Source organism: Histomonas meleagridis (assembly GCF_020186115.1).
Source record: "Histomonas meleagridis strain 2922-C6/04-10x chromosome Unknown contig_40, whole genome shotgun sequence".
In the NCBI taxonomy this organism is placed as follows: domain Eukaryota; phylum Parabasalia; order Tritrichomonadida; family Dientamoebidae; genus Histomonas; species Histomonas meleagridis.
Window position 1 is genome coordinate 1 of NW_027150884.1, and position 103,367 is coordinate 103,367.

Consider the following 103,367-nt stretch of genomic DNA (forward strand, 5'->3'; position numbering starts at 1 on the left):
CGGTTATTCCCACAATTTACGACTTTTTGAATTCGCTGTAAAACAACCGTCTCATTTTTCCAAAATTTTGGATAAAAAAAAAAAAAAAAAAATAAAGCTTAACAAAATAGAATAATTTCAACAATAGTAAGAACTATATCAATATGATTATTCATGAATAGTATAGAATTAAATAATAATGAGTATTCGTGGAAAAAAACGATTTTGAAAATAATCATAAAATATTATAAAATAAATAGTATAATCGAATTCTCCATATGTTAAAACATATTACTGTATTCTTTTTTTGCCAAAATACAAAATGTATATTGTGTTATTAGCAAATGTTTTTTGATGTCCATTATGCATTATTGAATTCATGTTCAAAAAGTGGGAATTGTGAAGAAATAATTTCATTAAATTTTAATTTCAATACTTTACATTTTTGCCACAATAAATTCTGAACAAATAAAAAAATGACAAAGAAAAACAAAATAATTTAAATGAATAATCAATAAATAAGAATAATTATATACATTAAGCATTGACAAACAATGAGCTACAAAATATATTCTTTAATAAGCATTAAATTACAATAATTTATGAATAACATTATTTACAATCATTGATAAATAATGAATTATAATGATTATCATTAATTAAACATTAATATACAATGATTTATCATGATTATCATTAATTAAACATTAATATACAATGATTTATAATCATTTATTTCATTAAATATTAATAAACAATGATTTATAATCATTTATTTCATTAAACATTGATATACAATGATTTATAATGGTTTTCTACATTATATATTAACAAACAATGAATTTTAATTATTTAGTTCTTTAAACATTCATTTATTAAACATTTATTAATTTTGATGAATATCTTTATATGACATTAACAAGCATTGAATTACAATGATTTTGTTAATTATATCTTTTTTAACAATAATTTTTCCTGAACTTAATTCTAAAACATTAACTAACACATATAATTTTGTGATTCATAAATTATAAATTTTTTATTGAATATCAATAAACCATATGTTATATTTCCTTATTAAACAACATTAAATTATTATTTTTATTTAACATCAATAATATTCTATATTATGATATGCTAAACTTATAAAAACAATAAAATATGATGAAACATTTTTCTTATTGTGAAATACAATAAATTTCTATAATATCAAACTGTAAACCTTGATAAACAATGAATTTGATATTCAAATTACAAAATATGTTGATTTCATGTTAAACATGATTGTCGATGAAATAATAAACGAAATCAACTTTTTCAATAAATATTTGGCCATCATATTTGTAAAAAATGATCGCGAGTTGGCCTGGGCGTTATGATGGTATGCATCGTAGAGTATCCTATATGATCGAAATTAACAACTATAAATATCAGTTTGAGCGCAACGGAAGTAAAAAACATCGAAGGGCTTTCTATAGATGCATTCATGGCAATCGAAGCATGCCAGGTTATTGCAAATGCCGTCTTTCATGTGATTTTTCTGCAGATTTATCGTCTTATTCATATATTATTCATGGAATTCATTATTGCGATCAAAATACACAGAATGATTCACCATTTTGGAACAAAGAAGACATCGAAAAAAAAATCATAGAATTGTTCAATGACAACAAATATCATCGGATGCCATTTTTAATTTTCAATGAATTGTTGAATTGGATCGAGAAGAAAACGCCTATAGGCAAAACCAAAAATTCCATTTCTCTGCGGAAAGTACAGAACTTTGTTGGAGAATTGAACAGACAATATAGATCGAACACTGATTTTAAACAAACTTTAAATGGAGATCGAGTATTGTTATTTGAAGTACCTATAGATGCTGATAAAGTTATTTATGGGTTTTCATCGGATTTCATGTTAAAAAGAGTTCAAGAATCTTCAATAATCGGTATTGATGGAACTTTCAAAATTTCACCAATAAATTCTTATCAATTAGTTACTTTTATTGGAAGAACACCGATTATGAATATTCCTTTGTTATATTTATGTCTACCAAACAAAAAGGAAGAAACATATAAAATGCATTTAGTCTATATAATGCATACTTGCAAATCTGTGGTTATTCTTTCAAGCAAGATGTTAAGTTTGTTTGTGACGTTGAATTAGCTATTATGATAAATTCAATCAAAAGAATATTCTTGCACAATAATTCATGCTTGCAACTATGCTATTTTCATTATGTTCAAACTTTAAAAAAACATAAATTCTATTTTAAGAGATCTCAAAATATATTTCTTATTGATCTGTTGAAAATTCTCAAGCTCCTTCCATATATTGAAATTAATTCCGCAAAAAAATTTATTGATTTTATGACTAAACTTAAATGTGGGGAAAAGCCAATTGATGAATTTATTGACTATTTTCGAAAAACATATTTAACAATATATACTATTGATCTTTGGAATACGACTGGGAAACCAATGCCTGAAAGATCTATAAATAATGGAAACGAAAGCTTCAATAGGACGATGAATAGATACATTAATACATATAAGCCTTCCTTTTCATGAATTTTTCGTTCATATTCAAACATTAGAGGATGTGCAGAAAAACAAATATCTTAATTGAGAAAGAGACAATTCAGTTATTCCGAAATAATTTTATGAAAAACCATTTCACAATGAAAGTCTAGAGTTTATTGAACAAATTAAATATATGAGAAACAAATATTTTTATTTTAATAAAGCGATGGAACTTGAAAACACATATGATTTTGGTGTTACCCCAAATTTTGAAGAAATGCTGAGTTCGTTAGTATTTCGAGATATTAAAATAACACCACCATTTTATGCTAAAGATAAAATGGGTCGTTTTACACCTATAAATACTAGAGCCAGAAAAGTGAAAAGAAATTATGGAATACCATGGACAATAGTTAAAAAATATTTGAAATCAAGTAAAAAAGATAAAAATAAAATAATTACGAAATTTTTCGATAGAGGTGGTTGGGAAAATATGTCGCAATCGGAAAAAAAAATGGAACATGAAGTTCAACTAATTAAAAGATTAGAAAAAGTATAATATATTTAATTGAAGTTCAAGGTAAATTAAAGTCAATTATTATTCATGAATATTTATAATTTACTTTCATTTCATTTCATTGCATTATCATGCGTAACACAAATTCATGATTTGCTTTATTGTTGCACATTTATTCAATTAATTTGTTTTTTCAAATTTAACAATGATTTATTTGATATATAAGTGCTTATAATATTTAGCACATACTCAAAAAACTATTGCTTTTATTCATTCATATAATGTAATTCATGAATTACATTGATTATTGATGTTTTACAAATAATTTTAATGCATTTATAATTTTCATTATTTGTTCTCATTATCTATTATTGGCTTTTATAAATTTAACCTGCACCTCGATATTAACTTTTTTGTAGGAAAGCAAATATTGTTATTATATTCATTTGCTTATAAATGTTCATCAAATAATAAATTATTGCTTTCTGAAGTATAGTAAGATTAAAAAATGATTCATAACTTTTTAGATGATCAAAAATTTTTTGTTTACAACAAGTTGTTGTCTATTGATTCACATAAAAGATTCTTATATAAGAATCGATTATCGATAAAATAATTAAAAGTTTATTATATTATAGATAATATTTTATTCATTTTATCATAATTTATTGCATTTCGAATGTTAAGCATTTTGCTTTGACAAAATTGACTGATTATTTCATTTATATATTTAATAAAAATTGATATATTAATTGATTGTTTTTTAAATGCTTGTTTTTAATTTTTATGACAATAAATATGTGCTCATTGCTTAACATTTTACTTGAAAATATTCATTGCCTAATTGAAATTATAAATCATTGTATATTAATGTTTAATGAAATAAATGATTATAAATCATTGTATGTTAATGTTTAGTTAATGATAATCATTATAAATCATTGTATATTAATATTTAATGAAATAAATGATTATAAATCATTGTATATTAATGTTTAATTAATGATAATCATTATAAATCATTGTATATGAATGTTTAATTAATGATAATCATTATAAATCATTGTATATGAATGTTTAATTAATGATAATCATTATAAATCATTGTATATGAATGTTTAATTAATGATAATCATTATAAATCATTGTATATGAATGTTTAATTAATGATAATCATTATAAATCATTGTATATTAATGTTTAATGAAATAAATGATTATAAATCATTGTATGTTAATGTTTAGTTAATGATAATCATTATAAATCATTGTATATTAATGTTTAATTAATGATAATCATTATAAATCATTGTATATGAATGTTTAATGAAATAAATGATTATAAATCATTGTATGTTAATGTTTAGTTAATGATAATCATTATAAATCATTGTATATTAATATTTAATGAAATAAATGATTATAAATCATTGTATATTAATGTTTAATTAATGATAATCATTATAAATCATTGTATATTAATGTTTAATGAAATAAATGATTATAAATCATTGTATGTTAATGTTTAGTTAATGATAATCATTATAAATCATTGTATATGAATGTTTAATTAATGATAATCATTATAAATCATTGTATATGAATGTTTAATTAATGATAATCATTATAAATCATTGTATATGAATGTTTAATTAATGATAATCATTATAAATCATTGTATATTAATGTTTTATTAATGATAATCATTATAAATCATTGTTTATTAATATTTAATGAAATAAATGATTATAAATCATTGTATATTAATGTTTAATTAATGATAATCATGATAAATCATTGTATATTAATGTTTAATTAATGATAATCATTATAATTCATTATTTATCAATGATTGTAAATAATGTTATTCATAAATTATTGTAATTTAATGCTTATTAAAGAATATATTTTGTAGCTCATTGTTTGTCAATGCTTAATGTATATAATTATTCTTATTTATTGATTATTCATTTAAATTATTTTGTTTTACAATGTCATTTTTTATTTGTTCAGAATTTATTGTGGCAAAAATGTAAAGTATTGAAATTAAAATTGAATGAAATTATTTCTTCACAATTCCCACTTTTTGAACATGAATTCAATAATGCATAATGGACATCAAAAAACATTTGCTAATAACACAATATACATTTTGTATTTTGGCAAAAAAAGAATACAGTAATATGTTTTAACATATGGAGAATTCGATTATACTATTTATTTTATAATATTTTATGATTATTTTCAAAATCGTTTTTTTCCACGAATACTCATTATTATTTAATTCTATACTATTCATGAATAATCATATTGATATAGTTCTTACTATTGTTGAAATTATTCTATTTTGTTAAGCTTTATTTTTTCGAAATTTTTTTTATCCAAAATTTTGAAAAAATGAGACGGTTATTTTACATCGAATTCAAAAAGTCGAAAATTGTGGGAATAACCGTCCAAAAGTGGGTATGTTTTGGGTATGCTACCCAGACTCTCGGTTTCACATGCTTCTTTCAAATAGATTTTACCGTCAATATTAAAACTATATCTTATTTGTGGATTTAAGAAGCATGTTCGTGAATATTGACTTCGTCTGAATACAGTAAACATAGTATCACAATGTTTAAGTCCTATTGTTGCTGCTGTGTTAAATGATGTTGGAGCACTTGTTGAATTACTTCCGAGTGGTTGTGTGAAATCTCTTACTTGACAAACGTGAATTGGAAATAGCATCGGAACTTGAATATATTTTGCAGCAAGAGCATTAAACACATCCATTTTCAATAAATATGTTGCAAGCTTGATTTTTACGTCTTTTGTGACTTGACTCTTGCAAACAAATTGCTGTGGTGCATCCATTGTAGCATAAGTTGTTGTTCCGCTCGATGATGTTGCTTTAATGTTGCTCTTTCCTGATTCATTAACATTTCTAAATCCAAGGTCGCATAAATATACTCCTTCGACTACGGTTTTGCAGCAACTAACGATTCATGATCGCATACAGGAGCAATAACAATATTTTGATATGAAGGCATCAGTTCGATTGAAAGCTTACCGCTCCAGTTTGGATAATATCGCATATTAAATAACATCAAAAAATAACTTATTGGAATTCTTAATGGAATCTTAACTATAACTTCTTTTGCTGAGGTAATAGCGCTAAAATCACAATATACGCGAGGAACCATTGAATCGTGAGCTCTTATTTTATCGATATTTGCGAAACAATCATTACCTGCTTTAGCTTCATCTGATAGTGAGTTGTAAAGCATGAACCATTCATACCTTGCGTTATGAACGTCTTGAATTTTATCTGTGTTTGAATAAATTCTGTATTGATCTATAGCATCGCATGAACATTTATAACCGACATAATATTCTTTAAACAAAAGATTTGATTGTGACGGAACGGTAATTGGTACTTCTTGTTCTAAAGTAATATATGAATCATCTAAACCAATAATCTTAAATCTATCCGTGAAAATGTCAACGTATGTTGTATCTCCTTCGTTTATGTCTCCAACATTGCCGTAAGAAGTAGCGGTCGTGTATTCATAATTTCCAGGAATAATTTCAGAAGCTATAACCACTTCATTTACTTCATTGTACCAATCCTGCAGGTTTCCAGTCATTGCAGGGAGTGTGGAATGCATACGCACTTTTATACGCGCTTTTCGTAATAAACTATTCAAATACGCACTTTTATGAATGCACGCCGATCTAACCGAAAAAATTCCAATTTTTTTGATTTTTTTTAAACTTCGAAAATCAAACTTAATGATTTTCGATAAAATTGATATATAATATAGCTCATATAAAGTAATAAAATAATTTAATGTTAAATCTTCAAAAAATTAATTCTAAAATGAGATAAGATCAATTTAAAAAAATATTTATATTTTAAAATTCCAATAGCATTAATCGAATTCACACATTCAAGAATATATATCTATAATGTTTTTTTGGATTAAAATATCTTGTATTCATGGGAAAAAATGAAGATATTTTCCAAAAAAATTGAGTTGTATTGAATTATTGAATGAGTATTCAATTCTTACGTGGGAAAACCGTAAATAAAAACAACACATTCAAAAAAATTTGACGTACGATATTTAACTCAAAAGTGATTTTCTGTTCAAAATAAAAATATTTCCATTAAAAATGATAAACTGATAATTTCATTACTATTATATGAATAAATATCAATAATTATTGACTATATCAGAGTTTTATTAATTTTATTAAATTAAATTTTTAAATCTCAATTAGATTGCATTCAAAATTTAGTTGATGATTATTAAAACATTATATGCTAATTTATGCATTTATTCATCATTAATTATTCTATTCATTCATTATTATTTATCATAATGTATTTTAAATATTTATCATTCATCATTATTTATTATTGATCATTTATTATTATATTTATTTATGAATAACATTATGCATTACATTAATGAATAACATTATACATTATATTATACGATATATTATACATTACATTAATAATGAATAACAATATTCGTTACACCGATGAACACACACACACACACAGCGCTATGTGAGCTTCGTGCTACGCACTCGCTCCCACTCGCGCTACATAAACTAAAGGATGAACGGCTAAAATCGATTGAATTATCATAAATCGGTTGGTTTTGATTGAAAGTAATAAAATATATTTAAATTCATGATGACATTTATATTTAAAATGTGAATAATTGTTTGAAGAAAAAATGATTTCCAAAAATTATTGGGTTATTCGTAATGTTAAAAATTTATAAAGGACAAAATTCAAAGGTTTCGTTATTTTTATAATTTTACAAAGAGATACATTTAGGAATGAAACTTGATTTGCCGCGAAAAAAGAGGTCGTTTAGCGATAGAGGCCGTTTGTGTTTTTTTGACGTTAAAAGTGAACTTTTTGTTTATTCTCAAATTTGTTTGTTTTTTAAATATAAATATTTTATTATATTTTCAGGAAAAGTTCCTCCAAAATGGTGTTGACATCGATTCTCCCATCAGGTATAGGTCTGTAGCAATACCAGATATACTTCAAAATGGACCATCGCTGATTTGTGCAGCTGCATACTTTTCAGCATTAAAATGCTTTAGATACCTATTCTTGAACGGTGCTGATACTTTATTTGTTGATGACTTCCAAAGGAAGCTTGTTCACTTTGCTTCTGCTGGAGGATCAACCGAAATAAAATATTTTCTGACAACCCAAAATATTGACTTTTCAGCTGTTGACAAAGAGGGAAACACACCAGTCCATTACGCAGTGATGTTTAATCGTACAAGAATGGTTTATTACCTTTGGGCAATTCATCATATATCTTTAGACATCTTAAACAAAAGAAATATGTCTCCTCTTCACATTGCTGTCACAAACGAAGAAATTAAGATGGTTAAGTTCCTTTGTGAAAATGGTTGTAACATGTAATGCAAAAAAATGATTTTGGATTCACTCCACTTCATATTGCAGCATGTAAGCCAAATATCGGGTTGGTAAGCACAATGATGCAGGATGGCGCTGAGGTGAGGCTTAGGGATAACACTGGTTGCCTTCCTTATCATTGGGCAATTCTGATGAAGCATCAACACATCCAAAACTTTCTTTTGGAAAGTGGATCCTTCCAAGACACCGTTGTTACTCGCTAATTTTTGTTTAATAAAACTTTTATATGAAATCAATTTGAAAAATTCTGTGTAAATGTTTTGGCCAAATCATCACCATTCCTACAGTGATAATTATTAACAATTATCTCTAAATCTATTGATCAAAATCGAAATAAGAGAACGGCTCTTTATTTCGATATCTCAAGATCAAATTTTATAATCGTTATGGTTTCTCATTAGATGCTGATTTATATGAGCCAATTAATTCTCAAAGCAAACTTCCAGTAATTGCAGCTTGTGGTCCCCTCGGAGCTGATAAAGAATAAGAAGCTGGTCTTTATGCACAAACTTTAGCTGAAAGTGGCTTTTTAACAATTGTTACATTTGACCCATCATATACAGGCGAAAGTTGCATACAACTTATGTTGCTTATCCAGATATCAACAATGAAGATTATCAAGCAGCTGTTGGTTATATATCAATACCTAATAACGTTGATACTAAAAAGATTGGAATCATTGGTGTCTATAGCTGGGGACGCTTTGTAATGCTGCAGCAACTGTTACATCAATAATGTAAGATATGACACACATTACAGCGCAAGGATACTTTGGTAGCGAAAACACTAAAGAAGTTCTTTATCAAAATAAATAAACTGTCTATATCAAAATAAATAAATAAACACATGATTAAATAAAGATGTATTTGGAAATATTTAATATATAAAAGATTCGATTAAAAGTTTTTTTACATATTATTTTCAGTAAAAAAATAAATGATTTTAAATAAAACATATTACAAGCTTCGAAGCCATTCCGACATAATAAAAGTTTCTTTCATCGAAAAAATCTTTAATATGAAATTGTGATGTACAATTGATTGATTCTCAAATATTTTATTCATTTGTATTAACATTTGTTATTTCTTTATTCAAACAAATTAATTAATTCATTAATCATTTTCTCACTTCGACGAATTTTTTTCTTGGCAAAACCCCATTCATCGTCATCATAATACGGCTTGCATGCAAAACATTTTCCAGTGCAGCAGTAATCATTTTTCACGTCTTCTTCGTTCGGGAATGCTCCTCTTTTGATTCCCTATTCTTTCATGGTACTGATGCAGATAAATTGGGCGCACAGAACATTTGCGCGGAACCAGGCAACAGCTTCATTAACCTCGCGATGAACACCATATCACTGTTTGGATTCATTGGCACTTCAGGGAACCCTTTCATTACGATCCATAATTCCTTTGACAACAAAATGAAATCTCCAGCGACACATTCTTCAGCATTTTCTTTATATTTATCACATGAGTCCAAAATCGCGAAATTGTTTTTTGCAATACATCTTTGATATATGTCCATATTCTTTAGTTTCCATGTTTCGGAAATCATTTTTATCATTTTATTAATTGTAATGTTTTTGTTGATTGTGTTTTCATTTAAATCCCATCGATTACCTCGATAAGAAACAAACGAATTAAATTGACGCGATGCAATTAATTCGAATAATTCGGTGGAAAATAATGAATCGCCATTAGTAGTCAATACAAATTTAGCATTCGATCTTCGGATTCCAATATTTTTAGCGATGTATTCGAAGAATGGATATTTTACATTAAATTTAGTTTCAAGTTCTTGATGTACAATTGGTGGAACTATTATAAAACGAACATTTTTCTTCAAATGTTTCGGTATTTTTAATATACTATGAAGTAATGTATTATTTGTAGGTGTTGCATAATCATCAATTATTACTTCGACTTTAGCTAATGGCACTGTTTTAATTCCATTGTTTATTGATTTAAGTAAGTTTTGGACACGCGTTTCGAAATTATTCGAATAATTATCATGTCGACCAGTGAATACTATTGATAAATATATGTTATTATATTTATAAGGATTAGCAAAATCGAAAATTGCTTTTTATGCATTAATTCTACATCATTAATTCGATTATTTTTCATAATTTTTTCTTTGATTATATTCGTCTTAAGTTTTGGTATTTTATGTGAATACTTTTTAAAATGTATTTTACAATTTACAATGCCATTCGATTTAACTGTACAATGTTTACTGCTGTCTTAATATCTATGGATGAATTGCCTTGTAATAAAATATGATTTCGTGTGTTGTTTTTAAGATGTTTTATTACAAATTGCGCTGCATCATCAGATGTAATACTTTGATATGTTAAATAAGGATAATATTCAATGTTGGAATAACCAGCCGATCGACACTCACGAACAGCTCTCATCGTTGGATTCTCGATGTCTTTGGTGGCAATTGTATCAACAAGAAATGGCATTTCAATGACTGTGCCTTGATGACGCAAGTATTGATTTTACTACATCTGGGAAAACTGGTTGAGATACTGCAAATATAAAAGGAATGTTATGTTGCTCTAAATAATTTGAAATTCCATCAATATAATTGGTCGCAATGTGATTAATATGATCAAAACCATCTGAAAAAGTATGTCGAATTAATGGTGGCTGATAAGCTATATATGCTTCCTTGATGTTAATGATGTCGAAATAGTGGGAATGTTTTCTTTGATAAATTGTCGCTTTAGGGATGAACCAAGAACTGTGGATCCGCCAATTATAAGGATATGTGGATTTTTAAGTGCAGGAATGTCAATGTCCTTGTCAAATATACGAGCAAATTCCGACCTATACAATGTTCTATTAATGCATTTGTTGTTTGCTTTGGAATTTAATTTATGATTGGAAATATTGTTTACTTGAGAATATGGATGTGGCTGAGGAATAACAATGGGATCAAATGAACTTGGTTGTCGAAAGAAATTGTGAAAAGATGCCCGGGATTTAATCCTTACCCTATAACCGCGTAAACTTGATTTAAGAATTGCAATATATATATAAACAAAAAAGATTAACATAACTATTGAAAAATATGTAAATCGTGTAGCTTTTTTTGTTTGTTTCATAAATATACTATTATAAATTTTGTTTCAGATGTATAAATATAAAATAATAATATCTATGACATTCAAAAATTGACAATTTTCAAAAAGAATGACGAAAAAGTAACACAAAAAATATAAATCGATAATATCCATCTTTATTTAATAAAATTTAGATCTTTTCGATATATATTATTTATTTTTATTCGTTAATTTATACCATTTATTATTTAAATAGATTGTGAATATTAATTAAAATATTTTTATTTTATTGTTTGTTTATAAACTATTGAAAAAACGTGTGACAAATTGAGGATTTACCAGTGGTAAATATATAATGCGGTAGGGAATGATCACGAGGACCCTAGGGGCCCCGCCCCCCGGCGGGGCCCCTAGGGTCCTCGTGATCATTCCCTACCCTATTTTAAGTTTTCACTGGGGGCACTGGGGGAATTGAAGGGGTCTGAGACCTCCGGAGGTGCCCTTCGGACCCCTCCGGAGGTCTCAGACCCCTTCAATCCCCCGAGTGTGCTCGCTCCGCTCGCAACAAAAATCAAAATGATTTTTGTGAGCCATACAATTCGTCTGAAAATTTGAATGCGCATTCGATTTTGAGAGAGCACGAAACTTTTTGATAGGAACGATATTATTTTTAGCACCACTTTTCGCATAAACCTATCAAAAACCTCACATAACCAACACGAATTGTCCCCGGTTATCTTTGGTCGGACATTTATCTTATTCAATTTATCTTTGCCAGGAGGTTAATAGACAAAAAACGACGAATATTTTTTGAATACATGGCAAACTTTATTTTAAATAGTAAATAACTGTTATAAATTATCACTTCATTTTTTCTTCATGTATGCGAATATTTTTTCCATTGCTCAAATTGCAGACAATATCAAAAATAAGGATCTTGATGCTATTGATGTTGCAATATTCTTTGATCCTAAATATAATAAAATGGGAAATTACAACAATTTTATTATCAATCCAATTGGGATGATAATAAAACATAGTAATTCTTCCGATTTTTTATTTTATTCAAAGAGAAATAATAGAATTCTTTGACAATCCAATACTAATATCAATTCCAATTACTGAAAATAAGAAACCACCTATAAATCAAAATGTTCATTATTTAGAAATAGACTTATTTCCATTGAAATGTAAATTTGGACGATGGTATGCGTCATATATCTATGAGTCATATAATGATGAAATTAATCGTACATTATTAGATAATGTGATCGTTAATAGTCAAAATAAAGACATAACTCATCAATCTGCTTTTGATTTAAAGCAGGATCTTTTCAAGAGTGCCTAAAAAATAAAAAAATGATTTTAATTTTTTTATTTATTTTGATTCTATAAAAAACTAGAAGGTGATGAATATATTCTACTATTTAGTTATTTAATTGGATAATTTGTTAATTTTTCAAAATAAATTGAATTACTAATAGTTTATTTTGGTAACTTTATATACTGGATAGATGGATCTATTAACTCAGTTTCTTTCTCTATCGTTGATGAATTTAATGTCTCATCGTCATAATAAGTCTTGATCACCTTCGTGCTACCAGACATTAATAAAAATGAAAATTTCATTAAATTATAATGAATTTTTGAAACTAAACTATGACAAATGGGACACAGGTGTTCTTTAAGGACGCCTGGGATTTGGAATAGTTTCAAAACAATATATATATAAATAATATTTTATTATTTCTTTTGTCCAACTAGACACACACACACACAGCGCTATGTGAGCTTCGTGCTACGCACTCGCTCCCACTCGCGCTACATAAACTAAAGGATGAACGGCTAAAATCGATTGAATTATCATAAATCGGTTGGTTTTGATTGAAAGTAATAAAATATATTTAAATTCATGATGACATTTATATTTAAAATGTGTGAGGCATTAATCCGGCTGAGTTGTTGTTAATCCTATGTGGATTTTAGTGTTTTGTTGTTAATCCTATGTAGATTTTAGTGTTTGGAGCTTAAAGTTGTTATTAACTGAGGTTTTGAATGTAAAAAGTACCTTTTAATTTTCAAAGATGTTTTTTTAACCCTTTTTCTAACCCTTTTTTTAACCCTTTTTTTAACCCTTTACGAAACGGAGAAAATGAGCATTTTTTGAAGGATTTAACGCAAAAGTTGACGGTTGATATATCAGTAAGAATTTGACGTTTATCCTATGTGGATTTTAGTGTTTGGAGCTTAAAGTTGTTATTAACTGAGGTTTTGAATGTAAAAAGTACCTTTTAATTTTCAAAGATGTTTTTTTAACCCTTTTTTTAACCCTTTACGAAACGGAGAAAATGAGCATTTATTGAAGGATTTAACGCAAAAGTTGACGGTTGATATATCGGTAAGAATTTGACGTTTATCCTATGTGGATTTTAGTGTTTGGAGCTTAAAGTTGTTATCAACTGAGGTTTTGAATGTAAAAAGTACCTTTTAATTTTCAAAGATGTTTTTTTAACCCTTTTTTTAACCCTTTACGAAACGGAGAAAATGAGCATTTTTTGAAGGATTTAACGCAAAAGTTGACGGTTGATATATCGGTAAGAATTTGTTGTTAATCCTATGTGGATTTTAGTGTTTGGAGCTTAAAGTTGTTATTAACTGAGATTTTGAATGTAAAAAGTACCTTTTAATTTTCAAAGATGTTTTTTTAACCCTTTTTTTAACCCTTTACGAAACGGAGAAAATGAGCATTTATTGAAGGATTTAACGCAAAAGTTGAATGACAAAAAAATAAATTTTTTTAATATTAGCTTTAATTTTTAATTTTGTAAAATCATCCGAAAAACGCTTATTTTATCCGATTCGTTAAGGGTTAAAAAAAGGGTTCATTTTTTTATTTTTTTAACCCTCAAAAATTTTGTGTCACTTTTGGTGTCACTTTTGTGTAAATTTTCATATCACATGTCTGTGTCACTTTTATATAAACATTTCACATAACATTTCTGTTTTTCATTTTCACATGTCGTTTCCGAAAAATCATTTCATATCACATGTCTTTTCATTTCATATCACATGTCTTTTCATTTCATATCACATGTCTTTTCATTTCAAATCACATGTCTTTTCATTTCATATAACATGTCAGTTGATGTCAAATTAACGTTCGTTAGTGATACGTTTACGAAAAATTAACGGACGGAGAAAATGACGGTTGATGAATTTTAACGGTCGAGTAATTGTTGTAAAATGTGTTGTAAAAAATATTCGAATAGATAAAGAAAAATATCTACGATGAATGGCAAATGTAAAAATTTTTGAATTGACATTGAATTTAGTGGCAAAACGATTAATAATTGAATGAGTACTGAAAAATTGGCGGGCAAAATGATTTGAATGAGTTCTGAAAAAGTTAATTTTGCATTGAAATCTTAAAACGCGTGTTTCTCCACACAGGAGCATTTTTTTTTCAATGACGTAAAAAGTAAAGTATTGAATTATTTTACAATGAAAAAAATTTTAGTGGTAATTGAACGTTAAGGATGAAAAATTGGCGGGCAAAAATGATATTTGAATGAGTTCAGAAAACAAGATTTGAATGATGTTTTCAATTAGTGTCAAACGTAAAATTTTTTGAATCGACATTGAATTTAGTGGCAAAACGATTAATAATTGAATGAGTACTGAAAAATTGGCGGGCAAAATGATTTGAATGAGTTCTGAAAAAGTTAATTTTGCATTAAAATTCTAAAACGCGTGTATCTCCACACAGGAGCATTTTTTTTCAATGACGTAAAAAGTAAAGTATTGAATTATTTTACAATGAAAAAAATTTAGGTGGTAATTGAACGTTAAGGATGAAAAATTGGCGGGCAAAAATGATATTTGAATGAGTTCAGAAAACAAGATTTGAATGATGTTATCAATTAGTGTCAAACGTAAAATTTTTTGAATCGACATTGAATTTAGTGGCAAACGTAAAAAATATTTTATGACGAAGTTTATGACGAAGGATAATGTGAACGTTAAGGATGAGTGTTAGAGTCGAACGTTAAGGAAAAATGAAATGTTATGTGAAATACAAGGAAGAGCAAAAAAAATGTTCAAAAATTAAATTCAATAGGTTTGGGAATCGAACTTGGAGCGTTGATAAAAAACGCTACGTAAGGGAATTGAACGTAAGGCGTTCATTGAAAAAGTGAAAAACTGACATTGAAATTTAAAAATTAAAATATCTCGTTATGTGATAGTTATTTTTATATAATTTACATATCAAACGATTTCTTGTCGTTTGTACTTCCCGGGAAAGTTATTTTTAAGCCTTCAAACTCTTTTGAAAACGTGATATTTTCATTTCCAACGTAAGCATTTAATGATATAATTTTATTGTCAATTTCTTCTCGTTTCTCGACTAATTCGTCAGTGATGCGTTTGACAATATCATTTCTGGCTTTCATAAATCTATTATTTAATTCTGCAGGAGCAATATTTACAAGTTTCTTTTCATTTGTTTTAGTAAGAATGTTATCGGTAAACTTTAAATTTACTGATTCAAGAAGTTTTAAATTCTTATCATAAAATTTAACGCCTACAAGAATATTATTATGAAGTATAGGTTTATTTGTTGGTTTATCTATCTTCACTGTTGTATTATGATTATATTTGAACTCAACGGCGGCGTAAGGCGTCTTGCCGGAGCAAGACTTGTCTTGCGACTTAATTTTATATTCTGATATCAAATAATCTTGGAATGATTCGAGTCCTTGACTCTCAGAGAACGAAGTTCTTTCCATTTATTAACGGTAAAAAATTTATTTTTATAAATAAAAAATAATGCGAAAAATTTCTTTAAAAGAGGTTGATAAAAAATTTGATGAGATAGAAGAATTGTTTGATAAATTAGAAAAACAAAACAAAGAAATTTTAGAGAATGCAAAGATAAAACCAATACATGAAAAATTCTTATTTGCTCAAAACGGAATAACAGCTTTTATAGCGCCGATGGGTTCAGGCAAATCATATCTTTACGTTAAACTCGGAGCGAAACAAGAAGTATTATTTAACGAACCGTTTTTTGAATTAATAACTATTTGTAGTACATCCTCAAAATTTGATGAAACAGTAAATACTTATAAGGAAGCAATAAAGAAAACGAAACTTGTTGCGATAAAAGATACTGATTTGTTAGACTGGATTAATAAATATATTCGGAGAATTTTAAAATATAATTCTATCATTAAATATATCAATTCTGATTTTAAGAAAACGGATGAAGAAGTAGAAAGATTATTTATGAAATATAATTTGAATAATTCAAAGAAGAAATTAAAATACATTTCTGAAAAGTTAGCGAAATATCAATGGAAAACTTATCCGCATAGATGTTTGTTGATATTAGATGATTTTGCTAATCATCCTTTGCTGAGGAGTAAAGAAACGGAGATGTCAAGATTACTTAAAAAACTCAGACACTTTAATATTAACGTTATCATTTGTGTGCAAACAACAAAAAGTATACCAAAAGATATAAAAAGAACTTTGTCAGATATTGTTTTGTTTAATGGTATTGGACAAGAAGACTTTTTCGATCTGTTGAAGGAATCACCAGCGAGTGTTTTTGACGCAAAAGCTTTATGGAAAGAATATAGCAAAATGAAAGACCCACACGGTACGTTTAGTATTCACATTAAAGCACGAAGAGTTATTATAAATCAAAAAATGAAAGAATCTTAAGATTCGGAAACAATGTTTCATAAAAATTATTTTTGATTTTGAATCTCACCAACAAATAAATCTTCATCTGGCATTCCTTGAACAGAAATTGTTATATACATTGGATTCAGTAAATGTACTTCGTGAAGGTTTGCGTCAACGAGTGTCAACTGTATATGTGACAAATCATTAGAATTTATGTCAATTTCAAAATCAGCGTTTGATACAATATTCGGAAAATTTGCCGAAAAAGAGTTATTGATTCTAAGAACGATTTTTGAGATGTTAATGGTTTCGTTTAAATTTCTATAAGAACTTTTTCCAACATTCCACAAAAGATATAATACTGGAGTTGATAAAGTATTTCCGACTGATTCAGCGAATATTTCAAATGTATCTGTACCATTAAATGTTGATGGTATAGGAAGAATTTGTGAGTATAATCCTGATATTTGAATTATATTATATGAAGCATTATTTATTGTAAAGGCATTTGAAGAAGTAAATACAATTCTTCCGGCTTCGTCGACTTCAGACGTAACGCCTGATTCTTGAATTAAAGAATTCAACAGTAATATAAACGTTTGTGAGTTTAAGTCAGTGTAATCATTATTGAAATAGTATTTTTTACCGTTAATCTGTATAAAATCATCTTTCTCAATAACAACAATAGAACATTTAGTCGTTAACGATGTTACAATCATTTTTGCTTGACGTGTTGGCGGTGACGGTAAGTTTACGTCAATTCTATTGTAATGTTCAGCGTCGTAGGAAGAAATTGTATAATCAATTACTGCATTATACATTTTATATATTGTAAAAATTTATGAATAACATATATAAAAAATTCAAGGGTTAAAAAATCACAAAAAGTTAACCTTTCAGTAACTCGAGCAAACATGCAATATTCGCGTCAAATCATTCGAAAAACGCTAATTTTCTCCGTTTCGTTGAGGGTTCAAAAAAAGGGTTAAAAAAAAGGTTAAGTTAACCTCAAAATTTTAATGGTACTTTTTAACATACTTTTTTAACATACTTTTTTAACATTTTAATTTATGTAAAATGTTTTTTATTGGTGTTTGGATGTGTGTTATTGGAACCATTTACGTTTTAAATTCAATCGTAAATACAATGATAAAAATATATGTTGTATTTAACGAAGAGGAAGGAGATAAAAAAGAAATCCCTGAAGATATTAAAAGGTCACTTTACTCTTAAAGTACAACAGTTTTTCTGTAATTATAAAGAAATACTAATTGAATGATAAACCTGCAATATTTCGGATAAATATTATTTTTACCGTTTGTTGTAAATCTAATGTTAAATGTTGAGCCATCAGTTGGCGCGTTATATAATACAGTAGGTTTTTCATAAAAATCACCTTTGATGCCAATGAATCGTCTCTTCGAATCACTAAATGAAGCATGAAATTCTAAATACTCTCTGTTCCAAACATTATTAAAAGTCATTATTTCCGTTTGAGTTGACAAATAACTTATACTTTCTGACGTTACATCTTGATTTAAGAATTTCAAAAAACTTTCTAAATTAGATGTAGTACTTCCTGAATCAACAATCGCGAATTTTTGCGACAAGATTTTGGCTTTCATCCGAGCCTACATAAGGACAAGCAAAATATAAATTGCCTGAGTCTTCGTATTCATAAGATAATCTATAACTCGCAAATGAATTATTAAAACTATTACAAATTGACGTTAAAATTTCAAATAAAGTATTTTGCGCCATAACTTGAATTTTAATGATACGTGGATTAGGTGAAGAACCACTGACGCTTTCAGGTTTAGTTACTTCAAACTGTAATGAGAAAACGTGAGCGGTCGGCGTTATATCTAATCTTCTTATGCCAATAGCTTTATTCTGTGACGGAGACTCTAACCAACGTTGAGGATAACGGAAAGTATAACCATTTTGAGGATTTAATACTTCATACTTATCTAAATCAAGATTTGTATAATTTTCTTCAATCGGTAACTGAGACGCAGTTGTTGTAAATTGATTTTCAGTTTTATACATTTTTATCTTATTAAAAATGTCAAAAAAAAAAAAAAAAAAAATTGAAAATATAGTAAGAGCATTAATGAATAAAAACAGTGTTGTATACAGTAATCAAAAAAAAACATCTGATACATTATCAAATGGTATATGTACATTACAGATAAATAGTTATGACAAATCATTTGTTTTCACTTACGGAAGAAATCATGTTGTAATATCACCGTTAGATAATAGTATAAAAAATTTAAAGTATATCAATAATAATATTAAAGTTGATGATATACTTACTGGAGAAGATATAATGAAAAATGCATATATAATTGAAATGTTCGGTAATATTAATAGAGTTTTAGACTTATATCCACAATTCGTAAAAATCAATGAAGATAGTAATAATGTTTCAATTACAAATTTAATTATTGATACCATTAATGGTTATTCTATCAGTGATTTTGCATTAAAAAATCATACACATGAAATAATTAATAATGATTTAGCTATTAATGGTAGTCTTGTCGCAAATTCCATTAACGGATATTATATTTCAAAGAGTATTGGTGGAGGTTCTAATTCAACAGTAAATATTCCATCAATCGCGACTATTAAATCAGATGGTGTAATGGAAGTCGGTGAGTATATTGATTTTCATTATAGAGATGATCATAATAAAGATAATACGTGGAGAATTAGAGCAATAACCGATACATTAAGTTTTCAAGCAAAAGGTGGAAGTACAATTAGTTTTAATAATAACGGTAATATAACAGTAAATAGTATTAATAATATTTCTACAAATGATATATCATTAAACACACATAATCACGACGACAAATACTCTCCGTTAAATCATATTCATAGTGATTATCTAACTAATGCCAACTTAGAAAGTATTAATCATAAATTAACCGGAATATATTATAATGAAGAAACGATTACTAATGAAGAAGAAGAAGAAGAAGATATTATCGAAAAATATACTTTAATAAATCAAGATCTTATAGTTAATGGTACGATTAATGATATTAACACAGAAGAAATAGCTTTAGTTCGAGACGGAATTTTATCTATCGGAGACGTTATATCATTTGAAAACGGAGTCAGTATATCAACTTATGATAATACTACTGATGAAGGAATTACTGAAAATAATTTATTAATAAATTATCCTAATGGTAATAGTATCATGTTAGAGGATAGCGGACATACTTATGGTATAATTAATAATGATGGAGAATTAAAAACAGAATACTATTTAACAAAACAAATGATCATTGATGATGAAGACATACAAGAAATTTTAATGGGACCTCCAGGAGAAGACGGTGAATCCACATATAAAGAAAGTTTTGTTGATAGTATATTTGATATAATAGATACATTTTTTACAGCTGCTGATACAGCATATACTATAGCTCAAATTGTAAAAAAAATAAAAAATTTTGGGTGGGCAGGATTTTTATATAATAGTTTTGGGATTAATGTTATGAAGTCAAAAGGTTATTTACCGTTACCATCATTGAAATCAGTAGTTTTTGATGAATATGATATATCGACAGGTGGAATGTTGGAAGATTTAGAAGTTCCAAACGCTGAAGATATAGACCAAGAATTTAATGAATATAATTATTTAATAAATCTATTTCCTGAAATGAATATTATATTTAAAAATTTGAAGTATTATTATAAAGACGTCTCTAAAGGTCAAAGAACAAATGAATTAGGTCTTTTATTAGTCGATTGTCAGATATATAAACGTTTCGTTAATCATAAACATGATAATTATTTAATAGCTGCTGATTTAAATAATTATACAGGAATAACTTATCATAAAGATTTATTAGAAACTGATGGAGAGGAGGAAGAAATATATGAAATCTACACGTCAATTAATCAAGATTTAAAGGTTAATGGATCGCTGATCTTCGATAGCTTTAGCTGTCGCGGTAATGTTGAATGTACAACAATTAATGGTATTGATTTAGATGAATTATCCGTGATAAGTAATGATATATTTAATATTAACAATAAATTAACAGGTATTACTTTTAATAAAGATTATGTCGAAACAAATGAAGAAGAAGATATTTATGAAATTTACACGTCAATTAATCAAGATTTAAAAATAAATGGTAATATAGAATGTACAACTATTAATGGTATTGATACTAATAACTTTTCTTTTAACAAATCATACTCACAATCAATATTTAACTAATGATAATTTAACTGATATAAATAAGGCTTTAACAGGAATATCATATAATGAATATGGCGATTGGACTAAGATTAAACATGATTTATTAGTAGGTAATGATATTTCATGTAGAATATTGACAGCAAGTCGTAATATCAATATTGATTGTAGTAAATATTCAGATGATACAAATATTTATGGGGGATTGTTTATTCATAGAACTAATGCAGTGCCAGGTAATTCTATTAGAATGGAAATAGGTGTATTGCCTTATGGAGATGATTGTAGCGTAATAGAACATTACGTAGGTTCTGATGATAATATTGATACTTGTCTAAGATTCAAAGTTTGTGATGGCAATTATGTAAGTATATTTAGAAACGGTAATATTAGTTGTAATAGTATTAATGGAATTGATACTAATAATATTTCATTAACAACACATAATCATGATGATAAATATTCTTTATTAAATCATAATCATACAGAATTTAATAATGCTATTACTATTAATGGTGAACTTATTGTAAATAGTGATATATTTATTGATGGTAATATAAATTGTATTTCTATTAATAATATTTCTGTTGATAATTTCTCATTAAAAAATCATACTCATGATACTATTGATAATGATTTAAATGTTAATGGTAATTTATATTGTGAAACAATTAATGGAAAAATACCTGAAGAATTCTCATTAAAATATCATAATCATGACGATAGATATTCTTTAACAACACATAATCATGATGATAAATACTCTTCGTTAAATCATACACATAATGAATATTCATTAACAACACATAATCATAATGATAAATACTCTTCGTTAAATCATACTCATAATGAATACTCATTAACAACACATAATCATGATGATAAATACTCTTCGTTAAATCATACACATGAAATAATTAATAATGATTTAGCTATTAATGGTAGTCTTGTCGCAAATTCCATTAACGGATATTATATTTCAAATAGTATTGGAGGAGGTTCTAATTCAACAGTAAATATTCCATCAATCGCGACTATTAAATCAGATGGTGTAATGGAAGTTGGACAATATATTGACTTTCATGATAATAATGATTTAAATAGTGATTATTCTTGAAGAATAAGAACTGCCGGCAATGTTATGTATTTCGGTAAACTTGATAATAATGATGGTGTTATTAGTTTCAATGGAATTGATGGTAATATAAATTGTATTTCTATTAATGATATACCTGTTAATAATTTTCTTTAAATACACATACTCATAGTTATAATGATATTACTGATAAACCATCAACATTTACTCCATCATCTCATACTCATCAACCTGCTGATATTGTTCCTTATCAAAATTCTGTATTAAAAACAGGAAGATTTTTAGATTTCGTTTTTCATAATAATTCAACAGAAGCACCAGGTATTTATACTTGGAGAATAGCATCATATGAAAATGAATTAGGATTTTGGCATATATCAGATGGTACATACAGAAAAAGCTATTATATCAAGTAGTGGTGGAGGTCAGATTAATAAAACTATTGTGCATAATGCGCCGATAGACGAAACATTAACATTAAATGATTTTGATATTGGCTCTTTTGTATTTATAACAGGTAACGTATATAAATTAAATAATAATAATTATACTTCAGTTACTGATTCTACTAATTGTATTCCTAGTGTTAAATCATCAGGAACTTATAAAGAATTTATCGGAATTTGTACATCAAAACATAACTCTGGTGAAATTTTTCAAATAGGAGACACAATTAAACAAGACATATCGATTAATCAAGATACAATTGATTTTGCAACTCACGGAGATTATTATTTTAAAGTTACTGATTCATCAAAATATAATATTGGCGATACAGTGCTTTATGATTAAACTATATTAGATGACGAAACACCATTAACGGCAAAAATAAATAATATGATTATTGGAAAAGTCACCGCTATTATATCTGATTCTCTGTTAGCTGTATTCGGCTCTTAGAGCCTCAAGGCATTTTATGCCATTTCGGCAATAATATCGCGAATTCTTTTTAATGATTCATTCACATAAATTAACACTTCATTTATTTTTTTATGTTGTTCTGCAATAATATTTTTATTCTTTTTACTTCTTTTATTCTTCGGTTCGTTAATTTCTAAATATTGTTTACAAATTTCTAATGGTGATTTTTCTATTAAATCATTTTCTACAATAAATATAGTCATTAAATGAATATATAATTCATTTAAATGAATTTTTGCAGTTTCTATTTCTTCGTCAATATTTTCATTTATTTTCTTTATATCAAAAAATCTTTCCATTTTATATAAAATAAAAAAATAAAAAAAAATAAAAATTAACTTTAAAAAAATAATGCTAATTTATAAAAAATTTATTTTTTTAATTTCTATAAAAATGTTAATGAAAAATTCTTGTTCTGCTCTTGTTTCGGAAAATCAAACGTCTGCTTTATGCTTAACTAAATTAAATAATATAAAGATTGAAAATAAAATTAATGATTCAGTAAATGATTATTCAAATACTATTAAAGAATATAAAAATAAAATCTTAAATCATCAACTTCCCTGTGAGAAAGGAATTTAATGAGTTTAATATTGAAATGTATGATGTTGATAAAGTTATTGAAGCTTCAATGAATTTTTCGGCTGAAGTTTATAATTTCAACGCTAAGTATCATTCACTGAAATGTGATAAATGTGAAAAATTGATGAAAGAATATGAATATTCATTAGAAGATATAGAAGATAGAAGAAAAGAAGCGGAAGAAAGATTACAAGATGAAATTAAAAGGATTCAAGAAGAAGTTGATGAAATAGAAGATAAAGAGAATATTAATGATTTTGTTAAAGAGTATTTTCCAAATAAAGATAGAATTCCTGTTATGTCAATCGTTAAAATGTGGAAAGCAGTTAAAAAGCGTATGATTCGGAAAGATGAGATTAAAGGAATGCTTGAGGAAACAGGAAATTGGAAAATAACAAACGTTCATAATACACTTTATGCTACAAAAATAAAAGAATAAAGATTCGGGAACAAAGTTTAATGAAAAAAATTAAACTTAGTTTTAAAAAAAATTATTTTTTTATTTTTGATAAAATGCCAAAAAAATTAGACAAAAAAGAAGTTAGAAATTTATTTGAAAAATACGGTTACACTTTACCGAAAAATTTTGTTTATAGAAATACTTCAACTCCACTTCATCTTACTGAAGCAATCTTACTGATCTAAACAATCTTAATGATCTAAAAAATCTTAATTTAAACAATCTTACTGATCTAAACAATCTTACTGATCTAAACAATCTTACTGATCTAAACAATCTTAATGATCTAAAAAATCTTAATCTAAACAATCTTACTGATCTAACAATCTTACTGAAGCAATCTTACTGATCTAAACAATCTTACTGATCTAAACAATATTAATTTAAACAATCTTACTGATCTAAACAATTCTACTGAAGCAATCTTACTGATCTAAACAATCTTACTGAAATAATCTTACTGATCTAAACAATCTTGCTGAAGCAATCTTACTGATCTAAACAATCTTACTGAAGCAATCTTACTGATCTAAACAATCTTGCTGAAGCAATCTTACTGAAGCAATCTTACTGAAGCAATCTTACTGATCTAAACAATCTTACTGAAGCAATCTTACTGATCTAAACAATCTTGCTGAAGCAATCTTACTGATCTAAACAATCTTAATTTAAACAATCTTACTGATCTAACAATCTTACTGAAGCAATCTTACTGATCTAAACAATCTTACTGAAATAATCTTACTGATCTAAACAATCTTACTGAAGCAATCTTACTGATCTAAACAATCTTGCTGAAGCAATCTTACTGATCTAAACAATCTTAATTTAAACAATCTTAATGATCTAAAAAATCTTAATTTAAACAATCTTACTGATCTAAACAATCTTACTGATCTAAACAATCTTAATGATCTAAAAAATCTTAATCTAAACAATCTTACTGATCTAACAATCTTACTGAAGCAATCTTACTGATCTAAACAATCTTACTGATCTAAACAATCTTACTTATCTAACAATCTTACTGAAGCAATCTTATCGATCTAAACAATCTTACTGAAATAATCTTACTGATCTAAACAATCTTACTGATCTAAACAATTCTACTGAAGCAATCTTACTGATCTAAACAATCTTACTGATCTAAACAATCTTACTGATCTAAACAATCTTACTGAAGCAATCTTACTGATCTAAACAATCTTACTGAAGCAATCTTACTGATCTAAACAATCTTACTGAAGCAATCTTACTGATCTAAACAATCTTACTGAAGCAATCTTACTGATCTAAACAATCTTGCTGAAGCAATCTTACTGAAGCAATCTTACTGAAGCAATCTTACTGATCTAAACAATCTTACTGAAATAATCTTACTGATCTAAACAATCTTGCTGAAGCAATCTTACTGATCTAAACAATCTTAATTTAAACAATCTTACTGATCTAACAATCTTACTGAAGCAATCTTACTGATCTAAACAATCTTACTGAAATAATCTTACTGATCTAAACAATCTTACTGAAATAATCTTACTGATCTAAACAATCTTACTTATCTAACAATCTTACTGAAGCAATCTTACTGATCTAAACAATCTTAATCTAAACAATCTTACTGATCTAACAATCTTACTGAAGCAATCTTACTGATCTAACAATCTTATTGATCTAAACAATCTTACTGAAGCAATCTTAATGATCTAACAATCTTACTGATCTAAACAATCTTACTGATCTAAACAATCTTACTGATCTAAACAATCTTAATTTAAACAATCTTACTGATCTAAACAATCTTAATTTAAACAATCTTACTGATCTAAACAATCTTACTGAAGCAATCTTACTGATCTAAACAATCTTACTGATCTAAACAATCTTACTGATCTAAACAATCTTACTGAAATAATCTTACTGATCTAAACAATCTTACTGATCTAAACAATCTTACTGATCTAAACAATCTTACTGAAGCAATCTTACTGATCTAAACAATCTTACTGAAGCAATCTTACTGATCTAAACAATCTTGCTGAAGCAATCTTACTGATCTAAACAATCTTAATTTAAACAATCTTATTGATCTAACAATCTTACTGAAGCAATCTTACTGATCTAAACAATCTTAATTTAAACAATCTTACTGATCTAACAATCTTACTGAAGCAATCTTACTGATCTAAACAATCTTAATTTAAACAATCTTACTGATCTAACAATCTTACTGATCTAAACAATCTTACTGATCTAAACAATCTTACTGATCTAACAATCTTACTGAAGCAATCTTACTGATCTAACAATCTTACTTATCTAAACAATCTTAATTTAAACGATCTTACTGATCTAAACAATCTTACTTATCTAAACAATCTTACTGAAGCAATCTTACTGATCTAAACAATCTTACTGATCTAACAATCTTACTGAAATAATCTTACTGATTTAAACAATCTTACTGATCTAAACAACGTTACTGAAGCAATCTTACTGATCTAAACAATCTTACTGATCTAAACAATATTAATTTAAACAATCTTACTGATCTAAACAATTCTACTGAAGCAATCTTACTGATCTAAACAATCTTACTGAAATAATCTTACTGATCTAAACAATCTTGCTGAAGCAATCTTACTGATCTAAACAATTCTACTGAAGCAATCTTACTGATCTAAACAATTCTACTGAAGCAATCTTACTGATCTAAACAATCTTACTGATCTAAACAATCTTACTGATCTAAACAATCTTACTGAAGCAATCTTACTGATCTAAACAATCTTACTGAAGCAATCTTACTGATCTAAACAATCTTACTGAAGCAATCTTACTGATCTAAACAATCTTACTGAAGCAATTATACTGATCTAAACAATTTTACTGAAGCAATCTTAATGATCTAAACAATTTTACTGAAGCAATCTTACTGATCTAAACAATCTTACTGAAGCAATCTTACTGATCTAAACAATCTTGCTGAAGCAATCTTACTGATCTAAACAATCTTACTGAAGCAATTATACTGATCTAAACAATTTTACTGAAGCAATCTTAATGATCTAAACAATTTTACTGAAGCAATCTTACTGATCTAAACAATCTTACTGAAGCAATCTTACTGATCTAAACAATCTTACTGATCTAACAATCTTACTGAAATAATCTTACTGATCTAAACAATCTTACTGATCTAAACAACGTTACTGAAGCAATCTTACTGATCTAAACAATATTAATTTAAACAATCTTACTGATCTAAACAATCTTACTGATCTAAACAATTCTACTGAAGCAATCTTACTGATCTAAACAATCTTACTGAAGCAATCTTACTGATCTAAACAATCTTACTGAAGCAATTATACTGATCTAAACAATTTTACTGAAGCAATCTTACTGATCTAAACAATTCTACTGAAGCAATCTTACTGATCTAAACAATCTTACTGAAGCAATCTTACTGATCTAAACAATCTTACTGAAGCAATCTTACTGATCTAAACAATTTTACTGAAGCAATCTTAATGATCTAAACAATTTTACTGAAGCAATCTTACTGATCTAAACAATCTTACTGAAGCAATCTTACTTATCTAAACAATCTTACTGAAGCAATCTTACTGATCTAAACAATCTTACTGATCTAACAATCTTACTGAAATAATCTTACTGATCTAAACAATCTTACTGATCTAAACAACGTTACTGAAGCAATCTTACTGATCTAAACAATATTAATTTAAACAATCTTACTGATCTAAACAATCTTACTGATCTAAACAATTCTACTGAAGCAATCTTACTGATCTAAACAATCTTACTGAAATAATCTTACTGATCTAAACAATCTTGCTGAAGCAATCTTACTGATCTAAACAATTCTACTGAAGCAATCTTACTGATCTAAACAATTCTACTGAAGCAATCTTACTGATCTAAACAATCTTACTGATCTAAACAATCTTACTGATCTAAACAATCTTACTGAAGCAATCTTACTGATCTAAACAATCTTACTGAAGCAATCTTAATGATCTAAACAATCTTACTGAAGCAATCTTACTGATCTAAACAATCTTACTGAAGCAATTATACTGATCTAAACAATTTTACTGAAGCAATCTTAATGATCTAAACAATTTTACTGAAGCAATCTTACTGATCTAAACAATCTTACTGAAGCAATCTTACTGATCTAAACAATCTTGCTGAAGCAATCTTACTGATCTAAACAATCTTACTGATCTAAGCAATCTTACTGATCTAAACAATCTTAATCTAAGCAATCTTACTGATCTAAACAATCTTACTGAAGCAATCTTACTGATCTAAACAATCTTACTGAAGCAATCTTAATGATCTAAACAATCTTACTGAAATAATCTTACTGATCTAAACAATCTTACTGAAATAATCTTACTGATCTAAACAATCTTACTGAAATAATCTTACTGATCTAAACAATCTTACTGATCTAAACAATCTTACTGATCTAAGCAATCTTACTGATCTAAACAATCTTGCTGATCTAAACAATCTTAATTTAAACAATCTTACTGATCTAAACAATCTTGCTGAAGCAATCTTACTGATCTAAACAATCTTACTGATCTAAACAATCTTACTGATCTAAACAATCTTACTGATCTAAACAATCTTACTGATCTAAACAATCTTACTGATCTAAACAATCTTACTGATCTAAACAATCTTACTGATCTAAACAATCTTGCTGAAGCAATCTTACTGATCTAAACAATCTTACTGAAGCAATCTTACTGATCTAAACAATCTTACTGAAGCAATCTTACTGATCTAAACAATCTTAATTTAAACAATCTTACTGATCTAACAATCTTACTGATCTAAACAATCTTAATTTAAACAATCTTACTGATCTAAACAATCTTACTGATCTAACAATCTTACTGAAGCAATCTTACTGATCTAAACAATCTTACTGAAGCAATCTTACTGATCTAAACAATCTTACTGAAGCAATCTTACTGATCTAAACAATCTTACTGAAGCAATCTTACTGATCTAAACAATCTTACTGAAGCAATCTTACTGATCTAAACAATCTTAATGATCTAAAAAATCTTAATCTAAACAATCTTACTGATCTAACAATCTTACTGAAGCAATCTTACTGATCTAAACAATCTTACTGATCTAACAATCTTACTGAAGCAATCTTACTGATCTAAACAATCTTACTGAAGCAATCTTACTGATCTAAACAATCTTAATGATCTAAAAAATCTTAATCTAAACAATCTTACTGATCTAACAATCTTACTGAAGCAATCTTACTGATCTAAACAATCTTACTGAAATAATCTTAATGATCTAAACAATCTTACTGATCTAACAATCTTACTGAAGCAATCTTACTGATCTAAACAATCTTAATGATCCAAATAATCTTACTGAAGCAATCTATCTGAAGTAATCTTACTGATCTAAACAATCTTAATGATCTAAAAAATCTTAATCTAAACAATCTTACTGATCTAACAATCTTACTGAAGCAATCTTACTGATCTAAACAATCTTACTGAAGCAATCTTACTGATCTAACAATCTTACTGAAGCAATCTTACTGATCTAAACAATCTTAATGATCCAAATAATCTTACTGAAGCAATCTATCTGAAGTAATCTTACTGATCTAAACAATCTTAATGATCTAAAAAGTCTTAATCTAAACAATCTTACTGATCTAAACAATCTTACTGATCTAAACAATCTTACTGAAGCAATCTCACTGATCTAAACAATCTTACTGAAGCAATCTTACTGATCTAAACAATCTTACTGAAGCAATCTTACTGATCTAAACAATCTTGCTGAAGCAATCTTACTGATCTAAACAATCTTACTGATCTAAACAATCTTACTGATCTAAACAATCTTAATCTAAACAATCTTACTGATCTAAGCAATCTTACTGATCTAAACAATCTTAATCTAAACAATCTTACTGATCTAAACAATCTTGCTGAAGCAATCTTACTGATCTAAACAATCTTACTGAAGCAATCTTACTGATCTAAACAATCTTACTGATCTAACAATCTTACTGAAGCAATCTTACTGATCTAAACAATCTTAATGATCCAAATAATCTTACTGAAGCAATCTATCTGAAGTAATCTTACTGATCTAAACAATCTTAATGATCTAAAAAGTCTTAATCTAAACAATCTTACTGATCTAAACAATCTTACTGATCTAAACAATCTTACTGAAGCAATCTTACTGATCTAAACAATCTTACTGAAGCAATCTTAATGATCTAAACAATCTTACTGAAATAATCTTACTGATCTAAACAATCTTACTGAAATAATCTTACTGATCTAAACAATCTTACTGAAATAATCTTACTGATCTAAACAATCTTACTGATCTAAACAATCTTACTGATCTAAACAATCTTAATTTAAACAATCTTACTGATCTAACAATCTTACTGAAGCAATCTTACTGATCTAAACAATCTTACTGAAATAATCTTACTGATCTAAACAATCTTACTGAAATAATCTTACTGATCTAAACAATCTTACTTATCTAACAATCTTACTGAAGCAATCTTACTGATCTAAACAATCTTAATCTAAACAATCTTACTGATCTAACAATCTTACTGATCTAACAATCTTACTGATCTAAACAATCTTACTGATCTAAACAATCTTACTGATCTAAACAATCTTACTGATCTAAACAATCTTACTGAAGCAATTATACTGATCTAAACAATCTTACTGATCTAACAATCTTACTGAAATAATCTTACTGATCTAAACAATCTTACTGAAATAATCTTACTGATCTAAACAATCTTACTGATCTAAACAATCTTACTGATCTAAACAATCTTACTGATCTAACAATCTTACTGATCTAACAATCTTACTGATCTAAACAATCTTACTGATCTAAACAATCTTACTGAAATAATCTTACTGATCTATTCTTTATGATCTAAACCATCCAATAAATTCTAAGATTATAATGTCTATATTATAATTTTCATCATTCAACAATTGTTATTATTTTATTATTATTATTATTATTTTATTCTTCTTATTTTTTTTATTATAATTTTATTATTATTAATTCAAGTAGTTTTAATTAAAATTTAAAGAAATTTAATTTTTGAATTTTTATTGATATACTTTAAAGAAGATTTAATTCAGGTGGAACTATCATTCTTGGGTTTAAAAGGACATGTCGAAGCATAATGATTTTTTTTATGGCAGTTACTACAACAAGGTGATCTTTTTCTTCGAAAGTGCTGACAAACATTCGCAGATGGGGCTGTTGGTTGTGCGCCTGGGGTCACTAGTACATCCCTTGCCATCGGGTTTATTGTTTTCTTCAATTTTTGTCCATTAATAAAAAACTCTTTAATAAGGTTTCTTGCTGGTTCTGAACGTTGGGCAACATCAGCCCGATATTTAAATTTCTCCATTGTTGAATTATAGTCCCAGATTTCTTCTTTGTTATCTTCAACAATGATTTTTTCATTTATTTCAGGATATGTTTCAGAAAAATTATTAAAAAAATAAATTTCTGGTATTTCATTTTCATAAATTATATTTTCGAATTTTGAAGAATTAATTAATTATTCAAAAATTATATGAATGCAAGGTAAATCATTTTTGACACAGCTACAGTTATTTAAATTATTTATTGCATATGAGGAGATTTCTTCATTTTTATCTTTAGATGCAACAATTAAATCTTTACATTTTTGAATTCTTTTTTGAATCTTATTTACAGCATACATACCAAGTTTTCTACCATTGTATATACTTACATCCAATTGATTATACTTTAGATTTATATGCTTCTTTATTAACATTCGGCATTCATTTACAAATAATTCTAAAATTTTTTATCTAGTGGTTGCATCTTGTGATCTGTCCATTTCTTTAGATTTCCAAATTCACCTTCAGCACCATTAGTTGTTAAATGTTTTCGAAGTCTCAAATTTTTCAAATAATATGGATTATAATATTTAATATCATCTAACAGATTTTACAAATGTTTAGAATCAGTTCTATTAATTTCGTTTTCAAGTTCACTTCTATAATCATCTTCCGATATTCTTTTATTTATAAATTTCCAAAACAAATCTAGAATTTTAGAATTTTTTCCCATTTTTACTTTTATATTACGCGAAATGTGTGAATAACAAAATATTACATTCGAATCGGGATATATTTTCTTAATTGCAGAAATTTGGCTTTGTAATCGATCAACAATGAAAATTCGAATATTACATATTAACATATTTAGTGATTGTAAAATATCACTAAAACTTTTTTGTTCTTTATTAATAATTATTCCAACTGCAAGTATTTGTATTTTATTATTTTCATCAAAAACTAAAAATGGAATGAAGAAATAATTAAAATAATTCGTACATGCCGTATCATCTAGTAATACAATATCATTTGCGAATGGACAACTTTTAATTATCCAATTTATAATTAACAAACTCTTAAATTTATTATCTTCATCATCTTTCCGAATTACATTAAAATCTTCATTTTTTAAAGCTTGAGTATAATCAAATAATTTTTGAATTCGATTTTCAAATTGATTATTTTTTGAATTTCTAATTATGTTATATAATTGATCGGGTAAAATATCAGGCGCATTAAAGCGACGTATTAATGATGAAGGCATTCCAATACTTGTTTCTGTTTTCATTTTTTGAATTGTTTCGAATGTTAATAATGTAAATTTACTTCCAACAAATAATTTATCAATTCTGTGATTATGATTAACTTCAATAAAGGTAATTGAATATATCACATGATTTTGGAAGTTGATTTTAAAGCATGAAGAGCATTCACCAAGGCGTTTGGTGTGAAATCTGCAAACGAATTTAATATATTGAAAGTTTGAATCTTTCTTATTTAAATTTGAATGAATGCATGAATATGGACAATTGTTTCTGATGGATTCATCTGAAACCAATTGTTTAAGATTGTAAAAATCATTTAGATTTTTCCCGATTAAACTATTTAAAAAATGAATAAACTCTTCTGGTGTTGAATTTTGAACTTTTTCGAAATTTTTTTTATTTGAAAAACCTGCACTTTAGAGTTCAAATTCTAACCTTTCTTCCAAAGAAAAATTTGAGTAATAATCATTTCTGTTTTGAATATTTTCTTGTATAATATCATCATCACTATTTTCACTTTCATTTTTCATTTCAGGTTTAACTTTTACAAAAGCTTGTATTAAGTTGTGAAAAAGAGAGCATTGTGATAGTTGATGCTGGCTCATATTGAAATAAATAATAATAAACGTATGAGATTTTCAATAACCTGAATTGAATAGCATAATAAAATAATATATTTTAGAATAATTAAACTTATTATATTATGTTTAATAATCTTTATTGAATATCAATATATATATATATATATATATATATATATTAGTGTTTCTTATAATTTATTGAAATATATAATAATGTATTAATATATTTATAATAATACAATAACAAACATAAATATATGTAAATATATGATAGTATATATGCTAATAAATTATTATATAAATGTTAATACATTATTGTATATATGTAGATATATTATTGCATACATTATGTTAATGGATTATGATAATAATGTATTAATATATTTATAATAAAATAACAAACATAAATATATGTAAATATATAATAATGTAATAATAAATATATAATAAAGTATTAATCAATATACTATTATATATATATATATATATATAATATTAATAAATATATGGTATTGATGCTCGTTTTTTAATGGCCAAAGTTCAAGCCACAGAAGTATTCAATTAATTACGTTATTTCTTTCAAACTAACCCATTTTTGGGTATATATATCTTAATTACGTATTAGTTAAAATCAAAAGTCTAAGTATGATCTTAAAATCTAGTGTTAAAGGAAGAAATATTGTCTCAAACATTACATTTCGACAAGGTACTAAAACATTATTAATTCAAGATTTAAACATGTTATAAAATGCATTGTTTATATCATGGTTCAAATCCTAAATATTATGATGAATTTATTTTAGATTTACCATATCCAATAAAAAAAGATATATTTATAGATTTTAAATTATATCATTTAGAGAGTAAATCACAATCTACACAATCTGAATCAAGTTCAATTGAACATATTGGTGCAGGATCAATATCAATTTTACAAGATGGTAGAATATTAGCAAATGGAGAACATAAAGTTAATATTATTGATAGTAAGAATTGGTATTATAAAGCAGTATTATTTATAGATGTTAAAGTAATTTCATCGAATTATTCACCAAATGCTACAACAAATGAAATGATGTTAGGTAATTGTGAACATACTGATCAAGTAAATTATTTTTCAGTTGCCATATATTTAAATCCTTTATTCGATAAAATACTTAAAGATATTTCAGAATATAAAAAAAATTCATTTTTAGCTTTATTAATTATTATTAATCAATTACCATTTAATAAAAAAGATTTAAGATATCAAGGTAAAGTTTGTAGATTATCACAATAATATTATTCAACCTTGATTTATTAGATTTTTATGTTCAACATTGTGCTTTACATCATTTAGATCTTAATAAATTCTTTCAATTTTATGTAACTTTTTGGAATGATTATATAAAACAACCAGCTTCTGATGATAGAATTGATTTTCAATCTGTTTTTTTTATTAGATTTATTACTTAAATGTAAATTAGGAAAATCATTTGTTTATAATGATTCTTATAAAGTTTTAAAAAAATCATTACAAAATGCAATAATTTATTTTAGATATGATGATTCTGATAAAGTTTGTCAATGTTTTATAAAGATCTTTGTGAATTTTGTGATCGTGGAATTATTTTACAATTAATTTCGAATCATATTCTCATATTTGAAATTAGAAGGAATAAATATTTATTTTTGATCAATAATGTTTTATTGATTTCTTAAATTGTTTTTTGACTTCAAAAACTTTTTAATTTTATGTATTCCTTTAGAAAATGATGATATTAATTCTTGTGCTTTTTGTAAGTTTATTTTACCTATTTTTGAAGAAACTCTGCCTACTTATGAACAAACTTATAAATTTTTTGCTTTATTATATTGGAATGTAAGAATTTGTCTTTGTTTATATTTCCTTTTATAATTATTTTATTTTTATTATCTAGATATGATTTATCTAAATTAAATTATGAAATTATTCAAACTTGTAGTTTATTACCCTTGTTTCTCTCCAATTCGCTGCTGTATTCAATTTTCTTGACACATAAATTGAATAAAAAACCGTTTTCATCCATATTTCGTGCAAGCATTTTCCTTTTGCTGATTACAAATGTCTGGATTTGTACGGGTTAATGGACCTCTGTATTTAACCGCGTTGCCCTCATGTCATTTTTTTAAGAATCATTTCTTTCAAATTATTCATATATTTGTTTTTAACCTAAAAAAGGTCAAGAGACAAATTTTAAGCCAATGATGACTTTTAGATACAACATAAGGGAACATAAAGCCACTCAACAAAAAAAAATGAAATTCGCAAAAATAAATTATTTGTTTAATTATCCAATTCTTCAATATTTTTAATGATCAACATTCCCTACAGTATCATGCAATTGTTCTTCAAGTTATAACAATCTTTGCCTTTTTGCATGTGATAATTTGAGATTTCACTAAATCATAATTTGGGATTACACTCTGAGCATTTTCATTCATATAGCTTCCTCATTTCTTTTGTAGTCGAAAGACAAACAGGAATAATGAATTTTTTATTCATCATAAATGGACCATGATTCTGTGATTGTATGCATTTGTAAGTGTTCCCAAGCTGCCAGTACACACACACACACAGCGCTATTGAAGCTTCGCGTGATACGCTCGCTTCAAGCCGCGCTACATAAAATAAAGCATTAACGACGAGAGGATGATTGAAAATTAGGATTAACGGTCGAGTTTAAAATAAGCATGTGCGAAAAATCTAACTATAACTTGTAACGTAACGTTACCTGTAACTTTGACATTTTGGAAAAAAGAAGAAGAATAAAGAACATGAGATGCAAAAACCAAGGTTACGTTACGTTACAGGTTATAAATTAAGTCTAGTTTTAAAGTAGTAATTTGATTTTTTAATGCAACTAAAAAGATGTCAGAAGTTACAATCGACATAAACGACAAATTCTGTTTAATGGACATTAGAAAAAAATAAAAACTATGATTTAAACGGAGATGAAGCAATAAATGATTTAAAGAAATGTTTTTTAGTATGTGATTCAACACCTGAAGTATTTATGTTTAAAGATTATGACGCAGTGAATGATTATGTTAAAGTAAGTTATACATCAGAAAACGTTGCGAAACAAAAGCTAAAGAAAATAATTATTGGAAGAAGGACCGAAGGAAACAAAACAAAAAATGTTTCCGCTTGGGATTTATATTTAGAAAATACAGAAATATTTACGGTAAAAGCATTAAAATTTTATTCAAATGACCCTCAAATTTTTTCTTACTTTAGAGGTTATGATTATAAAAAGCTTGATAAAGTAAAAACAGAAATTATACAACCGTTTTTAGATCACGTCAGAGAAGTAATAGCAAATGGTAATGAAGAAATTTATAGATATATTCTAATTTGGGATCGCGAGCATTCTTCAAAAACCAAATTTCAAAACTGGAGTTGCTTTAGTTATATTAGGAAATCAAGGAACAGGAAAAAATACATTCTTTACAGATGTAATTTGCAAATTAATGGCAAGATACGCAAATGAAAATGTTACGAATATAGAATCAGTAGTCGGTAAATTTAATGCAACATTAGAAAACAAAAAAATTACTGGTTTTTAAATGAACTACAAAGTATTGATACTAATAAATTTTTAAATTCCGATGCATTAAAATCTATTATAACAGATAAAACAATAAATATAAATCAAAAGAATGAACCGATGAGAGAAACAGAAAACGTTGCGAATTTTATAATGGTATCGAATAATGATGTTCCAATAAAGATTGAAAGTTATGATAGAAGATATGTTGTAACAAAAACAAATGATAAGCATTTACAAGATTTCAAATATTTTGCAAATTTAGCGAAAACATTCACGCCTGAATTTTATGAAAATTTATTTACATTCTTTATGTTAATGGACGTGTCGATAAAGCTAAAATAAAAAAATGAAATAAAAATTATTTTTGATTTTGAATTTCACCGACAAATAAATCTTCATCCTGTATGCCTTGAACAGAAATAGTTATATACATTGGATTCAGTAAATGTACTTCGTGAAGGTTTGCGTCAACGAGTGTCAACTGTATATGTGACAAATCATTAGAATTTATGTCAATTTCAAAATCAGCGTTTGATACAATAATCGGAAAATTTGCCGAAAAAGAGTTATTGATTCTAAGAACGATTTTTGAAATGTTAATGGTTTCGTTTAAATTTCTATAAGAACTTTTTCCAACATTCGACAAAAGATATAATACTGGAGTTGATAAAGTATTTCCGACTGATTCAGCGAATATTTCAAATGTATCTGTACCATTAAATGTTGATGGTATAGGAAGAATTTGTGAGTATAATCCTGATATTTGAATTATATTATATGAAGCATTATTTATTGTAAAGGCATTTGAAGAAGTAAATACAATTCTTCCGGCTTCGTCGACTTCAGACGTAACGCCTGATTCTTGAATTAAAGAATTCAACAGTAATATAAACGTTTGAGAGTTTAAGTCAGTGTAATCATTATTGAAATAGTATTTTTTACCGTTAATCTGTATAAAATCATCTTTCTCAATAACAACAATAGAACATTTAGTCGTTAACGATGTTACAATCATTTTTGCTTGACGTGTTGGCGGTGACGGTAAGTTTACGTCAATTCTATTGTAATGTTCAGCGTCGTAGGAAGAAATTGTATAATCAATTACTGCATTATACATTTTATATATTGTAAAAATTTATGAAAAACATATATAAAAAATTCAAGGGTTAAAAAATCACAAAAAGTTAACCTTTCAGTAACTCGAGCAAACATGCAATATTCATGTCAAATCATTCGAAAAATGCTCATTTTCTCCGTTTCGTTGAGGGTTAAAAAAAGGGTTAAAAAAAAAATTAGAGTTAACCCTCAAAATTTTAATGGTACTTTTTAACATACTTTTTTAACATTTTATATGTAAAATGTTTTTTATTGGTGTTTGGATGTGTGTTATTGGAACCATTTACGTTTTAAATTCAATCGTAAATACAATGATAAAAATATATGTTGTATTTAACGAAGAGGAAGGAGATAAAAAAGAAATCCCTGAAGATATTAAAAGGTCACTTTACTCTTAAAGTACAACAGTTTTTCTGTAATTATAAAGAAATACTAATTGAATAATAAACCTGCAATATTTCGGATAAATATTATTTTTTACCGTTTGTTGTAAATCTAATGTTAAATGTTGAGCCATCAGTTGGCGCGTTATATAATACAGTAGGTTTTTTTTTTTTTTCACCTTTGATGCCAATGAATCGTCTCTTCGAATCACTAAATGAAGCATGAAATTCTAAATACTCTCTGTTCCAAACATTATTAAAAGTCATTACTTCCTTTTGAGTTGACAAATAACTTATACTTTCTGACGTTACATCTTGATTTAAGAATTTCAAAAAACTTTCTAAATTAGATGTAGTACTTCCTGAATCAACAATCGCAAATTTTGCGACAAGATTTTGGCTTTCATCCGAGCCTACATAAGTACAAGCAAATATAAATTGCCTGAGTCTTCGTATTCATAAGATAATCTATAACTCGCAAATGAATTATTAAAACTATTACAAATTGACGTTAAAATTTCAAATAAAGTATTTTGCGCCATAACTTGAATTTTAATGATACGTGGATTAGGTGAAGAACCACTGACGCTTTCAGGTTTAGTTACTTCAAACTGTAATGAGAAAAACGTGAGCGGTCGGCGTTATATCTAATCTTCTTATGCCAATAGCTTTATTCTGTGACGGAGACTCTAACCAACGTTGAGGATAACGGAAAGTATAACCATTTTGAGGATTTAATACTTCATACTTATCTAAATCAAGATTTGTATAATTTTCTTCAATCGGTAACTGAGACGCAGTTGTTGTAAATTGATTTTCAGTTTTATACATTTTTATCTTATTAAAAATGTCAAATAAAAAGAAAGAAAAAATTGAAAATATAGTAAGAGCATTAATGAATAAAAACAGTGTTGTATACAGTAATCATTCAAAAACATCTGATACATTATCAAATGGTATATGTACATTACAGATAAATAGTTATGACAAATCATTTGTTTTCACTTACGGAAGAAATCATGTTGTAATATCACCGTTAGATAATAGTATAAAAAATTTAAAGTATATCAATAATAATATTAAAGTTGATGATATACTTACTGGAGAAAATATAATGAAAAATGCATATATAATTGAAATGTTCGGTAATATAAATAAAGTATTGGATTTATATAAACAATTCGTAAAAATCAATGAAGATAGTAATAATGTTTCAATTACAAATTTAATTATTGATACCATTAATGGTTATTCAACAGATGATTTTGCATTAAAAAATCATACACATGAAATAATTAATAATGATTTAGCTATTAATGGAAGTTTAGTTGCAAATTCCATTAACGGATATTATATTTCAAACAGTATTGGAGGAGGTTCTAATTCAACAGTAAATATTCCATCAATCGCGACTATTAAATCAGATGGAGTCATGGAAGTCGGTGAGTATATTGATTTTCATTATAGAGATGATTATAATAAAGATAATACGTGGAGAATTAGAGCAATAACCGATACATTAAGTTTTCAAGCAAAAGGTGGAAGTACAATTAGTTTTAATAATAACGGTAATATAACAGTAAATAGTATTAATGGTATTTCTACAAATGATATATCACTAACGACGCATAATCACGACGACAAATACTCTCCGTTAAATCATATTCATAGTGATTATCTAACTAATGCTAACTTAGAAAGTATTAATCATAAATTAACAGGAATATATTATAATGAAGAAACAATTACTAATGAAGAAGAAGAAGAAGATATTACTGAAAAAATATACTTTAATAAATCAAGATCTTATAGTTAATGGTACGATTAATGATATTAACACAGAAGAAATAGCTTTAGTTCGAGACGGAATTTTATCTACCGGAGACGTTATATCATTTGAAAACGGAGTCAGTATATCAACTTATGATAATACTACTGATGAAGGAATTACTGAAAATAATTTATTAATAAATTTTTCCTAATGGTAATAGTATCATGTTAGAGGATAGCGGACATACTTATGGTATAATTAATAATGATGGAGAATTAAAAACAGAATACTATTTAACAAAACAAATGATCATTGATGATGAAGACATACAAGAAATTTTAATGGGACCGCCAGGGAGAAGACGGTGAATCCACATATAAAGAAAGTTTTGTTGATAGTATATTTGATATAATAGATACATTTTTTACAGCTGCTGATACAGCATATACTATAGCTCAAATTGTAAGTCAAATAAAAAATTTTGGGTGGGCAGGATTTTTATATATTAGTTTCGGTATTGATGTTATGAACTCAAAAAGTTATTTACCGTTATTATCATTGAAATCAGTGATTTTTGATGAATATGATATATCGACAGGTGAAATGTTGGAAGATTTAGAAGTTCCAAACGCTGAAGATATAGACCAAGAATTTAATGAATATAATTATTTAATAAATCTATTTTCTGAAATGAATATTATATTTAAAAATTTGAAGTATTATTATAAAGACGTCTCTAAAGGTCAAAGAACAAATGAATTAGGTCTTTTATTAGTCGATTGTCAGATATATAAACGTTTCGTTAATCATAAACATGATAATTATTTAATAGCTGCTGATTTAAATAATTATACAGGAATAACTTATCATAAAGATTTATTAGAAACTAATGAAGAGGAGGAAGAAATATATGAAATCTACACGTCAATTAATCAAGATTTAAAGGTTAATGGATCGCTGATCTCCGATAGCTTTAGCTGTCGCGGTAATGTTGAATGTACAACAATTAATGGTATTGATTTAGATGAATTATCTGTTATCAGTAATGATATATTTAATATTAACAATAAATTAACAGGTATTACTTTTAATAAAGATTATGTCGAAACAAATGAAGAAGAAGATATTTATGAAATTTACACGTCAATTAATCAAGATTTAAAAATAAATGGTAATATAGAATGTACAACTATTAATGGTATTGATACTAATAACTTTTCTTTAACAAATCATACTCACAATCAATATTTAACTAATGATAATTTAACTGATATAAATAAGGCTTTAACAGGAATATCATATAATGAATATGGCGATTGGACTAAGATTAAACATGATTTATTAGTAGGTAATGATATTTCATGTAGAATATTGACAGCAAGTCGTAATATTAATATTGATTGTAGTAAATATTCAGATGATACAAATATTTATAAAGGATTGTTTATTCATAGAACTAATGCAATGCCGGGTGATTCTATTAGAATGGAAATAGGTGTATTGCCTAATGGAGATGATTGTAGCGTAATAGAACATTACGTAGGTTCTGATGATAATATTGATACTTGTCTAAGATTCAAAGTTTGTGATGGCAATTATGTAAGTATATATAAAAATGGTAATATTAGTTGTAATAGTATTAATGGAATTGATACTAATAATATTTCATTAACAACACATAATCATGATGATAAATATTCTTTATTAAATCATAATCATACAGAATTTAATAATGCTATTACTATTAATGGTGAACTTATTGTAAATAGTGATATATTTATTGATGGTAATATAAATTGTATTTCTATTAATAATATTTCTGTTGATAATTTCTCATTAAAAAATCATACTCATGATACTATTGATAATGATTTAAATGTTAATGGTAATTTATATTGTGAAACAATTAATGGAAAAATACCTGAAGAATTCTCATTAAAATATCATAATCATGACGAAAGATATTCTTTAACAACACATAATCATGATGATAAATACTCTTCGTTAAATCATACTCATAATGAATACTCATTAACAACACATAATCATGATGATAAATACTCTTCGTTAAATCATACACATGAAATTATTAATAATGATTTAGCTATTAATGGTAGTCTTGTCGCAAATTCCATTAACGGATATTATATTTCAAACAGTATTGGAGGAGGTTCTAATTCAACAGTAAATATTCCATCAATCGCGACTATTAAATCAGATGGTGTAATGGAAGTTGGTACAATATATTGACTTTCATGATAATAATGATTTAAATAGTGATTATTCTTGGAGAATAAGAACTGCCGGCAATGTTATGTATTTCGGTAAACTTGATAATAATGATGGTGTTATTAGTTTCAATGGAATTGATGGTAATATAAATTGTATTTCTATTAATGATATACCTGTTAATAATTTTTTTTTTTTTTTTCATACTCATAGTTATAATGATATTACTGATAAACCATCAACATTTACTCCATCATCTCATACTCATCAACCTGCTGATATTGTTCCTTATCAAAATTCTGTATTAAAAACAGGAAGATTTTTTTTTTTTTTTTTTCATAATAATTCAACAGAAGCACCAGGTATTTATACTTGGCGTATAGCATCATATGAAAATGAATTAGGATTTTGGCATATATCAGATGATACATACAGAAAAGCTATTATATCAAGTAGTGGTGGAGGTCAGATTAATAAAACTATTGTGCATAATGCGCCGATAGACGAAACATTAACATTAAATGATTTTGATATTGGCTCTCCTGTATTTATAACAGGTAACGTATATAAATTAAATAATAATAATTATACTTCAGTTACTGATTCTACTAATTGTATTCCTAGTGTTAAATCATCAGGAACTTATAAAGAATTTATCGGAATTTGTACAGCAAAACATAACTCTGGTGAAATTTTTTTTTTTTTTTTCACAATTAAACAAGACATATCGATTAATCAAGTTTTATGATGAAACTATATTAGATGACGAAACACCATTAACGGCAAAAATAAATAATATGATTATTGGAAAAGTCACCGCTATTATATCTGATTCTCTGTTAGCTGTATTTCGGCAATAATATCGCGAATTCTTTTTAATGATTCATTCACATAAATTAACACTTCATTTATTTTTTTTATGTTGTTCTGCAATAATATTTTTATTCTTTTTACTTCTTTTATTCTTCGGTTCGTTAATTTCTAAATATTGTTTACAAATTTCTAATGGTGATTTTTCTATTAAATCATTTTCTACAATAAATATAGTCATTAAATGAATATATAATTCATTTAAATGAATTTTTGCAGTTTCTATTTCTTCGTTAATATTTTCATTTATTTTCTTTATATCAAAAAATCTTTCCATTTTATATAAAATAAAAAAATAAAAAAAATAAAAATTAACTTTAAAAAAATAATGCTAATTTATAAAAAATTTATTTTTTTAATTTCTATAAAAATGTTAATGAAAAAATTCTTGTTCTGCTCTTGTTTCGGAAAATCAAACGTCTGCTTTATGCTTAACTAAATTAAATAATATAAAGATTGAAAATAAAATTAATGATTCAGTAAATGATTATTCAAATACTATTAAAGAATATAAAAATAAAATCTTAAATCATCAACTTCCCGTTGAAGTTAAATTAGAAAGAAATCAACAATATTTAGAACAAATTTTAGAATTTGCAAAATCAATTCCTGCTGTAAGTATTCCTGAATTAACACTTGATGTTTCAGTCAAAAGTTTTCCAAAAATTGAAATTGAAAAAAGTGATTCAACAGAAATAAAAGCGTTAATTAGAAAAATTAACAGAAAAACACAAACCTTTTCTTGTAATCACTCAGCACTCGAACGTAAAGCATTAACATATAATGCTGATGCCTTAAAATTACGTAAAAGGTCTGAATTAAAGATAATTGATGATTTTTATAAATTATTAGCTGAGTATTGCTGGCGAATTAAAAAATAAAGATTTAAGAGGAAAAGGAATTTAATGAGTTTAATATTGAAATGTATGATGTTGATAAAGTTATTGAAGCTTCAATGAATTTTTCGGCTGAAGTTTATAATTTCAACGCTAAGTATCATTCACTGAAATGTGATAAATGTGAAAAATTGATGAAAGAATATGAATATTCATTAGAAGATATAGAAGATAGAAGAAAAGAAGCGGAAGAAAGATTACAAGATGAAATTAAAAGGATTCAAGAAGAAGTCGATGAAATAGAAGATAAAGAGAATATTAATGATTTTGTTAAAGAGTATTTTCCAAATAAAGAAAGAATTCCTGTTATGTCAATCGTTAAAATGTGGAAAGCAGTTAAAAAGCGTATGATTCGGAAAGATGAGATTAAAGGAATGCTTGAGGAAACAGGAAATTGGAAAATAACAAACGTTCATAATACACTTTATGCTACAAAAATAAAAGAATAAAGATTCGGGAACAAAGTTTAATGAAAAAAATTAAACTTAGTTTTAAAAAAAATTATTTTTTTATTTTTGATAAAATGCCAAAAAGATTGAGCAAAAAAGAAGTTAGAAATTTATTTGAAAAATACGGATACACTTTACCGAAAAATTTTGTTTATAGAAATACTTCAACTCCACTTGAAGTTTATGACGAACAACATCAAAGTTATATAAGATTAAGTGTTAATCAGTTAAGATATAGAATATCAAGAGGAAGAGCAGAATACATCCCAGAGGAAATTAATAATTTAATGAATCTTCCTTTAAGTGATAATGAATCGAAAAATAAAGATTCATTTGAACGTTTTAGTGAAAAGAAAGATGGATTTTTCAAAAATGAATCAGAAGATTTTAAACGTGAAGTATTTAATTTAACAAATAAATTGACAAAAAATTTAATGAAACAAAAAGATTTTACGTTTGAAAACAAATCAAGTATTGATACATTTCTTTCTGCTTTGATGTATGCGATTGAAACAGCAGGACCTAAAATTAATAAAGATATTAAAAATGACTTTAATTGATGAAGACGGAAGAGAACAATATTTGCATGCAAACAAAAATACAGTTGAATTTTTACGTGCTGGATTAAATAATGAAAGAGTGATTGGTGATACGAACGATGTTGTGTTTGAACATATGTTATTTATTAAAACCATTCATGCCGAATTTAAAGATTTCAAAAAAGGAAAGAGAATAAATCCAGGATTCTTTCCTTATATCAACACGTCAGATATTGATTTAAGAAAATTTGGAATATTTACAGACGTTAATGATTCTAATATAAATGAATCATGTTTAATTCAAGCATTTATTGCTTCAGAAGTATTGAAAGAAGATGAAATAAAATTACTGAAGAGTTTTATTCAAACGCGAACTGTTCCAAGAAGTGAGTTAAAAAGAATTTCTGACTTATTAAAAATCAAAATTGAAGTCAAAATATTTTATTCAGAAACTAAAAATACATCAAGAAAGGTATTTGGCGAAAATTACAACAGAGAAATAAAACTAATAATTATTGAAGATCACTATATGCTAAATTCTAAAGTTAATGTATCGGAATGTTATATAAAAAATTATGATAAAATAAATGCTGATTCAAGATTTAAAAATCATAACAGAAAAATGATGTTATTAAAATTTGATGATAAAAGATATTCATTTTCTAAAAAATCACTTGGTATAAGAAGTTTAATATACTCAATGATTGAAAATAAACTTTTAATTCCAATGAATCAACAAACAATAAATAAGCTTTCATGGAGTTATAGAAAATCAAACGAAAAAACATTTAATTCTTATAGAAAAATATTTGTTACTGATAAAAAACCTCTATCGATTTATTCTAAAAAAGTTAAGTCGCAGACAAGTCTGTATGTTTTGTATGTTGATCCTCGTTTAGTGAATTATATTTGCTTCTGGGCATCGCCAAGATATGCAATTTATGTTGGAAAGATAATGGATTCCATCAACGACAAAGTTCACGAAGTATTAAATGAAAAGCAATTAACGGATACTGTTGAAAATGCTAAACCTGTGTTTATTGAAGTTGCAAAATCAATAGCACCAACAATCGACAGAGAGTTAGAGAATAAAACATGTTGGGGATATAGAGACTCAGGCAAAACGTTGGACCAATGGGAGCAAGAAGATTTAGCGAGAGATATTAGAGAATACAAAGAAATTAAAAAGAGACTTGAAGAAGTAGAGAAAAAAGTTGATTCGTGGAGTTCATTTATCAAAAAATATCATCCTGAATTTGAAAAATGAATAGCTTTCTCGATTTCTTTTGTTAGGTTAGGTTAGGTAGGTTTGTTAGGTAGCATTTATTTATAAGTTATTTTTCCTGAACTTTTCACAAATTTTGTGCTTATTTTTCTTTCGCTTAGAAACTCACAGACGTCAGAGTAATTATATTTTAAGTTATAAGTATTGCCGTCTTTCTTGACATATATTTTTGATACATAATCTAAAGTTGAGCTTTTACAACAACCCGCGTCGGTGTCTGCCTTCACTAACTCAACTTCTTGAGTATCACACAATAATTGCACAAGCTTTATAAGTTCATCTTCTTCAGCAATTACATATTTATTAACTATTAAAGGATTATTTTCTACTATATCTAAACATAACACTAACGCTTGGATTAATAAATCTTTGTCGTGAATTATTTGCTCAAGATTAGTTAAAGTTTCATTAGCTGTTTCAATCGAACGTTCTTTAATTTCCGGTTCTTCAGACGTTTCTTGATATTTCATTGGCACTCCTTTAACTACAACATTAACGTTTTGACTTTGGCTCTGTTTCGGAGAATTTAAATTTGTTCCGACTCTTGCAAGAAATCCTCGATTGCAAGATAAAACACTACTTTTATAAACTGACATTTTTTAAGTGATAAAAAATTATTTTTACTGTTATTAAATGGAAGAATCTCTGATTCCATTAAATATTTTCGATTACATCAAACATCTAAAACTTACAAAAAAGATAACAACAAAACAATTACCGTTTATAGAAAATATTTATTTCTACATTAATAATTGCGTAATATATAAATATGTAATTGCTGTACGTCCTGAAATGTTTAAAAGAGCGAAACGTTTCGGTTTGGAATCATTATATAATGTCTATTGTGGAATTAATGTTAAGATTTATGAACCAATACCAAATACAGCAAAAGGAAGATTTATTTTGATGTGGAATCCAGGCAATTGTGAAATTACAGTTGCTGAAGGAGAGGATTTACCAAATAATTTTGGCGTTAAATGTTAAAAAGTACCTTTTAATTTTCAAAGATGTTTTTTTAACCCTTAACGAAACGGATAAAATGAGCATTTTTCGAATGATTTGACATGAATATTGCATGTTTGCTCGAGTTACTGAAAGGTTAACTTTTTTGTGATTTTTTAACCTTCAAAAATAAATGATACATTAAACAATTCAAACATTATTTTTATCTTGCTCCTCCTGCAATTATCTGCTCGATACTAGCGTTAGTAACTTCAATTTGACTTCTACCGTCAGGCTTCATTGCTCTAACTTTCAATAATGCGTCTTCAAAGTATATTCCTGTTGGTGCAATGTAATCAACATTCTTCATTGCAGTATTAGCTAATCTATCTCCGAATAATTCAATCTGAACTGTTCCAGTGGTTGATATTCCACCCATGAAGTCCTCACCTTCAGCGAACGGTAATCCTATGAAGAAATTAGAATTATCTTTACCATGCCAAGCTCTTGTTTGAGTATTAACGCCTGAAGCATTATATGTGTTCTTGTAATAATACGGTTGAACAGATGTTTTAATATCTTTTGCTAATGAACTCAAAAGACTTCCATTAAGATTCACAGCATCAAGTAACATATTAAGATTTCTTGGGTCATCAACGGTTTCATATGCTTCTCTTGGATAAATTTTACCGTCAATATTAAAACTATATCTTATTTGTGGATTCAAGAAGCATGTACGTGAATATTGACTTTGTCTGAATACAGTAAACATAGTATCACAATGTTTAAGTCCTATTGTTGCAGCAGTATTAAATGATGTTGGAGCACTTGTTGAATTACTTCCGAGTGGTTGTGTGAAATCTCTTACTTGACAAACGTGAATTGGAAATAGCATCGGAACTTGAATATATTTTGCAGCAAGAGCATTAAACACATCCATTTTCAAAAGATATGTTGCAAGCTTAATTTTAACATCTTTTGTTACTTGGCTATTGCAAATGAATTTTTGCGGTGCATCCATCGTTGCGTAAGTTGTTGAACCGCTTCCTGCTGTTGCTTTAATGTTGCTCTTTACTGATTCATTAATATTTCTAAATCCAAGGTCACATAAATAATCTCCTTCAACTACAGCTTTTGCAGCAACTAATGATTCATGATCGCATACAGGAGCAATAACAATATTTTGATATGAAGGCATCAGTTCGATTGAAAGCTTGCCGCTCCAGTTAGGATAATATCGCATATTAAATAACATTAAGAAATAACTTAATGGAATTCTTAATGGAATCTTAACTATAACTTCTTTTGCTGAATTAATAGCGCTAAAGTCACAGTAAACGCCAGGAACCATTGAATCATGAGCTCTGATTTTATCAATAGTTGCGAAACAATCATTACCGGCTTTAGCTTCATCAGATAATGAATTAGAAAGCATGAACCATTCATACCTTGCGTTATGAACGTCTTGAATTTTATCTGTGTTTGAATAAATTCTGTATTGATCTATAGCATCGCATGAACATTTATAACCGACATAATATTCTTTAAACAAAAGATTTGATTGTGACGGAACGGTAATTGGTACTTCTTGTTCTAAAGTAATATATGAATTATCTAAACCAATAATCTTAAATCTATCCGTGAAAATGTCAACGTATGTTGTGTCTCCCTCGTTTATGTCTCCAACATTGCCGTAAGAAGTAGCTGTCGTGTATTCATAATTTCCCGGAATGATTTCAGAAGCTTTAACTGCTTCATCAACTTCATTATACCAATCTTGAAGGTTTCCAGTCATTGCATCAATAACATTTGGTTGTTGATTTTGTGGTGCAAACATTTTATAGTGATAAAAAAATCAAAACATCAATTAGAATCTAAGTCTTCAACAGTTACTGTATTTGTTAACGGTAACAATCTTCTATTAGAAAAAGTTCTTAAATCATTATAAAATTGAAGTAGTAAATCAGGTGCTAATTGACTCTTATTTGTTCTAGTAAATCCAGCATATTTATGTTGATTTTCTGCTAAAAATTGATTAAATCTATCATCTCCAATTGAATTAATCAAAGCATCAATATTATATTCAAGTTGTATTCTTTGATTATTTTGATTTACAACTTGTTGTGCAATATCTGCTTGTAATTGATTTGTTATTGCTAATTTTTCTTGTCGGTGATAGATTACCGCTAAACATTTGTTGTTGTATTTCAATTTGTGCTTGACTTTTCATTGCTTTTTTTGTATACTCATTCGCTAACTCAACATCTTGAGCTCTTCTTTGATTTTGTAACGTTGCTATTTTCAAATTTGTATTTTTCTGTATTTGTGCTTTATGTTCGGCAGAATTTAAATATTCTAATTCAGCATCAAGAGCTATTTTATTTTCTTCGGTTGCTTGTAATTCCTCTCTTCTTTTAATTTCTTTTTCACGTTCCTTCGTTTGAACTTTTTTCTTAGCGTTCTTAACAATCGATTCTTTGTGCGTCTTGCTTATTTCTGGTTTTGGTCCAACGGCTGTTTGATATGCTCCTAATTCTTGAGCTTTAATTTCTTCATCAACTGTTTTTCGTTGTTGCTCAATTTCCGCTTCTTTCAATCTTTCAAATCTTGCTCTTGCTCTTAATCCAGGTCGTTGTTTTTTTTTTTTCAGCAAGTTGTTGTTGATATAAACCATTAATGCTTTCCATGTATTGATTATCTAACGCCTGATATTGCTCCGGAGTTAATGCTGTTATTCTTTTAATTCTTTCTTGTTCAAATTTTATTTTAGCTTCATTTTTGAGCTTTTAATAGTTCATTTTCATAACGTGCTCTTTCTAATTCATATTGTGTCTGTGCTCGCATTTCATTTGCATTCTTATAATCTTCTGATTTTAAAACTTTCTGTAAAGTTTCATTTTCATTCTTTACTTTTTCTAACTCACGTTGCAAGCTATTTTTAATTCGCATTTGTTCATTAGCTTCTATTTCATGTTGGCGTTCAATAGTAAGCATTTTTGCTTCAGCTAATTGAGCTTGAATTGTTGCGTTTTGATCTTTTAATAAATCAATGTCGCCTTTATACTGAGTTTTTTAAGTTCTGCCAAAGCTTTTGCGTAACGTTCAGTTTCTTGTTGAGCTTTGTTTGCTAATTCATGCTGACGTTCAATCTCTCTTTCTGCCATTTCTCGTTTTTGCTTTTCTTCGTTATACTTTGCCTCAGCAGCTTTTGTTGCTTTTTTCATATTTCTTTCTTGTTCATCCAAATTTTTCTTTCTTGCTAATTCATCTTGTTTCTCTCTCCGCGTATCATTAATTTGTTGTTGACGAACATCGTTTTGATTTCTCATATTATGTATTGCGTCAAGATTAATATTTTGTGGAGTTTGTGATAAAGCAACAGGAAGAAATGGATTTTGTAAATTTGCCATCATCTGTGACCTAGCAGAATTGGAATTTTGATTATTCGGTGAAGGAAGAATATTTGCTCTGACCGATGCGTTAGGGTTAGATATTGGAGCTTGAGTAATTAATCGATGCCTTAATCCGCGTTTGACATTTTTCTTTGTTTTTTCTAATTCTTCGTTTGACTGCTTTCTTTGCCATTTAATTAAAAATAAAAATATTAATTTATAAGTATTGAACTCTTGCTCTCCATCCGCGTTGTACCGGCACATTATAAACTTGTTCTTGACGTTCTGACGAAACTTGAGCTTCTGACGAAACTATTTCTTCCTTTTGCTCCGAACCTTGTGAGTTTCGAGCATCTAGCGAGACTTGCTCGTCATTTAATGTTTGTTCGACCGAAGGAATTTCCTCAGCATCAATATAAATATCATCCCTCAAACGATGATACTTCTTCTTAAGCTTTTTATGCTTACCTGTTAATTTATCTAATCGTGAATTTAATTCAATTATATGCTCCATTAATAATTGATCGTTTGATAGATAAACTTTACCGTCGTTGTTGTTTTTAATTACTTTTTTGACTAACCGTTGGAGTTTTTGATTTCTTTGCTGTAACTCTAGCGTTACCGTTCTTGAAAAATTTGACGTCAAAAAATTCATTTTCAATTCCTTTTTTAGCATTAGCAATTATAATTTCTTTTTCTTCTTGTGTTAAATCTTTTACTGCTTTCTTTGTTATCTTAACATCAGATGTTTTTTCTTCATTCACATTTTCGTTTTCATCATCCAAAACAATTTCTGTTTCGCTCCGAAGGAGCTCAGGCTCGTAGAGCCGTTCAGTCTCGTTCTCTGCCATTTATTAAATATAAAAAAATCAAAAAATCATTTAATGAATCACATTAATCCAGGAATCATTACTCTTGGTTGAGGTTTCATTACCGCAGGTTTTATCCGAAATCTTTTGACCTGTATCTAAAACACGTTCGGCTACTTCTTTGCCTTTATCTACGGCTCGTTTAATTTTGTCTTTAATCTTACCGTCAGGAACTGCATCAACTATTTTATCTATTTTATCTGTTATATCTCCTTTACGCTTTCTTACTGTATCAATTATTCCTGGAATCTTTTTACCAAATTCAATTCCTCGACTGATTATTGGCGAGACCTTACTGTAAATTCTCTTTCCTTTATCAATAACATTTCTTACAAGTCGTCCTGCATTTTGAATAAATTTTCTTATTCCACCGAATATACGACCTAATCCCATTTAATATAATTAAAAAAACGTTTTAATAACTCTTAAATGAGTCTAAACGTTAACAAAGAAATTGACAAAACACATTTTAAAACTTACAGTCACGTCAAAAAACACGTGCAAAATAAATTTCCAAATGTTAGTGAAAAGAAAATTAAAAAAGTAATATCAAGGAGATTGAAGGATAAATTTATTAAAACAAAAGATATAAAACCTTATATGATAAAAATATTTTCAACTATTCCAAATTGCTGGTTTCATGATTTATACGATAACACCAAAGGAAAGACTCCAAGATATTGGCACGTATTTATTGGCACAAATAATAGATACGTTTACTGTTTACCGTTGATGTCAAAATCAGCGTCTGCTGTTAATGAAACATTAAAACAATTCATTGAAAAATTCCATCCTGTAAAATTAACGTCAGATGAAGAACCAGCATTTATTGAAAAAAATAATTTAAAACTTCTTTCTAAAAATAAAGTTGCCGTTCATACAATATCAGATAAAAACCATTCGTCTTTAGGCATTATTGATAGATTCATGCGAACAATAAGAGATATGAATACTCCAACGGAAAAATCTAAACATCAATCACATGATGAAAAATACACATTTATTACTCCAGAAAGAATGAAAAAGTTTCTGAATACTTACAACAATACTTACCATTCAGCCATCGGTTGTTCTCCAAAAGAAATGTTTGATAATAAAGATTTAGAAAAAGAATATATATTTAAATGTTTAGAATCTTCTGAAAAACAAAAATGTATTAAGAATTTAATTCTTCCTGTTGGCTCTTTTGTACGCTATATATTACCGCGTCATAATGGCATAACTAAGAAAAGATTTCAAATCAGCCGTGAATGTTATAAAATTGATGAACGGAAAGGAAACATATACGTTTTAATTGCTCAAGACGGAACAGTAATTACTAAACCAAGATACAAACGAATACCGATTGATAAGAATAAACCAAATAATATTAAATGGGCGTCAACTATTCCTGGTAAATGGGTTGGTTCTGTTGAGTCAATTTTGTCATTTAATCCTAAAACAAATAAGTATAAAGTACTTTTTACCGTTCCTGGGCAACGTTCATATCAAGATGAAATTCCTGCTTCATTTCTCCGCGGTAATACTCCTCATAAACAGTCAGAAATTGAAAGAGAATTTTTTGCTAAACATAAATGATATTAATATTTATTTTTATACATGACAAACTAACTAACTAACTAACCTAACAAAAAAAATTCGAGAAAGACTTTTCAGAAACAGTCATATCTGAGGCATCATCATTTTTGATTGTGTCAAATCAGCTGAAAATTACAAGTTTGAAGCAGTAAATGCAACATTCAACATAGAAATAAGCCTTTTCCGTTAGCTTATAGTCATTAACTCCCGTAAACTTGCAAAATTCACGTCAAATCATCAAGTTAGAATTCAATTTCAAAAATATATAGACTTTTACGAAAAGGCTTTCTCGAATTTTTTTTGTTAGGTTAGTTAGTTAGTTTGTCATGAGCTATTCAAAAATTAATATATTCATATCTTACAATAAAATGTGATTCGGACATGAATTTATTTTTATATTCTTATTACGATAATTCATTAAACACATTACGAAATTAATTAATTTTTGTCATTTTCCTTTTGTGTTAAATCATTCAAAAAATGCTCATTTTCTCCGTTTCGTTGAGGGTTAACTTTTAGGTTAGAATTAACCCTCAAAATTTTAAACATACTTTTTTGATAAAAATAAACATATTCATAAAGCATCATCATCAACTTCATCATCAACTATTTGTTCTTCTAATTTCTTATGATATTTTTCAAACCTATCATGAACTTCTGGCAATAAATTATATACTTTAGATACTTTTCCATCAATCCTTTTTGCAGAAGCATTTCCAGTGAATTTTTTCATATTTGCAATAAAAGTCCTTGAACTGCAACTGTTGAATTTATTTTTTTCAACAAAATCACAATATAAATTAAATAAATCAGGACCTGTTATGTTTTTTTTTTTTTCGTAATTGTCTCTAGCGAATATTTCATAACTTGACATTGAAGCTTCTTTTATATTTTCTTTTGCTTCACTGTTCGGAATTCTTCTTAAATTTACTTTCGACACATCCATTAACATAAAGAATGTAAATAAATTTTCATAAAATTCAGGCGTGAATATTTTCGCTAAATTTGCAAAATATTTGAAATCTTGTAAATGCTTATCACTTGTTTTTGTTACAACATATCTTCTATCATAACTTTCAATCTTTATTGGAACATCATTATTTGATACCATTATAAAATTAGCAACATTTTCTGTTTCTCTCATCGGTTCATTTTTTTGAATTATATTTATTGTTTTATCTGTTATAATAGATTTTAATGCATCAGAATTTAAAAATTTATTTGTATCAATACTTTGTAGTTCATTTAAAACCAGTAATTTTTTGTTTTTTAATGTTGCATTAAATTTACCGACTACTGATTCTATATTCGTAACATTTTCATTTGCGTATCTTGCCATTAATTTGCAAATTACATCTGTAAAGAATGTATTTTTTCCTGTTCCTTGATTTCCTAATATAACTAAAGCAACTCCAGTTTTGAAATTTGGTTTTTGAAGAATGCTCGCGACCCAAATTAAAATATATCTATAAATTTCTTCATTACCATTTGCTATTACTTCTCTGACGTGATCTAAAAATGGTTGTATAATTTCTGTTTTTACTTTATCAAGCTTTTTATAATCATAACCTCTAAAGTAAGAAAAAATTTGAGGATCATTTGAATAAAATTTTAATGCTTTTACCGTAAATATTTCTGTATTTTCTAAATATAAATCCCAAGCGGAAACGTTTTTTGTTTTATTTCCTTCGGTCCTTCTTCCAATAATTATTTTCTTTAGCTTTTGTTTCGCAACGTTTTCTGATGTATAACTTACTTTAACATAATCATTCACTGCGTCATAATCTTTAAACATAAATACTTCAGGTGTTGAATCACATACTAAAAAACATTTTTTTAAATCATTTATTGCTTCATCTCCGTTTAAATTATAGTTTTTATTTTTTCTAATGTCCATTAAACAGAATTTGTCGTTTATGTCGATTGTAACTTCTGACATCTTTTTAGTTGCATTAAAAAATCAAATTACTACTTTAAAACTAGACTTAATTTATAACCTGTAACGTAACGTAACCTTGATTTTTGTATCTCATGTTCTTTATTCTTCTTCTTTTTTCCAAAATGTCAAAGTTACAGGTAACGTTACGTTACAAGTTATAGTTAGATTTTTCGCACATGCTTATTTTAAACTCGACCGTTAATCCTAATTTTCAATCATCCTCTATCGTTAATGCTTTCTTTTATGTAGCGCGGCTTGAAGCGAGCGTATCACGCGAAGCTTCAATAGCGCTGTGTGTGTGTGTGTTAAGATTTCTATTGGATTAAGGTCGGGCGAGTTTGGAGGCCATCCTGGCGCAATTAGAACATCATTGCATAACCAATTAATTGTGTGAGTTGTATTATGGAATGGAGCCCCATCTTGCATAAAAAACCATTTAAAACGTCCGTATTTCAGATCACATGTTGGTATCAGTTGACTTCTTTTCAAGATTTTGATGTACTCATATGAATCGACGTTTTATCCTTGCCCAGCTGTTATCTGGACTCTTTTCAGAACGAGATTCATCAGAAAAGATGATATTCTCGAACTGGGATTTTTTGTCAAAATAAAAGCTTTGTCTGCGGACAACAGTTGAGAACGATATCTTTGTTGAAAACTTTTCGTTTAGAGATGATGTTATATCTCCATCAGTTAGTCTGGCATTTGCATATGGTTGAGTTACGATGTAATCAATCATTTACCAAGTTAAAGCTGATGGACGACCAATATTATGATTCATTTGGAATTTTTTTTTAACTTTAGATATTTTTTCGGAGCAAACATATAAGAAATCTTGTATTTCTTCATAAGTAAAATGAGAAGCAAGCATTCTAGATATAAATTCATCTTTCTGCTTCTGAAATTAAGTACTGTTCATTCTACAATTTTGACATTTTTCGGATTTAAATGAGTTTATTGTTCTTCTGAGTTCTGATTTCCAGTTTATATGGTGGAAGGGGAATTGAATTAATTTTTTTTATCGGTCAAAAATTGAGTTACTTTCGATCCATTATATGAATTTTAAAATTCCGACATTTTTTTTTGTCGCATAAATATTCGATTTTGCGAAAATGCCACTTTTTAATTGGAAAAAATGACGTGTTCAAAATGGTAACGCTTGTAAAACATACAAAATGCCAATAATTCAGAAGTTTATTTTTTCATTTTTCTTGTTTTGAATTCAAGCCCTCCTACTCCCACCAAAATATCTGAACTTCTTCAGGCAGCTAAAAAGAAACTTAATATGGAGGATGCCATGACAAAGTTAGAACACGAGTTCCGACTAAATCAATTTGATAAGCTTACAAATGAAAATATGGGAAAAATTTTAACTCAAAAAGTATACTATGTTTTAATTTATTATTTATATCAATCTATTTTTACTCAATCCCCATTTCCACATACTGTCAAAACATTAATCGAAAAAGAAACCAAACTTTTCCAAAACAATTTAAACAACCAACAATACGACTATACCCAAGAAAGTCCTAATATCAAAGCACATGAAATTTTTGGAAATGATGCAGATGATTTCAAACCTGGTTCTTTAGAATTCTTTAGCATATTGCAACAACAAGAAGACCTTACCATGATAGACATATACACCTTTATGTTCTGGCCAACCTATAGTCATTATTTTATGGCAGGTTTTGCTCAAATTGATTTTTTAAATCAAATTTTCTATTCAGGGCGTTTTAACAATATCCAACGAATGTTATATTCACGCGCAGCCTTTTTTTCACCATTATTTATACGTTATATATATTCATCATTTTGTCCTATTCTATCTCCAATTTTACCACAAATCAAATACCAAAACTTTGATAACCAAATTGGTGAAATTCAAGAGAAAATTCTCGCAAATTGTCGATCACATTCTAATCTCTTTCCTCAATATATTCTTGACATTTTAGTTGTTGAAGCCACTCAAGAACAAGGTAGCAATGTCATTTTCCTCCGTAATGTATTTATTAACTATGCTTTACACCCTTCGTATCACAACATATCCTTTTTGCAAATTTTAGGGTTTATCGAATCGCATCAAACTCCTAACGAACAATTCTATGAATTCCTTCACAAATTATTTACAAACAAATTTTTGCGTGAATTAATCAAAATATTTTCAGAGAGTTACAACGAATCAGAAATCAAATATATTGAAGGGAAAAACCGCGAAAATCTGCCGTCAATGTTCCAACCGTCAATTTTGACTAACTACGACATCATTTCACTGCAAAACAATCGGAAACCGTTTGAACCCCCAAATGAACTTACTTTTCATACAATTTCCTGGTGGACAAAACTACACACATGGGTCGATAGCGATACTGATTTAAGGAAGTCGCAATCAGCAGTGTTCAAACAACGGATTCGAGAATTTTTGATCGAAACTGATTTTATCCCCAGATGTAATTATGGAACGTCATTAGATGATTATATGAATGAATTGGTTGACAAAGGACCAATTAATAAAATCGAAAGTCGTAAAGTAGAAGCAAACTTCATCAAAGAACAATTACAACAAAAATCAGAAAACGAAATCAAGAAATTATTAGATGATATTATCATTGATGACAAAGAAGACTTAATGAAACTGAGTGCATTTACACCCATGATCTTCCAACTTCAAGATTTAGATGAACAAGTCAAACCAATAATCCAACGAATGTTTTATATCGCAAAAGATTTCTTATTGCGGTCAACTATCGAAAAGTATTTCATGAACAAAAGGAAATTGGAACTTAAAGATGTCATAAATAATCCCAATTTGTTAAAACAAGAATTAACTGATTTAATGAGTTATGTTAAACATGAAAATGACATTGTTAAAGAGAAAGTCATTACTGAAGAATCAATTACAGACACATGTTATTCTTATCTTACTTCCTCATTTAATTATAACGAATTCATTGAATTTAAACCAGAATTAAAAGAAGAGGATTCAATGGTCTACGAAAAACTGTCAACATCTGAAAATGAAATTATGGAAAAACTCGAAAATTTATTACCAGATAAAAAGTATCTGGAAAGGGCGAAGAAGTTACTTAAAGAAAAGAATATATTCAGCGGAATGAAAGACGCTTTTGGAATAAATGATATATATAGTTTCGGAAAACAATTAAATGTCGCAATAGGAATGGCAAGGTTCCAATTCACAAAGGGATTCTCGGCTATGGATGTTGGACCTGATCAACTTATGCCGTTCTTTGTTACGTTCTATTCATTGTTTCATCCAAAAGATTTTGCATCAAGATTCGAATTCTTGAAAATGTTTTACATTGGCTTCTTCCCTAATGAGACAACAACGTTCACATGCTACCAATCAGCGTTGAAGAATGGGGGACTGGATATTCAAATTTGAATAAATCTATAAACCGTTATATGAACGTTTATTTGGCTGCTTAACACAACATAATCAATTCAATTATTCAATAGCTATGTTATGTTACCAATTTTTTCTGTGCATACCGATGAAAACGACACTTTTGGGAAATGATTCTCTTTTGGATAATATTAGTTTGATTATCATCATGCCCGCTAAACCGCCCGACCAATTATTAAAAGTTTTTCGAATTCTATGATGTTATTATGTGTAATATGATCCATGTTTTCATAACCATCGTTCTTACCCACAACGGAACCGCCCACGAAATTTGAATTGAAAAAAGATATCACTTTTTTGATGGAGAAAGTATACCATCAAAATGCATACAAATTTGATTGAAGTAAAATGACATTTGATTAATCAAAAAGTAAAAGTTGATTTGTGAATTTGTGTTTCGGGCTGGATGAATTGCTGTATTCTGTGTTTACATGTTAAAAAAAAATTAAAAAAAAAACATAGTCTTGGCATTGAAAAAAATTAAAACAAAGAATATATATATTTTAGATAAAGATGAATCCAATTCATTATAAGACAAAAATACGATTCATATTCTTAACTCAAATAACTTAGAATACTTATCACTCGTTTCAATTTTTTTCAATTTGATTTTGAGTGTTTCATTTTGACTTGGAATTTCTTGAATAGGGAAAATACGCTTTGGTTGTGTTGATGCCATTTCTAAAAGAGTGACCGGATTTGGTCGATGAAACGTTGTTGCAGCTCTTACTCTAGTCATTGTGCTTTCTTGTTCTTGTAATTTCTTTTTAAGTTTTCTTGTTTTATTTTCTTGAGTTACACTTTCAGGTGACGGTAGCCTTCTTTTTAATTGGGATCTTTTTTGGTTTCTTGGTGAATCTCTGATTTTCTTATTCACAGAATTTACATTGTTAATATAATCGGAATTAACATTATTAATATTTTCACCAGCATGATCAACGAATTTTGTTAGATGCCTAGTTTCTGTTTTAAAGATATTATTTCTCATCATTTTTAAAAAAAATGATCTTTAACGTACAAAAATTTATTTAAATAGTTTACATCTCACGAAAAAGTTTTCAGTTTTGATTTTTGTTTTCCCACAAAGTCTTTAATCCTTTATCATGCACAAACAATATTTCCGCTATTTTCGATATCTGTTCTTTAATTTCAGTTATTTCTTCTTTTAAATTTTGTATTTCTGATTCAATTGAATCATCTTTAATTAATTGTACTCTTGGTTGTATAACAGGCAAACGCGACTCTATTGATTGTATTCTTTTAGTCAATGCCATTATTGGCGTTGATTGCGGTTCTTCTTCGAATGGAATAAATTGCGCTTTTTCCCATTTTATTTGGTTATCTCCGCACGAATGAAGAAGTAGTTTTCGTAAGTCGCTTTCGGAAACATCAATAAGAACATTTACAAGTTCATCGTTATCGATTTCTATGTCATCTACATCATCACATCTGATTCCATCAAATACTTCAAGAGATGGACAAAGATGTTTTGCAAACTCGGCAACTTTGATGTCTTCGTTTTTCTCTTGCAAACTCGTGTTCAAGACTCGTAATTGTTGGAAAACTGTAATGAATCTAAGATTAACCAACGTGTCAAATAAATTGGAACTTACATCAATTTCTTCAATATCCTTTGGGATTTTGTCTTCAAAAAAATCGAGATTCGAGATCTCGTTTTGCGATATGTTAAGTTCAATAAGACTTTGTGGTAAAGGAACTGTAATATCAGATATTTTGTTGTGAGAAGCATTTAGTGTTTCAAGATTAATGAGAGATTCAACAAAGTCTAAATTAGTAATTTTATTGTGGCTACAATCAAGTTTACAAAGTGTTTCAACTTTGCGAAGTGGAGTGAGATCACTAATACGATTATTTGACAGATTGAGATAGCGAAGGTATGTAAAAGGAGTCATATCATGAAGTGTTTTAATAAGATTGTTTGAGGCTTCAATTTGAATTAAAAGATTTGGTTTGGAAATTGGTGGAAGCTCGGAAATTTTTCTATTTGAGCAGTCAAATGTGTCTTGACGTATGCTGTTTCCAGAACTTCGTATTGATGAATTTGAGTGCTTGTGATTGCTTAGCTCCATCCAGCAATCGATATGTAAAGCATTCAAAATTCAAAGATTTGTCAGATAATTGGCGGTTTAATATCAATCAGGATGAAACATTTTAAATGATTGTTTTTATTGCAGGAAATTATTCTAAGAGTCTAATTAGACCACAATCGAAACATAGATTTTGTTTTTGATGTGATCCTATATAAATATAAGAAACAAAAAATAATTCCAAGTTTAAATGAATCATTTTGTCCATATTTTTTATTGTGATTGATACTAAATAAGTTATTAATAAACCTATGTAAAAGAATTGAATAATTATGAAAGATTTCATGAGGTTTCACATGATTCAATTAGTCATATTTTTTATCGTTCAAAACTGTAAGTGACCAAAAAAAAAAAACGTTATCCTTCAGAAAACCGTCTGGTGGTATTTGAACGATAGGAAAGTGGCAGTAAATTGTGATAATTATATTCAAAAATTTACCGGTAAATTTCTCAACCTTGTTTACATTCTAAATGTCTTCTGTGACACCTCACCCAAGCATATATCGCGTTTCTTGCTATGGCTGCGGTCAAATGTATGTTAGGCGTTCAGAGAATGATAAATGCCCATTTTGCGGCCGTTCGACCATCAAGTATTATGAATGCAAATGCGCTAACTGTGGTCACACTGTAACTGTCAACTCATTTGATGACGCCTGCAAATATTGTGCTGCAAAAGGAAAGTGGACTCAAGGATCTTACGATGGAAAAGTCTTCAGATATGTAATCGTAAAGCAAGCGCCACAGCCAAGAACTGAAACAACATATGTTACAAAGTATGTAACAGAGGAACCAAAACCTGTTCGTACAACAACAACAAAAACAACATATGTTACAACATCTCGTCCTACAACAACAACTACCACAACATATGTTACCACTAAACCAACTACAACAACTAAGACAACTACTACCACAACATATGTCACCACTAAACCTGGATCAACAACTACTACCACAACCACAACTTCAAAGAACTCAGGCTCAAAGGTTTCAGTCAAGTTCGACATGGGGCAAAGGAAAGAAGGACCAGAACCGGATTGTCTTATCGCGTAAAAACACAGCAAACCCATTTTTTTAACGTTTTGAGGCGAACCTTTTGAGGGAATTGAATTGAAATTTTCAAATTTCAAAGGTTTGGATTTGTTTCGATTGAAATATAATCAATTATTTGGTAAAGAATAATATTATATCATTTCGAATAGAATTTAGGTGTTTGAATATGGAAGGAGTATACAGATGCCCCCGACACGGGTTCCTTGGATACTCGGGATCAGTTCCAACCGCATTATATACTGTAAATTTAGCAAACATATTCAAGAAAATATTTTTGAATGTGTATTAACTATGTCAAACGTTAAAATGCTTCTGAAATAAAGAGATAGCAGGTTTGAATTTCATGTTATTTATAAAATATGTATCATTGAAGGATATGTAAATAAAATTATTATAATGATTTGGAAAAATTTTATTATTTTGATAAAAACTTTTTCTTTGTATCTACCTGTTTTTGTCAAAATTATTTTATTATTTTATTAATTTCAAAAGTATGCTAATAATTTTTACTATCTTCGTTCCAAGTGTATGCACGATTATCATCAGATTTCATATGAGAAATTTTAATCCCAAAAAGTTACTTGTTCTTCAAATTCTTTAAATGTTTTATAATTATAATTGCTCATATGCAAAGACAAAACAAGAGATGCATGAAATGATTCCAATAAATAAGAAATATCATTTTAAAACATCAAATTATAATAATATATTTTAAATAAAGCAAACTATCATTTCTGTTAGGTGCAACATTAACGCCTTTTGCTTTTAGAATTAATTTTACTATTTCTTTATAATTTTTTGATTTTGCTTTATTCAACGCTGATTGGAATGATTATAAAAATTTTTCAGGACTTATTTTGAAATATTAAATCATGAAAACAAATTATATATAAAACAAATCAATATCATTCCTTCTTGTTCAAGAAGTATTTTAACAATTTCCACATTGCCTTTGATAGCTGCAATAAAAAGTGCTGTATCAAATATTTTAAGAGTTTTCCAAATATTATTTTTAAATATCGGATATTAAAAAAAATTTCGAATAAAAATAAATATTTTTAGCTTTAAAATCAATACCTTCTACTCAAGAAGCAATTTAACAATATTGATATGATTTTTTTTTCAATTCAATCATAAGTGATGTTCTAAATATTTTGAATAATCTCTAAATGGAATTTAGAAATACTAAATGATGAAAACAAACTCTAAAAATGTTAAATAAATGTTTTTAGCATTAACATCAATTCCTTCTTGTTCGAAAAGTAATTTAGCTATTTCTAGGTTACCTTTTTGCAGATTCGTTTAATATAAAAGTATTAAATTTATTTCCTTCCTTTTCTAAGAATGATAAAATCTCATAACCACATTTAATACTTAAAGTTATCAAAGAATTAAAGTTTCTTCTAATTTCACTTTCTATTTGATTTTCATAAATATATTTCAAGACATCATTTTGATGAAATTCGATTGCTATTTCATATGTATCTTCGAATTTCGAATGATTTTGTTCACATAAATGAATGATTTCTTCATTTCCACCTGCAATTGCATATTTGCTTCTATTATCTACGTTTGCACCATTCATAAGTAAATATTTAAAACATTTAACTGATCCAAAAAATGCTGAATAATCAATTAATGAAACATTTTCTTCAATAATAAATGAATGTCTTTCATAAAGTGATGGTTCAATTGTTTGATTCAAATCATATTTGTATTGTGATGATATTTCTTGAAGCTTATCTATTTCATCATTTCGAATAATTATTTTTGATCTTTCGTTTGGATAAACTTAATCTTTAATTAATTGCTTATGAAGTTCCCAATCATTCTTTAAAGGTTGATCATAATTTTATGAAATATTTATAAAACATAATTTTACTTCCTTTTAATTGTTCAATTGTTTCTGTATCAAAATAATGAGAAAAATAAAATGATTTTTTATTTTTAATTAAATTTGGTGATATTAAGTTTGATTCAATCATTTTATCGAAAAAAAAAAAAAATTAGATTCTTTAGGTTTTATTTGAATGTTTGCTAAGAATTTTATAAAAATTTCAATTGTATTCTTTGGGATGATAAAAATGAATAGTAAACAAAATTACTAATGAATAAATTAAACGAGTATGAGAAAAAAGGATTAAATAATTTCATTACACGATTAACTGCATCATTACCAAAATTTTCACCAGTTAAATTAAAAAAATATTCTTCAAGTTCAAAAACTGATTTCATACAAGATTACAGAGACCACATCACATATCGACAAAAGTTTATTAACAAAAAAAGCCACCGACGGTAATCGAACCTGCAACACTAAATATGGGCTGCCCCATTTTTTGTACGTTTGTAATAAGCGAGATTTATAAAATGAGCGAATTAATTCTTAAAGCATGGTCCATGGCTCAATTTGATGACATAGAAGGACTAAAAGAATTAGTGCCAAGTCAGGTTAACCCAAATGCGTCAACTCATTCTGAAGAAAATCATGTTCATTCTTTATTGATGTGTGCTGCAGCACATGGTTCCATAGAATGTACAAAATTTCTAATAAAAAGTGGTGCTAATGTTGAACAAAAAAACTTTATGGGTTTTACTGCATTACATTGGACGGCTTTTACAGGACGAATTGAATGCGTCGATATTTTATTGAACAGTGGAGCAGACATCAATGCCAAAACAGAAGACGGGAAAACGGTAATGCATATTGCTGCATCTCGTGGTCATATTTCTTATATTGAATACATTCTTGAAAGAGGTGCTGATTTAGATGCTGTTAATAGTGCTGGATGGACCGCAATTTTCCTTGCAGTTGTTGCCAATCAGAAAGCTACTGCCAAATATCTTCTTGAAAAAGGCATTGAATATGATTATTTTGATGCAAATCTCAAAAAATTGACCAACATTGCCACAAAATACAACAGAAACTGGTTATTCGGCCTCCTTGATAACAAGTCCGAACATAAATTCGAAACAGATCAAATTGACTCAAAAATCTTGATTTCGAATCAAGAATCTAATTCAGAACAACTCAATCCTATGCCCTCACCTAAGCAACCTAAAGTAAGGAAGACGATTAAAATAATTAAAGATGCTAATGAAGATATTGTAAATGATTCATCATCAGAAACGTCAGAATCAGAAGAGAACCTTGAATACACATCACCAAAGAAACCAATCAGGAAACCATCCAAGAAACCCAAGCAATAAAGCAACAGTAATTTGATTTATTTACTCGTATTTACCAAAAAGATTCTGTGCGCTTTCCTTTATGACCTCCAAGTATTGTCTTGCACACGACGACTTAACAGTTATCCTAACGTTGGCCTGAGTTTCGACGATTTCACCAACGAAGATGATGTCAGACGATAGCGCGAACGATACATACAAAGAATTACCATTTTTACCCTTGACGTAAACCTTTCTTTCGAATAACGTTTCTTTTGATGCAATTTGTAAACCGTTCAAATCGAAAGTAATTGAGTTGTAAAATTGACTGAAGTAATTATTGAAATCATCCACGCCGATATCACCGTCATTTGTCAAAGCAATTTCAATTGGTAACCGACAAATGGCGAATATGTTTTCGATGTTAGTTCTTAATGCTAATTCAAACTTTGTCTTGTCGAAATTACCGGCTTTGGATTTGTCTACCTCTATTTCAGTTTCAATTTCGACACTTTCGCCAAATTCGAGTTTTTCAGGTAATGAGATTTGATCTTTGAGGACAATGCCAAGTAAGTTATTATTAATTGCAATCGCAAAGTTCGATAATGTATTGTGTGACTTGTTAACAATCTTTAGGTTCATTTGATCCACATAGAAATCAATAAACATCGAGATGAGAGTATCATCAGAAACTTTTAAGGGCGTCCAATTCTTTAACCTTTCTTTAGACTTGTCATATTCATCTATGTCCGGAATGTATTTAGCGCGATGGACAAATTCAGTTGGTAAAATGTGTAATACGCCTGCAACATTTCCAGTGTTTTCGATAAGTTCCGTAAGAACTTCCTCTTCAAACTTCGGTTTGATGTCTTGGTTCATATTTTTCTCAAATATTATAATTTGTTTTGCAACTTCATTATCTGATGACAATAACCGCCAATATAATAAAGCGCGATTACGGACATCAGGGATAGACGTCTCTTTGGTGGCTTCGTTTAGGACAAATTGAAGTTGATCTTTGGTTTCTTCAGGTTTAATGAGATATATCTTCGCAAGTGATGTAAGCATCTGAAGTTGGACAAGTGGTTCCGAGTCATGAAAGCTATCAAGGAATGGGTCAATAAGAAGATCAACGTTTTCGATTATATTTGAATATTCACCAAGCAACCAAATTGCTGAAGCTTTTGCTTCTGGAAGACTTATCTTATCAAGTGAAGAACAAATAGTTGACAGAACTGACTCAAAACTACCAGGATGTCTACGAAGAATATCGCAGAAAACTATGATCGATTCTTCGATTGCATAACTAGCCTTACTAGTGATACAAGAGCACAAAATATCAACACAACGTGATGTAGCAACAGGTAGTTTGATAGCTATTTGGCCTATGCATCGAATTGTTTTGCGAACGAACGATACATCAACGGAGTTAACGTACTCAGTGAATTCATCCAAAACCGCCTGAGCGGTTATCGGTTGGACGGTTGTGACGATGATGTCAAGTTTTTGCATCTTAATAAAAGACGGATCATTATACTTGCAGAAGAAAAAGCGAATGTGACGTGAGAGTGCCTTTGGATACTTAAGAACAAAGAGAGACATCGCTCGAAGAACTACATATTGAATCTCTGGGTCTGCTGACGAAATTAAAGATAAAAATGATGGTAAAATTTGTTCAAATATTGAAACGGGATCGCGTTTGTCATGATCCATATAGAGGAAAATACAGCGAAATGCTCCAATGATAACAGATGGATTACTACTTTTGAGATATGGTATAAGACGCTCGATTAAAGAATTGGCAATTTCGCTGCTTTCAGGGATATAACGAGATAGACAATCGAATAGAACAGTTTGACACCATTCATTGGAACTGGAAATTGAGTGTATTAAAGGTTCAATTGATTTGGAATCAAATGTAAAAATTGGTGTTGTGCGCCTTTCGTTGATTTCATATATAGCTGCAGCTGTGTTAGAAACAACTAATGGATTGTCATCGTTAAGATGTGAAATTAAAGCTTTAAATAATTCAGAATTTTCAACTGTCTCTGGAATGATGTCATATAACTTAACAACGCCAAGAACAGCTGTCTTCCTGACGTATGGGTCTGGATCTTCGAGTGATTGCTTTAATGGAGAAACCATATATTCTGCAACACTTTCAACTCGTATTCGGCACATACTACGGACAGCAAGTGCCCTAACAAGTGGGTTGGGATCCTGAGCGTCAAGAATAAAGGTGTTAACAGTCAAAATTGATTGTTCAGGTTCGAAGAGTGAATAATGAACAAGGTATAAATAAATTAATCTTTTGAGTTCCATGTCAGATGTTTTGACACATTGAAGAATTGATGAAAAGAAAACTTGTACATTTTCTCCTGCTCGCATAAGATTAATTACTTTTTTGATGGCAATTTTTCTTTCTTCTGGCGACCCAGAATCAATGTAGTTTCTGAGTGTTCTTACGTCGTTTGGCATATCGCGTACAAAGAATTGGTTAATTTTGGAAAGCGCTTCGTGCATTTTGTTCCTTTTGGGCGACGATCAAATGACACTTTTTGATAATAATGTGTTATAATTTTCATCGACATTACATCATTAAGCATATTTCTGAAAATAAATATGAATATTTGCATTAGGATATAAAATATGAGATAGTACCATTTGAATATAGATAATCCAATATTTTAAATAGAAACATTTTCTTCAAAATGGATATCAATAGGGAGTGAACACAATGAAATATATTTTTGCTAGCGTGTAATTTCATTCTTCTATCATAATTTATTTTAACAACACATTTTTATTTTTCCGGAAAAGAAACATTTCAGATGCATGAAATTATCTTATAAAATTTACATAATACTCATACACATAGAACTTATTCTTCATTGCTGTTTTTCCAAATTTTTTTTTAATGTTATTGATTATATATTTTTATCAAAAGAATTACACAAAAAGCATTATTTTTAACTTATTTTTGTGCATTCAAATCAAAATGATACATTACATATTTTTTTATATTCGTATCAATTGACGTAATAAAGTTTGTATCTCCATAAGTTATTACATGAACATTGAGCAAATTGATTCTTACCAAGTTGAGACCGTTTAAAACCCGGTGTACCCCAATTTTTTCGAACATATAACGTATTCTGGCGGTTTTGTGCTTTATTGGAGAAATGTGAATAAACCATTGAGTTGGAACAGTTAACAAATGAAAAACAAGAGAAGCACCTACAAAATCTAGTATTAATTCAAAAAATTTGGTTTAACATTTGCATTTGACTAGTAAGCAATATTTTTTTCAAATATATACTTCATACAAATTTTTGTTCATTAACAAGATTTAAAAACTAACATATTTAAATTTTTATTATCAAATTAAATCATAACGATTAAATCGCTTAAAAAAATTAAATGACTCTTTATTAAGGAATGGGACGAACCAGATATAAATCCACTTTTTAAACTAAAATATCATAGGAACGAATAATTTATATGCTTTCTTTGCTTATAAGGTGTGTAATGGTTTTTTGTTTTTAACTTTCATTTTCTTTTATAATTTGAATATATTAATGCAATTCTTCTAATCTAACACTTAGAATAAGAACTAATATCATAAAATCATATTATATAAAATTTTATTTAACAAAGATAAATAATTGTTATAGTATAATATCTCCTAAAAGTGTGTAAATTTTGGAGGTAATTCTTTAATTGTAATAATAGTTATTATTAAAAGCATTTGAAAATTTTTCCTTATCTCCATCTTTGTTTTCGTTTTAATAATTTAAAGAACATCTTTAAGATATTTTTGGTAAACACTTTCTGATTTTGCTGATTCAATTTTGTGTCAACAAGAGATAAAAGCTATTTATAATTGGTATAAAGTTCTTTTGATGATCTAAGATTCCGTATTTCAGTATATATCATAGAACTCTTTATCTTCTTTTGATGAAATTTTGATATCTTCTTTCTATAAATTCGATTTTATTAATGAAATATTATAATGAATACAGTTATGTATAAAAAGTGGTAACGGCAAAAAAATATGGTAACGACGGTTATTCCGTTAAATGTGAAAATTAAATGAAAAAACAAAAATTTCTCAAAATATATGTAATAATTTCTTTGTTAACCAACTTAAAAATATTTTATATTATATTTTTTATATTAATTTAGATTTTTGAATCATTTTTTTTTATCACATTATTTGTTAAATTAAAAATAAAAAAATTAATTAATTGATGATTTATTTTTCACCATCGATTGTTTTCCGAAATTTTTCAGAAAAAAATTGTTTGTTTATCCATCCCCATCTTTGTGCAATTTATCTACAAGACATGGATTCTTCTGAGTAGTTATAATTACAGATTTCTTTAAATTCATCATAATTTTCAACTTTTTGACGATTTAATTTTAAATAATCCACACCATTTTTCATATGATATTCAAATCCAGTATGCTTAAATGAAGCATGGATATATGTTGAACATGTGCTTAATTCATAAGTTCTAAACATCATATATATATGCTGAAGTTTTGGATGAATATCATCATTATTTGGAATATATTTTTTGTAATTTTTTAAAATACCAAAAAGTAAACGATCTAAAACTTGAAATAAATGAGAAGTATGAGGGGGATAAGTAATAACTAAAATCATAAGTTTCGCTAATTTTTCTAATAATTTTTCATCAAGATGACATAATCAATTATCAAAAAAGAGAATCGCCGGTTTTTCTGAACAATCAGGTCCATTTCGATCAGATTTAATATGCGGAACATATTTTTGTAGAAATAAAGCCAGTAAATATTTCTTTTGTAACATAAGATGATGCTTCAACCCTTATACTTAGATCAACATCCCTTCTTATTGGTATATTAAATATTTCTTCTTAATTTGGATCAGATGTATTTATTAGATAGAAATAAGCATCGCCACCACCATTTATTGTGACAACAAGGGTTAAATGTCTTATTCTCCTATTTACTGGATAATGAAGACTTCTATTTTCATATTCCTTTGGGACTACAACCATTTTCGGTTTTCTATCTTCCCAATCTGATAAACCCACCTCATCGATATTATAGATTAATTCTGCGAGGGTAATTTCTATAACTTTTTCGATGAGGTCAAGGTACTCTATCAAGTACTTACGCGGAACTTTTAACCTTGTGTCTTCTTGTGGTTGAATAATGGTTAAACTAATTTCAGTAGAATGACGATCAAAAAAACTATCTAACCAGCCCCTCGTTAGACGTACATTATATTTTTCTTCTACAAATCAAAGTACCTCCGAAAGGGTCATGTATTCATAAGAATTTCTTCTTGATAAAATTTCTTGAATAACAATTTTCTCCTCTTCTTCGGATAAACTTAACGGTCTCCCAATTTCTTTTCTTTTTTTGTTCGCTTTGCATAGAATTTTCCGAACATTCCCTTCGGTAATATTAAAGATCTTTGCCATTAGTTTAGCATTCGCTGTAATAAAACAATTTGTTTTTAAGAATTGACGAATAAAAAGTAATTGTTCATTTCGAGAAGAACTAGTTATAAAACCATCATTTCTTGTAATTGCCCGAACATCAATTGGGCGAATGATTGTCCCAATGCATCTCTCACAAAATTCTTCTTTTGATAAAGGAGGAGCTTTCGGCGGCATGAAAAAAATTAAAAATAAATAAAAAAAAAATTTAAACGTACACCTATCGGCGTTACCATGTTTTATACCGTTACCACTTTTTATACATGACTGTAAGAGAATCTAATTATTCATCTTAACCCATCTTTTGAAACAATAGTTTTACAATATTTTCAATCTTTATATTACTGCTTTCAATTGTTTTCATTTTATGATTAACAAAAAGCAATATTTATATCTAAACCATGAAATTTCTTTTTCTTTGGATATAAACTAGTTCCCTCAATATCTTAACAATATCCAAAATGCAATTGAAAACATATGTCCCAAATTATAAACGATGTATAGACATCCAATTGTGCTCTTCTTTCCTCTAATGTGGTGTTTAAACACTTCGTTTCTTGTGGTTATTTCAGCGAAGTTTTTGTGCATTTGCATTTGAACTAAAATTTTTGATCTCACCGAAAGTACCAATTCTTTAAAATATAAAAATATTTTTAAATGATCAAACTACAAACAATTTTTATTTATATCATCCAATAGTTCGCGGATTGCCTTGAAACGGGTTATGTCTGCGTTCTGTTGTTGCATTTCTTTGTGGCCCAGGGTTGTATTGGAATCTTTGGAAATTATTTTCTGCATAATTTACGCCGGGCGGAGTTATGTCTTCGTCTTCTCCATCATTGTCAGACATAAATGGAATCAATTTCTTCAGGGAAAAACTTTGGAAACCTCTTCGATTTCCATTCTTTTTGATGAAGCGAATGTATATATATGATAGAATCGTTCCAAATAATGTCGAAACAAATTCATCAAAAGTGGTAAAAATGGAAAAAATTAAAGAAATGATTAGTATTGTAAATGGAAACATTCGAATATAGATTGGGCCACACATGGAAGGTATTCGCACTGGGAAAAGTTGGTGAGCAAGAGTCATTGATATTGCAGATTGACACGCTGATCCTGTAAGAATTGGTCGATTTAATAATTCAGAATTTTTGGTAATCAAATAGATAATTAAAACAAAAATTACAATTAAAATATTTGTATAAAATCCGGTCATAATAAATACTCGTAAAAATTCTTTTGAGCCTGTGATTGGCTCAATTATTTTTCCAAGCATTAATATCAAAATTCCATCTATAACTCCTTTTAAAAGCGTATCATAATAAAACATTCCAGTGAATAATATCCAAAGCTTCGGAAAAGGAAAACTAAAAGATTGAATAACTAAACAAAAATATGGTCTAAAATTTGGAAGATAACCTAGAAAAGATATGATTCCCATTGCTATGCAAATGCCAATTGATAAATTTGTAACTTTCGGAGGAAGGAGGGTGTTTGGCTGCATAAATTTTTTGAATAAAATTCTCTTTTAATTTTTTGAGGCACAAAATGCCACTTAAAGTTCTTCTATTAAAAACGCACAACAAAATTAATAAAACATATTCTAAATAATTAAAATGAATAGCTTTAGCATTAACATCAATTCCTTTTTTCTCAAAATTTTCTAACTGCTATATAAAGTGCTGTTTAAAATTAAAACATATTTCAAATTGTTCTGGGGGCAAATGTTGAACCATCCTATGCTAATGGGGGGAGGTTGTGTGGTCTGGATTAGACAGATATCAAAGATCTAGAAATATATTATAGGCTTTATAAACAAGATTATTGTTTTGATGAATCTGATTGGAAACAAATTTCTACATATAAAAAAGGTGAAAAAGTAATAGTATTAAATATTTATCCAAGTCATATAACGGGCAGACTGTTATAAACAGAGGTATTTTTCATATAAAGTATATTTAAAGTTTGCTAATGTCACCTACACTTAAAGTTTGGATGGAAGGAGGAACAATTATAGAAGACGGAAGAGAAAATAATTTTACTGCATATGGAGTGGATCACGAAACTGGTGGTCAACAAACATATTTAGATATAATGTCAAACAATGACTTTGGGCAAAATGTAGCAATAGATCCAAATTTTATATATAATTATGATGTTATATTCTTTGGAATATGGGAATGATGTTCTGAATATTCACTCAAAACAAGAACAGCCTCCAAAAATATTCGTGAGTATATTGAAAGAGGTTATGGATTTATAGCTGGACATGATATTATATATATTTTTTCATCTCGAAATCATAGTGAAGCAACAAGTTTACTTGCTATCAGAGATCTATTTGGAATAAATTCTCGTTATGTTGATGATGATATACAAATTAATGGGATAACAGTTCATCCTAATTATTCATCTATCTCTTCTGATAAGATATCCATGCAGCCAAAAGGTTTATTAACGAGATATCCATTTGAGATTGGCGATACTGGAACAGAGTCAAATATTTAAGAAACGCATACGTTTTATTATTCTTATTCAAATGAAATAACTCCTTAAGATAATAATACTAAATTGATAATTATTATAACTGTTTGTATTGTAGTTTTAATTATTATAATAATTTTGTTTGCTTTGTTGTTAAAAAGAATTCAAAAATATAAAACTAATGATAAAGAAACAAAAAGCAGTGAAGAAAGTGATCAAGAAAACAAATATATCTGCAACAGGATTTTATATTTCTCATATTGATGAAGATCCATTTGCAGAAGATTTTAAAGAAAAAGAATTCATATACAAATATAATATAATGAATTTATATAAGCACATAAAGAAAAAGTTGTCTCGTAATAGAAACATTTTAGCATGTTAGTAAATTCAATTTGTAAATATTCCTAATATGTTAAACAAAACTTAATTTTGATTTTCATTTTAATATCTCCGAGCACAGAAGTATAAAAACTATTTTTTTTATTTATTGTTGCTTAATTAATTTTTGTTTTCATTTCATGGCAAAAAATATATACTTACTAAAGTGGTTGCGAAAAGGTTTCCCAACGATAGAATCAAATGAATGAAAAATCATCGGATTCATATTCAAAAACTGAAGTGTTTGGGAAACCTTCCCATTTTAATTGCTTGGAAATGATTTACTTCTAAAGATTATTATTTAATCTATGACCTTAAACTATTCACTGTTTTCAGATGGAATATCATAAAAACATTCATAAAATTTTATGAATATCGGAGAAAAAAAAAACCAAAAAATAAAAATGTTTGCGCATAATTTTTAGTTATCATGTTTTGTAAGAATTATCATCACTGTTTCTGTGATGAAGGGAATCAAAACTTTCATCATCTGTTAAATTGCTTTTGGTGGCTTTATACAATTTGTACATCAAAAAAAGTAATGCAAAATCGCCAACAACACAATCAAATTCAATTCCGTTGTCATCAGACTGACCATAAGGTTCTTCTTCTGTTTGCAACATGGACTCGACTGGGTCTGAGATCGAAGGCATTTACTTTGTGAACTGAGTTCAACTGATAATTTCAAAAAGTAGAATGAATTTATCTGAAACAAAAACTTGTTTCAAACTATCAAAATAATGTCACACACTCTAAATTATAATTTTATTTTCTAAGTATGAAAAACCAATAAATTAGTCGCATTTATTTTAAAAATACATTTTGTTAATTCAACTATTTCACTATATATTTTAGTTTTATTAATGAAGGCCTGTTCGGTTGTTCAATTTTCAACATTCAAATTTGAGATAATATTTCACCAAGAATAAAAAGTGAACTCACCTTTCTATCAACATTCACTCAAATTTAAATTGAAGGAGAATAAAGTATTGATCAATGTCAAATGATAACTGTTTCTTTGATATTTGAATGTTTTTATAAATCTAAAATATAACGGTTAGTTTAGTACGATGATTTTTTTTGTTTGGAAATTTCATAACAAACGGTTTATTTACGATGACTCTCAAATATCTTTTTTCTTTTTATGGCATCATGATGCAGTATCTAAAATTATTGTTTATAATTTTATATTTTTATGAAATTTTATATTGATCAATACTATTTTTTCTTTATTTAAGATATTTTTTGGTTAGCTTATATTTCGTTTATATGATTAAAAAACACTCAAATCATTAACCTCTGATACTCGAGTTTGATATGTATTTCACTCGTATCATTAATACCCAAAACAAACCTTATAATTTTAGTATAATTAATGCTTCGATAGGAATAATTCAATACGAAACTTCAGAAGAAGGAATTTTTTAATTACAACCAATTGGTTTTGATTACAAATGCATTTTAAGAAGATTAATTAAATAACATATTAGAATTTACTTTAATCAATTTTTAGTTTCTGTTATTTAAAGTCAATACGATATCTAAATAACGATTACAAATAATATTACTTTTAAGCTGACAATTTCAGTGACATCATTATAAATCATATAAAACATGCACCAAACCCAACTTTTACCCATTTCATTGTACTAAATGCGTTTTAGCAAAGGATAGAAATCTATTTCAAGTTTCATTTAACAAATTTTTTTGACAATGCTGCAATGATACAGATTCTTTTTTTATTGTGAAATTTAAAAAAAAAAAAATTAAGATAAGAAATTTTGTTTTATCGAGATCTGAAAAAAGATATCAAAAAGTGTGTGTGCGACAAAGCTTCAAAGGTATCACAAGCGAAGCATAACCGCCATTTTCAAAGTGAACTCTCACTTTCAAACCGGTTTTCATTGAAAAAGTGTTCGTTTCTATGTCGGGCAAAACAAAAACGCGAACCCACTCGAGGACAAAAGGTATCTCAACTCCATACGGAGGGTCACATTCAATGATTTGCATCCTGCAAACTTCATTTGAAAATGTTTGTGGATTTGATCGATCGAGAGAAATTATTTCATCTCGTGCATAAGAAACAGTACAACTTGTTACAGGACTCTCTGATTCAACAAAAACTATGCTTCCACGAGGAGGATGTGTTGATGAAGCAACTGGAGTCGGAAGATGAATTTTCGCTGTAAATTTTACTTTTGGTGTATTGTGACGGATATTTGTTTCGTTCATAACAATATCTACTGGCTCTCCTTTTGGTATATTTTCCGTTTTGTAGACAATAAAGAAGGGTTTTTGAACAATTAAATCTTGTGAAAAAACACCTCTTTTGATAACAATTTCAACAAAGTAATCAACACTAATATATTCACCACGGATGCTTTCGGTAAGGCCTTTACCTTTAGGTATTGTAAATTGAAAAGAAAAATTATATCCATTTTCTATTGCTTTTGGAAAATCATGTTTAATTGGTATTGTCAAAATAGTGTTATCATTATTGTGTTGGATTTGCGTGTCGAAAGAATAGTTATGTTTGTTAATATCAACAGTTCGAACACAATAAACATTAAATAAAATTTCTTTTGGTTTTATAACTTCATTTGTTCGAAATGTTCCTGTACAATTGATAGGCTCGTCTGGGAGATAAGTCAATGCAAGTCGATCGAATTTGAAGGAGACAACTGATGGCATATGCAACTACTTAAAACCGTTGCACGATGGTTATGGCGGTTTAATTGAATATAAAACGATAGCTATAAGGCAAAAACAGAAGAATTAAGTCAAGAAATGACTTTAACTTGTATGCATGTTTTACATACTAAAAAAGTCAATTCAAACACAGTGTCTTAAAAATACAAAGGTAGTTAGTATAATTTTTATTTTAGCAATGCTGAATTCAGTCCACTGTTGTGAAAGGAATGTAAAATCATTCAATTCTTTCTTTATCAAATAAAACAACCAATGCCATGTTTAGTTTAGAGTTATATAAGTTGGTGTTTTCATGTTCAAATACAGTCTTAATAAATAAATTAATAAACAAGTTTTGTCTGACGCTCTTTTTCTTGATTACCATATCAAAAATAAACGGTCAAACAAAAGTGCTAATCAAAATTTGACACTTTTATATAATAAATGAGCCTTGATACAGCAACAATTAACTCAATCGTAGAAGCACAACTTGCAGCATCCAAAGGTCAAGAAAAAATTACCCTTGTGATTACTGGCCATCAAGATGATGCTGCTGAAAAAGCAACATTTTTCAATATCCAAGCAAAGAAATACGATACATCAGGTGCTGTTGTTAAAACAGCTGAAGGGAGGTTCAGATACTCACAACTTTTCGATTTTAATGAACGACTTATTTTTTTCTATGGAAACATTCGAATGCTCCGTGTATTCCCTCCAAAGAAATGGGTTGGTAACAAAGCGTTAGATTTTGTTACTCAAAGGCAAGAAGCTCTTCAGAAATGGTTAAATGAATTAGTTGAAGATGAAGAAACATGTGCAGATCCAATTATTTTGAAGTTTTTCAATTTAATTGAATAAACAAGAATAACTGCATTTAAAAGCAATGTTATAATTCATAAAATAATAACATTATTTGTATTTATTGTCATTTTAAATCCTTAATTCAACAACATTCAAATTGCGGCGGTTAATTGATTATGTCTTCAGAAAATTTCGCGGTTATTATTCAAAACCAAAAAATCGAAATGCACAAAAACGTAAAAAACTTTATACTTGCACAAATTCTAACTTAATCATAGTTTTTCTTGCTGTCACTTGTTTTGCAGGGGTGGTGTGGTCTATTGTTAATTGTGCTATTTGGTATAGTGATTCAGAAGGATTAGTTTTCCATGATTATGAAGATAATGATGATGATGATGATGATCACGATGATGATACAAGTTTGGATTCATATTTATTCCCTTTACTGACTTTTTCATCACTTGAATTTTTATTTGGAATTTCAACATTATTTATTCGTTTTAAATGTAAGTCAAAGTGCGCAACTAAAGTATTCTTTTGGCTTACCGTCATTGCTGCTATGGTGTCATTTATTTTACAAATTGTATCCATTGGTAATGTTCCTATAAAGATTGCATCAAACATTACATCAAACGAAAAGACAAGAATACGATCACACTATCAATGGCTGTCTTAAACCACGTTCAAGGGCTGGGCTTTTGGTGCCATTCTTCTTCATAACACATTTGTTATTTATCATTTCATTTGCAATGGTTTTACTCAAGAAAAGAACCATTCGCCTCTAAATCAAACGCCACTAAACCAAGAACAAACCGCATATATGAATGAAGAAAAGAATCAATACATTAGGTATACTGCTGGTGCAATGCCACAAAACTATTACAACCCATATTACTAAATATATGTATAAAAAAATATTTCATCTTTTTCATCAAACATTATTTTAAACCTATTCATTGATTTCAATTAAAGGTAATGATTAATTAATTAATATCATATTTAGTGATTAAACTTTAATTTTCTAGGAAACTGTTTCTATCAACATTAAGCACAAATTTATTTTCTAGTATTCATTAAAGATAAGTTTTAAATGATAAAAATAAACAAAAATCTCATTTACAATTTATTGTATAACTCCACAATAGGCAGGGGATAGTGTCAATTTAATACAACTAATGAAATATCAAAAATTAAAGAAATAAAAATTAATTACAATTTATTCTGTATCATCCTTAGGACGTTTTTTTGGGGATTTTGGAGCTGAAATAAGAGATATAGTGGAAAGGAAATCAGCATCGGTGAAAATGGATGCTCTTGCTGATGCAATAGAAGAAGGCGGATGGCGTGAAAGCTCGAGCATCTTTTTGGAAGCTTTACGGAGAGTTTTCATCCACTCTTCATCTCTGTCCTGAGGGAGGTTCTGATATTTTTTGCGGAACCAAAGCTCCATATCTTGAGCCATTACGTATATCAAAGTGCCTTCGTTATTATATATCATGGCATTTTCCCATACTTGGTTAACATCTTCTGCCCAGTTTTCATATGATTTGTATTCGTTATTATTTAATTTCTTACGAATTGTTGTGAGATCCATTGGTCTTTGAACAATAGTAAGATAATCTGGAGCACCATCACGAATAGGGTCAACTTTGTCTTTGAATGGCCGACATAGGTCCATTCTCAGCATTTTGTTTGTGAGTTCTATGCATTTCTGTTTCTTGAAATCATTCATATATATGGGGCATCCCAAAAACGTTTAAACTGAAATGAATTTGTCACTTTTAGTTTATTTCTTCTTTAATGAACTTGTTAAAGAAATAATAAAAACAAGAAGATACTTTTGTGTGGTATGCAAAAGAATTTTTTGCTTCAAAATATATTTTTTTTGAAATTCAAGTTCATTGTTTTCATTTCTTTCATATAAGGCATAAATTATAGATCAATCATTTATTTTAAGCAAATAATGTTTAATCATATTGTTAACAATTATATAATACATTTCATAGGATTTAATTTTAGAAAATAATATTAAAGATTTTTTGTAAACAGACTTCAAATACGAAATCCGCATGAGAATTTAAATCTTGAATGAGGACCAACGAAGTTTCCAACATTATTCATAAGATCAATGCGCAATACATTTTGATAATAATTATATTTTAAAAACATAAATTTAAACAAATTAAAAAATAGAAACATTTTATAACTACAATTTCAATTCCGATATTTCCTCCTTTATACAATACATTTTCCCTATTACATTATTAGGGATTTCTGCGATCACGTCCGCCAGTGTCATATTCAATCTTTCTTTAATTTCATTTACGACCAAAAATTTTTCATTTTCGTTGTTTAAATATTTCGATATTTTCTGTGATATTTCCGTCTGATACAATTTCCTAAAGCAGAAAATTGTACCTTCGACCGCCGATTCGATTTGTTTTGTTCCATAACTACCACGAGCCTTTAGATTTAGAATCGGGTTCAACAAAAACTGTGTCACACATGTTGATAAAGATTGAAGTTTAATTGAAATTTTACTTTTTATATCATTTAAAACATTAATTTTTATATTCGACGAGAAAATGTTTTTCCATTTTGAAGTAATTTTATATCCAATAATTTCATAATCGAATTCCTTTAATAAGTTATATAAATTTATATAATAATTCAGTAAATATGAATCATGTTCAATTTCGTTTTCGATTTCATTTGACGTGTTTTCGATCTCTGTAAGTTCATTACTTATAAGTTGAAATGAACAATCGTTAAATAGTTCATTCGGTAATGATATATAAAGTAATGGAAGATAATATATAACTTTTCGTTGTTGTGAAATTTGTTTAGATTGAATGTTAACTATAAATGTTAAGCGCTCTTGAATAAATAGTAATAATGTTTGGACTTTTTTATGGACTTTATCAGAACAAAATGGAATTCGATAAATGTTTTGTTCAATTCGATTACTTTTAAGCTCAAGTGACAATTGACATAATTGATCAATGTCATTAATCTGATACAATTGCGAAGATAATGTCGAAGAATATATCGAAAATATCTCTAAAATAAGTGACTCAAAACATTTCTCATATTCTTTAATTGTCCCATAATTAAAAAAATCTTTCGATAATTTATACTCATCTTCAATTAAATTAAAAATGATTAAAATAGAAATAATGTTTTCATTTTTCATAATAGTCTTCGTTATAATTGTAACCCGTGCTTCTTTATAAGTTAATAACAAATTATTAAAATTTGGAAATTTCTCAAATAAAAGAAAAAGACGTTTAATTGAGGGTGCGATAGATGTAAACTTTTGAAATGAGTCTTTGCCGTTTTCACTGGTGAATATGACACGTTTAAATGTGTTTGAAATATAAATTTTGGCTTTTTCGGCAGCTTTAGATAAAAGAGCTTCATATTTTAAGCGATGTAACTGTGCTTCTTTCAATAATGTGTTTTGTTTAAAAAACTCAATTCCATCTGATATCTTTGAAATAACTTGTGGGAAATCTGGAAGAAGGACTGAGAACTGACTACTTTTCAGGTCCAAAGATATTTTATCAAGTTCGTCATAATAAATTAAAATTTTGTCAATTGCATTAACAAATGTTGCGAGTCTTTGTTCTTCAGTAATTTGTGACTGGCAAGCACCATTCATTAGCTCAGCGTTTGAAGCTATTTCAATTCTCTTTTTTTCAGCTGAATGAATTAATTCCTCACAATTTTTTATGCTATCGATAAGAAGATGCGACTCATCGAGCATTAGTTCCGCTGCAGTTTTAGGGATAATTTTCGTATTCTGATTCTCCTTCTGAAGAATATCATAAAAATTTGAATTATCTGTCGGTTTATTACGCGGAGCCGCTTCCGATCGCGTTGGAACTGTCAAAAATTCGGCCATCGCGCGCCACTTCGGAGGAATGTCGGAAACTACAAATTTCCCATTTTCCCCCATTCCTATGGCGTCACTTTTGTTACAATATTCGACCACAAACCTCAAAATATGAAATATTTCGCTCTTTCACAAATAACAAATACAAAGTGTTCGTTAGCGTAAATTTCTTTTTTCTTATTGTCATTTACCAAATATGATATAAACAATAGCAAATTCATCCTCAAAATGGTTGCTTCAAATAGAATCGTGTTACCCAGTTGATCGATTCTGGTGATACCCAAGTGGTGGCAATCGGTAGAAAGTAATGAATATCCCAATTCATAATCCATGAAAAAACATGTCTAACAAATGGCTTCACGTTCAGAAACGCTTCTTTCTTCCCATCGTCAGGTAGTGCATCATCTGGCACGTGTGGTAATTCGTCCAAATTTGTACCTTCCATAAATAAAAGTGACGCTTTGGAGCACCCCCAAAATTTCCAATTCATAAATTTCATTGAAATCCAAATTTAATATCAATTATATTACTATAATATTATTAACATCGTTCTCTGTAATGTATATGTCTGTAAATTATAAATTTTTAAAAAATCAAATAATTTGAATTTTTGTAATTTTTTTTTTTCAAAATTATTTTTCTTTTTTTCTGAATTAATAAATACGTAAACATATTCTAAAATATGAAAATGTGAATTGCGTGTTCCAATATTTGATTTTTTTGATTTTTTCACTTTTCAATTGAAATAGAATCCATAAAAAACGTTATCTGGATGGGGTGCTCATCCTCCAGAGACACACGTGTCACTCCCCAAAAGACGATCAGACTGTCTGAGGCACCAAGCACTTCCAGCAGAGGTGAGAAGAAGTACAACCCGAAGAAAATCATCAAAGAATTTCATAAGCATTTTGTCAAGATCACCTCCGAGATCCAAGCAATCAAATGCCCAGAGGAGATGCACCCTCCGCTGTGCATTGGGGAGGATGCATATCCGATATTACTGTCGCCAATATATTTAGAAAGTAATGAGCCCGTCAATATTCTGATGCCGATTGTTTCCATATCATATATTAACAATGTTCGCATTATGTGTATTTCGCAGATACAATTTTTATCACTTTTATATTTCGATAGTTGTGATACATTTAAGTTCATATCAAGTTGTTTGGTATGGCTTTCAAGAGGAAATCGAATCATTGGATCGCCAATTCTCTTTTATCGATTTCCAGAGAAGTATTCCCAAGATGCAAAGAAATCATTTTATCGATCTGGTATCAAAATATTAATAGTCAATACTCCAGAAATCGATTTCTCGCCGTACCAAATAATTTTCATACCGAGTAACATCGAATTAGATTCAGAAGAAAGAATCAAATTAAAATCATTCATTAATTCTGGCGGTGGACTCTTTTGTTTTTATTGTCCAGTCGAATTATTTCCAACAGTTGACGTATCGCCGACAGCTATTAATGACTTTTTAATTGATTATGGATTATCATTTTCATGTTGTAAATTGGCACCAAATCCAACTCGGAAAACAGCGGAATTTATATATGGACCAGACCGACTTATTCGACATCATCTTTTATATCATGTTAAATACTTTTGTGACATGATGGAAAGTCTTCAACTTGATGAAGGTTGTTTAGATGATACAATTACAGCATTAAGGTATTATATCATTGTATGTGATAATCGACATTTGGATTTGTTCATTCAGATTCTTGATAAAAGTTGGTCATTTTTAAACGCTACGAATTTCGTTAATGAGAATGGTATTGGTGAACATATAACACAAAGTCTTGTAATAGTTTTAATGTGTGAAGTATTACGTTTAATACCACCACAATTTCTAACTAAGAATCCACTTTCGAAGACATTTCCAGGTGAAACACTTAGAGCTTATTGTACCAATTATAAATTGGACATTAAAATTAGAGATGAAAGTTGGATTTCAACAGGACTTTGGTTACCAGCAGGTCAAACGGCAATTATAAAATGTTTAAATCCTCCATTAGGTTTACATGTTCAAATTGGTTCTCATAATATGTCATTATTATCGAAACAAGGTCCTTGGAATCGTTGGCCTGAAATAGTAAATGTATATATTATAGACAAAGAACAAATTACTGTCGGATCTTCTTTTGGAGGAATTGTTTATGTTTATTTCTCGTTTAGTGAAACAGAATGTCGATCAGGACTTATGGATGAAACTGATCAAAGGATTTTAATTGAATTCGAAGGATTTTCACAATATCCTCGTTATGTATATGATAAACCAGAAGTATTTATGAAAACTAAAGAATTCGAAATTCCTTGGGCTGAAATTACTACCAAAACATTTATCATTACTTTACCTACGAAAATGCTTATGTTAAGTTCCCAAAAAGTATTAAATGAACTTTGTAATAAACTTGACGAATATGTAATAACTGTTACTAATTATATGGAATATAAAATTGGTAGAAAATTTCGATTAGTTTTTGATTGCGAAGATTCAAATAATTATTCTTATGGTTATCCAATAATATTACATTTAACAAATATCGATGATATAATTCTAAAGATTTCTCAACCTTCACTTGGAATTTTTAACTTAATTAGAGCTGTTGCTGTTTTGTCTTTACGTGAAGGTTACTTTGATCCTGAAACAGAAGTAGGAATTGGTACATTAATTGCTGCAATGTTCTTCAAGAAGATGTGGCCGGACTTTGATATGTTTTCAATTCCTGGAATAAAAATTCCCCAAATGTTTGAACCATTATCAATAATACAAACAAAAGTTAGTCAATCATTAATTACTTCTATAATTAGAAGCTCACAAAAAGCTTTATTTCCTTATTATGAACTACCAGAGGATATGTGGGTAAGATTTGTAAGGGAACTTTGTAATAATGCTAAAATGAATTTGACCCCAATGTTAAGGAGATATAGACCAATTCCTATAAGCGTAGTAAATTCTTTGTCGAACTTACCACAGATGCAACCAATTTTGTTTGCGTAAATGTTATTTGAAGTTTATATTTTCATTTTTAAAAATGTCGTTTTTCATTAGCTTCTTCCATTTTGGTTGCGCGATCAATTTTTCTTCTTCGTTTTGTGATGAGTTTCCTAAGTTTTGATAAACTTTTCTCTAATTTATCAATTCGATTGATGTTTTCTTGTGACATTTCATCAATTTTATTAATGGAATCTTCAAATGTTTCGGTTTGACTACTTAAGAGATCATTGAAATGTTGAACAACTCTTTCTTGTGATTCTTTAAAGATATCTTCTTCTGTTTTAATTGCACCAATAAAACCTGGTGGTTCTGCCATGATTCTAGGATTTCGATTACAGATTCGAGTTGGATATGTTGTAAGATCTTTTGGAAATCTTATGTCATTATCCATAAAAACACTGGTAATATCCATCCCAGAATCATTTCCTTTTTCATTGTTTGGAAATGTTGTTGCATCATTTGAAGTTGACATATGAAAATTATTTAAAACATCAAAAATTTGATGCGATGCACTTTTTTAAGTTTTAAAATTAAAAAAATATAAAAATAAGTAAAAATGATAGAATTTATATTTTAGATAATATTTATTTCTATTTAATTTAGATCAAAATCACCATAAAGATAGGAATTGTCGATGTCCCAAATTGTATTTTCTGTTTCTGCAAAATTAAACAAATAGTCCGAATTATCTGAAGATGTATTAGCAACAAGTTCGTTCTGAACCTGTGGTACATTTCCCATTTCTGGAAATTCAAATGTTTCTGGAATTTTTGTGGATACAGTTTTAATTGCTCGTTCTTTGGTTTTGTATACTTTCTTTGGATCTAATTCTCGTACACTCCATTTTTTGAGTTCGATCGGATAATTTTTTATAGCAGGATATTTTTCAATTAATGTATTAACGAAATTTGTATTTCCTAAACTACTGTTATATCCCATTTTTTGGAATGAACCATTGATAGAGCTTTTGCACTTAAGTATTAAAATGCTTAGTTGACGTGTATTAAGTAATATAGCATTGTCAAGCCAAAATATACCACAGTTCATACATCTCTTCCAATCATTTCCATCACCTCTTATTGCATAACTTTTAATCTTTTCAAGAGATTGTTGGAATGTACTGATTCTCTGATTTCTTTGATTCTTAGCTTGCATAGAAAAGGAAGACTTCAACATGTAATACTGATATTTGCTTTCATTGTCCAAAAGTTGGAAATAATTTGGGATCGCATTAAGTTGACTATTCATCTTCAAAGTTTGATTGCTGACCTGTTCATTTAGCGGTTTTTAACTTTTTATATTGCATTGTAATCAACCTGTTTCCTCTCAAATAAGTGGTTTATACTCAGAAAACTGTAGGACCACTCGTCATTTCAAAAAGCTGATTTTTGAAATGCTGTCAAAGCCGTTTTACAAAATAATCATCAAGGCTTAAAATATGAATATCTTTTTTTTGAATCAATGAAAAATGAAAATAAATTATAGATAAATAAACAAGGAAATAAAGTATTTAATACTATATTCAAAAATTTATATTATACGTAAAAATGATGATAATTTTTAATAATAATATAAACTAAACATACTTCAACATTTTTGTTGGCTTGCACTAAGCAAAAAGAAAGTTTTTGTGGTTGAAAGAAAAAAAATTTGTTCTGGAACGGTTTGTTTGAATTTTGCATGCAATTTTCGGTTATCATCAGATTGCAATTAGATGTAAAAAACTTGCAAAAGCAAAACCAAAACAAGTTTTATTCGAACAGCGGCGTATTTACGTAAACAAAAAAATCAAAACATATAAAGATTATTATTTATTTATTTTTAGTTTGATCTATTCAACGATAAAAAACATTTTCTAATATCATTTTTTGTATACATTTTTAAAACGATTTATTTTTGTTCTTGAGAAATCTTTTGTTAATTCTCTTTCTAATTTCGGATCTTTTACTAATTCATTTCTAACAACTTCTTTAATCTGTGCAATCTGTTCTTCGTTTATATTATAATTTGCCAATTCTTGTTTATCCATTACATAAACATAAGCATAAGCCTTCAGTAATGGTTCGTAAGCATCTCCGAAATTATCTTTAGATAACTTAAGTTTCAACAACGACGAAATAATATTTGATGTAACATTGGTTTCCTTAGGGAAAGGAATTGATTCGATAATACTAATCAAAGCATTCACATTAAATTTATTGGATATTGTTACAGCAGAACAATAAAGATTCATTGCTGATACTAATGAATCAGTAACCATTGGTTCTTCTTCATCTGAATCACTTTTAATGATTATTGGTTCAATAAGTTCAATGATTTTTATGGAATTTATATGTTCGCTTTTACGATTACAAATTTTTGTAAGTAAATTAAAAACTGAAATTGGTTCTTCTGTTATTTCACTATACATATCAAATGATGGAATTAACTCAATTAATGAGTCCGATAATTCTTGTACTTCATTATCATTAAGTAAATTAAGTTCAAATGCTTTTGTTAATGGTTCTATTATTGATGTTATCATCCATGAAGGGACAATCGATGAATATTTGATAAGTGGCAAAATTATAAATTGTGAATTAGTTAAATTCCGTTTGATATATGATTTAATAAAATGAAAAATAATTGATTTACTATCAGCCATTGAATAAATTGGTAAATTATATGTAATCGAGAGTTGACCGTTTATGATCTTCTGAACAAAGTCTGTCAAATCCGTTAACGGATTTTGTTTCGAAAGTTTATTCAAAACGTCAAGTAAAGCATTCAATATGTCGTTATTTGTTTCTTTTAATGCTAAAATTTCTATTTCTTTTTGTAAGTCAATAATTTGTTGTTCATTAAGTTTGTTCATTATAGCATAAATTATAGTACAGAAACAAAATATTATATTTTTTTCAGCATTTTTAATATTATCAAAAACGAAATTAATTAATTTTGGAACAATGTTTTGACCGAAATTAAATGAAGTTAATGAAGAAAGTGATTGTGCAATTGCAGCTTTTTCTTTTGGACTCGAAGTAGTTTCATTTGATATTATATAATCAGCAACAATTTCAACATCTTTCGAAAATATCGAAATCTTATTTTCGCCGAATTTATCAGCAATAACATAAAGAAGTTCAATTGCATTTGCATAAAAATTTGTTTTTTGCTTAAGAACGATTTGATGTATAGTTAAAAGACAATCTTTTAATATGTCACTAATAAATCGTTCATTAATTGAACAGAAAAACGCAAAAATAGGAAGTAAAAATCCGTCAATTTCAATATCCGATTTAAGTTTCGTTATTGCAAACTCAAAAATGGGTTTGAATGTGTTAATGTCAGCTGATTCAGTATCATCAAGAAACTTTAAAATAAGTTTAAAGAAAAGATTTCGTTCTTCTGTCGGATATTTAGGAAATTGCTCAATTAAACGTGAAATATATTCAGGTGTATCAAAAACTCCGCATTCTATAAGTCTTCGTAATGATTTATGCGCTCTATATTGGATAGATTTATCATCATGAAGTAAAAGATTATAAATGTTATCAAACAAATCTGTTGGAATAATTTGTGGATTTTGACCGAATTGATAACTGATACGTTCAGATAAGAAACATGCGGAAATGATTTGAGGTTTATCACCTTTAAATAGTTTGGAGAGCAGATTTAAAAAGAAATACGAAGACCCATCAATATGGTCGATAAAAGCTGATGCTAATGGTGCAAAAAATATTGTGGAAGAAACAATTTTATCTGTTTCGGATTTGGTTTTTAGTATGGAAAATGCTTCTTCGTAAACTTTTTGATTGATAGAAGCAGCTTCAATGGTATCAATGTAAGAAACATATTGATCAAAATTATTTATATCAATAAAATCAATTGAGGAATTAATAAGAGATTTGGCATTGGATTCACTAATGAAAGGGAAAAGGGCCATGAGAACTTCAAATGTATGAATATCATTTTTATCTGTTGTTAATTTAGCAATTAATTCTGAAATCTTCTGTGGATTAGATTCTGAAAATGTTGGAACAATTGAAACTAAGCATTCTAAATATTGAATAAAAAGAAAGAAAGATTTTGTATTTGTTTCTGCAATTTGAATTATACTGTTCCATATTTCTGTAATTTGGTTTGAGTCGAGTTCTACTTTCTCTGTTTGACGACATGTTTTAGATAAATATTCTAAAAGATTCTTTTGTTCCATCTGACCTCGACCAAAATCTGTCATTTTTGTTTTAATTCAAAATTAAATGTCATATTTGATTTTTTGGCATTTATTTTTTCATTCAATAAAAAACGTCATAATTGTTTTATTGCTGGTTAATGTTAAATCTGTTGTTTATACTAAGTTCATCATTATCACAACTTACTGACCGAGAATTCAAAGAAAATATTATAAATGGAAAAGCTAAAGAGCCATGGTTTGTTATGTTTACTAATGAGAATTGTCCAAATTGTATTATTGCACTTCCTGAATTTGAAAAGGCTGCTGAATTAGCACGTGGATTTGTTACATTTTCTACTGCACAAGTTAAAGACACACCAGAAATGGCACGTCGCTTGGGTGTTTATGCAGTTCCATCTTTCTTTTTATTCACAGAAAACGGTGTCAGGCCTTATTCAGGTAGGCGCGTTTCTATTAGTTTTCTTAATTTTATTGCCGATGTTATTGGCGAGAATATTGATGAGGCAGATGAATCATGGAATGATCAAACAGATAACAGAGTCATATTATTCACAAAAAGGTTCAAGCCGCCATTTTCATTTGTTGCCACATATAGCGTCCTCAAGAACAAAGGAATCACATTTGGAATTTCCCGCGATTCAGATGTAATCGAAGCATTTGGCAATCCTCCAACGCCATCAATTTGGTTCCTCAAGGATGGAAAAAAGGAACAATATAAAGGCAAGCAAGATTTCACTAAACTCATAGATGCTATATCGCAGTTCTATGATGTTGAAAAACAAACAGACGACGGATTATAGGTGTAATTCTGAGAATGAAATACGTATTGACTTTCCCATAACTATTTTTTTTTAAATAAATATTATATTATATTAGTTAAATTACTTTATTTGTTTCTTTTGCTCTGTAACTTTGTTTATGAATTAATTTTGCAAATTCTTGAGCTCATTAAATTAAATTTTAAGAGAGAAATCATAAAAGTCATAGAGAAAATATCACATGTTTGATTTAGAAGTTATGTTGACTTTAGATTATAAAAAAAATTAGTTTCCTTTACTGCAAATTGTTTGTTAATTTACATTCCTTTTACAATACAAAAGTAAAAATAGTTGGTTTCAAATTATCCCTACACATATAATATCATTATAATGCATTTTTATCACAAAAACAAGTATTTGAAATTTACATAAGTTTTTTAAACACACTTCAAAAGAAAGAAGAAGAAATTAATCAAAATATCGTTAAACTAATATCAATTTTTATCAAACGTATATCTACAAAGAACACACAAGAATCATATTATTTAAGCGAGAAAATGATTAAACAAAATTTAATTGAAAAAAATATCACTAAAAATATTTTGCACATTATAAAACAGAAAAAGAAAACAAAAAACAAAATCATTCAGCGTATGGGCCTAGAAATGATCCAATAGAAAAATACTTCTTGGATCATTATGAAGAACTTTCAAAGAATGATTGGGAGCTTCATAAGAAGTATGAAATGGAAATGAAGCGAGTATTGCTAATAATCAAAATGAAGATCAAATGTACGCAAAAAACATTCTAAAAAAAGTACCAAAACAAAAGTTGATACAAACATATGAAAATCATCAAAATCGCAATATACATTATACATTAAACATAAAAACAGATTTATTGATATTTCTGAATTTCAATTTGTAGCATCTGCTCAATTTCTTTCGTTTTTTGTTTATTTTTTCTTATTTTACTTTTTATTTCGACAATTTTTTCATTTTTTATTTGCTCCAAATTTTGCACTCTTTGGTTTATAATTTTAAGTGCTTCTTCTTGTTTAATTCTTTGTTTCTCTATGAAATGTTTTTGCTGCTTTGTAGAATGTTTTATTGATGCGCACAAAGATTTTAATTTTTCTTCAATTTCATTCATTTCGTCATCATCTTCTTTTTGAGGAATTTCTTTATTTTCTTCTTCAATTCTTTTATTTATTTCCAAAAGTTTTTGCTCTAAAATTAAATTCGTTTCTTGAAGTTTATTAATTATTTCTTTGTTTTCGTATTTCGTTTGGTTCATATCCATCCATAATGTTTTAGATAAATTAATTTCATTTTTTAATTCTTTGATTTCTTGTTTTATGTTTTTGATATTGTTTTTACAGTCAGAAATTTCTTTAGTGTTTTTATTAAAGTTTTGTTCGATTTTTGTTTTTGTATCAATTTCTATTTTGATTTTCATTTCTTCTTCATTTTGCGCTATTTCCATTACTTTTTGTTGTAATAATTCATTAAAGTTATTATCTAATTCTTGTTTAACTTTATTTATTATTTGTTGCTCATATTCAGATTTCATTTTATCTTTATCAATATGTTCAATTGAAGATTTATAATTATCTAAATGATTTCTAAGTTGATTAAGTTTTTCATTAAAAATATTTTCTTCTCGAATAATAGTGGCTTCAACTTCATCTGTAATCATTTGAATTCCATTTTCTAGATCTTGATTAATTTCATTAATCTCAGATTGAATCTTTCCTTTCCTTTGCTGGAAATTAATATTTTCTTTTTCAATCATTTTATTAAAGAGTTCATAATACTTTGCATCGCCTGATGGAACAAAAATTTGTTTGGAAAATTTTGAAAGGTTTACATTACATTCTCTTTCAATTTTCTGAAGGTTCACTTCATGTTCATTTTTCAGTTGTTCGATTTGCTTTAAATGTTCATGCTGCATTTTTTTAATCAAAAAATCAATCTTTTGTGAATACTTTTCCTTCATTTTTGCATATCTTTTTTTAAGAATGTCATCTGTTTGTTTGGAAAGATCAATTTCTTCTTGTTCTTCAATTTTAATTTCGTTTGGCGTTAAAAGCAATTGCATTTCTTTTGATAATTTGTTTAGATTGGTTGTTAATTTTTCATTTTCAACAAGTTGAATTGTTATTTTAGATTGAATTTCTGATATTTCTTTTTGATATTTATTAGCCATCTCTCTCTTTTTACGATCAAGTTTCATTTGAAACCCAATTTTTCTTTTTTGTGATTTATTTTGTAGATTTGCAATTTTATTAATATTATTCTGTATGTTTTTTTCTGTTTCTGCTATTTTTGTGCATATCAAAGACAATGCTTTTTGTGCTGATTCCATTATATCCGGCGACTTATTCATTTCCTTTTAAGGAAACGAACGAAAATTACAGCGACCGTTTAATGATTGGAGTTGCGACCAAACAATATGAGCGACGCGGAGAATCTCGACAGAATCATCAAAAGAATTATACGCTCAACAGATTATTATTCGATACTTTTCTTAAAAGATACATGCACTCAAGAAGAAATTGAAAGACAATACCAAGCAATTCAAAAGCTTTTAGATTCCAATCATTGCAAGCATGAACAAGCACCTGAAGCACTCGAAAAAGCTACCAAAGCATATTTAACATTACATGATCCAGAATCACGTCAAACTTATAACCAAAATCGTCCACCAAAGCAAGAACCAAGACAAAACAACATTGGTATCTTTGATTTACTTTTTGGTGATCCAGTTAGAAATGTAAGAAGATACAATCGTAACAATAATAATCAAAGTAATTCATTTTGTGGCAAGTTTTCGAAATTTTTAATCATCGTAGTTATTATTGTTGCTCCCCTTCTTACTAATGAATTAGTTTTTTCAGGTGTCAGGGAAATATTTTCGAATCCCATATCTCGCAAAAACCTCAAAGGCATTATTTCATTTGACTCAATACCTGATTCCAGAAAGAGGAAGACACACAGTTACCGTGCACCTTACTACATTCCAAATTGGTGGGTGTCGCAATATATCGAACAGAATAATATGAGAAAACGCGTCAAAGATATGGACAAACTTGCGGATAAACTCTATGCTGAAGAGTTGGAAATCAGATGTGAGCTTGAAAAGAACAGGATTGGGCATGAAGGGTCACAATGCTCTGAGAAAAAGAGAATACTTAAAGAAGAATAATTTTCTTATTTTATTTTTTTGTGTCACATTAAATCGTTTTAATGTTTTGGTATAACATTCGATTTCAATTACGTTAATGTTTTCTTTACAAGTTTTATCTCAGTAAATCACTGGAATATGAAAACAGGTTTACTTAGTTATTTCATTTTGGTAAAACGAATTAAAACATGTAACAAAACTTTTGCAGCCTTTCTCGAATACATTTATATGTTCGCACACTTTCGTTTTAATTTGCACTTCATAAATATGTTCCGCTTTGATTGACATTTGGGTAAAAACGAATTTGAATCTATTCAAAATATTTACAAAAATTATTTTATCTTCGGAAACGTAATGTGCACTCTTGCTGCTGCGCTCCTCAGCTCGCGGAATATTTCTTCCATTAGCTCCTTCGCGCTTTGCTTTGCCTTTGGGTTCATTGCTGTCCACAACTTTCCGATATTCTTCACGTCGCTAATCAGCTCCGGCAAAGTTCGATAGTATTCGTTTTCCATTCTCGCGGACAAAATGTTTAAGTCCATTGGCTTTAAAGCCTTTGCAATTAACTTGCTTTCCTTGAACCGTTTATTAACCGCCGTAAACATAGAAAATTCTTTGGCCTTTGAAATCTTCTGAATTATCCCGGCGGTTTGCGCACAAAATTTCTGAGCTTGTGTCAGGCAGTTCCTCTTTTGCGGCAGAACAATGTCCCACGGGCTGATGACCAATGGCATCGGGTCATGATCAATTGTTAGCGATTCATATGGGTCTTCTTCCCAATCATCTCTAATGCCTGTGATACAACTATTGAAAATTTCTTCATCTGATTTAATGTGTTCAATGTCTCGTCCAATAGTTAACGTTCGACAACATCGAATAGATGTGTCAAACGTGGTCTTTAATATGATGAATGGTGGCGAAAGTGGTAAAGGATAATAGACATTACATTTGATGGTTTGTCGTGAATTCAATTTGATCGATAGTGTAAGCAAAAGTGAAGTGACCATAAACTCTGTATCGGAGACGATACAGTGAATAAACTCTGGTAAGTTTTTGATTCGTTTATACGGTGGCTCAAAAGTGTCGACTTTACACTCTTCAGCAAACTTTTTGTGCGCTTTACGTATGTAAATCACTTCATCGCCTTTTTGTGGTATAAACGTTTTCTGTTTTTGTTTGTCTATATAAACCCAATCGTCGAATTTCAATGGAATTTCATCGTCTTCGTCTTCAATTGGCTCATCGTCTTCTTCTTTAGGCTTTGTTTTACGTGTTAACTTCGGCGGAGGCGATATTCGTCGTGATAGAAGTGACGTCCGTTTGGTGCTTTGTTTCCTTTTGTTTCGTTTGACTTTCTCAGGTGAATACTTCCGAGAGACAATTGATTTCCTTGTTGAGTACTTTGCAATTTGTTCGATTTCCTTATCACTTTTCGTGTCACGCTTTGAATTCGGCGGACTTGTTCGAGATTTACGTACATAATTCCGCTTCTTTCGGGGAGAAGTCTCTGCGTCTTTTGAAGTGTCTTCGATTTTAGTCCTTTTATGTCGACCATGTTTACGCTTTTTGCGTGGAGGAGGCGAAAATGAACGTGGCTGAACAGTACGTCTTCCAGTTAATATTAATCTTTGTTGTTGATCTTGTTCTTCATTTTCGTTTTTGTCTATTTGTTCAAGGTCAAATATACTAATGGAATGTCGAGTTGACATTCGACTGTTAAGTATTGAGAAATTACTATCTTCATTTTCATTTGTAATGTTTTCGTTTTGGTTGGTCTGTGACTCATTATCTTCATCGTTCGTTTGCTCAGTACTAAATTTTTCTTTATCAACTTTTTTCCATTTTCTTAATAATTCCTTTTCTTGAATAATCATATAACTTGAGATCTGTGGTGGGTTAATATCTATTCTAATGTCTTGAAGATTCACACGCTCTGGTTGTGGTACTAAAGCTTCGCCTTGTGCATCATATATAATTCGATTGCTGTGATCGTTAACATGCGTATCGTTCAATTCAAAATCAAAAAATTCTGTTAACGATACAAATTTGCTGTGAGTGAAACCGTAAAATGTAAAACCGCCCAAAGAGTCAGCGGCTATAACGTACTGTCCATCGTTCGACCAAATACTTTCTGTGAGTTTTGCGGTTTCATTGAATTGTAGTGCAACGATAATGTTGCCCAACTTGGTGTCCCATATCGAAGAGCGCCCATTAGAACAACCTATGAATGCTACGTTTGGCATATATGGGTGCATTGACAATACTGTGCAATGTTCTGTAAATATTGGGTGTGATACAGATGTAATTAATTTTTTTGTATGAAGATCCCAACAAAAAATAGTATTTGATGAAATTGCTACTAAATTTGTTTCATCACAATTCATGTAACATTTGACCACACGCATTTTTTGACCAGTTGGACATCGTAATGAAAATGATTGTTCTAATTCCCATAAATTATTCTTAGCTGTCCATAGCTTGACTGACTTTTCTTTAGTGGAATAACTGATTATGTTATTACATGAAAGTTTTGAGAAGAATAAATAATCCGGTAAATTTTGATGACCACTTAATGTAATAGTTTCATGTTTTGTCATCGAAAAGATACATACATCTGAGGGCTCACTAGAAAATGACAAAAATTCACCGCCGGGTGAAAAACTTACCCATGCGCTAGCTTGTCCTGATGGCGTAATAATTCGATGATACAAAGAATAATCCGATGTGTTAAAGATGTCTACAGCTCCTTCTTCAAGGGCCGCAGCTAAAAATTCGCCATTCGGCGAAAAGCGTATCGAGTGAACTTCACTTTGGAATTCAATTTTCTTTATGAGACTGCCGTCGTGGAGCGAGTTAATTGTGATGGTAAAGTCATGAGAGCTTGCTGCAAAGACTTGGTTTGATGGACTGATTTGGATATCTGTTATGACGTTGAGATGGGTATTGATTGTATCAATTAACGTCATCGAAGGGATTTTCCAGATTTTAATAAGAGAATCATCAGCGCCAGTAATTAGAAGTTGTGATGTCGCATCAACAGCTAAACAAAATACAAAATCAAAATGTCCAGTAACCCTTATTATTGGTGACATTTGGGTGATTTGTGTTTGATAAAATGGGAGATTGGATGATAATGCTTGTGGGATCGTTAATGGCTCTTTTAAGGTTGATGTATTGACAAATAATGAAGGCTGATGGGATTTGGGACATGTCATTCGAACAATTCGTAATAGTTGATCATCTGGAATTCCGGGAAGTGCTGTTTTCTCGAGTTGTTCAAAAGAAGGTTTCGAACAAAAAACTGATGATGGAAATTTATTTTGAATTTCGCATTGATGAATGAAATCTTCTGCTATTTCTGGAAAGTTAGAGCGAAGAAGTTTAGCCATTAGGAAATATAATTCCCTTTTTAGCGAATCATCATTCATTAATACTGACATGTGATATGAAATTTGGCTTGATGCGTTTTATTTTGATGCAAAGACAACAAAAAAAAATGTTTTATTTATAAAATCAATATAATTTGCATAAAGAATTTGTTAGATTTTCATGGCTATTGTTTTGTTTTGGGAATAATTCCAATAACTCAATCTCATGGAGAAGAATAAAATATTTAAACGGTCTCTAGAAGGAGTGAACTGGAGCTATTTCACATATTTTTTTTCGTTAATCATTTTTTTCTTGTTTTTTCCCATACTCATTGATATAATAAGGTATTATTACAGACAATAAAGGCTCTTTTTTGGCCAAACTAACTCATTTTTAACGTACAATTTTTTCAAGACCTTGAAAGGTGATCACCTATTTCGACCGTTACCTATAGTGTTTTGTGATAGACACTTTTTGTAAATAACTCAAAAAAGCGCGGTATTAATAAATAATGTCAATTTATCACCATAAATATTAAATGTAAATTTTTACTTTTTTGTTACATTTATTTCGTAAAATGGCGGGGTGGTTTTAAGCTCATTTTATTTAATGGCACGCACAAAACAGACAGCACGTAAATCTACTGGTGGTAAGACACCACGTAAATCACTCGGTGCTAAGGCAGCTCGTAAGTCAACACCAGTTGTTGATTCACAAGGTGCTAAGAAGCAACATCGTTTCAGACCAGGTACAGTTGCTCTTCGTGAAATTCGTAAATACCAAAAGAGCACAGATCTTTTAATCAGAAAGCTTCCATTCCAACGTCTTGTTCGTGAAATCGCATCTGGTTTCCGTGGTGATCTTCGTTTCCAATCATCAGCAATTGCAGCTCTTCAAGAAGCATCTGAAGCTTATCTTGTTGGTCTCTTTGAAGATACAAACCTTTGCGCCATTCATGCAAACCGTGTTACAATCATGGAACGTGATGTTCAACTTGCACAAAGAATTCGTGGCGAACGTAATTAAACATAAAATATTTTTAATTCTTGCAGGTTATTATAATTATGATTTTTGGCAATGAAACAGATTTATCTTATTGCTTAATTTTTCAGGAACTTTTTAGCTGTGAATCATTATCAGATGACTTATTTTTGGCACATATTAAGGAACCTCCAATGGAGAAAGTTAAGTTTTTCGTTAAAGCTTTGAAAGACAACGCAGACAGTGATTTGAAATCACTTATTGAAAATAAAAGAAGTCGGGAGTTTAACCCTTCGCCACTAGTAATTTTCGACTACAACGAAAGCCCCATCAATTTTCGTTCTAAGACTTTATTCAAAACAAATCAAGTTGTTATTACAAATTTAAATCATACTCAATAATTTTTTTCATAAACCTTTCCAAAACAGCCACAATAAAACCACATACAGTGGTACCACAAACAATATTATGGATGTAATGTGGATATTTTGCATGAATCTACGTAGATATTATATGTTTAACTCTTGATAATAAAATAACTATCATCAAAAATAAAATAAATACGTGAGCCTACATCTTTTTTCCTTTTCTGAAGCATATTACAAATTTCAATTAAATAAATTTATTTAATATTCTAAATAAAAGACTATCTTTACAAGTAATAATTTTAAAGTATATCAAACAACTTTAAAGAATACTTGTTGGATTTCTTGTTTGCATCGAGAATTAATATGACTACAAAACAGAGAATAAACGGTCGAACGATGTGGATTTATTAGACGGTTATGAACGGTTTGGCCGTTCCTTTTCCTCATGCCACAAAAGAGAAGAAATTGCGGACGCTCAAAAATGAACGCTGGACGCAAGAAGATTGTTAACTGCATGAACTGCGGCCGTATGGTACCACGTGATAAGGCCATAAAGCGTTTCATGACAAAGAACATGGTTGACAGTTCATCAGCTAAGGATGTTATGGATGCATCCATTTACAAGGAATACGAATTCCCAAAGACCTACCAAAAGTGTTTCTATTGTGTTTCATGTGCATGCCATCGTCGTATTGTTCGTGTTCGCAATGCCAACCTTCGTCACGTTCGTGTACCATTTTTCTTAAAGCAACAACGTGAACGTGCTGAAGGTCGCCAACAAAAACAAGAATAAATCATTATTTCGAATCACTTTCTTATTTTATCTTGTAATATTCCCTCAATTAAAATATGAAAAACTTTTAAATATAAGGTCAAATTTCAGGGAAGAATATGTAAGTAATCAACTTTTTTTGAATTTGAAATTTCAAATGAATTTCAGAAATTTGGATTTTACATTTTTACTTATATGAAAATTGATTGTCTTTATACAATAGTGTAATGTTGTAAGAAGATACTGTTCGTTTTTTAATTATACTTTCAAAATATTAAAATCAGAAAAACTTGGATAAAACACAACTCGATTTTACACTGCTTCTAATTGTCATTTTCATTTGGATACTAAATTTGAAAAAATTTGATCATGCTGCATTTCGAAATTTTATGATACTTTCAAAAACTTTATGGCTTATATAATTTTTCAAAAAAAATTAATCATTTTGTTTATATTTAGGAATCTCATATCAGATTTTATCAATTTGTTTCCAAAAAATCAATTTATCCTAGAAAACGTTTAAACATCTGAAACGAACTTTTTGAATGAAAATTTTGTGATGTGATGCATGGATGATAATTTGTTCACATTCATGAAATTCCTTAAAAATTTTTTACTCAGCAGCTACACCCGGATTTGTTTGTGTTTGAAGTATATTGAGTAGGTGGAGGTAATGGGTTTTTGACTCCACGTCTGAAAATTTGTGTAGCAACTCTAACAAATGCTTCACGAACATTTGTTCCATCAGCAGCAGATGTTTCCAAATATGTAATTTGCTGTTGTTGTGCAAGCTGTTCTGCCTCAGCAAGAGTTATAACTCTTTTACTTGCTAAATCAGCTTTATTTCCAACTAAAAGAATAACAGCTGTTGGATCGCATAGCGACCTAACGTCGGTAAGCCACATGTTAACTTCGTTAAATGATTTTCTTTCGGTAATATCAAAAGCAAGAATAACGCCAATTGCATTTCTGAAATATGCCTTAGCAATGGACCTAAAGCGTTCCTGGCCGGCAGTATCCCAAATTTGTAATTTAACTTGTTGGTTATCAATATCAATTATAGTTGAATCAAATTCAACACCAATTGTTGATTGCGATTGTTGCTTAAATGTGTTTTCAGTGAGTCTTTTTAGAAGGGCTGTTTTCCCAACGCCACTCGAACCAATGATAATGAATTTATAGCTGAGCAAAGTTGACATTTACAAAATTGGATATACTGACCAAGTAAACTCAGAAATTGTTTGTGAATGACCTAACGATAGAGAAAAACCGCCAAAAATTTTTATACATAAAAAATGAGTATTTTCATAAAAAACATAATAATAGCAGTTTAAAAATCTTGGCAAGACTACCAATGATTGAATGCATTTGTAATAAACGAAAAAAAATTGATGAATTTTTACTTAGAGCAATCTAAACTCAAGCATCTTGGTGACAAGGAAATTGACTGATAATTGAATAGAAACGTTTGTTTTCTACTCAATTTTTATGTTGTATGAATGAAACTGTACACACCAATAAAAATATAATCAAACACATTTAAATACATATAATCATTATCACACAACTCATACAAAGTTTAGTAGTGTGATAAATACAGAATTATTATGAGAAATGATCGATATTTTCAGCTGTGTGTTTTATCAGCTTTTGAGGGGCATATTTTATAAGCAAAAATAGAAAACAATAATTTATATTTATTATTAATATCTTATTTGTATTCATAGGGTAATGCTTCGATATTCACATTTATGAGTAAAGAAAAGTGTCAACAGATGGTGTCACTTTTGTCTCTTCGATAGCAAATTTCCAATTAAAAAATTTTAATAATTTTTGAGGTGCATCTTCATTCCATCATGCAAAAAAAAAAAAAAAAAAAATCAGGAAAATTTGAAAAAACTCATTAATTAAAGTTAAAAAACCATTAATATGTATGAGAAAGAAAAAATAAAACACCAAAATAGCATAGATAATTGTTTCTTTTTCTTTGGCATTCATAACTCGGTGGATTCTTGCCGGTTATGCTCCAGAACTTGCATTCTCTGTAATAAAAATTGTCAGCAAAATTGTGACCAAATATAATTTGAAAAACTTCATTGATTATATTTGACTTTAAATGTCGGTTTGTCATCCAAAGCCTCATAAAAATTCTGCAGGCAAAAGAAAAATTGCCGCACATAAAAAGGGGTTAGAAAAATTATGCAAAAATAATCGTATCGTCATTGACAGAAACAAATTCATTTAAAAAGTGAACAATATCTGTACTTCTCAATGCATTAATACCCATTTATATTAATGAAATCTTGTGCAAAAATCATCCAAATCAATTTCTTTTTTAAAAATTTTAATCTTTTGCACTCTCATTAATACAAAATAACAAAAATTTGATTTCTGTCATCAATGTCAAAAATGTTTCCACACAATTTTTCGAACATTGAATTCCAATATTGACGTTTTTAACCCCCGATCTCTATTCAAGATCAATGGCAAGTAAAATCAGTGCTTTCTTCATCATTTCCTTGATTATAGCTATTGCAACCTATGCATTTTTGAATAGCAATAGCATCTATATTCCTAAAGAAATCCTGACTTTCCAAATTAGAAATAAAAGAATCCATTCCACTAAAACTATTAGTGGCGACTTTAAACCATTTGCAGATGTAGCGATTCCACAAGATGGGGAACCACCTTCGCCAACATTTAAATATTATCAATATTTACCAAATAATTCATATAAGTGCATAGATAGGAAACCATTTCGTCATCTTTTTGCCCGTATTTTTAGAAAGGACATTACAAAGGAAGAACTCTCTAATCCACAAATTCTTTTGGTAGGTCGTAACACAGCTTTAGGTACAGCTATAAGAGAAATATTCGACCAAAAAGGAATTTCATATTTGGGTTTAAAAGGAATCAATCATTTAGACTTTTCTTCTGAAGATTCGTATAAAATTTTAGATTTAATTAACATAACATCTGTTATTATTGCATATCAACCACCACTTATTCGTCATACATATTCTGATGGTTCTCTTTATATGAAACATATGATCAATAATTATACTAAAGGCTTAATATCATATTTAAATCAAAAAAATATAAGTTATGTGTTTTGTCCTACACAACCAATATTTAAAGAAACTATTGATATTGTTAAAAGTTATAAAGGAAATATAATCGAAATGCCGTTTTTGATTGATTCTAAAGGTTTTAAAGACTTAGAGAATCCAATAATGAGAGCAATTAGAGAATGTAATGAAGTTGGATATAGTAACATTGATTATTCGCCGTATACTAAATATCAAAGTATTACATCTAATGAAGCAGCCGAATATATACTTCGATATCTTCATGAGAATCATACTAATGAACATATATTAATAAAAGGGAATTCGCAATTAAATATCGAAGAATCAGTAAATTTAGCGTTAAAATCATTTGGACTCGATAATTGTAAAGTTAACTTTAGGAAATATTCACATGACTTAAGCACAACAATTAATAATGAATATGATAAAATCCAAATCATTGGAAATGAAAATGCAAATATTGAAACAATGATCAAAAATGAATATACAAACAATAAAGATATTATAATGGATCAAATAGAGAAACATAAAAATAATACTTATATATCATTCACGTTCGCAGGTCGTAATGATGGATATTCTAAAGATTTCACATTTAGAATACAAACATTTCTTGATACTATAAGTTATTGTATCCAAATGGTACCACTTGTCCAAATCGAAATTGTATTAATTGATTATGCAACTCCACGTGGTAATAAGTTATTACATGAAATATTAAATATAACGCCATATCTTCATAACAAAATCCGATTTGTTATAGTGCCACCAGAAACGCATGAAATGTTAGAGAAGAAATATAATCGGAAATATGCGTTCTTCGAGGTAATCTCCAAGAATATGGGCATACGAAGATGTAAAGGTAAATTTGTGTTAGCAACAAACTCTGATATCTTATATTCGACTGAATTATTTGAAGAATTTGCTGCGCACCAATTTAATCCATATATAATATATCGAGCTAATCGATGGAATATGTTGGAAGATACGTTTTCGAAAAGTTTTAAGTCTGTTGATGAATTAATACATAGTATATCAGATACTTGGCAAATATTAAAATTAGATATGGAGTTTGCGAGTCAAATATATACAAATAGATTTGCTATAGTCGATTCGTTTGACGCATTCGCAGCTAAACATGGCCCACGTTCACCTGGAGACTTCCAGTTAATATCAAGGCGTTATTGGGATGCATTAAAAGGCTTCAATGAGATCCCTTGTAACCCGGAAGTCGATAGTGTATTCCTAGCAAAGCCTATGAAAATGATACAAGGCTTTATGAGGATGTATACCTTCCCAGGACTCGTGCACTTGTATCATGAACGAATAAACTTAAGGAGAGTCCCATACTATGGAAGAATTTCCGCTCAGAGAAGCTATTCCTGTATAGGAAGATGTCCAACTTGTAGACCGTACTTGGACACTGAGAATTGGGGGTATCCAAATGAAACTTTTCAAGTAGTATTAAAATGAATTCAAAAGTCGGGAAGTGTGGAGAACACTGTTCGTCCTTAGTAAATATATTATAAATTTCATAATTTAGAAATACTTTTGATAATTCAAAAAGTAATTCAATGAAAATACAAAATTTCACTCAAAAAGTAGAGAAATGTTTTGAAAAAGTTCACCGGCTAAGTAAACACTTTGTCGATTGATATAAGATTATCAAAAAGTTTTGGGTTTTTGTACGAAATGGGGGTTATCGGATATTGAAAAAATATATACACTCTCAATTATGTTCAATATGACTTCATCATTTTTAATGTGTTGAGCAAATGCTACAAACGGTTAAGGAAGACTGTTGAAAGACATAGCGCATTAGAGTTGTCCCTGTTGTAAAATGCACGTTAAAGTACTATGAAACTTGCAGAACAAAAATTCTTCAAATATATGACATAATCGAGAAGCGTACGTCTTCATGATTTCGGAAACAAATCGACCCAGCTAGTGTACTATGCATGTTTGATTAAAATTTCATTTCATTTCGTCAAATACATGAACATGATTCACTTAATGATAAGAGTAAACACTATTAATTGCTAAGTAAAAACTCATACTACAGCATAAAATGTTGAAAATAGATCAGATTTTGCGAAAATTCTCATAAAAATTTCAGATATCGAACTTTTATTTGGATTAATGAATTTGTAGAATGGGAAACAATTACATGATATAGAGATTATCTATTGATAATACAAAATCAATACAATTCACACTATTTCTATTGACAAACGTGGTTCACATTATGTAAATATAAAAAATACAAGTGTTTGAATTGAAGATAATGATTTGCAATATATATTTTTCATATAGTGAATTATGACCTCACTGTAAGTTCGAATCACAGATTTAATTTGGATGTCAAATCTTGCAATATTAAAATAAGAAAATGGTGAATTCATTCATTATTGATTCACTGCAATATTAAATGCAATTTGTCACACTAGTTTATTAATATGATTAAAAATAACATGATTTTAAAATCAGATTCATTATGTATTAAATTTTTGCCA

General features: G+C 28.4%; 23 protein-coding genes across 23 annotated transcripts; 10 read left to right on the top strand and 13 right to left on the bottom strand.

Moving 5' to 3' along the window:
* Positions 1-5,977: 5,977 nt before the first annotated feature.
* On the bottom strand, positions 5,978-6,667 carry GO595_006034 (uncharacterized protein; the record flags this gene model as incomplete). Its single annotated transcript, XM_067919343.1, has 1 exon — positions 5,978-6,667. The coding sequence occupies one exon, from the start codon at positions 6,665-6,667 to the stop codon at positions 5,978-5,980; it is 690 nt and encodes a 229-aa protein (XP_067773630.1).
* Positions 6,668-48,101: 41,434 nt separating this feature from the next.
* Positions 48,102-49,715, bottom strand: GO595_006035 (uncharacterized protein; the record flags this gene model as incomplete). The annotated part of the gene is made up of 1 exon (XM_067919344.1): positions 48,102-49,715. One exon carries the CDS (start codon positions 49,713-49,715, stop codon positions 48,102-48,104), a length of 1,614 nt encoding a protein of 537 aa, XP_067773631.1.
* A 1,201-nt stretch (positions 49,716-50,916) lies between these two features.
* Positions 50,917-51,291, bottom strand: GO595_006036 (uncharacterized protein; the record flags this gene model as incomplete). Its single annotated transcript, XM_067919345.1, has 1 exon — positions 50,917-51,291. The coding sequence occupies one exon, from the start codon at positions 51,289-51,291 to the stop codon at positions 50,917-50,919; it is 375 nt and encodes a 124-aa protein (XP_067773632.1).
* Positions 51,292-51,487: 196 nt separating this feature from the next.
* Positions 51,488-51,784, bottom strand: GO595_006037 (uncharacterized protein; the record flags this gene model as incomplete). The annotated part of the gene is made up of 1 exon (XM_067919346.1): positions 51,488-51,784. One exon carries the CDS (start codon positions 51,782-51,784, stop codon positions 51,488-51,490), a length of 297 nt encoding a protein of 98 aa, XP_067773633.1.
* Positions 51,785-51,830: 46 nt separating this feature from the next.
* On the bottom strand, positions 51,831-52,121 carry GO595_006038 (uncharacterized protein; the record flags this gene model as incomplete). The annotated part of the gene is made up of 1 exon (XM_067919347.1): positions 51,831-52,121. The coding sequence occupies one exon, from the start codon at positions 52,119-52,121 to the stop codon at positions 51,831-51,833; it is 291 nt and encodes a 96-aa protein (XP_067773634.1).
* A 30-nt stretch (positions 52,122-52,151) lies between these two features.
* On the bottom strand, positions 52,152-52,532 carry GO595_006039 (uncharacterized protein; the record flags this gene model as incomplete). The annotated part of the gene is made up of 1 exon (XM_067919348.1): positions 52,152-52,532. The coding sequence occupies one exon, from the start codon at positions 52,530-52,532 to the stop codon at positions 52,152-52,154; it is 381 nt and encodes a 126-aa protein (XP_067773635.1).
* A 4,877-nt stretch (positions 52,533-57,409) lies between these two features.
* Positions 57,410-59,059, top strand: GO595_006040 (uncharacterized protein; the record flags this gene model as incomplete). Its single annotated transcript, XM_067919349.1, has 1 exon — positions 57,410-59,059. The coding sequence occupies one exon, from the start codon at positions 57,410-57,412 to the stop codon at positions 59,057-59,059; it is 1,650 nt and encodes a 549-aa protein (XP_067773636.1).
* A 1,079-nt stretch (positions 59,060-60,138) lies between these two features.
* On the bottom strand, positions 60,139-61,170 carry GO595_006041 (leucine-rich repeat domain-containing protein; the record flags this gene model as incomplete). The annotated part of the gene is made up of 1 exon (XM_067919350.1): positions 60,139-61,170. The coding sequence occupies one exon, from the start codon at positions 61,168-61,170 to the stop codon at positions 60,139-60,141; it is 1,032 nt and encodes a 343-aa protein (XP_067773637.1).
* Positions 61,171-61,659: 489 nt separating this feature from the next.
* On the top strand, positions 61,660-62,241 carry GO595_006042 (uncharacterized protein; the record flags this gene model as incomplete). The annotated part of the gene is made up of 1 exon (XM_067919351.1): positions 61,660-62,241. One exon carries the CDS (start codon positions 61,660-61,662, stop codon positions 62,239-62,241), a length of 582 nt encoding a protein of 193 aa, XP_067773638.1.
* Positions 62,242-64,641: 2,400 nt separating this feature from the next.
* On the top strand, positions 64,642-65,451 carry GO595_006043 (ankyrin repeat domain-containing protein; the record flags this gene model as incomplete). Its single annotated transcript, XM_067919353.1, has 1 exon — positions 64,642-65,451. The coding sequence occupies one exon, from the start codon at positions 64,642-64,644 to the stop codon at positions 65,449-65,451; it is 810 nt and encodes a 269-aa protein (XP_067773639.1).
* Positions 65,452-65,472: 21 nt separating this feature from the next.
* On the bottom strand, positions 65,473-67,932 carry GO595_006044 (Adaptin N terminal region family protein; the record flags this gene model as incomplete). Its single annotated transcript, XM_067919354.1, has 1 exon — positions 65,473-67,932. One exon carries the CDS (start codon positions 67,930-67,932, stop codon positions 65,473-65,475), a length of 2,460 nt encoding a protein of 819 aa, XP_067773640.1.
* A 7,646-nt stretch (positions 67,933-75,578) lies between these two features.
* GO595_006045 (down syndrome critical region protein 3) lies at positions 75,579-76,460 on the bottom strand (the record flags this gene model as incomplete). Its single annotated transcript, XM_067919355.1, has 1 exon — positions 75,579-76,460. The coding sequence occupies one exon, from the start codon at positions 76,458-76,460 to the stop codon at positions 75,579-75,581; it is 882 nt and encodes a 293-aa protein (XP_067773641.1).
* Positions 76,461-76,901: 441 nt separating this feature from the next.
* GO595_006046 (PX domain containing protein) lies at positions 76,902-77,315 on the top strand (the record flags this gene model as incomplete). The annotated part of the gene is made up of 1 exon (XM_067919356.1): positions 76,902-77,315. One exon carries the CDS (start codon positions 76,902-76,904, stop codon positions 77,313-77,315), a length of 414 nt encoding a protein of 137 aa, XP_067773642.1.
* A 1,159-nt stretch (positions 77,316-78,474) lies between these two features.
* Positions 78,475-78,990, bottom strand: GO595_006047 (Bromodomain containing protein; the record flags this gene model as incomplete). Its single annotated transcript, XM_067919357.1, has 1 exon — positions 78,475-78,990. One exon carries the CDS (start codon positions 78,988-78,990, stop codon positions 78,475-78,477), a length of 516 nt encoding a protein of 171 aa, XP_067773643.1.
* Positions 78,991-81,925: 2,935 nt separating this feature from the next.
* GO595_006048 (uncharacterized protein) lies at positions 81,926-84,157 on the top strand (the record flags this gene model as incomplete). Its single annotated transcript, XM_067919358.1, has 1 exon — positions 81,926-84,157. One exon carries the CDS (start codon positions 81,926-81,928, stop codon positions 84,155-84,157), a length of 2,232 nt encoding a protein of 743 aa, XP_067773644.1.
* Positions 84,158-84,748: 591 nt separating this feature from the next.
* Positions 84,749-85,309, bottom strand: GO595_006049 (potassium/sodium hyperpolarization-activated cyclic nucleotide-gated channel 1; the record flags this gene model as incomplete). The annotated part of the gene is made up of 1 exon (XM_067919359.1): positions 84,749-85,309. One exon carries the CDS (start codon positions 85,307-85,309, stop codon positions 84,749-84,751), a length of 561 nt encoding a protein of 186 aa, XP_067773645.1.
* A 3,159-nt stretch (positions 85,310-88,468) lies between these two features.
* GO595_006050 (Thioredoxin family protein) lies at positions 88,469-89,131 on the top strand (the record flags this gene model as incomplete). Its single annotated transcript, XM_067919360.1, has 1 exon — positions 88,469-89,131. The coding sequence occupies one exon, from the start codon at positions 88,469-88,471 to the stop codon at positions 89,129-89,131; it is 663 nt and encodes a 220-aa protein (XP_067773646.1).
* Positions 89,132-91,543: 2,412 nt separating this feature from the next.
* Positions 91,544-92,296, top strand: GO595_006051 (chaperone protein dnaJ 49; the record flags this gene model as incomplete). Its single annotated transcript, XM_067919361.1, has 1 exon — positions 91,544-92,296. One exon carries the CDS (start codon positions 91,544-91,546, stop codon positions 92,294-92,296), a length of 753 nt encoding a protein of 250 aa, XP_067773647.1.
* A 311-nt stretch (positions 92,297-92,607) lies between these two features.
* GO595_006052 (bromodomain and WD repeat-containing protein 3-like protein) lies at positions 92,608-95,664 on the bottom strand (the record flags this gene model as incomplete). Its single annotated transcript, XM_067919362.1, has 1 exon — positions 92,608-95,664. The coding sequence occupies one exon, from the start codon at positions 95,662-95,664 to the stop codon at positions 92,608-92,610; it is 3,057 nt and encodes a 1,018-aa protein (XP_067773648.1).
* Positions 95,665-96,253: 589 nt separating this feature from the next.
* On the top strand, positions 96,254-96,670 carry GO595_006053 (histone H3.2; the record flags this gene model as incomplete). The annotated part of the gene is made up of 1 exon (XM_067919364.1): positions 96,254-96,670. The coding sequence occupies one exon, from the start codon at positions 96,254-96,256 to the stop codon at positions 96,668-96,670; it is 417 nt and encodes a 138-aa protein (XP_067773649.1).
* Positions 96,671-97,438: 768 nt separating this feature from the next.
* Positions 97,439-97,786, top strand: GO595_006054 (40S ribosomal protein S26; the record flags this gene model as incomplete). Its single annotated transcript, XM_067919365.1, has 1 exon — positions 97,439-97,786. One exon carries the CDS (start codon positions 97,439-97,441, stop codon positions 97,784-97,786), a length of 348 nt encoding a protein of 115 aa, XP_067773650.1.
* Positions 97,787-98,382: 596 nt separating this feature from the next.
* GO595_006055 (small GTP-binding protein) lies at positions 98,383-98,964 on the bottom strand (the record flags this gene model as incomplete). The annotated part of the gene is made up of 1 exon (XM_067919366.1): positions 98,383-98,964. One exon carries the CDS (start codon positions 98,962-98,964, stop codon positions 98,383-98,385), a length of 582 nt encoding a protein of 193 aa, XP_067773651.1.
* Positions 98,965-100,248: 1,284 nt separating this feature from the next.
* Positions 100,249-102,327, top strand: GO595_006056 (uncharacterized protein; the record flags this gene model as incomplete). Its single annotated transcript, XM_067919367.1, has 1 exon — positions 100,249-102,327. The coding sequence occupies one exon, from the start codon at positions 100,249-100,251 to the stop codon at positions 102,325-102,327; it is 2,079 nt and encodes a 692-aa protein (XP_067773652.1).
* Between the last annotated feature and the right edge of the window lie 1,040 nt (positions 102,328-103,367).